The 115,432-nt window shown below is 36.6% G+C and overlaps 1 protein-coding gene across 1 annotated transcript; it reads right to left on the reverse strand.

Moving 5' to 3' along the window:
• Positions 1 to 22,217: 22,217 nt before the first annotated feature.
• Positions 22,218 to 98,896, reverse strand: LOC121739769. The gene is made up of 4 exons (XM_042132324.1): positions 98,705 to 98,896; positions 31,664 to 31,706; positions 25,546 to 27,163; positions 22,218 to 23,155 (listed from the first exon to the last, which is right to left on the reverse strand). The coding sequence occupies exons 3-4, from the start codon at positions 27,078 to 27,080 to the stop codon at positions 22,327 to 22,329; spliced, it is 2,364 nt and encodes a 787-aa protein (XP_041988258.1). The 5' UTR covers positions 27,081 to 27,163; positions 31,664 to 31,706; positions 98,705 to 98,896; the 3' UTR covers positions 22,218 to 22,326.
• Positions 98,897 to 115,432: the final 16,536 nt, after the last annotated feature.

The following is a 115,432-nucleotide window of genomic DNA, read 5'->3' on the forward strand; positions in this document are numbered from 1 at the left end:
CTTGTAAGGTTTATGAAAAACAGGCCTTTTATTAATAAAATATTATCATGACTATATTCATTCCCAAACGTGCATACTTTATAGATTGAATCTGTTTATTACTGTATATAACTGTTTTAGTTTATTACTGTATATGTTTCACTTAAAACCAGCTGAGTTCGAAAGTGTTCCGAGAAATTAATTCATATTTTCAATCCAAGTACTAATATTACATTTTTAATAAAATGCTTGTTTTTTCACAGCATGTGATTTAAAGTTGACTACGATATTATATTTTAAATAAAAGTATTTTTTTATTGAGTGTTATTTTTTTAGCACTGTGTGCACTTAATTAAAGTGCTGACTGCTGTGTGGTTTTAAATATTTCTTTCGCGACTACGGCAAAGTAAAGGGTAATTAACTTTGGCAATTTTTAGAAATTTGTGTATTTTATTTTCTCATTGCAACGTTCGAGTTAATTTTATACTAAATCCAAACTTATATTGTGTCAAAATAGACGGTGCTGGATAGACTTATTAAAAACCTTGGTGCTTAGATTAGGTTATAGTTGGTTAAGTTACAGTTTTTATTAAAACACTTTTACTCATAAGCGTAGGTAAGTACAATGGATGCTTGTATGAGAAATATCAGTAGACCATTGATAACTTTATAGGCTCTACAAACCGATAGATATTTTGACCAATCATAGACAGCCTACTTACCAAATTAAGACGTCGCATCCTAAGCGACGCAATAAACATTTGTCACTTACTATCAGGTGATTCGGCGTCCCTCATAAACGGAGATGCGTATCGGAGCGCGGGCAAATTGTGGCAGATAAAAAAGGTCGGCCATTTTGGGCGGCTGTCAGAGTAGGGTCTAAACGGTATCGAAGCCCCGATAGTTCTCAAACGTTGTCAGTTGCGAGAAAAAACAAAAACCTTGTTTTGACAGCTCCGCTCAATGCACCGGAAATACTTCAATGGTTATTGGAAGTTCTCTGTTTTTGTTTTCTATGCTAATATAAATGGACATAAAATAAAGGAGCGGTTTTCGTTGACTATAAATGTAGACTATGTAGAGGACAAAAACTGATCTTTACAAAGGGAAAATAAATGGTATCCGTACACGTAACAGCAGGCAATATCTAATTAATTCATCAAGCCCCATACGGTCATCGGTGACGGAGACACAATAGAAATTCTATTGTGTCTCGTTTTTCCACGATCGACGTTTTAATACATTTGACATAAAGAGAGAATATACACTTGTATCTCTCAGTATCTCTGTCTGTCTGCCTGCACTTACCACTTGACTTTATAGAAAACGACATAAAAATTTAAAAAAGGTAAAGGTGTTTATCATTTTTTCAATAGTCTTATTCCCATAGAATGTGCGGTTCCCAAGAGATAATCTAATTTTAAACGAAGTTACAGACAATATTCAGTATTCGATAAACAATTCAGAAAAGATAACCAATATATTTGTACAATACAAGTACTTATATTGATTTACAAAACATAAGTTTGAATTTAGTATCGACAGCTGAGCTCGAAATTCAGTTTGTGTCGCCACCGGGCTGGAACTTCAAAACTATCAGACTGTTACAACATATTTTATGTAAATCTTATGGTCTAATTTATAACAGATTTGATAAACTATTTTCTCACTGAGAAACGTGTACGGTATACACAATAGAGTTATAAAACTTGATGTTTATCCCGCAAAAACTGTCGTTTTAAAGCAACAAAAACATACGTGGAAATCGAGGTATCTCAGTACCAATTTATATCCGAATCGTTCATGTGTGAGAAGGTTATTAGTCACACTCATTTTAATTATGTAGTGCGCAAGGGGAATGAAACGAACATTTCATTTTGCTATAACAAAAAAGCCTGATATATGACGTCTTATCATCTACTCGTTGTGTGTCTTCGTTTAAAAGAAACAATACAATTACAGCCTGCGTTCCATAGGCAATTTTTTTCAGGAATACAAAGTTAACTTTAAATCTTACCTTTTGCGATAATCAGTAGTGATTGATCATGATAAACTGGCGGAAACTGACCCTTACAGGACACTCAAAGTGGTAACACAAGAAACTCCGAAGAGGAATGACGTAAATTAATTCTGTTGCTAAATTTGGCGGAAAATCTTCGCAAAAATGAAAGGATGGATCCCGACAGTGTCAAATGTCTTCACTTAAATTTCGTCCATCAAAGCTCTTAAGAAAAATGGAGTTGGATGTAGGGAGGGAGTGTTGGGCTTGTCAATGTGATTTCATTAGCGGAGTGACCCACGGGAATAATACACCTTGCTTTTTAGAGTTTAAGTTAATTCGGTTACTTTTGACATATTTTTGCTAGAACAAAATGGTTAGTCTTTTTTTAATGAAATAAGGGGGCAAACGAGCAATCGGGTCACCTGATAGAAAGCAACTTCCGTCGCCCATGGACACTCGCAGCATCAGAAGAGCTGCAAGTGCGTTGCCGGCCTTTTAGGAGGGAATACTAGGATAATAAGGGAAGGTAGGGAATGGAAAAGGTTAGGGGATTGGGCCTCCGGTGAACTCACTCACTCGGCGAAACACAGCGCAAGCGCTGTTTCACGCCGGTTTTCTGTGAGCCCGTGGTATTTCTCCGGTCAAGCCGGCCCCTTCGTGCCAAAGCATGGCTCTTCCACGTCATAGTCTGGGTGCTGACTGACGTGAACTTGAAATAAATTATCTACTACATATTATATTCTTTGTAAATTAACTATTACCGTAGTATCGACGTTCTACGGCTTTTTTCCCTAAATAGTATTTATTTATTTAGCAATAAAAATATGAATAAATAGTTAAATAATCGTTTTTATATAAAATCAGAATAAAGGATAATCTTGAGATCTAAGCCTTTCAGAGTGGTGCTTGTCCTTTATATTATTTATGCGATTCAAAAAGCTTTTCAATTCCTCTTAAAATGGTTCATTTATTTCGCCTTTGACGGCGTATGGATGAAAGCGGGCGAGTCTCCTCATCAGATTAATTTGTTCGCTGCGGAGTCGGAGGCGAGAATTGAGAGCGATTCCGATGTTTTTTCTAAGAACGAGATCGCCTTTTAGTTGAATTGTAAATAAATCGCTTCTAATTGATGCCCCTTTTTGCGTAAATAGTAATTAAAGTGGGCAATCTAATTTGAGGAAATATCGAAAAGGAAAATTTGCAGGAGTAATGAATTCACGATGATTAATCAACTTATATTATACTCAAACTGTAACTTTAAGTAAGGAAAATATTACAGTAAGTATGTCTTTTTTTCTTTCTCAGTTTAGTGTTCAAAGTATCTCTAAAGATACTTTAAATCCCAGGAAAGGACTGTTGTCCTTTTATAAAGATATTTTGCTGTACTCATTACAATCTAGTAAGCTGTATTAGTTTAGATTTTCTATCTACTCCAAATTTTGTACACCATCTACACCTTTTCTTAGCCACTACGTGGTTCGTAGCACGTCTATGCGGTTCGTAGCATGTCTACGTGGTTCGTAGCACGTCTATGCGGTTCGTAGCACGTCTACGTGGTTCGTAGCACGTCTGTGCGGTTCGTAGCACGTCTACGTGGTTCGTAGTACGTCTATGCGGTTCGTAGCACGTCTACGTGGTTCGTAGCACGTCTACGCGGTTCGTAGCACCTCTATGCGGTTCGTAGAGGCTCTACGCATTCCCATCACGCACGGGGCAGTCAAACAACAAACGAAATCTCCGGCACGCACCACGAAAAAACTTATTATATAATACTTTATATACTTTTGAACCTTATTGCGATGACGATAAGGTTGAAAGTATTTTATTTATATTTCGACCTTTCAATATAAATTATTATTGATTAATGTGCTAGCCATATTATGGTATAAAATAATGATTTTATCAAAAACAATAGAGATGAAAGCTTTACTATGCTATTTTATTTCATTAAATGTTACCGATATGTTACCGAAATATATATATAAAGTTACTTTTAAATCGCAAAAAAATTCAAGCTTGCTTCATCTCGCATAATTTGAGACTCCCACTGTCACAGTGGTAAATAAAAGTAAATAATTGTTTCCGATTTATAAAATTACTAGCGAACCGCCCCGGCGTCGCACGGGTATTAAATATATTGCCACTGAAAAATGATTACAATCGATAGCCTATGATCCTTCACGTGGTCTACTCGTATCTGTGCCAAATAACATAAAAATTGCTCCAGTAGTTCATGAGATAAGCCCTTTCAAATAATTTCTCCCGTTTTTTCCACATTCTCCTATTAGTCTTAGCGTGATAAAATATAGCCTATAGCCTTTCTCAATAAATGGGATATCTAACACTGAAATAATTTTTCAAATCGGACCAGTAGTTCCTGAGATTAGCGCGTTCAAGTTAGCTCTTTCAAATAATTTTCCCCGTTTTTCCACATTTTCCTCTATTTCTTCGCTCCTATTAGTCTTAGCGTGATAAAATATAGCCTATAGCCTTCCTCGATAAATGGGCTATCTAATACTGTAAGAATCATCAAAATCCATTGCGTAGTTTTAAAGATTAAAGGGAACAAAGGGACATGAGGGGAAAAAAGCGACTTTGTTTTATAATATGTACATAAATAGATCATAAAATACAATTCTGAATAAATAATATCATCTTGTATAATAAGTATGCATGTTTCTTAAGTTGAGTTAACATTGTTGAAGTAATCTTTGATCGCACCTTACTTGTATCAGAAACAAATTATACAAAGTAACGGCCATTAAGTAGTATAATGAATGCTTCAATTTCCCCGAGCCCTAGGGCTGCGCCAGACGGGTTCGACGCCGACATCGACTTTCAAATTTACAACCAAAATAAAAGTATCGTATAGGATGCGTTCACACTGGGCGACTGCAGACTCATCGAGAATAGAGAGATTTATTTATTATACTTAAGTTCAAGTTACATATACCATATACATTATCTTTAAGACTATATATTAAAACTAAGTAATAATTAAATGGCTTTGAGTACTGCCGTAATATAACTGATTTAATAAGCGAATATTCTTGAAACACTTCATGTTATTTTGTTTTAAGTTATTTAATGTCACGATATATTCATAAATGATATTTAGTTCGAATGAACTTTATTCGAACAAAATATCGTGAAAAAGAACGCTATTTGCATTATTCAATAAAGCAATAGCGTTCTTTTTCACGAATTTATTTCTAATACTAAATCTTAATACTCTGATTATGATTCTGATTCAGACACCGATTCTCACAACTAACATCCAAAACCCAGCACCAAAAACGTTTGCATATCGCAATATTGTCGGTGTAATATAGGCTCGGACTAAGCCGGAGAATGGAGCCGTCAATTCGGTACTCGTTGCCACTATATTGCACCGTGCGTTCGTGCCCTTACAGGCCGAATAAAAGCGTTTTTATTGTGAGCACAACTCTCTGTCGCTTGTAATTGCGACCTCTGCCGTCTGTGGGCTTGCACACTGAAGTACGACGTCGCAGCGTTTTTAACTTAAGTAATGCTTTTGGTACCTTTTTTTTAACGGGCTTTGGCCCACCACACATTTCCACATACATATCCTATGTCGCCAGGATCAGCCACTATTGGTTTTCGTGGTAGGATATAACCATATGATTGTATTTGGATACAGCGGTATCCAACCACGAAAACCTTCTGATATGATCTCATCAAAGGGGTTTCGTGGTTGGATACGAGCATGGGCGTACCGAGGGGGGGGGGGAAGGCAGGGGGGGCGGCCGCCCCCCCCCCTGGATCATGTTGACGTCCCTATTAAGTATATTATCTAGTACTTTTATCTATAAAAATTAAAAATTTGAAAACGAATCCTTGCCGTTTCTTTGCAAAACAATATTTTTACAACTAAAAATTATTAATTTTTTTATTCTTCATAAACACCTAGCTTATAAAAAATCTGATTTGCCCCCCCCCCTGGCCCAGAACCTGGGTACGCTCATGGATACGAGGGACATGCTAAAGCAGTCTTGGGACCCGCAATGAAATAAATCAGATCAATCAAGTCAAAGAGACAGCACAAACTTGCAATGACCGAAAGTCAAAGAACTTAAGGGGAAGTAACAAAAGAATAACGAAGCTTTTCGTACTTACTGTTGCGATAGAGCGATGGTGGGATAGTTTAGACATTTGAAAAAAAGGTTTTGATAAAATAACACCACGCGTTTAAATTGGGTTAAAAAATCTACTTGAGAGACATAGACAGTAGTCCCTTTTATTTTACAAAACCTCTTTTATTTTAATGAAGCAACAACCAAAGCTACAATTTAATACACATATTATAATATACCTCCAAGTATGCTACTACACATATATTTCTTTTTATGCCTTTCATTTTGCGAGTTTCTTACGCCGGTTCTTCTCGCCGGGTTAGTTCCCGAACCGAGTGGTAGGTACCAGTAGAAACGACGTTCTGAAAATATTTGATTCAAATTTATTCAGAAATAAAACAATTTTCACTATTATTATTCTGAAGCCTCAGTGTACAAACCTCTAATGCCTATAGCCGTCAGTTGCGACCGTTTATACAAACTGTAGTGATGAATGTTTCTATGTAATATTGTTACATGCATTGAAATATAGAGAAAGATTTGTCCTTGTTTGCAAGAGTTATTTATTAACTGATCCATTTATGATATTAAGTTTAAACTTAATAGTTTTAGTTCCTTATCACGATAGTAATAAATCATAGTCCATTAATTATGCATCTAATTCAAATTCAATTCAATTCACATATTTTAAATTTTCATCCATAGTGTCAGTTTCAACAATGGGTCCTTAATCTAGTGTTAGTAAAATATGAAATAAATTGGATTAACATTATTAATTAATTTATAATAGCTCCCACACCGGTTTCGGTGACGGTGGCCGGTTTCATTGAAACCAGGCCAGCTACGCAGGAGTAATTTTATAGTGCCCAAGTGTGTGCGCAGTACACAAGACTTTACTCTCATAGTCTCATAGGGCGGAAGATTGACTCGACCGGCGAGAGATCAGGCGCAGGATCGACTTTTTACATGCCCATCCGACGCATGGATCATCTTACTTGTCAGACAATCGGGTGATCAGCCTGTATTGTCATAACCAAACTTGGAAATAACATGTTTCCAACACGGGAATCGAACCCACGACCTCCGAGTCAAGAGCCGCGCTCTATATTACTAGACCACGGAGGCGTTGACGGTATGTGACGAGTGGTAATTATTTTATTAAAATAGATATGGGATCCGAGCATCGGAGCATGGAGCTGCACCCAATGCTTCAACAACAAACAAATTCAGGAGTCTGTTTGGACTTGATTTAATGAATCTACATCATTTAGTATAGTAGGTACAAAACATTGTTTTTGAATGACTATTAGAATATCTATTCTAAATAAAATATTGACAACTAGATGATGCCCGCAACTCCGTTGCGCCAACACTCGTTTATCGCGCGGGAACCGTACATTTTTTCGGATTAAAAAGTATTCTATGCCCTTTCCCGGGACTCAAAGTATCTCCAAGCCAAATTTCAACAAAATCGGTTCAGTTGTTTGGGCCTGAAGAGGTAACAGACAGACAGACACACTTTCGCATTTATAATATAAGTATGGATTCATAAATTTCTAGAACTGTCACTCAATATTCTAATTGATTTTATAATCTACTGACTAACACAAGTCTCTGCTTAATATAGAGATTTATTGATATATTTTATTAATTCAACATATAACTTATTATGCTTATTTTGTGTCACCTATAAAACAAAGAATGGAAACCAATTTTTCGTCTTTCCTCAGATATTTGGATCACGCGAGCTTATAGTGAGCATCGAATAAAATGTGATGTCAAAATGTATCGAATATGGGTTTATACTTTGACCCCGATACTGCTGCACCGCTATCCAATATAATATTGATCCATAGTCAAAATAATATGTTTGAAACTGTAAATATAGACTATAATATTTAGGTTCAAACACAATTTCTACATAAAACTGAATATAAATATTTCATACACCAGAACGAACTTTTACACGTGGGAGAGCCATGCTTCGGCACGAATGGGCCGGCTGTGTTTCGCCGAGTGAGTGAGTTTACCGGAGGCCCAATCCCCTACCCTACTCAAGGGAATATAAGTGAAGGGAATAGGGGAAGGTAGGGAAGGCCCTACCCTCCCCTATTCCCTTCACTTCCCTTCACTTCCCTACCCTTCCCTATTATTCTATTCCCTCTTAAAAGGCCGGCAACGCACCTGCAGCTCTTCTGATGCTGCGAGTGTCCATGGGCGACGGAAGTTGCTTTCCATCAGGTGACCCGTTTGCTCCTTTGCCCCCTTATTTCATTAAAAAAAAGAACTAAGACGATTTTCTTATTTCTTGTAAACATTATTACTTCGACTCTGACATGGACGAAACATTATTACTTTGTTTTGTTACACTCTATATAATCTGCTAAATAACTGCATCAGGTTCATTTTCAATCTTCGTAAGTTTGATCATGTCTCTCAATACCGATCTAAGTTGCAATGGCTGCCAATTCGTCAACGTCGTTCACTGCGTGCACTGTGTATGCTGTACTCTCTCCTTTACTCTCCCAGTGCTCCTCTATATTAATTATCTTCCCACCTTGAATTTTTCAGTAATACCCACAGTCAGGAACTTCGATCATCCAAAAACTTGCGACTACATTGTCCCTCTCATAATTCCAGTATTGTCCACTCCTCCTTCCATGTACAGTCCATACTCCTTTGGAACGCCCTTCCCCAAGAAATCAGGATGTCCCCTAACAAAAATATTTTTAAACGCAGAGTTCGTCAATTATATTTAAATCAGTTGAATAATAATTAGTAATTAGATTAAGGTTCCACTGGAATTCATATTTGACAAATATATTATTATATTACATATTTTCATTTAGTAATTCAATTCCTTATTCTATGTAGGTATATCTTATTTATATAGTTTAATTATGTATAACTTATGTATGGTATTATAATAAGCTTATAGAATGTATTAGTATGTATAATAGGTAATTACGGTTTATGTAGGTCTATTATGATAAAATATGTATAAAATAATTATATAACTTTTTATTTAATGTCTAAACCAATTTAGTCTTAGAATGCGCCTATTCTACACTTTCATCATCACCCTAAGGTTGGCTGGTAGAGAATGCCACACGGCATTAAGCCCGCCTATGTAAATATTTGCATAAAGTGTTTTAAATAAATAAAAAAAATAATCCGGCAAAACAATATTTGCCGGTTCAGCTAGGAAAGCCTGTAGTAAACATGATCAACTACCGTTCGTTCTATTTCCGAGAATCAGTAAATTAATAACCACTTTCTAACACGAATAATTTGTTTGATCTTATTTTCTCCGTGATTACTTTTCCTAATATGGCGGATGTGATTTCATTCCGACAGAAGACCGTAGAACGAATTTTCACAAATTTTACTTATGTAATAAAATAAATTGACGCTCTTACTAATAAACATACAAAAAGGGAATATTTACTCCTATCTACTATCAAAAACAATAATAGTTAATGGAATCAGGCGTTACTTTGCGGAAATCCATAGTTTAAATTTAGTTTGTTATTATTTTAAGCAATATTCCGCGAAAACAACTTCCACCTTTAAGTAAATGAGTGAGTGTACGCATAGGCATGCGTACAGCACCTCCCTCCTCCCACACTGCCTATGCGTACACTCGAATGCAAGAACCTGCAAACACCACCACCACACAAGCAATAATGTTGGCAAATCCGTGCAAGGCCCCTCACCACCATGCAGGTTGAAAACCTCGACGCGCGTTTCGCCCCAACACCGGAGCATCCTCAGGATGTGGACTCTACGAACAACGTCCGTTAAACAATAATTATAATGCCTAAATAATGCACACATTATCGAAACTTTACAGTCGTATCAGTGTGCGTTTTCAAGTTTGTCGTTCAAAAATAAAAGCTACCTACTTACATTGTAAGAAATCTTTCACAAAACATTATATAACGTAACGTTCACAAACGGTTCCTAAAGTTGTCCTAAGCTAGCATAATATTTTCTGTGACATAGTAAGTTTGAATCGTAAAAAACTATTGTCGGATTTGCCTGCTCGAGCCCGGGCATAAAATGAGATCCTTATTCAGTCCTTTAGGGCATAATTTCCAAAAATCCTCGGCGTACGTGTCTCATAAGCAATATCTTTAGTCAATTTTGTCGTCCCGTCGTCGTGACGCCGTCGTCCCGTCGTATAAAACGTTATACCGCGTCCAATCTTCTCTCTTTATCTTTAAAAGGTTTCGGTTAGATATTGTAAGGAAGGTTTTTAGCTCGTTTTACTTGATATTTGACTCAACCTTATTATAGCTGTTGACTCAACCTTATTTGGAGTTGTAACTTGTAATTAATTCAGTACTACTGGTTGCTGGTGGAAATTAATGTTCCTCTATATTTTGAGTTTACATAAATAATATTGAAACAAAAACAGAACTATTTGTTTCTTTTTAAAGTATTCCTATAAAATTCATTCTGCGATATAAAATGCAACTTTATACCCTTTAACAATATACTTACATGTTTTTATTTAATTTTTATTATCGTTTTTTTGCAAAGTCGAGCTTCGTTTTACGTTTTGGTGTGGTTTACATTTTGAAGTAAACTGTAAAAGACACGTGGAACATGTTAAATGCCGCTCATTATTTCGTCTCCTGCCCCCGAGGGACAAAAGTCGAAACTTAAACAGAACCACAATTACGACGATCGCAACCGTAAAATTGACGGGGCAAAGCGACCTTTGAGCGAAGCGTTTGACTTGACGGGACCGATGAAGGATGCATTGTGTGTTTGATTTGGTCCCTCTGTGAGAGCGGTGCTCTGTGCCCGAAATCCTCTGTGTGTTAGCTGCTCTATATGTGCTCTGCGTGTACTTTATCTGTGCGATTTTCAGTATCATGTTTTTTCACGTTGATAAAATATACTGTTTATTCTAATGGATCTTGAACAACGATGCTAAAAAGAGAAACAAAAATGTATCTAATGACTATTTTTAAATTATATTGAAATCTAGATCTATACTTACTATTGGAAGTTTTAAAGTTTACGCAAGATCCTTTTCATTAAAATATATTTTTCATCAAAATCATGATCAAGTTAATTTAATGTACTTAGAAGCTATTTTCAATGATCAACCTACTCGTTGAGCCCACGCACGTGTTGAGATTCAAATAATTAATACTACAAGTTGCAATGGTCCATCTGACTAAACAATATTAAGAGTACTTAAATCTATGTAGCACAATGTTCTCTCACTATATCAATAAAATAATAATAATTCAATATACTGAATGACAGAATTCTACAAAGAACGATGAGGCCGCTTTAACATGTATGTGTGTGTCATGCTACGCTATTTACTTACACACAGCCAAACACTTAACTAACTTATTTATTAAGTAAAAAATAATTGATTTAGTTTTAGCTTAATAAATAATAATGTGAGCATGGTGTGTATAAAAGAAACATGTACTTACGTCACTTGCAAACTATTTTGTCTTCACACGGGTATACACACACATTAAGCTTCCTCTTGGACCTTCAACTGGAAACTGCATTGCAATAGTAATTTAGTAGTTAAAACTATCTTTGAAACTATTAAATTGACAGACAGAGAGGACTTTGTATCTACATAGTATCTATCCTACTAATATTACAAAGGCGAAAGTTTGTTTGGATGTATAGATGTATGGATGTGTGGATGTGTGGATGTATGGATGTTTGTTACTCTTTCACGCAAAAACTACTGAACGGATTTTAATGAAACTTTACAATAATATAGCTTATACATCAGAATAACACATAGGCTACAATTTTAACCGACTTTCAAAATGGGGGAGGTGTTATGTTCGTTTTCTTATATTTAACGATTACTCCGCCGTTTGTGAACCGATTTTCAAAATTTTTCTTTTGGTATATTCATATATCATCCCAATTTGGTATTATATTCACAAAAGTAGTGATCTGATGAAGGATCCATAAGTAATTGTTCGGAAGGTGCTGAGAGAACTCCTGATTCTTTATAGATACAAGTTTGGGAGTTTCGGCGTTGTTTTAAGAACAGAAAGCATATGCTACTATGCAAATTACATTCATCATCATCATCATCATCACTACCATATTATACCATTTCATAGTCTTTTAGATCGAGACTCGAGTTTGTCAAGCGATAATAAAAAAAATCTATACCTACCTAATATTATAAACCTGAAGAGTATGTTTGCTTGAACGCGTCAATCTCAGGAACTACAGGTCCGATTTAAAAACTTATCTCAGTGTTAGATAGATCATTTATCGAGTAAGACTACAGGCTATATTATATTATCACGCTAAGACTAATACGACCGAAGAAACTCAGGAAAATGTGGGAAAAACGGGGGAAATATTTTAATGGGAAAATGTACCGTTTCTGTAGAATTCCTAATTTACGCGGGCGAAGCCGCGCGGGATCTACACCACCAATATGGTAAAAGCTATAACAACGTATTAATATTTTTGAAGAAAGCCAAGCTTTAACTACAAAATATAAAAATAATTATACATTAAACCTGCTCATTGCTCAATCTTTTCTCCTTGTCTATCAAAAGACGTAAGATGAGGAAAAAATATTATTTAAGCTATCCCGGGCGTAAATATTTTGACTATTAAGGCGGCGTACACAGTATAATCACTCAACATAAATCAGGGCACGTATTTTAAATCCGGTATTGTGAAACAGATTATGGAGTGTGATGAATAAAGTGCATACAAACGAGGTGAGGCGACGCCGCGTGCCCCCGCTAGTTAGTGTAAACTGTGTTGCCAAAAATATGGGTTGTACGTACATACGTACTATTAGAGAAGTTGATTCCTATGCAAATCGGGGACCTAAGTAGTTTGGATGCGTTACGTCAAACCCAGCTGACAGATCACAATTAACATTGAATTGACATATTCGACCAAATAACGTTGGTCTGTCAATTGCATAGGAATCAACTTCCTCGATGGTACATAATATTTGCCAAACACCGTTACCATTTCGCATACGTCTAGACCAGACTTTCCCAAAGTGGGTGATGACGGCATCTTGTGGGCGCTGAAGGTCAAAAGGGGGGCGGTATGGGACCCAGAAAAATATGGGGGCGTTGTGTAGAGACTTGGGGGTGATTTAGTTCATCTGAATGCATTTCAAATTGAGACAATGGGGGCGCTAAGACATATTTTTTTCTCAAATAAGTTTGGGAAGCCCTGGTCTAGACGAATTATTATAATTGCATAAGTTGATAAAAAATTCTATGCAATAGCTTTACCGCGGCAGTCCCTGAGTGCCACACATATTTTTTTATTTGTATTATGTAAGGAGACCGAAACAAGACTATATGGGTCAATTCAGACCGCAATGCGAAAGGCGAGGCGCGGCGCGGCGTAAATTTCTTGGATTTGACAGATATCAATTGCGTGAGACATCTCGCGAATCTGTCAAATTCATAATATAGAAATTCATCTACGCGTCGCGTTGCAGTCTGAATCAACTCTAAGGGTCAATTCAGACCGCAACGCGACTTGTAAATGTATTTCTAAATTTGTATGGATTTGACAGATTTGCAAGACGTCTCACGCAATTGACAACATTTCAAAATTTTAACATGGCTTTGTTATTCTTTTATATGAAAGTAGACTTAAAATAAGGCGACACGTGTTTCTTGTGTTTCTAAAGAGACGTAAGCGCCAAGTGACGTCATACTTACGTCTGAACGGTTAATTCCATTACACTTTGCAAAAGAAAAAATATGTCAATGTAAGTTTGTTACGTTTATTAGGACGTCTGTCAATGTCATCGTCAACCTGGAGGATAGGTAACCAATGAGGTAACGTTATTTTTTAGAAATGTCATTGTTGACAGGTGGTTGACAGTGACGGTTTTTTTATGCTTCATGTTGTCTTTTTAAAACTATTTTACACCAGGCAAATAAAACGTATGATATATGCCGTGAGTATAGTAATATGACGTCAAGCGTATTTTTCAATTTTTCTTTATTTTCTCAGTAAATAGGCAATATAAAAAAAATTTTTTTTTTTGATATCAGGAGAAGAAACTAAAGAAACGGTATTTTTTATTTTAAGGCTTAAAAATTTTGAAATGATGTCAATTGAAATCTGTCAATTCAGTACAAATTTAGAAATGTATCTACGCGTCGTGTTGCGGTCTGAATTGACAATAATAGGTACTTTTCCATAAAAGGTTTCTAGCCCGAAGTGCGAGTACCACTATCGTATGCTGTGGGTATTTTTTGTAAGCGAGTGTATGTAAACGATCCGTCTGGCTCAGTGCGAGCTGCGCTCACAGATAAATTGAAAAATCCACTCTCGACCAATCCGCGCCCATTTGGGGTCAATTTTTGTATGGAATAGTTTGTTGTGTATATTTACATTCAATTACAGAAGGCTCAGTTTAGGGTTGTTATCATTTCGCAAATGTTTGCTCGACCCGAAAGTGTTCATTCGAAGACTGATCAATTTGTGTTTGCAGCGAAATGTCTTTTTAGCCATTTTCTTTACTTATTGGTAAAAAATATCTATCGGTCGCCACAGTTTCGGATTTTTGAAAAGTAGTTGTAGACTAAAATTAAGGCGCATACAAAAATGTTTCATCATTGCTTCATCGCGTCCATGTAATGTTTGCAGCGTCTTCTCTTATTTTTTTTTGTAGCGGGCTGTCTCGCGGGCGTTGAGCGCGGCGACTGAATCAAGAAATTCCGTAACGAAAAAAACTAACACCTCCCACCTCCCTTCCTTCAAAAAAACGCAAATTTTCTAATGTTGCGAGAGTCCATGGGCGACGTTACTTGCTTTCTATCAGGTGACCTGTTAGCTCGATTGCCACCTAATCTTATAAAAAAGTTCTCCAAATGAAGGGTACGGTTATAGTCCCCATGTAATAGTCTCGTCCTAACTCGCGCCGGGTGCTCTTCATTCCGTGCATCAATTTTTCGGCCCGAATTCGCGCCGTGAATACCTTTTTAATTTTTGTTGGATTTATTTTAACTAGATTAAAGAAATACACACTACCGAACATTGAATTCAATGCTTTATTGCATAATATTATTGTTTGCGTTTTTCTGTGAGTGAATATTGGATTTCGATTGGGGAGACATGTAACGGATATAATATTTTAGCCACATTTGGAGACCTATAATCGGCTTATATGTTCAAGTATTTCCAATACAATAAATATTTATTTAATACCATAACCAGTAGCTGCATAAAAGCCTATGACTATTTTTGTTTATGAAGAAAAATTGAATAATTCTTGAAAATAATTCCTAAAATCTTCATATGAATGTAATAGCATTTCTGCTTCAAACAGGTATCTAATCTTAATCTTGGAACTTAAGAGCTTTACTACTAGCGCCAACTATCCTGATCTTCGGCAATCCAATCCCAATCTTTAAATCGTCGGCCCAACAGCTGTAAGGGTCAATTTAGACCGCAACTCGACGCGTATCTATATTCTAAATTTGTATTGAATTGACAGACTTCAAAATGAATCAACCCGTCGCGTTGCAGTACTAGGCTATGTTTGTCTATTTGTAACAATGGCTTGTACATTGGACATTAAGGTAACATAAATAAACGCGACCTTATTTTTCTTTAAATACAAAATATTTTTATGAAATAAGGGGGCAAACGAGCAAATGGGTGGAATTTCCTGATGGAAAGCAACTACCGTCGCCCATGGACACTCGCAACATCAGAAGAGCTGCAGGTGCCAGCCTTTTAAGAGGGAATACGATAATATTTTATATCCAAGCATCTGTTTAACTGTGTAAAGACGTACGGCGGTGTTTTCACAAGTTCTAAGCTCAAACGAGCTATAAATTTAATTTAAATGTAATATGTCCCGGGGAAGTGAATTGTGTGAGTCTGGAGACTGAACTTATGTCCAATGTCTAAATTTAGACGTTTGCTCTGTGATATATTAAACTTCACAATTACTAAGTCTCGTTAGGATTACTTAACGAGTACTTAGACCAGCTAAGATTAAACTGGGACAAATTGGAAAACCTTTCTTATTTGAATAAGATTGTAAGTAAAACAACATAGTAACAACATTGGATGTCTGGAAGAAACCGCTTAAAGCAGTAAGACCGCCTTTTTGCACAATTTTCTATCTTTAATACTTTTTTGGTTTGGTTGGTGACATAAACAAAAGAAATAACAACTTCTTTTGTTTATGTCTCTTTTATGTGTTTTTATGTCTTTTACTAGATGTTCCGCGCGGCTTCGCCCGTGTAAATTAGGAATTTTACGGAAACCGTACATTTTCCCATAAAAATAGCTTATGTAACTACTCTCTTCACGTGGTCTACTCTATATCTGTGCCAAATATTGCCAAAAAAATTCCTCCAGTAGTTCATGAGATAAACCCTTTCTAATATTTCCCCCGTTTTCCCCACATTTTCCAGAGTTTCTTTGGTCGTATTAGTCTTAGCGTGAATTATCACGCTAAGATAGAGATATAGCCTTACTCGATAAATAAGTTATCTAACACTGAAATAAGTTTTTAAATCGGACCTGTAGTTCCTGAGGTTAGCGCGTTCAAGCAAACATACTCTTCAGGTTTATAATATTAAGTATAGATTTTTTTAAATTATCGCTTGACAAAGGGCCATAATAGGCTCATAATCCACGACGCATAGTGTAATATGGTAGTGATGATGATGATGATGAATGCAATTTGCATAGTAGCATAATATGCTTTCCGTTCTTAAAACAACTCTGAAACTCCCAAACTTGTATCTATAAAGAATCAGGAGTTCTCTCAGCACCTTCCGAACCACGGTATACCATGTATACCTCGGTGCAAAATCTTACTTGTTGGTAGCATAATATGCTTAGAATACTTCTCACGAAACCGAAGTCACCACACGTTTCCCTATTTTTGAGGAGTTCCCTCGATTACTTATGGATCCTTCATCAGATCACCACTTTTGTGAATATAATACTAAATTGGCATGATACCCTATATACCAAAAGAAAAATTTTGAAAATTGGTTAACAAACGGTGGAGTAATCGTTGAACTTAAAAAAACGAACATAATACCTCCCCCATTTTGAAAGTCGGTTAAAATTGTAGCCTATGTGTTATTCTGATGTATAAACTATATTATTGTAAAGTTTCATTAAAATCCGTTCAGAAGTTTTTGCGTAGTTCACACAAGTATCATAATACTTATTGAGGAAATCAAAAGATGTGAATATATTGAGTCTGGTTCGATTTTTACTGCAATATAGAAGCTCCATTGACTTTCTACCTATTTTGTATTCCACTAAAGCAGGTAACTGGAGCTGACCATAAAGTATTTATGTTCTTTGTGAGACGCTGAGAGCTTCAACTTTTATACGCCATGTTTAAAATAAATCTCTATTCGCCAACCTTGCAGCGATTTTATTCAAAGAATTGCAAGTATTTTGTAGTTGCTTAGAAAACTTTAGCGATATTTTAAAAAGAATTTGCGGTTGAGCTTTATCATAGGAAATTCCGGGAGACGATAAAATAAAATTTAGTGACTTGTTAGACCGCAGTATGTGTACATGGTAATCACATACTTACCTGATTTTAACATAATTATAGTTTTATGTTATGGCGTCTACTCAAATTAATACAGTTACTAAAAGCGAAACGATCGAACCCTATCCGGTATACTACGGTATAGTCTCTTGACTTTAATGTCTGAAAAACATTGCCAAAATAGATAAGAACAATATTTTTACTAAAATTATACTTTACTTGTAAATTAAAAAATCTTACACGTTTGGGTTGATTCAGACCACAACGCGACGCGAAGATGTATTTCTAAATTAGTATGGATTTGAGAGATTCGTAGATGCATTTCTAAATTAGTATTAGTGTCGACACACTCGCCTCGTCCCATATTCAGAGCACCTCGAGCTGTGCGGGCGCAGCCGCAAACCAAGCAGAGAACCTCAAGCGGCGCAAATATGAGAACCTCAGCGGAGATCTTATATTTGAACCGTTTGGGGTGGAAACTCTAGGCGCATGGGGTCCGGGGGCACATAAGCTTTTTAGAGGAATATCTAAGAAGCTTGTTGAAGCCACCCGAGACCCCAGAGCTGGGAGCTACCTGGCACAGCGGATAGCAATTGCCATCCAACGTGGCAATGCTGTCAGCTTGCTGGGCACTCTGCCAGATGGGGACGACTTGGGCAAGTTTTTCTTTTTATAGTTTTATATTTAAAGTTTCTATATATAATATATCTGTATATTTTAGATAGTATTATAGTATGGATTTGACAGATTTCAATTGCGTCAGAGGTCTTGCGAATCTGTCAAATCCATACAAATTTAGAAATGCATCTACGCGTCGCGTTGCGGTCTGAATTAACCCTTATAAGTACGTAACTTTCAAAATTAAAACAGGTAACCCAATTTCTTGCATCCATAATCCATAATATCCATACTAATATTATAAATGCGAAAGTGTGTATGTTTGTCTGTCCGGCTGTCTATTTACTTCTCATGCCCAAACCGCTGAACCGATTTAGCTGAAAGTTTTGTATAGAGATAATTTGAGTCTCAAGACAGGACATACTATACTTTTTATTCCGGAAAAATGTACGGTTCCCGCGCGATAAACGAATTTTGACGCACCGGAGTTGCAGGCGTCATTTAGTAGTAAATAAAGTTCCGTTTTGAATGTCTCATTAAAGAATGTATCACCGTCATGTTGCAAACGCAAACTACCTACTGCACAAACTGTCCTAGCTATAAGCCCTACATAAGTACAGCGGGCGACTCAATCCCTGTCCCCAATCCGCGCACAATACAGCGACTACTCAACAATAAGAACTGGAGCGGCGAGTGATCCTCGAACTTTTACATTTGTCAGGTGTTTCCAGTTTGTAATCGTCAGTTTTGCTATCGTATGTCCTACCGATATTCTTTGAATAAAAACTCTTTTACAAACTTAGGGTTTGTTCATATTGGGACAAAACCATAAAGTTAATATACCTAGCGGAATAGAGAAACAAAGGCCTGAGCAAGAGAGATGTCACTATCAGTAACACTGCGTGGTAAAAAGAGACGGGTGATACATGACAGCAGCACTTTTTTTGACGTCCAGTCGGCACTGCACAGCACGGCTCATAGAAATCATGTTCAATCATGCTTGTGTAAGTGTAATACGTACAAATATTTTTACACACAGATGAAACCAATTTCGGTTACGTTTGACAGCTCGAGATTGTTGCTCTATTCCGCTAGGTATATTAACTTTATGGACAAAACACGACTTTAAGACACAACAGTAGTAAATTAAAATGTTATAGTGAGACGACGCTTGACATTTCAATTTTGTTTCGTTATTATTTTTTCATATTTATATGGACTAACAGAGTTTTAAATTCAATACGATCTGTAGGCAGGTTTCGGCTTTGACGTCTATTTTAATATAACGTGCACCTATCAGACACAACACCACTGCTAATAAACAAGGACAACCCTTTGGTAAATCCCATTGAGTTCGAGAGAGAAGATTGAACTGTATTGGAAAGCGCAACCAAAATCATCAGAAGACAGTACAATAGAAGCAGTAGGAGTAGTATAACGTAAGTAGTAGCAACACAGAAATAGAGCAGAAGATAATGATGATCAGAAAATTTTATTAAAAGTCCCAGCTTCTCTAATTTTACGGTCCCATTTCTTGAGGACTTCTAACGAAACTGTATCGTCGCGAACTTGGCTTAATTAGTACGTCTACTTTGATCACGTTAGTTACTTCACAAATCAAAGGAACCGCCATCTTATATTTTTCTTTACCTGAACATATGTATAGCTATAACTGATGTCACAAACACAAGTAATCAATGTAATCATTGAAGAAGCTACAAAAGCGGAACGATCAGAACCCTATCCGGTATACTACGGTATAGTCTCTTGACTTTAATGTCTGAAAAACATTGCCAAAATAGATAAGAACAATATTTTTACTAAAATTATACTTTACTTGTAAATTAAAAAATCTTACACATAAGGGTTGATTCAGACCGCAACGCGACGCGAAGATGCATTTCTAAATTAGTATGGATTTGAGAGATTCGTAGATGCATTTCTAAATTAGTATGGATTTGACAGATTCGCAAGACGTCTCACGCAATTGAAATCTTTCACATCCATACAAATTTATGCCGCGCCTTCTGAATCAACCCTAAAAATGCATTGTATGTCACCGTCACGTTGCTATTGCGACCCGGTTCAATTTACAGCAACGAGACGAGTGGCTGCATTTCTAAATTTGTATGGATTTGATAGATTTGCAAGACGTGTCACGCAATAATTGAAATCTGTCAATTCAGTACAAATTTAGAAATGCATCATTCTATGCATTCATCGTAAGGTGCATTCAAAACACCTTACGATGCAGCGCGGCACTTCATGGAGTGTTAGTGTCCAATCTCCTAAGTAGAAAAAGTAAGATCGCCATTTACAAGTCTGTAATAAGGCCAATACTTAGACCTGGACGCTCACACTCGATGAAGAGAATAAATTACTGGTAGCTGAAAGAAAAATCCTCCGCAAGATCTTGGGCCCGGTGAAGACAGGAGACGGAGGAACTAGAATCCGAACCAACGCCGAAGTTGAAGACCTCATGGCTGAGCCCAATATTATTGGCGTAACAAAAGCCCAGCGACTCCGATGGCTCGGTCATGTTGCAAGAATGGGGGAGGATCGTGCCACTAAAATGGCGTTTCTTGGGCGTCCGACCGGACGACGACCTGTCGGCCGTCCACGGTACCGGTGGCTAGATGTCGTGGAGTCGGACCTGCGCGATCTTCAAGTCACAGAGTGGCAAGAAACTGCGCAAGACCGCGACAAGTGGCGCAAACTCGTGTCGGAGGCCAAGATCCACTTTGGGTCGCTGAGCCATCGTAGTAAGTAAGTAAGTATCATTCTATGCGTCGCGTTGCGGTCTGAATTAACCCTACGTTTTATTTTGCGACTGGATAATGGTTGCTTCATCGAGAATCACTTATTTTGTCGCAATGTAAACTAAATAACCTTTTTTAAATATATTATCTTTTTCATATACACGTTCAATATTTTCATAGTAACGAAATATCTTTTTTTCTATCATTACATAAAAAGACAACAAAATACTCAAAAAAGCATTTAATGTCCTATGTATATTAAGGTAATATAAAATGCATTCAAATGGACAAATGCGATGCAGGAGCAAAGCTTGAAAAAGCGAGGCAGTCGGCGATCCGTCACCTGCCCGGGATCAATACGCAGGTATTTATACTCACGTCCACTCCGACTCCTCAGCGATCGCCGGCCATATTTCACCCCTGAGAGGCTATTAACTAACAAACTAATTGAATCCGCAGTCGCCTTCGCTCTCATAAATAAATACGTCCCCGGAATGACGTTTAATTTAATACTCGCGAATTCGAAAGAAAAATTACTCGCGCAAGTATTTCCATTAATTTAAAGTTGAACCCGACTCGATCGTATTAAGGATCCGGCGACATTAAAACTCGCTTAGACACAATCGCGACCGAGAATAACAAGTTTGTTTCGTTTAAATAAAAACGTGGAGTGGGAGATCGTTACTGCCGATAACTTGCTTCGCCTCCTCGCCTCTCGCTCCTCGGTGTTGTCCCTCGCCGGGCCGCGCCGGGCCGCTCGCCGGGCCCCGGTCCGCAGGGACGGAGCGGGACCTCTGTCACAGTAATTGGGCCCTAAATCTGCAGTGTCTCGTTAAGTTCGGCCTCGATTTTTTAGTTCAATAGTGTTTTATGTACGAAGGAATTAAGATTTATTCTTTCATTAATCTAAAATGCAAACGTTCTCAACTCGCCCCGGTGAAATACTAGCGTATCGGAATTCGCTCCCCCTTTTGTACGATTTGCATGGACTGTTTATACTCGAATGTGTCCTGAGGCGAATTTCTGCGAGAAAACTCGTGTTCATCAAAAGTTTTCCCGACGTTTCGTTCCTTTCAAGAATATTACAAACATATTCGGAGACTCGAGTGTACGTTTTCATGAAACGTACAAAGAATTTAAGTACGTTGTTAGCATATTTTTTTACTCGGATAGATTTTTATATAATATTTTACTGGAGATCTTTTGTATAATTTAAAACGAACTTAAGACTTAAAAATTTATTTCGTCTTCAAAAGAATTACATGAACGTATCACTTCACTTATCAACAATTCGATTGCTCATTTACACTAGGACAGTTACAAATATTTACACGAACATCAGTTTCGGTAGAGCAGCGAGGTGAGCCAGTCGGGGCGCGGCTGCTGCGACTTGAACTCCGGGGGGCTGAGCGCCAGCGGCGTGGCGGCGTCCGCGAGCGCCCCCGACGACGTCTCCGTCACCGCCACCGACGGCTTGCCCTTGAAGATCGACCGCAGCTCCTCGCTCTCGACCGCCCGCGTCCGCTGCAGCGTCTCCCGCGTCTCCTTCATCCTCGACAGCTGCTCCCGCAGGCAGCGGTATTCCTCCAGGAACTTCTCGAGCTGCGAGGCGCGGAAGTCGTAGTCCTCGAAGGGCTGGCCCGTTCGGGAGTAGTCCCGCAGGCCGGACAGGTCGAGCAGTGGCGTGGCGGACGGAACCGGGTCCCGTGACGGTGACGCCGGCAGGCTTGGGTTGGGCCGCCAGCGCGCGCCGCCCGCGGCCAGGTCGAGGAAGCTGCTGGATCGGCGGCCGGCGGGCGGGCGGCGCTCGTCGGGGCCGCCGAGGAAGGCGGTGGAGCCTCCGCCGGAGCTGTTCCGGCGGCTGTCAAGCAGCGGGCTGCGGCTGTCGCCGTCCCGCCGGCGCGGGATCGTGTAGAAGGTGTAGGGGTCGTGCTTGACCTCAGCGCGGAAGTGGGCGTTGCCGAGTGAGCTCATCTCGATGAGGTCGGGGTAGTTCTTCTCGCTGTCGCTGCCGGAGAGGTCGTTGTCGAGGCGGTCGCGGGCACGGGGACGGGGGTAGGGGCGGGCGTTGTTATTGTACCGGTTGGTCTCGGCCAGCACCTCCACGGGCCCGCCTCCACCGCTCAGCCGCCCCGCCGACTTCGAGTACTGGATCGACTCCTCGCCTCTGCGGAAAAATTAAATTCGTTTGTAAAATAACAACGAGGTTGGCCCCGCTCTGCGTCACGTGTAAACTTTTCCGCCGCGGAAGACAATAACTTTTTACATATTTTTGGACTTAATGGACGCTTAGCATGACATAAACGCCATTCACGTCATATTATTTATGGCTCAATCAGATTAAATAAATAATTAAGTTAGGCGGGTCATGAGCCACTGAAACTTCTGTATATCCGTACTTATAAAACTTACAGAAAACTAAATTTAATTTCAATAATTTTTTTTTGATTCGATGTTATTAACTTGACTAAAACGCATGATGATAGATTATAGACACTCTTAAAACGAAATACTTATATTATAGGAGGCAAATCAAAACAATCGCAACTAGAAGGGTTACGCATTGAAACGGGGCCAGCGATGGGCAAGGCTAATTTTATCATATCCGCATCCTTACGCCGCGTTTTTAGGGCGGGCGGGCGCAGGGCGGAGGACATATCGTGGTGAATGTAATGTATAATGGTGCGCTCATTAACCCCGTTTTAATATATTCTAATCGTGTTAAATAAACACTAAAGTTACGTTTGTATCAATATGCTACTGTCATTTTATAGTTGAATTATAAAAAGTATTTTTAATATTAACGACATAAACAGTCGGAAGGAAATAACTAAAAACATATAGTCCGAGTTCCCTAGAACAATTTTTTTTATTACTATAAAGCTATTTTTTGTGAGTAGCTTCATTTTAATGATTACTGAACCCTAAAATGGACCCCTAACAAGCAGATTTTTTGTATATTGATGGGTTAATAATTATATAATTTAAGAGTAACATTGTCCTACAAATAAAACAGTCCATATTTTAGGACTATCAATTCAAAGTATGAAATCCTTTCTATCTCTGTTAGCTACCACTGTATATAAATAAAAATGTTGTTCGTCTTACAAAAATGAAGCTACTCACAAAAAATTACTTTAATATTAATTTAAAAAAATCTAGGGCTCCCGTACTATAAATGTAATTCGGTGTTAACGCTATTAGTAAATAACGTTAACACCGAATCACATTTATTGTCTTACGACAGATAAGCAACAGGCGATTAAAAACAGATATTAAAGAATATTCTCTGCAATACTGCTGGAAAACGCTTAGTATCATCATCAGTCTGCAAATTTTTTGTAAAGGATTTTTTGACAGATAGCAGATAACAATATCAACAAAATATTAGATATACAAGGGTACCAAACGTGTCTTGCTTTCGTGTCACAAGATATGAAATACCGATGCACTTATTGGTTATAACACCTACTAAAATAAAAATTGTTCTATTTCTGAATAAATTTTAAATGCATATTTCCAGAAAGTCTACATGGTGCCTACCACCTGTTTATATACCATACTGTATCGCTTATATAAGTTATGTACGTTATTAGTACACACTTGGTGGTTGGTATATTTTTTTTTATTTGACTTAAGCTCAAACTCAAACTTTTTTTATTCAAAATAACATTTTTACAATAAATGGTTTCTGAACGTCGTTACTTCTGGTGCATACCACCGGTTCGGGAACTAACCCGGCGAGAAGAACCGGCGTAAGAAACTCGCACGGGGCCAGTCACTTACAATAATCTGTGATAACTGATAACAGTAAAATAATAATTTATTCAATCAAACATTTCATTATTTTTACGTTTCATTTAGTTTCGCATTTTATTTCATTATATTATGTTTTTAAGTCAAAGCAATTTACAATAGTACACGTAACTAAAGTACATAATGCTGTGTTTTAGCTTCTATTTCAGTACACAAAAGTGAAAAGTAAAATAGTTGGTTTTTATCCTAAAAATGTTTCCTACTATTGCAGCCTATTTCAAATGTTTTGTTTTACTTTTCTAGTATAGAATGCAACTGAGGCCACGAAAGATTTATAGTTTTTCTGTATTGTATTTCAGTTTTAGGATTTATTTTTATATTACTGTTACATGTATTTTTTTCAATTACATCCGAAACCTAAAATATCCACACAACACGAAATCGTGCATGTTTTATGTACGTTTGAAGTATCTTAATAAATTAAATATTCAGAGGTCACAACCTCAAATTGACAAAGTATTTTTAGCTCACGTTTTTGTTACGAACACTCTTTTTAAGGTAAAAATACCATCCATCCACGTGTAATATTACGATAATATTTTAATCAGCATATTAATTTACACCTAATATAATGCGGTATAATTACACCCGCCGTAATACGTGATCGCGTAATTGCCAATGAACAATCAATTGAACATTTAATATTAGGCGGCCGTAATTATACGACGAACTATAATGAAACTATATTCTATTTTGAGTTCATTTTTTGCTAACTATTATATGTAATAATGCAATAATTACCTCATACTGTACTCGCTGAGCCGCGGTATGTGCAGATCCTGTACAGTGTCGCTGGCTCGGCCGATAACCTCTCGAGTTTCGAGATCTTTCCTCCGCCATCTCGGCTCCACCGGCGGCGAGAGCGACTCCTTCCGTTCCCGCACCTCTTCTCTTCCTAAATGCTCGAAGTCATCCTCTGGATCGTGCGAAGGAACATTTCTATAGTCGCCTCGTTTCCGAGTCGCGTCCGTGATCGCGGGCAGCACCCGAGCGACGTCCGCGTTATTTTTTAAATTGGCTTCTATTTTCTCGTAGCTGTTATCGGTGTGGTTGGACGTGACCATCTGCTCGTTCCACCTATCTAGCTGCCTCTTCTTCCTAGTTTCGTACGCAAAAAGTCCTATTAAACACGAACTTAACACTACGACTGCCGATACGGCCATCCCCGCCATCAGGGCTTTCCCCCCGAACCCCCGCCCCTGGGCCTTCTTTTCGATAACTAAACTTAAAACTACCTCCGCCTTCCCGGCTCTGTTCTCTGCGGCACACGTGTACGACCCCGAGTCCTGGACGTCCGCTGATTTTATGGTCAGGTTGCTCGTGTGACCCTCGCTGCGGAGGAGAAACGCTCGCCCCGGATTTATTGAATTTAAGCCTGACGTGTTGGATAGCAGTCTGCCGGCTCGCACCCATCGCACTCGCGGCGCGGGGACTCCTTGCACTCTACACACCAAGGTCACCGCCTCCCCCTCCGTACCGTAGATTTTCTCCGTGGTGCCCACGATTTCGGGCAGACACGCAAAATCTTCTAGATCCAGGCGATCCCACGACTGCAACACCAGGCGCGGGGGCTGCGCGCAGTCGGGGACGACGGTGGCGGGAACGTTCTTCCGAATCATCCAGTCCCTCATTGGTCGGAGGGCGCACGTGCAGTCCCAGGGGTTGTTGGCCAGCTCGAGGCCCTTCAGCGACCGGAGGGGAGCCAGCACTGACACGTGGAGGACCTGCAGCTTATTCTTGCTCAGCTCCAGGTACTCCAGGGATCCTTCCAGACCGAAAAATCCCCTCGGCTCTATCTCCGATATCTTGCAGGAGCTAAGCGTGAGACGGACGAGGTGGGGAAGCGTCGCGAATGTGTCGTCCTTTATTTTCGCAATAGGATTACTGCTCAGACGGAGTTCGCGCAGCTCGGGGATGGACTCAAAGGCCTGCGACGGGATGTAGTCCAGCCGGTTCCTCGACAGGTCCAGCTCGACGAGATTCACTAGAGCTCGGAACGCGTACTGCTTGATCGTCCGCAGGCTACACGCGGGGACGTAGAGGCGCTGGAGGTTGAGCAGGCCGGCCGAGGCGAAAGCATCGTCCTTGAGGGAGCCCAGCCTGTTCTCGGTGAGGTCGAGCAGCTGCGTGGTGGGGTCGAGGCGCGGGGGCACCGCCGTGAGGCCGGCGCGCGCGCACAGAGCCGACTCCTTCCCGCTGCGCCACTTGCACTCGCAGTGGCGCGGGCACTCGGCGGAGACGGCCGCCGCCAGCGCCAGCGCCAGCCACACCCACATACCCCGCGCCGGCTCAGCCCGCGCCGCGTGCGCCCGCGCCGCCGCCGCCCGCGCCGCTCCTCATCCCCTACGCTGCCACCAGCCTGCCGACAAAATATATCGCTTTATTGATGCATTACTCAGAATAAGAAGTATGTTATGGTGTTATAATTACATGATGATACTGATGTTTTAACTCACTCGCCCTAGAAAAGCTACGCCACATATTGTGTAATATTATAGAGGTCTTTAAGTATTAAGTTAAGACTAAGCGGTCATTGATTAAGAAGTTCTTAAGTACGCCGTCGCTCCAATTGTGTATCACGTGGCGTGGTGCCAAGATTTCCGTTCTTAGGGTATAATGCATGCTCCATGAAAGTTGATAGTTATTTTTGCTTATACATGCAAATATAATATAATGTAAAAGTGTTTTTATCTTTCTGATAAATCGATGAACCGATTTTCATAAAGTTTGGCGCCTATTTAAATTGTGGCATCAATATACTTTGAGTCATGAGAAATAATTTTTTAATGATTCTCATCCCGAAAATATGTATAGATGGTATAGTTGCGGCCAATAACTAGGTATCTAAATAAATGACGTGGTAATGTGTTCTAAACACGGGCGATTGGAATAGTGAGAGTCAACCCGTGTTGCCACTAAGCCGCGATAATGAGGGACCTGATTGTCTACGGGTACTTCTGCCAATTAAATAAGATTTGATCATTATCGTTAATTGAATTTGTCGTTAACACGTTAACATTCTTACGAACTTTCAGGAACGTGAACTATATTTCCTTACTAATAATGCAAATGCGAAAGTGTGTCTGTCTGTCTGTATATTACCTCTTCAGGCCCAAACCATTGGACCAATTTTGATAATAATATTTGGTATAGATATACTTTGAGTCCTACGAAAGGACATAGGATACTTATTACCCCGGAAAAATGTACGGTTCCCACGCGATAAATAATTTTGGCGCAACGGAGTTGCGGGCGTCATCTATCTTTATTATTATAAAGTGATAATAGCACAATAAACAGTTAACATCTAAGATACACGAGTAGGCTACGGGCGGGATTTATTATAATAATTATATTATTATACCTACCGTACTTGCTATAGCAATTTATACGTAGGAGAGCCATGCTTCGGCACGAATGGGCCGGCTCGACCGGATAAATACCACGTTCTCACAGAAAACCGGCGTGAAACAGCGCTTGCGCTGTGTTTCGTCGAGTGAGTGAGTTTACCGGAGGCCCAATCCCCTACCCTATTCCCTTTCCTACCCTCCCCTATTCCCTTCCCTTCCCTACCCTCCCCTATTACCCTATTCCCTCTTAAAAGGCCGGCAACGCACATGCAGCTCTTCTGATGCTGCGAGTGTCCATGGGCGACGGAAGTTGCTTTCCATCAGGTGACCCGTTTGCTCGTTTGCCCCCTTATTTCATTAAAAAAAAAAAGCAATAAAGGTTTATAAACTATGTCATTCCAAATGAGTAAACACCCTTAAGATATTTATTTGACATTTTTTTAGTAATACAATGACGCTTTTCCATTTCGTTGTATACAAAACTCCATATTTTGCTTTATGTCGTGAACTTTGCTGCAACCCGGTTTGACATTTGTGCCACGCATTTCAACCTTTACGACTTACGCTTCTGTGGCTCTCTAAACTTATAGCCCAAGAGCCAGCGACAGCCAGACTTTCACCATTTTTTAAAGCTGCTATATTACCTGTTTGTTATATTGTATATAAGAACGACCAGCAACTTATTGTGCACACAATACATAGAGAATACAAACAATTTAAACAAGATTTTACATAGGTGTCACAATGGCGGCCTTATTACTAGGTAACAATCTCTTCCAGGCAACCAACTATGGCGTTTCGGTCGTAGTTACTTAAGAAGTTTCAGTCCTAAAGATCTAGTTGACCTTCGATAAAGAATTAAGCTCAATCGTAATTGTTTATCTTATTTTTTTGAGTAATTCGGTAGTAATCTCGTCTTCCCCTGCCGGACATTTTTGACAGTTGCTTTCCACCACCAGACACCCTTAAACTTCCTCAAAGTAATAGACTAAGGGTCACCAATTAGTTTCGCTCGGGGTCCATTTTGAGAGATCAAAGGTAATTACAAAGGTATTTATTTACATATTATTAATTAGAAGTGCCAAATTTTGTAGCTAAGTATCTCTCTGCAAGCTATTGATATTAAATCCCTAAAAAAATAAAAATAAAATAGAGATGTTCAGCAGTAAGACGAGACCGAAATTTATTTTTAACGAAGTTCATCTTCGAAAATGCTTGGTCCGCACACAATGGATTCACGGTCCGGATGCGGACCGCGGTCCGCCATTTGGTGACCCCTGTATTAGACTTTCAGTTGGTATCCCGAAGAAAATAAAACAAACAATTGATATTTACACTTTATCGAAAATTAGGTAGACCTTCAGAACTGGATACTGCGATCGAAACTACAGTTGCTGGTCGGTCTTATCTCTATGAGTAAACTTTAAACTTTAAAATGACGAAAGTCCCAGTGTCGCTGGCTCTTGTGCTATAACATAAATGTCAAAAACGCAACTCCATGTTTGAGCGAAGTAGGCCACGGAGTTGAATAACTATTTTATTAAACCGCAAAGTAACCTTCGGCTGAGCCTAATAGAGCCGTCGAGATTAGCTCCGGCCCTGAATATCAATGTACAACAAACAAATCGATACCGTACAGATTAATAATATTCAGGTTTACATTTTAGTGCGAGGGCAGGGTTTTTTTAAAGATTATTTATGTTTTCAGAAGCTACTATTTTTTGTGAGGTTATTTTTCTTATCTACAACGATTTGGCCACTATGTACTAATATGACTACTATAACACGACCTCTGTGGCTCAGTTGGCGGGCTGTTGGTAGCTGAAACCGGGGGTCGCGGGTTCGAATCCCGCCGACGGAACAAAAAGTTTTTCTAAGTTCCTGGGTCCTGGATGAGTATTAAATATGACGTGTATCATATAATAAAAATCTTAAATGTATGTATAGTATAAAAATATTAAATATATTTCCGTTCTCTGGTACCCGTAACACAAGTCCTTCAGGTACTTACCACGGGGCCAGACGGACGTGGTGTGAAGCGTCTATAGATATTATTAAGTATAGATATTATTATTATCTATTCTGTGCCACTATACAGTTCACTGTATGGTGGCCAAATCGTTGTACTTACGATTTTCGATTCCTAAACTGCCAAATGAACAAATAATAATAATAATAATATCTATGGACGCTTCACACCACGTCTAAAAGCACTTGTGTTACAGGTACCAGACAACGGAAATATATTTAAGTAATACTTTTATACTATACTACTTATATATTATATTAAATATACTTAATATATACTTATATATTATATTTAAGATTTTTATTATATTATCATACACATATTTAATACACATCCAGACCCGGGAACATTGAAAACTTTTTGTTCCGTCGGCGAGATTCGAACCCGCGACCCCCGGCTTGAGCTACCAACGCGCTCACCACTGAGCCACAGAGGTCGTCGAAATAAATAAACATTTTCGGAAATCTAAGACACCTTTCCTATTAAAATTGCCACATAGATTAAGAGGCTCTTAAACCATGCTGTCCTTGGTTCCCTTACCCCTATGAATACAGTTTTACTATAAAGATTTCAACAGAAAATCATTTATCAACCGAAAGAAAAACCTCATAAAAAAAACATGCGCAATGCGCATTTATATTAAAATGATCAAGATTAAGCCGACAAAGATGTTTTATTCAGAGGTCGTTTAAATATGAATGTTTCGATTGACATATTAATAAATCCGTGGGTTAACCCTGCGATGCCTGCGGCAGGTGAGCCCCAGATGTCAGCGGCCCGGGTTAACTCTGAATTTAAATAATCAAATGTTATTCGAAGTCGAAAAGGTTTGTTTCAATAATTAAAATTGTACGATTTAATTTACGCTATTATTTTTTACTACTGTTTTAATTAATATTAATTGGACATAAGGAAAACGTACCTACAATTATAACAGGTAAGTTACTCGTTATTATAAAAAAATGTACTCCTGAAATTCTATACTTCTGAACAGTTCCTCGATTCTGCTAATTTCATTTGGTACGGGCCTCCGGTAAACTCACTCACTCGGCGAAACACAGCGCAAGCGCTGTTTCACGCTGACTTTCTGTGAGAACGTGGTATTTCCCCGGTCGAGCTGGCCCATTCGTACCGACGCATGGCTCTTGGACGTATAAAATGTACGGTTGCCGCACAATAAACGAATTTTGGTGCATCGGAGTTGCGGGCGTCATGTTGTTTTTACTAAATGGTACATTTCTGTTGAGTTAGTATGTTAATATTGAAGTATATTTTGTAGTATTGTGCTCATTTTTAGAATCAATAAAGATGTTCGACAGGCGTGGACCGCTGGCGTAGGAGAGTAAGTAATATCTCTTTTCAACGTTCGGCGTATGCCTACTGCTGTTACGTTTGAGGAAATGTAAAAAAAAATAAAGGTTAAACTCCGGGAATGTAGTACACACTAGTTACAATTATTTTTTAAGGATTAGATTCTTACCTCAAAGTTTTACATTTGATGTTCTCCATGGTGGTGTTGATATCTGTAAATAAATGAAATATCTTTTAATAATATGTGAATGCTATTTTAAACTTAAACTTAGAAACGCAGAAGCGATTCCAGCAAGGTCAATCATATTTAGATAAAATTTTAGCCACAAAGATGAGCGTGATCGTTTTGATAAATTTTCTGAAATCTGAGAAGTCTTTATTTGTATCGTGTTATCAACTAGACTTCACTAGAGACCTTGAAATCTAATTGACTCCTCAAAAGATTAGACAGAACTAAGTTCTGCTTCAAACTTGTCACATTCGCACATTAAGAACATTCACCGAAATGAACTAATTTCATTTTATTTCCCGGCACTTCTCTCGTTTTGTTTTATTCTCAGCATTTACATGATTTATTAGCACGAGGATCGGATTTTTATGTTAATTCGCAGTCGACACAAATAATGAAAACGTTTTCAAATAATAATTTATCTTGAAATGTTAATATTTTGCGTTTAGCTCCGTTTTCTCGACATTGTTCTCAAATTAACGATCTTGACATAAAAAATGTTTATTCTTTACCCGTGTAATTTAAATAATACCGTACTTCACCATTATCTACGTTACTTAACTTGACAATAATATTATGTACGTACTTTTGTAACTTTTTGCAATTTTTAAGAGTAATTTTGAGGTAATTTGACATTGTATGTATGGTAGCTCTTGTTATGTTTATAATAAGAATTGTTATGTAAAAATTAAAGCTATACGTAGAGGTGATAATAAACTTTAAAAGTTAGCAATACACCAATACACCGCGCCGTGGGGTTTAATTATAAGGGAACGTAAAAAGTGTCGATTGCAACTTTAATTAAAGAAAATTAAAAATATGTTTTCCCTTATTTTAGTGTACCTAGTGGGTTTATATTTCAATTAATTTAATTAGGGATACTTGACTCATATAGACACTTTTCTTTTTTAGTACTAGCTGTCAACTCTACAAAAATTTATACACCTGAGAATAATCTACACTCTACAGGGCGGGTGTAATAAAATAAGATTATTATATTTTAGGATATGTACTGTGTACTGTGTCTAGCTATACAGGGTGTAACAAAACTAAGTGATGATACTTCTGGGTTTGTATGTGTTACACACTGTAAACTTCACTGTGAAAGTAGAAAGAGTTTTTATTTATTTGTCGGCTTCACTGCCGCAGAATAAAATGAGCTCTGAAATTCAATTTCCTTATAAACCTAATGACCTAATCCACACAAGATTGTAATAAAAGTTTCAAAGTACAATTCCTTTTAACAAAATTTCAAGGAGAAAACTTCTAACTCGATACAAATAAGCCCTGCGGCGTGAGTATCCTGTGAAGTTTATATTGAGTTCACATCTCCTTTAAATATGATACGCAATTGGAGACACAATATTATTATGTAAGATGGCTGGTGGGGAAGACGTACATCCCGCTTAGGGTCAATTCAGACCGCAACGCGACGCGTAGATGCATTTCTAAATTTATATGGATTTGACAGATTCGCAAGACGTCTCACGCAATTTAAATCTGTCAAATCCATACCAGTTTATGCCGCGCCGCGCCTCGCCTCGCCTCTTCTAAATTTGTACTGAATTGACGGATTGGATGGATGAAAATTAGAAATCTACGCGTATTGTTATGGTCTTAATCAACCATTAGGCTGGATCTATAATATTATGCGCCCGTGAAAATGCGCGTTTACTCTGCAGGAGCAAACGTGTGAACCCACGACCAAGGGAAACAGGCATTGGTTTTATAAGGTAAGGCTACAGATAAGATCATCCTTCAGGTGCAGTCGGGTAAAAAAATAAAATAATCATGATTATCATGTCAGTGAACGCGAAGTTAATGTGTGGCGGCAGTGGCGTGCGAGCCAAGTCCGGCCGCACGCCATCGCGTGTCGCCCTATGGCCAGGGAAACCCTACGCCCTGCAGAGCACGATTTATTGCATTTTAAATATAACCGCTTCCAGGAATTACAGTTTATGGTCAAACATAGTACATGACATGAAATTTGGAAATTAAATTGTAAATAGATTGTGTTGTTTGATAGTATGTTATAATTTTTAGATTTCCCTCAACTCAGTCGTGTGAAAACCGTAAATGTAATAGGTCTACCAGAATCTGATGGCAAATTTTGATGGCAGATTTTCAAAACAATATCCTTGATCATTGGATAAATTTTTATATTTGCATGTTTCACACACAGAATAAGCCGCTTTAAGGAAAAAAAGGATCAAAATGTTTTATTCCAATTACCCCGGTATTGCTAAAGTCAATTTATTTTCTCACTTTTTCTAGTAGACCTATACTATTATTATATGTATATAGAGAAGTTTATTCCTAGGCAGTCATGGAGGACCTACGTAGTTTGGTCGTGTTACGTCAAAGCTCAAACCCCACCGACAGATCACAACAATTCTAGGTAATTGACATGATCCGTCTGACAAAAATGTACTATTATTATCACCTCCCGGACCATTATTAACATGCTAAATTTTATCAAAATAGTTTCGACGGCTTAAGCGTGAAGAGGACAAAAAGACAATCAGATAAACAGACATACAGGGAGATAGAGAATGTTATACGCAAGACGTGATAATAGAAACTTTCCATGTTCCGCTATGACTTTTAAATTATTTTGATGGATCAAGTCTCAAAAGTATAATTTAAAAAGAGAAGTAGTTAATACTATAGTTTGTGCGTTTTATGATGATTTGCGTGACACATTATAATTGACAATAGTAGGGAAGTTACCTAACAAAAATTAATCGATAGTTTAAAAATATCGAATGACTTCGTAAAGGAATTGCAATCGAAATTATCGATTTCGTACTGACATTTCAGTGGTGCCGGCGATTTAAGATGGCCGCCCTTTTTTATCGATTTGATTTCGATTCAACAGAGTCAATCTCTATTGACATAAGTTCCGTTTTATGCGTCTGATATTTTTCAAATGTTTTCGTAACAATAATTTTTCACAGTTAATGTTTATAATTTTATATTAATAAGTTAGCATTTAGCAACTTTTCGTTTTTATTCATTAACAATTATAGGAAACATTTGTTTTTGTAGATGCAATATAATTTATTACATTTTGTTTTTTTTTGTTTTCTTGTAAAAAAAACCCGTAGCAAGGAATATGAAAACTGTCACCCATATCATCTTAAAACGCACAAACTATACTGTGTGAAATATTAATGGTTGTTTTCCCGCAGTAAAATGAATAATCAAGTAGTATATAGTACAATAGATTTGTGAAGTTTATTTATTCAAATCATAAATTAAATTCAGCCGGGCTTTAGGATCGGCTGTGGCTCCTAAAGTTGCCATAGTACGTCATACAAAATATCGTTTTATTTTCAAATATTAACTTGCATGATTCGATACTAGTACTATAGGTTAATCGTTCTGCTGCGGGAAAACAAACACTAAAATGTCGCGTTGTATATCTGTATATCGTAGAAAACATGTAAAAGTTGTATTTGTTAACTAGAATCGTGTGAATGGTTGTCCGTTACAAAAAGTTGTTCTGTGAGTGGCGGCCAGTAAAAGCGTATACACAATAAGTTTACTGTTCGATAGTTCATGCCATCAGAACGGCATTGATACTGGGGTATAAATCAATGGGGTGTGCCATTTCAAAACGTCCTTTTAATCAAATCAGTTAACCAAAAATGATTTGGCTAATTTAATACTTTTTTATCCATAACTAGAGATCGCCCAATGGTCGAAATTCGACCATACATTCAACAACATTAGGACTACTACCTTTATTTTGTGAAAAAATATTGACTTTAACATAATATATTTTTTTCAATTCTTGTCTCTGGGACTCAGCTGATCTCAGACTGGCCGTCTAAGCATTGTCTAATATAATCTAAAATTCAATAAAAAAAAACTATAATCCATTTTCAATTTGTCAACTTGTTGTCAACAGACTTCAACCATAAAATATAAAAGAGTATAGTCCTTTAAGCCACTCTGACATTGGCAACTCACCGAGGCGGCCATTTTTAAAAGAAGAAGAAGAAGAATTCGTATGTATACGCTTGTCACTTAAAAATCTGTCATCTTTCCTAGTGTGTGTGTTGTAGTGTATGTAACGTTTTATTTGTTAAAAAAATGTATAATAAAAGCATAATTTTAAAATATTATTGGCTCGATGCACTCCTTCACCATATAAACTATAACTGTGCGAAATTTCATGCACCTACGTTTCCCCATTTTTCGTAAAAAGGATTACAAAGTTTCTCTGTCACGTATTAATATATAGATATGAAAATGCGGATGTGTGTGTCTGATAATCTCTTCAAGATAGAATCACTGAACCGATTTTGATGAAAGATGTAGAGGTACTTTGAGTCTAGACTCAAAATAGAAAAAGGACATAAGATTTATCTATGTTCGGCAAAATTTAACGGGTACCCGCTTTAAAGCAGTTGCTCTACTAGAAAGCTACGTACACACAAATAACATATTCTAGACACAAGAACGTTAAAATTTTGTTGCATCGGTCATCTACGAACTTTAACAAAATTGTCAGCATTTAAAATACTCTCATTATTTTATGAATTTATCACAAAAATACTCACTATAAATAAACAAAGTAAGTACCAAAAAATCGTTTAGTGGATTTATGAAACACAAATTTGGAACAGGATAGTTAGTGTTGCCGCAGTAAGGGGCATTATTCAAACTAGCCGGGGAAGGTAATATACAAAACAGTTGATCCCCTTTTGTTCCGGACAGTGTGGGATTTGTCCGTGTTCGCGAGTTATAAACGTTGTAAGGGTATGTGCATGGAATGTCGCAGCGACTTTTAACGTACTACATAGAATTTTATTTTGTCTGTATTGTTTTCAAATTTTGCGGACAAGACATAGAGCTGGATCACGTAGGGCCGCGGAAACCGTACCACCTAATTTCAGCATTTTTTATAAGTCATTAAAAACTAAATTTTAACGCTGATTATGCCAGTGCGTTACTACAACGAGGCTCGTATATTCCACTCAATGTAAGTGCATCAAATCTTTAACTAAATAGCGAATCATAAAATTATGAAAGCATAACTACACTATGCAAATGCCTTTTGTCTAGAATTTTAAAAGGAATAATATTATTCTAAGTTATTTGCTATGTAAATCTTTTTTATGCTATTAAGCTTTAAAACTAAAACTTCGACAATTAAAGTGAGATAATCATGTTATAATTTATTAGTTAAAAATAATAATAGCTCCCACACCGGTTTCGGTGACGGTGGCCGGTTTCATTGAAACCAGGCCAGCTACGCAGGAGTAATTTTATAGTGCCCAAGTATGTGCGCTGTACACAAGAGCACTCTCTATTCCTTTACTCTCATAACCCAGTGGGACGGACGACCGACACGACTAGCGAGAGATCAGGCGCAGGACAGACTTTTTACATGCCCATCCGACGCATGGATCATCTTACTTGTCAGACAATCAGGTGATCAGCCTGCATTGTCCTAACCAAACTTGGAAATAACATGTTTCCAACGCGGGAATCGAACCCACGACCTCCGAGTCAAGAGCCGCGCTCTATACCACTAGACCACGGAGGCGTCAAAATAATATATCTTAAAGCCACGTTTTCACTCGGGAACATGTCGCGGAGGCAAGTCGTCCGACATTCACCTAGTTTGTCCCTGCAACTTTGTCCCTCGACGTATAACTTGTTCACACTAGTCAGTAGTGAACAGTATGTCGCACGGCGATAAGTCCAAGTAAATGTCGCTGTGACGTCGGACAACATGACGTGGGACACGTACATTTCGTGTCGCGTGACAAGGTCGCAAGACAAATGTCCTCTAGTGAAAACGTGGACTTTTTTCATACTGTCGCGGCGACATTTCGGAAACACAACCTGAACCTTAAGCCTTTAGTAATTGAAGACAGCGTCTTACGTCGGCGTTTATTGTCTTGTCACAGGTCACACCCTCTTTGTCTCATGATCCATGATAATATACGGACATATTATGTCATAATGTGGGCGGGAAAATGGATTACAATAATTGATGTTAGACAACTGTGTTACGTTACATACGGTACGTTACGCATGATGTGACGGTCGGCTTTGTTCGCACACTTAAATTCTACAAGAACATTGTTTTCAATAACAGCTTGCCTTGCAGAATTATAACATAAGTACCCGTGTATGCTCAAGTAAGAAACTTTATTAACTTAAAATATACATTCAGACAAGATTAAATTCGATTAGTAGTAAAAACTAATATTATACAGTTTATAAACACAAAATATAATAATAAACTGTTATTATTATATTTTGTGCATACAACATATACAATACAATACAATACAATACAACAAATAAATATTCGCGTTTCTTTGTTGTACTGTGTTGTTGTGTGTTTGGTCATATACTTAACACTCCTTGGTTAGGTATAAGAACAACCACAGAAAGTAATAATAATTCTAAGATCATTTTTCATCTACATAAAAAAAATTGTTTCATATAAAATAATAATCAGAATATGTATTTTAAAACAGAAGCTTTATTCAACATACAATTACAGATATTTCGGCCAATTTAAATAAATTAATTAGTTGGTGAATGTCACGCGAGTTTTAACGTGGTATTAAATATTTTAATTAAACTAAGACCCAATTTCACCAACCTCTGTTTGTTAAATCCTAACAAGGCATTACCAGACGGACCTTGGGAAATTAAACAGACTGTTAAAATACTTATGTCCCACAGTCAAAATTTAACAGCGGATTAGTAAATGCAACGTTAAGTGAACAACATTCAATTCGTTCGTTCTTGTTATAAGGCGACGAAATTGCAATGTACAAGTTTAATACGACATGTTGGCTGCAATGTGTCATTTTCACCTTATTCGTATAATACGTCATCTGGTAGATAATGCGACCAAATTAAAATATCACTGATCGCATACATTTGTTACACTACAATAGTTCTTTTTAATTCACCAGGTTAATAATTATAATCTGTCAAAGCTGAAAACATGAATCATGATACAAACTTTTATTTACTTATTTCGGCTTGGTAATTTTGATACAAGTCAGTGTATTTGCAATGTCAAGGAAAATCCGAGGGCTGAATTTTTGACAAAATGAAAATAAATAATTATGCATAACATGAAAAATAATAAATAATATGTAAGGATGTGGCGAAACATGGCGGCAACACTCAAAAGTCAAAACAGATTCTTTTATTGATATTGGGTATTGTCTTTAAAAAGTTGTTGTTTTGACTATTATAATGGCCTGTTATATATTTAACGGACCACCCCAGCAGGAATTAAAATTTAACACCGTGTTAGGTGATTTGACATGACATTAGCGTATGGTGGAACGCTCGATAGCTCTAACAGGCCGTTAACTGATTTAACAAGCCGTTATTTATTTAACATTGCTTGATGAAACTGGGTCTAAGTGTTATCGCTTCCAAATGACTGTTATCATGTGTGGCAGACGTATAACAGGTATCATAAGCATTATTGGATATTGTTATAAGTATTTATACTGGTAAATAAATTGGTTTTGAACCCACTTATTTAGTTAAATTATAATATTATATTACTAGATTGCTTTACCGTGGGAGAGCCATGCTTCGGCACGAATGGGCCGGATTGACCGGAGAAATACCACGGGCTCACAGAAAACCGGCGTGAAACAGCGCTTTTTTTTATGAAATAAGGGGGCAAACGAGCAAACGGGTCACCTGATGGAAAGCAACTTCCGTCGCCCATGGACACTCGCAGCATCAGAAGAGCTGCAGGTGCGTTGCCGGCCTTTTAAGAGGGAATAGGGTAATAGGGGAGGGTAGGGATGGGAAGGGAAGGGAATAGGGGAGGGGATTGGGCCTCCGGTAAACTCACTCACTCGGCGAAACACAGCGCAAGCGCTGTTTCACGCCGGTTTTCTGTGAGAACGTGGTATTTCTCCGGTCGAGCCGGCCCATTCATGCCGAAGCATGGCTCTCCCACGTATAAAATGCTTGCGCTGTGTTTCGCCGATTCAGTGAGTTTACCGGAGGCCCAATCCCCTACCCTCCCCTATTTCCTTCCCTACCCTCCCCTATTCCCTTCCCTACTCATCCCTACCCTCACCTATTACCCTATTCCCTCTTAAAGGGCCGGCAACGCACCAGTAGCTCTTCTGATGCTGCGAGTGTCCATGGGCGACGGAAGTTGCTTTCCATCAGGTGACCCGTTTGCTCGTTTGCCCCCTTATTTCATAAAAAAAAAACACCGTTACTTCATGTTAGTTCATTAATGTGCTTTTAAGGCAAAAGCATCTTAGCGCATATTCTTATTTTAAAACGAATTCCATAAGGAAGCAGAAAATATTGCATTGTTAAGTTAATAGTAGTAGTTTACGATTTCATTTTGCAAAATTTTCTTCTTTTAAATTAAGCAATTAAATAATTATACACTTTCCTTGCACTTATTCCACTTTATTTTAAGATATTTATTACAAAATTGTTAAATACACGACCGGTTTCGAAAAAATCATCATCAGGTGTACTGCAGGTAATTTTTAAAAATTATCTTAAAATAAAGTGAAATAAGTGCAAGGAAAGTGTATAATTATTTAATTGAAGATGAATTTCCACCAAGAAGTGACAGTACATTCAATATCATATTTAAATTAAGCGTTATATCAATAAGTCGGGACTCGGGACATAATATGAATTTGTTTAAGTAAACAAAATAACTAATCAACAAAATTTAAAAAAATTGAGTCGGAAACCAACGTCTATATTTTGAAAGAAAATCCGTTTTCCTGTTATCCTTATATTAAAATGTATACCGATTGTTACTTCTCGTTATCTTTAAAAGCTCAGGAATTCGCGCGTAAATAAAAATACGTCAGGAATAAATCAGTTTTATGTATACAGAGGCAATTATGTAAATAGGCGCCCCCGAGCGCGGCCCGGCCATAACGTGTCACTCCTGAACTTAGGTTCGTGTTGCTTTAATATGAGGATAGATCTAGTACTTAGGATAATACTAAACTAGAGCCCCTAGCTAAAAATGCATTCGCTAAATTATAAAAAAAATAAAATTGTTTTATTTCTGAATAGATTTGAATCAAATACTTTCAGAACGTCGATACTACTGGTGCCTAAGGGCCAGGACACATAAACACGATACGACATCGTGTCGTACCACGATGCGGCGTCGTTTCACGATGAGATGTCACGTCGTGGGAATCTACGACGAGCATCGTAAAAAAACTACGTTGCGACATCATAACGTGCCACGATACACGGCACGACGCCATTGATACAATGCAGGGTGAATTGTCGCAGTTAATTTCGATAAATGGACCGCACTAGACGCGTCCTCCTGCTGTTGTTAAGAAAATTGATAAAGAAAAGACAGAAACTCAGAAGATACTAGATCCACCCATTTCTTTTAGATATGAATAACGGGAGCCACTTCATAAGAAGCCTTAAACATAGATCACAATCATGACTTTCTATAACGCGACGTCGTGCCGTGTATCGTGGCACTTTACGATGTCGCGACGTAGTTTTTTACGATGCTCACCGTAGATTCCCTCGACGCGACGTCACATCGTGAAACGACGCCGCATCGTAGTACGATAACCTTAATACTGGTTCGGCAACTAACTAAGGGTAAATTCAGACCGCGACGCGACGTGTAGACTCATTTCGAAAGTATGGATTTGACAGATTCGCAAGACGTCTCACGCAATTGATGTATGTTAAATCCATCCAAGTTGCGGTCTGAATTGACCCTAAGTGACATCGCGCTTGCGATGCTTTATAACAAACTATTTTATTTTATTTATTTATTCACCAAAATATAGGTAAAGCATGTACAATTATTATAAAAACTTAACCTTAACAGCATTTAAAACCAATGAGGTTTGCCGTTTGTGCAATGCTGAAAGTGAAATCTCCATATACATTTTTGACATCTACGCTGTCGATATCGGCGAATTAGTTTTGACTTACTACTTTCATAGAATTCAGAGCTCAATTCATTATCTACAGTTTTCTATAGAAGAGGAAGTAATTTATGATTTAAGTAATATCCATAAAGTTAATATACCTAGCGGAATAGAGCAACAATCTCGAGCTGTCAAACGAAACCGAAATTGGTTTCATCTGTGTGTAAAAATATGTGTACGTAAAGACTTACACAAGCATAATTGAACATGATTTCTATGAGATTAAATTGTGAACGTGCAGCACGTGCCGACTGGACGTCAAAAAAGAGTGCTGCTGTCTTGTATCACACGTCTCTTTTTACCACGCAGTGTTACTGATAGTAACATCTCTCTTGCTCAGGCCTTTGTTTCTCTATTCCGCTAGGTATATTAACTTTATGGTAATATCTCTCTCTAGCCCACGGTGAAACTGTATGCCTGCTTCTAATGTTTCGTTTTAGTAGCATGTAGCTGTCCATACTGAGCTTTGCTTCCATAAAGTAAAACTTGAAAACGGAGTATTATATCAATAGTTTTCCGAATAAATTAGTTTATGTAACAAAATACAATAATGACGTTGTGTAGGACTATAGTAAAAATATCCATATCAACACACGCAGATCAGGTACAGAACTAAATCAGAATAACAGAGTCGCGGTCACTATAGAGTCAGCTAGTCGGCCAAATGTGACAGTCGCTAATGACACCACGCGGTGACGAGGGTGCGACCTATTTGTACACCCCTCCCCTCCCCGCCCCGTCAACCCCCACCGCGATAATCCCCGCTCAACCCCTACTTTTAACGTATGTTAGTTGACCTACAATCTTTAATTTGGAGATACCACGATAGGTTGTGTACCTATCGTGATACCTATTTAGATTTCAGCTGATGATTGTAGTTCAGTAGTTGAGGTGTGATGCTGAAGGTGAGGGTCCCGGGTTTGACGCCTTCATAGATAATATTATCCATACTTCTGTACTCTAATATAATATTATATATTATATTATAAATGCGAAAGTGTGTCTGTCTGTCTGTCTGTCTGTCTGTTACCTCTTCACGCTCAAACCGCTGAACCGATTTTGCTGAAATTTGGTATGGAGATACTTTGAGTCCCGAGAAAGGACATAGGATAGTTTTTATCCCGGGAAAATGTATGGTTCCCGCGCGATAAACGAATTTTGGCGCAACGGAGTTGCGGGCGTCATCTAGTAATATTATAAATACGAAATTGTGTCAGTCTGTCTGCCTGTCTGTTTGTTACCTCTTCTCGTCCAAACCGCTGAACCGATTCTACTGAAATTTGATACTTTAAGTGCCGGGAAAGGACAAAGGATACTTTTTGTCTCGGAGAGTGTACGGTTCCCGAGCGATTAATAAGTTGCAGGCATCATAAATATATGCTATCATATACCTTATACTACACCGTACGACATAATATTGCAATGTGCTTCCAGCCATTTCCCGGGAAACGTAATTTGTCGTAATATCCCTGAGTGAGTTCGATGGAAAATGCTACGTTCGGAGGTAGATTTGAGCGCTGATCGAATCCGCCGAGCTGAAATTTTAATAACTTAAAAAGTCACATGTCGATCTTACGCTGAATATTAAATGCGCCATGCTTTAGCGCGAACAGCCCGGCTAGACTGGAGCCACGGTCTAACAGAAAACCGGCGTAAAAGTAATTGAGACTTGGCGAGTGAGTGACATAACTGGTAAGTGGTAAGGACCATAAGCGCGACTTGCAACACTAGATAATAGTTACAAGTGTCAAGTGCTGTAATTTTTTATAAGGGTATGCAATTGTTCAAGGTCAGGAAATCCGTCTGCCCGAAAAAAAAATAGAGTTCTGTCTTTATATTACAAGGTTCAAACACTTACGGATTTTGTCGCGAAGCACTTTTATTAATCCCGACGTTTCAGCTACGTTACAGCGTTTCGTTCGTATCCGTAAGTATAAACCTAAGAAATCAGTAGGGTTCTGTCATACCAAAAGTGACTCTGGTTTTTATGCGCATGTAGTAAGACAGTAGACACACACATAGAAAACGCGCGCAACATAATAAGGCGTAGTTTAGTTACATCTAGAGTTTAGGAGTTAGGTAGCACATGTCTATCAAATAGTCAATTAAACTCATTAGTTTCGGAAAATTTCGGAACACGAGAGTTGGTTCAGTTTGATTTTAATTGTTTTAACACTGAGAAACTTACTTGGAAATAGACTTACGAAGAATAATAAGATTAAATAGTAAACAATACCTCCACTATAAGAGCAAATGTGTGTATGTCTGTATTTCTGTTGCCTTTCACGCTTAAACCGCTAGACTGATTATGGTATGATAAGGTATGGAGATGATTTGAGTCCCGGGAAAGGACATAGTATACTTGCCGGGAAAATGTATTGTCTTTCGCGGTACCATGTTGCGGGTACTAAATAATACTAGTAGGCTAGTACTAAATAAAACATCTCATGCAATTTTTACGCGCTTGGGCTGTATATACGTAACGGAATCTTTGAGCACGATTTTTAGGTATATCCAGTAGTCTAATTAATTCTAAACTTCCCATACGTATTATGCCAATGACAATGCAATAAATTGCAATATCTTTAAACGAGCAATTCTTGTATATATATATATTGGAATCTCGGAATCGGCTCCAACGATTTTCATGAAATTTTGTATATAGGGGGTTTCGGGGGCGATAAATCGATCTAGCTAGAAATCATTTTCAGAGAATGTCATTTTCATCGAATACCGAGCAAAGCTCGGTCGAATAGCTAGTGTTCCTAATAACAACAATTTATTTTTATTAAAAAAACGTTGAATACTATTTAAAATACAATCCTTGTTAACCGCAAAACGATTCTCGTAATAACATTGAAAATTCAACGTCTCATCTCATCTAGTATGAAAGATTCAAGATAAGACTATATTACATAAATATGTTAATATATTGGCTTTATGGCTTCTACTGACTTAAACGATATACAATATACATAAAAAATAAGATAAAATCTTGTAATAAAATATTATATAAGGAGGAATATTTTGCATATTTCAATTGAAGTAAAGTTTGAATATGAAGTGAAACATTCGTGAACTATTTCGACACTGTTGGATCCGTTCACTATTAGATTTAATTCCTGTCTCCTACTGAGTGAACTAGAAATGAACAAACTAAAAACATTCCTTCGGGTTTGTCTTCTTTCTTTGTGTAATTTGAGGTCTATACGGACTACCAACGTCGCGACCGACGAACGATGTGCCAAAATTCGTTCATCGCGCGGTAACCGTACATTTTTCCGGGATCAAGTTCAGAGGTTTGGGTATGAAGAAGCAAAAGACAGACAGACACACTTTCGCAATTACAATATTACTATGGATGGATGGGGAACTCTTATCTAGATTACCTTATTAACATAAAGTGAAAAAATATATTATATTCACTCAGACGAATAATATAATATTTAGTGAACCGTTTCATATTGCCTTTATTTCTTGATCATAATACTTTATATAAGATCTCTATTTTCTCGACAAATCTTATACAAGCGCTGAGCCGTTTTGAAATACTTCTCCTAGGAAACTTGACTGAAAGTTTATTTTAGTTAGGTATCTTTCTCGTCTGCCCTAACTAGGTGCTCCAAGGCAGTTATAAAAGTAGCATAGTAAAGTAATACGTCACATAAAACTAACAAGTTTTTTTTATGAAAAAAGGGGGCAAACGAGCAAACGGGTCACCTGATGGCAAGCAACTACCGTCGCCCATGGACACTCGCAACATCAGAAGACCTGCAGGTGCGTTCCCGGCCTTTTAAGAGGGAATGTACTCTCTTCTTGAAGTGTTTGCAGGTCGTATAGGTCCGGAAAAACTGCTGGTGACAGTTCGTTCCAGACTTTTACAGTGCGTGGCAGAAAGTTACGCGAGAAAAGCACGGTGGAAGACTGCCACTCATCAAGGTGATGAGGATGGTATATTTTTCGCGTGGGACGATGGCGAAAAGTTGCAGGTGGTATGATTCCCAACAATTCCTCAGAGCACTCCCCGTGATACAACCGATAGAGGATGCAGAGTGAAGCTACATCTTTTTTTTATGTAATGAGGGGGCAAACGAGCATACGAGACACCTGATGGAAAGCAACTTCCGTCGCCCATGGACATTTGCAAAATCTTGCAAAAGAGCTGCAGGTGCGTTGCCGGCCTTTTAAGAGGGAATAGGGAAGGGTAAGGAAGGGAATAGAGAAGGGTAGGGAAGGGAATAGGGTAGGGGATTGGGCCTCCGATAAACTCACTCACTCGGCGAAACACAGAGCAAGCGCTGTTTCACGCCGGTTTTCTGTGAGCGCGTGGTATTTCTAAGGTCGAGCCGGCCCATTCGTGCTGAAGCATGGCTCTACCACGTTATCTCTTCGTAATCCCCTCAACATTAGTGTCATTTTTACGTTTACCGCATTATTTTTTATCTCGTGTAAGCAAAAACATTGTACTTTGAATATAATACTAGGTATAAGTACTCGTCTGACCCTTAAGGGATTTACCCGTACGATCAGGACAAAACCGTGCTGCCTGAATTATTCATGAATCATGAGTATACTAAAATCACTTGCTATATTGTACCGGGGATATACTAGCGGTAAATTAAAGTCAAACTTCTTGTAACCTGTAGACTATACAGTATACCGTCCATCCTTCGTCTGTCCTTTTATATCTTGACCGAAATTTAAAACAAAATTATTCTCTAACGAACTTGGATACACGCGAAAAATGTGGAAAAAAATAATCACACTGTTTAAAAATTTTAAATGTGATATTTCTAAATGAATTGAGTTTCAAAGGAATCTATGCTATTTCTATTCATTATAGAGAGAGAGAGCAAAAAGTAGTTCCTTTGTTGGGTACTCTACTTTTAATAAGTAAACAAAAATGAATATTAAATATTATTCATAAAGTGTATTTCCTTATGTACGAGGGAAGTTTTAATGAAATTCTTCGCGTTCCACTCATTCGACTACACGTTAATTTATTCGCTTCACTATTTCTCTACAAACAGAAAATTAATTATCTTCTCTATTTTTAGCCGTATAGAAATCGGTCTCAATGGAAGTTTTTCTAATCAGCGAAACACGCGAGGGAAAGACAAAATAAATCTACATAATATACAAAGGAATTTAATAATAGTATAACGATGTTTTGAGCAATCGTGGAGTATTATGATGAAGTTTCGAGCAAAGTGATAGGGCCGCGCCACACCGGAATGGCAGCGGCGCGGCGAGCACTTTCAGTGTCATATGATTTTAAACTTTATCTTCATTATTGTAATACATAGTATCGCTTGAGAAATCGCGGCCGCCGGCGGCTGCCAGCGGCCACGCGCGGCCACAGGCGGCCGTAGACTTCTCAAGCAATACTATATACCTATTATTACAATAATGAAGATAAAGTTTGAAATCATATGACACTGAAAGTGCTCGCCGCGCCGCTGCCATTCCGGTTTGGCGCGGCCCATATTGGGATCTAAAAAGCTCTCATTCTACTATTTGAGATCGAACCTAAACTAACAACCCAGCGGCAATCAAAGATATGCCATCTAGTCCAGACACCACCTTAGGTTATAAGTTATAACATAAAAACTTGTACATAAAAGTTGTGCATACAACAAAATACAATGTGGATCGTAAAAAGACAATCCTTTTAAATAAAATACATCAGGAAAATAAAATGATACTCGGCCGGGGTTAAGATTCAATAGCGGGGAGATATTTCATTCTCCAACGAGAAAAAATATTGAAAACATCAGAATTCGCCGCACGTCGGCGCCGTGCTTCGTGTGCCGATGTTAAACAAAGAACAAATCAAATTTTAAAAGAATATTCCTATTTTGAATACAATAAATCAATGTTTAGTATCAGAGACTACACTTAAGCGGGGCTCCTAGACCTAGAATAATATTGAGCAATATTTTACTGAACAATTTATTTCACAATAACATTGAAAGGCGTTTAATATTAACCCTAGACGGTCAATAAAATTGTACAATAAAATTGATTGTCTAGGCCCTAGGGGCCCGCAAGATAGAGACTGTGGTTTTGTAGTATGTAATGTGTCCCTATAAATATGGTTATCTAATTTATAAAATTCTCGTGTCACAGTTTTCGTTGCCATACTCCTCCGAAACGGCTTGACCGATTCTCATGAAATTTTGTGAGCATATTGAGTAGGTCTGAGAATCGGCCAACATCTATTTTTCATACCAAAAATTATTTATATGGCAAAACAACATTTGCCGGGACAGCTAGTATAATATATATTTTAAACTACGCAACGGATTTTCATGCGGTTTTTTAATATATATTATAGAGTGATTCAAGAGGAAGATTTATATATTATGCATAACATATAATATGACAATACTTGTAAAATAAACTAAACTGCAAAATCTTGTAAAATATCGTCTTTCGTAATAACAGGTATTTCACGGTGTTATATCACGTATACCACCACGTATAATACGTGGTAATAACACGGGGGTAACGGGGCAAATCCTGGTTCCCCCGAGAGAACCCTCGGGGCCACGGGCTTGGTTCCCGTGATGAATTGAGTCGCCATAATATATGGAGTAATCTTTCACACTTTTGGCAAGCTAGATGTTCACCGTGCCTTTACACACAAAAACACCCGGAAAAATAATGAAAACGGAACATCTAAAGGTTTATTCACGTTATAGTGTCACGAGGGTCCGCATTTTAAATGAGCCATTTAAATTTGGAGCGAGCACGTGTAAGAGTCAACTAACCTAAGGCTGGAATGTGAACTGACCCTAAATCAAATACAATGGTAAAACTATGGCTAAAATCTACACATAGTGAGCCCAACTGCTCAGGCCAGCTGTTCACACAACACAGGCGCTAAACTATTCGCACTTCAGTGGTTTTAGTAATTGATTAGTAAATTCCAGACACATTGTGTACTCAATAGAATATTCTGTGGATAATAATATAATCGCGTGGTTCACTGAACTTGGCTCTTGACATGGAGGTTGTGAATTTGTCGAGTTCAAAATCGGTCCAGCCGTTTCAGGGGAGTTTGGCAAGAAACACCGCTACAAAAAAATTTTATGTTTGCAGATCTTATGAATAGAGAATTTTATATAGTTATAAAACTATATATATATAGCTACGAGAAGAATTTAGGTAGTAAATCATCGTAAACCACAATTTGATATCCCTCTATTCAGAAACATTCAATGTTACGGAACGAAACCGATTTCAAATTCACATTAAAAACAAATCATGTAAGAATACTATGGTGCACGTCCCTGCAACATGTGGTTGTAAAAATTGGAATACAGAATATACGAGTTACGGCGAGTGGACTAAACGAAATTAATTTAAATTTTAATAATGTACATCGCCGAGACACGTTCCAAATGTCGTGTGTTTGTTAACAAAAAGTTTATGTTCGGTGTAAACTGTTTATTGAATTTTTTGTAAAGTTGCTGGGGACATGTTATGATGTTACATTTAAAAACTGTGTACGTCAAATTGGAGTCGAATGTAACGTGAAGTAACTTTTGCATATTCCAAATGATGTAATAGAAATAAACTTATTGTTACACTGTGTATTACAAAATCGGCTATATTCCCATGGGCGTACCGAGGGGGGGCAGGGGGGGAGGGAAGTATGAATAGTCAGTGCTTAAGATGCGACCCAGTCTCAAGACCCGGTTCGGCTCTGTGATTGGTCCAAATTTTGACAGCCAACCAATCACAGAGCCTGAACCGTGTCTTGAGACCGAGATGCATCTTGAGTACTGACTATTTATACCGGCCGACGAGTATAGTGTCGACAGATTTCGAATGTGTACTTATTATCCGAACAAAATTAGATGTAGTCTTTCACGCAACCAATTCGCCGCGCCAGTATCCTAGTACTAATCGTTAAATCTTTACATCTAACGAGTAAAGGAAATAGTTGACCACGATTAGATACCGCGTGTTCTAGACTATTCTGGACCATTCTAGAACGTTCGGTGGCAACTGAAGCCGCAAATTACTGCTCATTAAGGTGTTTCAGTGGCTACTCGTTACCGCTGTAACGAGCGAACTTTTAGAGGTATATAGCGTCGTCAATTCAGTTTTCATTGTTTTCTTTTTTCTAACATAACTAGATGTCCCGCGCGGCTTCGCCCGCGTAAATTAGGAATTTACGGAAACCGTACATTTTCCCATAAAAATAGCTCTTATGTCCCTACTCCCTTCACTTGGTTTTCTCTATATCTGTGCCAAATATTGCCATAAAAATTGCTCCAGTAGTTCGTAATTTCTAATATTTCCCCCGTTTTTCCCACATTTTCCTGAGTTTCTTCGGTCGTTTTAGTCTTAGCGTGATAATATAATATAGTCTATACTCTATAGTCTTACTCGATAAATTAGCACTGAAATAAGTTTTTAAATCGGACCAGTAGTTCCTGAGATTAGCGCGTTCAAGCAAACATACTCTTCAGGTTTATAATATTAAGTACCAATAACAGGGTCATAACCATGGGACGATGGACCCATGGTATAATATGGTAGTGATGATGATGATGATGATGATGAATGTAATTTGCATAGTAGCATATGCTTTCTGTTCTTAAAACAACGCCGAAACTCCCAAACTTGTATCTATAAAGAATCAGGAGTTCTCTTAGCACCTTCCGAACAACGGTATACCTCGGTGCATCCTTAATCAGAGCACCACTTTTGTGAATATAATACCAAATTGGGATGATACCCTATATACCAAAAGAAAAATTTTGAAAATCGGTTATCAAACGGCGGAGTAATCGTTGAACATAAGAAAACGAACATAACACCTCCCCCATTTTGAAAGTCGGTTAAAATTGTAGCCTATGTGTTATTCTGATGTATAAGCTATATTATTGTAAAGTTTTATTAAAATCCGTTCAGTAGTTTTTGCGTGAAAGAGTAACAAACATCCATACATCCACACATCCATACATCCAAACAAACTTTCACCTTTATAATATTAGTAGGATATTTTATGGTAGTTTCTCACAAATATGTCTTTAGCAGGTTAAAATAAGTAAAATTTAAATGACTCTCATTAGTGTATTAATATTAGTAGTACCTGGATGACCGAGCTTTGCTCGGTATAGCAAACACTCATTGACTTCGTGTTACTTAATAACGCCATCTGCTGGTCGTTAAAACAATTAGTTGCTCACAAAATAGTATTATTATTCGCCAATAGATGTCAGGAAGAGTCATATTTTTCAGTTTATCGATTATCGATAAAACACGAATAAAAATACATTTTTTGAAAATGATTCCTAGCTAGATCGATTTATCGCCCCCGAAACCCCCTATATACTAAATTTCATGAAAATCGTTGGAGCCGATTCCGAGATTCCAATTATCTATCTATACTTATAAAATTACATGTCCTGACTGACTGACTGACTGATTCATCATCGCTGAGCAAAAACTGTAAAAGTTACAGCCACGAAATTTGTTGAGTAGGGTTGTTTTATTAAGTAGACACCCACTAAGGAAAGAATTTTGAAAATTTTACCCCGAAGGGGGTGAAATAAGGGTTGAAAGTTTTAATGAAAGTCCGTCATTTCTTGAGTTAGAAACATTTTTGGGTTACTGATTAAAAATGAATGGATAGGTATTTAAGCGTTTTTGGAAATTCTACCCCCAAGGGGGTGAAATTGGGGTTGAAAGTTTGAATGAAACTCAAGAAATAACGGATTATTTCTTGAGTTAGAAACATGAAATTTTATGATTGGGTTACTGATTAAAAATAATTGTATACGTGTTTAAGCGTTTCTGAAAATTATACCCCCAAGGGGGTGAAATAGGGGTTGAAAGTTTAAATGAAAGTCCGTCATTTCTTAAGTTAGAAACATGAAAATTTATTTTTGGACTGCTGATTAAAAATGAATGGATAGGTATTTAAGCGTTTTTAGAAAGTCTACCCCCTAGGGGATGAAATTGGAGTTGAAAGTTTGAATGAAAGTCCGTCATTTCTTGAGTTAGAAACATGAAACTTTATTTTTGTGCTACTGACTAAAAATGAATGGATACGTATTTAAGTGTTTCTGGTAATTCTACCCCCAAGGGGGTGAAATTGGGGTAGTAAGTTTCAATGAAAGTCCGTCATGTCTTGAGTTACAAACATGAAAGTTTATTGACGTTTGCGTTTGATGTTTGCTTAAATAGGGTCCATTTTTACCCTTTGTATAAGGAACCACAAAAAGAAAAAGGAGAAAACTATCCATCTTTGTTATTATACTATGTTAACGCGGATGAAGTCGCGGGCAAAGTCGCGGGCAACAGCTAGATATATATATATATATATACAAGGTGTAACAAAAATAAGTGATAATACTTTAGGGTGTGTATGTGTTCCTTATAGAGAGTTCACTGTGAAAGTAGCAGCGCTGAAAGACCAATTTTTTTTTTTCACTTTTGTATGAGAAAACTCGTGACGTTCGGGCGCTTGCCCATATAAAAGTGAAAAAATTTTTTGGTCTTTTAGCTCTGCTACTTTCACAGTGAACTCTCTAGAAGGAACACATACACACCCTAAAGTATTATCACTTGTTTTTGTTACACTCTGTATATATATATATATATATATATACAAGAATTGCTCGTTTAAAGATATAAGATATCTAGGTATATTCTAGGAAGCGACTGGTCTCCACGACACAGGGAATTCTAGTGTGGAGATCAGTGATTGTATAAGAATATCCTGTAAAATTTTAGGTGAAAATAATGATTTGTTTATTATTTAGAGTCTCTCCGATCCATTCCTATGCATTTAGATCTTTATGTAATTACCATATAATTTATTAATGGTGTGAATTTTTAAGCAAAAAAAAAATAGAAGGTATCGTATTTTGGATTACAACAGAATCCTACTGAAATCGCCTCGGTGCATCGATCTCGTCGGCCGGTATTTTCCGTAAAAACGTAGCGTTGTGTCCCAGTTCCTTTTGTCGCTGCTCGGTGGCGTACTTACGTGTAATGCGCGTTTTGTTCCGTGCCCATTGTCGATGCTGATGTATGTCAAATGTCCACAGCTGTCTACAGCACTTTTAGTATTAACGTTGCGCTTTTTTTTTTTTTTTTTACTTCCAAAAAGGAGGAGGTTATACGTTCGGCTGTATGTATCTTTCTTTTTTTTTGTATGGTCAACGATAACTCAGCCGTTTGTGATCCGATTTTCAAAATTGTTTTTGTTTTGTATAGGGTTTAACTCGAATTTGTTACCATGTTCACAAAAGTGGTGATCTGATGATGGGATCCTGTAGGAATCGAGGGGACTCCTTGAAATTAGTATGGAAACATATAGTGATTTCAATTTTTTCTGAAGTATTCCAAGTAAATGCTACCAAAAAGTAAGATTTCGTACCAGATTATACCCTGGATCCGAAGGTACCCAACAGAACTTTTGAATCCTTATAGATACAGGTTCGGAGATTTCGGCGTTGTTTAAACAACTGAAAGCATAAGCCAACACATCAATTTATTTGATCATCATCATCAAAATCATAATTATGCCATGGGTCATCACATTATGACCCAATTATTGATGCTTTTCGTGATATTTTGCATCGAAGCAGATGTTTTTGATGATTATTTCGCTGTTTGTGGACCGATTTTCAAAATTCTTATGTTGTTGTGTAGGGTATAATCTTGATTTTGTATAATAATTACGAAAGTGGTAAGCTGATGATGGGATCTATGAGCAATCGAGGGAAATCCTTGAAATTTATCAAAAGACTCATAGTAGTTAAAAGGTTGTTTCTAGTAACTTAAACATATGTTACGAATAAGAGAAAGTTGATACGAAGGTGTCTCTTGGTCCAAAGGTACTGAACAGAACTCCTGAACCTTTAAAGATAAAAGTTTTTAAATTGCAGCATCGCTTAGATAACTGCAAGCATTTACCACAATTTCGCTTACAGTAACATAATGTGAATAGTTAACATTCGTAGTGGTTATATACGCATAAAGCCTTATCTTATAGATAACAAAAAAAGAGTGAAATTATTATTTTTAACAAAAAATTAAAACCGACTTCCAAGGTAAAAACAATAATAATATGAACTAAAAAGTATTAAATAACTATTACTCTATAATAGTGCCTTTTTCAGAATTCGTCTAAATCTCAACTATTTCTGTACATACTACAGTCTTCATTACTTTGAAGTCGGTACCAGTCCTAAAAGCTTCAGATATTCTGACATTGACTGAACTCACGATAAAATTAGCTGGTACCGACTTCAAATAATGAAGACTGTAGTATGTACAGAAATAGTTGATATTTAGACGAATTCTGAAAAAGGCACTATTATAGAGTAAGAGTTATTTAATACTTTTTAGTTCATATTATTATTGTTTTTACCTTGGAAGTCGGTTTTAATTTTTTGTTAAAAATAATAATAATGGCGCGAAAACGTGTTTTAGCGTTGATTTGACACCGTCTAGCGCTTCGGTTAATTTCCTGTGTCGGCGACAGACAGACATGTGTAGTAAACTTCATTACAGCGGCTACATCCCGCCGACGAACCAGCTTCGTATACAGAGGATAGAGGTATGATTGTCATAAAAAGGTGATGACGGACTTGCGTCATGCTACGCGTAGCAGCACACTGCACATAGCACTATGAACTTATTATGAGATTTTAGCGCCAAAATTAAAATAACGATGAACTTAAAGTTCAGCTGAATAATAATCTACTTTATAAAATCAAAATAGAAACGTAAATGTGAGAGGTAAAAATGAAGTAAAGAATAAGTAATAACTAATAAGAGATTATTTTTTTTACGAAACGGCAACGGGGGCAAACGAGGAAACCGAGGTCACCTGATGGAAAGCAACTTCCGTCACCCATGGACACTCGCAGCATCAGAAGAGCTGCAGGTGCGTTGCCGGCCTTTTAAGAGGGAATAGGGTAATAGGGCAGGGTAGGGAAGTGAAAAGGGTAGGGGATTGGGCCTCCGGTAAACTCACTCACTCGGCGAAACACAGCACAAGCGCTGTTTCACGCCGGTTTTCTGTGAGCCCTTGGTATTTCCCCGATCGAGCCGGCCCATTCGTAACGAAGCATGGCTCTGCCACGTCAAAAAGAATACAAACAATGTCATGATACTTTAATTAAGTATTGACAACTATGTTATAATATGTAGGTGTTTGTAGCAAACTATGTACGGTAGATTTCTTTATTCCTTCGTAACTTATATTTTTTCTTTAATATCGTAAGTGGGAACATTTTAGGCATCAAAATTAGCCCAAAACAATAAGTCTAGATACAGACTTTACTTAGTTTCCATTTTAAGCCCTGCGGGCTGCCTTGTGGCGTCAAGCCACAAGGTCCACAGACTCCATTCAGACTTTTCTAATTGTCGTCATTAGACATATTCAGTACAAGACCTAGCCTAAATAAAAGAAGAAAGAAAGATAGGTTACCTGTTTTTAACCTATAGTCTACCAGTCACTTTTCGAAATTGATTTGCTGTTAGATTATAAGACCTTATATCCATAATCTATAGGTTAAAAAAATATCCCAAAATAGCCGCTATGAATACCCAAAATTCTTTATTTATTTATTTTTATGTCATGTCTATTGCATTCATGACAGAACAATGTTAGTTTATTATTCGGAGACGCGTGCCCACGATAGATAAAATCCAGCTTAAAACTCTCCACACGCCCGAATACATTTCACCGATTCCGAACTCGTATTAAAGTGAAATCTTTTAAGGTATCTAATGCAACGTGGAAATAATATATTGGACTCAAACTGAACACGTGAGTAAATAACTAACATTTCATAATATAAGAGCAATAACTCACTTTTCCCCTTTTAATTTGAACATACTCGTACATAAAGTTCACTTTTTTTTATTCAAATCATTTTCCTGGTCCTTGACAAGCCACGATTTATGCAAAATAAGATAATTTCAAATTGTTAGTTACCTACTTCACTCATGTCTTGATACCTCGATCGTGGGAATCGCAGACACAATAGATTTTCGATTGTTATGCGACAGCCGGGTGCCGCTTGGGGATTGATGGGTTTGGGAAATTGTGTTTTGCCGTCGAATAAGTATTTGATAACCTCGACCCAGTTTGGAGGAAAAATAACAAGACATGTAGACCGCTTGACGTGGTGGCCCAAGAGCCAGCAACAGCGCCGTTTCATCATTTTATAAAAGCTGAAAGTTGCCTGTTTATGACACCTATGGCACTAATGTACGATGGCAGTTACTTAAGGAGTATTCCAGTTCTAAAGGCCTACCCAAACCTAAGTAAGTTCAATCTTCTTATCTTAGTTTCTTCGGAAAAACTCGTCTTCCACTGCCAGATACTTTAGACACTTGCTTCCCACCTACCTCTATAGAGGTCATATACAGGCAAACTTTCAGCTTTTATAAAATAACGCAAGTCTTGCTGACGCTGGATCTTATTCTATGGAGAGAGGGTAATTTCATACCGTGAACTGTTTGTGAATTATAAATAATATGGAAAAAGAACGTGACTATATACATCATAATATAGAATTATGTAAACATAATATTTACGTGGAAAATTATGTTACTCAATTCATCAAACGCAAATTGACGTAAATATTTTTTGCGTTTATCTGAAAATTTTGCGGGCATCTTTATTCTTTGTCATAGATATTTTGTCCTATTTATAGCCTATACTGGCTATGTTTTACACGAGATCAAGCAGAGTAAACAAAAAATAAATATGTAGATTTAAAAAAAGTGTTAAAAATTATACACCAAATTAATTTAACTGAAATGAACTTGACTACAAAGGCTAATGAGTAGTCACATTATACACGTGTTCGTAAACACAGCGTAGTTTGTCGTATGTATTAACAGAGCTCTATCTTTTCTTTTTGTCTGAGAGAACACGCTCGTTAAGAAGAGTTTCTTTATATCCGAACACTTCGCTGTTTGACGTCATATTTTCGTGACAGCCAGAGTTATCCGGCTGATGTATGAGCTCGGCGCACTGCAGACGCTAAAGGATGCCCCTTCCCATCTTAGCTGCACCAAGATTTTAATGAAAAAGGTCGCACCCGGAAAACCTTTTTACTCGAAGTAATATTAATACCGGTTTTATACACCATTTTAAAATGTTAAAAAAATCTTTTGTAGCCACACAATCTATTGAATATCGAAACAACGTCGCGTTGATTAAAATGTTCGATCAGTTTGTAACGGGTGAATTAATGGAAAATATTTGCCGGATTTGAAAAAGTAGAAATGGAAAACATGAGTCGAACTTAATTAAGGTTTGAAATATGTTTGGCACTAAAAGCCTTAAACGATGTTTTGCGAATGTTAAACTTAAATTTTTACTCTAGTTATGGTTACATCCCACATTGTTTTAACCAGAGCTAAAGTTATTAATTATAATAACTTTAGCTCAGGTGATATGTAATTAATTATAAATAGTTATCTGTGCAAGATATGCTTGTCCTTGTCTGGTACATTACAAAAGTTGTAAGACAGACAAAAACAGCGAGTCTCGAATAGAACGCCGCATAAGATGGTAAATTAATAAACATTATTAAGAGGATTGACGCGATATAATTCGTAAGCAAACACAGTATATCTTCTAAAGGTTCAACCCGACTTTAGCATTTTTTCATCAAAATAGCGAACGCAGCATTCAATTTTTGCGGAAATGAAGTTACAAATAAAAGGTTTTTCCCGGGAAATGATTGACAACAAGTTTGCGGAAAGCAATCTTGGCGGATAAGCTGGTCGTTTATTTATTTATAATTTAATTTCCCGCCTTCTCTCATTTACATCTGGGACGAATTGAGGACATTGTTGAATTTTTTTACACGTTTCGTTATTAATTTATTTTAAAAGGTTTGAAATTAAAATACTTATCCTAATCTTAATCTCCTAATAATTACTTATCTCGCAATTTTTTTTGGAAAACTGTATTGTATCCATTAAAGTTAACCTTCATAAAAAATAAAATCTTTATGGGTTTTTAAAAAGTTGAAAGTACCTATTAAATATAGCATTAACTAAGTGACAACATACACGAAGGAACAATACCTTCAATATACCTCTAAAAACTTCTAAAAATGCCCACAACTTGGACAAAAACAAGTCGTATAGTGTCCCATTCGGTCCCAAAAAGTGTACACGGTGTGTAAAATATAGCCGAGCGCCTTATCGTCCGTCCTACCAATTTCAGCCGGACAGGAAAACTATACAGGACAACGAACAGGACAAAATGCAGGACAACAGCACGGACATTTGTCATGTCGGACTATTTTATTTATGTCGCATACGTTTACTACGTTCAGACGAATCCAATAAAAGACGATTGTGTTTCTGTCATAAAATACACGAAATAAATTTAGATTGTAGTGTAATACACGAAATAAAATGTGGTTTGTAGTGTGTAGGTTGCAGATGTTTGTGATAAACTCACCCAACTGTATAATATCTTTATAATCACGTATCTAGGCCATTTAGCCGCAACTTTTTCGTTTTCGCTTCGTTAAAGAATCGCCGATCAAAATGTATGGAATTGACATAAGACGAGTCGAACGTCAACGTCATATTAACGAACGCTTATGTCAATTTCATACATTTTCATCGGCGATTCTATAACGAAGCGAAAACGAAAAGATTTTGGCTCACCCCCCTGTTCAAACTCGCTACGAAGGAGATTGAACGATTTGGACCAATTTTGATGGAACCGACCCAAATTATGGTATTTTACAATTCAAATAGACAACACGTCTACAGAGTGTAACAAAACAAAGTTATAATACTTTAAGGTGTGTTTTCGACTCTTGTTATACATAATATAATTGCCATCCATCTAACGTGATATCGGTAACAAATAATTTATTCATAAATTCAATGAATATATGCGATACCTGACGTCGGCAGGCAGCAGTCGGCTAGGAGGGGAGGCAATGAATTAAATTATCTGGCAATATCACGACACTCCCCAGACGGTTCGCCTCGCAGACATGCACAAGGGCAGCTATACTCAACCTGCGGCCCGCTGGGACTTTTGAAATTCACACCCATCGGCAAAATAGTGCAAAGTCGTCTTGAAAAACGTATTTTTTTTTCACTTTTAGCCTAATTTTGAAAAATGATTTTATTACCTTAAAAATTTTGGTTGCGGCCCGCGACACCAAGATCAAAACGTGTTTGTAGCCCGTATAAAAAAGGTTGAGTACCACTAGGGTATATAACAGCAATATTTCTGAGAGCATTTCTAGATGTTGTTTCATAGAACTTGAAGACCTTCAGAACAATTCTTTGTGGGTTGTTGTTGTCTAAGTTTTAGTTCCGTACGTTTCTGGATAATCTCTCGTTTTTAATGTCTTCAATTCGTTACTAACGCCATTGCCATACTTGAAAGACTGCTAAGCTTACGTAGAGACTATTTTTATAGCTGAATACTGTTGGTGTAATTTTTAGTTACAACTCCAATCCAAAATCCAAGTATCACAGGATCCTTGTTGATAGGTACATAATTAATAAATCATATAGAAACTGTGAATTTTCATTGAAAAAATAGCCTGTAATCCCTATTTCCTGTTTTTACCCTATATTTGAACCAAACTTCATCAGAATCATTTATTAGGAAATTTGGATTCATTTATCTTAATATATAAAACTCAAAGGTGACTGACTGACATGGTGATCTATCAACGCACAGCCCAAACCACTGGACGGATCGGGCTGAAATTTGGCATGCAGGTAGCAGTCATGACGTAGACGTCCGGTAATAAAGGATTTTGATCAATTCTACCCCCAAGGGCTTAAAATAGGGGATGAAAGTTTGTGTATAATAATACTTCTTAACGCAAGCGAAGCCGCCGGCAGAAGCTCGTTATAATATATAACATGTTTTATTATTGAATCAAAACCTTGCAATAATTCTATCGAACTAAGTCAAAGAGAATGAAATTAAGTCGGCCTCAATTGAACCTGGATCTGGTTTATCCTGCCTCCCAGGCCGAGCTCGTCATACATAAACATGGGCCTTATACAAATACATCCGGCCCCCGTAATTTGTGCTAAATATTAATAGACAAACATACAGGATAACGTCGGATCATATTACTATTCCCTCAGGTAAGTAATATAGTAGGTGATAACATTGTTACAGAGTCCTCATTGGTAGTTGAAAATAGCTCTCGATAGTTCAATTAACATTAAAATCATGTCATAATACGTTTTAAAGAATAGTTATGTAAAATCAATCAATCATTTATATATAATTATTTTTTTAATCTCTTTTTATTAAGGGATTTTAGCACACATAGTGGCTATGTCAATCCCATCTTGTTTATAAATCAACTTAACACTAACTTCTTATAATAAAGGTGTACAATAATTTTGCATAATCGGAATCCAGTTCAGCCATTATAACATTGCCCATATTCATTAGAGGTACTTTAATTAAGTTAAATAACTCATTTCTTCTATATTATAAAGCCTTTTATTGTCAGTCTGGGTTAACGTTATCCCTGGATTAAATTTTTTGTTACTTTTCCCATTTTTTGTACTTATGCGAGAAGAGGCATGACATTTTTACAGAGATTTGATACTAATTCGGTGTTTAAAATATTAAGGTCTCAAGCTGTAATATTCTTAAGCTATAAAAGAGATAAAAATATAATATATTTGTATCTATATTTAGATCAACGATTAGGCCAAACTATACATTTGACTGCGTCCATCACAATAGTACTTCAAGTACATTATAAAGTGAAAGTTATTAAAAGCACTAAGTACAGTACCTCGTTAGTGGAGAAGTAATAAAAGATGTTGAACTGGCATTGTGCCGGACGGCCAGTGAGTACGGGACAACTTATAAAACGGCACTTAGAAACTTGGTACAATGATATAAGACACATACGACTCCTTTAGTAAAATGTTTAATTTAGAAACATTTCCACAGAAATGCTGTACTTTTTTGCGATAAGCAATGCCTTTTTAATCCATACTAATAATATAAATTCGAAAATGTATCTGTCTGTCAGTATTCAGTAACCTCTTCAAGCTTAAATCACTGGACTAAATTATACGAGATTTGGTATGGACATACTTTGAGTTCCGAAAAAAGGAACATGGGATTGTTTAACGTTTATCCCGGAAAAATGTACGGTCCCCAAGCAATAAGCGAATTCTGTCGCAGCGGAATTGTGGGTTTCACCTAGAAATATTATAATTTTTCCGGAAAAATAAAGATTTTCGTGCCACTAGCGAAAATTTACACTACGAATTTACAGGCAATATCTAGTAGGCTACTGTAATCTGTATTAACTATATTCCAGAACTTTATACGGTACACCTCTGCTCTATCATAATAAAGGCCGAAATCCATTGGATAATAATTTCGTACAAATATAAAGCAGACCATACAGACGTAAGCCTCCTCTTACTGCAACAAAATATTTAGTACTTTTCAAATCTCCTTTTGTTCAAGACACGTGCAACTTCTGCATATTCTAATACTTAAAAAATACGCTATTAGTTATTAACATGTTCCCATCAAAAATTAATCATACAAGGGACTTAACCCATCAAATATGGACCCTTATGTCTTAAGGGAGGCCGAAAAAGTCGTCCCAAAGTGTCCCCGGATGGGCCCAGTTAATGTCCAGGGCCCGGTTTATGGGAGCCGGGTAACCAAATGTAAGTTTATGCGGCGATTGATGGGACGTGACATTGGAACACTGATGTCTGTATAGCTTTATTCGCTGGATATAGTAACGGATGAAAATATCAAATACTAGAGAACTACCGTATAAACTCCGTTGCACCAAAATTCGTTTAACGCGAGGGAATCGTACATTTTTCCGGGATAGTATCCTGTGTGCTTTCCTGGGACTCAAAGTATCTCGTTACCAGGAATTTTCCCATAAAAAGTTTAAAAAAGTTACTCTTTCAGCGCTGCTACTTTCACAGTGAACTCATAACAGAGGACTCATACACACTCTAAATTATTATTTTTGTTACACATTAGTTTTGTTACACATTGTATATATTTACAGTATGTCAAGAAAGAGTAGACGCAGTACAAAATTTCCTAAACGTAATCACGCTCAAAATGTGGTTTTTTCTCTTTGTATTTCCACAGATAACGTTTATACACTTTAAATATTATCACCTTGCACATTTTTATCTCGATTTAATAAGGTTTTCATATTTTTATGTGATTACAAAATTGTGTTCAGCGCACAGACATAGATCAAGATAGATACCGCATGTCGCTCTATTTGTATGAAAACGAGCGTGCCACTTTTTTACAGCTACTGTGACGTATCGATGATAAGAAAAGTGCCCATTATCTAGGCCAACGTTTCTATTTGAATTTCTACAGCTCAATACGGCACTTTTAGACATTTAGGCATTTTTAAAATTCCGATTGACGTCCGATTCCGATAGCAGACTAAAGAACAGACTTTCGAAAGACGAGCATTGCTCGTCGTTTGGGATCGCGATATGGCACGCGAGGTACATACACATGCGGTATCTATCATGATCTATGTCTGTGGTTCAGCGTCTACTCTTTTTTGACAAGTATTAATTCTGGATTAAGCCAGTAATAACTAATACCTCACTAAAACGTTCCAGCCTCACGGGGATCCGTGTCGCAAGGCTCTCGCCAATATCGTGTAATAAGCCGTAACGGTGATGTAATTTTCATCACCTCGAGCGCTCATAACCGAAATTAGTGCGGCTGTGGACACAACGACCGGATTTACGATTATGGCGGCTACGTGCCCCGCCACTACCGAATATCGAGCTAAATACCTCATCGGATAGAGCCGACATCTTGTGAAATGCTTTTTAAATGAGCTTATAGCTTTAAGAGAAGAGTCTGTAAAATTACTTGATAGGGTCGGATCATATTGCAACATGACAATACGTTTTTAAATGAGTCATTCGAAATTAGAATAGACAAGCCAAAGTTTGTAATTTTAATGTTTATCTGCGTGTATAAATTATAAGTACCTGGATGAACGAGCTTTGCTCGTTATAGCAAACACTCATTGACTTCGTGTTACTTAATAACGCTATCTGCTGGTCGAATAATTAGTTGCTAACAAAATAGTATTATTATTTGCCAATAGATGTCAGGAAGAGTCATATTTTTCAGTTAATCGATTATCAATAAAACACGAATAAAAAGACATTTTCTGAAAATGATTTCTAGCTAGATCGATTTATCGCCCCCGAAACCCCCTATATACTAAATTTCATGAAAATCGTTGGAGCCGATTTCGAGATTTCAATTATATATATAAATAAAATTCAGCTTTGAATCGCTCATTAGCGTAACCACCAATCGTCGCATTGCATCGCCCCGTCACTTTACAATGTGAATCGGTTTTACCAATATGGCACTAAAAAGCAATACCGAATTCCAGCGTAAACGTCAAACGAAGTTGCCCAAGTTTTAAACTGTAAAACGGCGTTTAAACTGCGTTTAATGTGCCCTCACAAACACGAGTTGCCAAGTGGAAAAAACTCGGAAGATTGTCTTGATGTATGATCAAAGTTGAGGTTTTTTGGGATAATTCAAGTGATTTATAATTTGATTCATCGTTGTGATGGTGAAACTTATGCGAACTTGGCCAAATTATTTCAAAAGATTTTATTTCGTAGAAGCCACGTTTCTTTCTTCTAAACTAACATGTTTCTTTCATGTAGACTACGTAGGAAGGAATTTTCGTGAACACACTTTTCACCTCAACAAAACAACCATGTTTAAACTTTCGCACCGGTTATCACTTAAACCTGCAGTAAGTGGGTCGTCAGCGGCCAAATCCACTTAGCCCAGTATCAGCTTTCGCTAGCCAGCTCACCGCTCACTTATTCACAGACCCCCTGGGCATCCTTATTTCACGGCAGTGGGATTCCGAAACATCGGTAAACCTGAATAGCTTACCTATTCAGTTTTACCGATTATATATTCTCTAATATATAAAATTCTCGTGTCACAATATTAGATAGCGTACTCCTCCGAAACGGATTTACTGATTTTAACCAAATTTTATATGCATATTCAGTGGGTCTGAGAGTCGGCTACTGGGTACTTTTTATATTGATAAGTGCATTCGTTGAATAAATAATAGTAAATTATTACAACTCGAGACTGACGGCGACCATTGCTTGTGCGACGGGATAGCGATGGACGTTGCCATGGTGACGTCATACTTATTTAGTCACTTCAATAAAATAATACCGGCGAAATATTTTATATGGCAAAGAAACGTTTGCTAGTAGCTAGTATTTATATAATATAATAAAGCTGAAGAGTCACGAACTACAGGAGTGATATTTATATGTAGTTTGGCACAGATCTAAATTATTAAAGTTTATTGTTATACTATATTGTATAGTATAACAATAAAAGAAACCTGTATCATGGATAGGATATGGGCTACTTTTTTACGGAAAATATATACGGTCTAGTGTAATAAATAAATTTTAACGTTGAGGTCTGCAGGTACGAATACAAATATCTTTATTTCAGACTACTATGGTCCATTGGTTAGTATTACAAACTTAAAAAATTAGGGTTACTTAAATATCAAACATAACTTAAATTAAATATAAAATACTAGATCAAAATCATGCACCCAATTTGAACTAAGAGCGGATGTAGCCTGGAGAGTCCTCGAATTAGTTCCTCAATAGTCAATGCGGATCACATGCCACAATCGCAAAAGATATATTTTATGCAGCGTAACTAACTACTCAAGGTATGCTGTCTTTGTCTTTCATATTTTTATGACTTTTCTTAATATATCGCAGACAAGCAGACCTTAAAATATAGTTATATATAGTATAATATAAAAATATTAACGCATGAGCTTTAGACTAAAAAGAATACCACGTCCTTAAAGTCAGCTTTAAAGAAAATAAGCTCCGGTTTAAATTAATTTAATTTAATATAATTAATTTATTTAATATAATTAATTTAATATTATAATTAAAATAAGCTTTACAAAGCAAATACTTTTCTAAGGCTGAACCTTAGAAAAGTATTTGCTTTGTAAAATAATTCCGCAATACCTATATCAACGCTCCTGATTGTAAATTGAAAAATACACTCGTGAAATCATTGTCGCTTCGTGCTAAACCGGAGAACAGCTCGGAATTCAAATGAGCACTAAACTACATAAAATACTTTTCCCGCCCCCAGGTAATCCCGTGCTAACGAACCTTTTTCCAGAAACACGCATCCGCTATGCATTTTACCTATTGGCATTTGGGCTGTTACCAATAGATATTTCTCATGTTTATGGCTAAATGAGAATTAAAAAATTATGTATCTCTCAGGGTGCGATGATTCATCTAATGATATCAGTGTACGAATATTAACGAAAAACGAGGCTCATTATAAAATTTAATATTATAACTTCGTATAATAATGTAACCCGCAAAAATTTTGTTGGCATCAATACCCTTCAAATCACCTTATTTATAGAAACATTGCAAAATTTAAAATGTTTCGAATTATTATTTATCAAAGTTACAAAGCTGTAGAACCTTTAATCCGTTCTACTGTAGAATCGTATTTTTGCTAATATTAGTATAAGTAGGACCCGTCGATATTATGTAAATGTTTGTTTAAAGTTTTATGAGCAGCCTCCTGGCTTAGATCATAGTTTCGTTCTAGTTCAGGCAAGTAACGTTATTGTTTTCCCCGTAACGGAACAATATTGGTAATTGGGCGGTCTGATCGGGGAACAAGAACTTCCATTAACTAGATTTCAATTTAATTACGTAAATTGGCCCGGCATCGGCGGAATGATTACAGTGGCTAAAGTTTTGACGGTAAAATATTGCCTTGAACTAGCTTAGCGTGCCTTTTTATGGCTCGCTGGGTCATTTTTAAACTTCCCACCCTGGCACGTTTTAAGCAGACGGACAGACAGGTATGAGAAAATTAGCAACAACTTTGGTCTTTAACGTTTTTGTAAAATAATAAAAATTAAACAGATATGGCTAAAAAAGGATTACCGAATGGTTAGAATTTTGAAAAAATGGTTTGAAGAAACCAATATTATGGCGGGTAACGCACCGGTTGGATTTTGTTGAGTTTTTGAATTTAAGCTATTAATGACTCTTTCTAAACATTGGTTAAAAAACTGACTATAATTAACTCCAGGTTACCCTATATCTTTTAGCTAACCCGACTGGACTATGATTATTTGACGATTGCGTGTATTTTAAGAATTATAATAAAGTCATCCCACAAAATACAATTCTTGGTTTACTATAGTAACAAAACAGTAATTCTAGACTATGAAAGCCATTCTAATCAGCATACCTAAAGCCTGAGTACCAGGGCTTGCAGATTGCACTGTCATTTTAATGCTAATGGCAGCTTTAAAACCGAATCTGCTCTCGTAGCCAAAACTATTAGGTTTAAGCCGCTATTGTACTTAAGTTTCATATGAATCTAAAAACTGGTTGCGTTGGTTGTTTCAATGATTATTGTGTACGTTTATTTACTTTATGGTAGAATAATAATATGGTAAATTTTATAATCAAAATTTGAAGTAGAAATTAGAATAGACATGATGAAAAGTAACTGGTTACAAAGTTACTTGTAAAATATACTACAATTATATCTACTATCCAATGATTAAAAGTAGCATATGTTCTTTTTTGTGGTAAACTCTATGTCCTGTTAAGTAGTCTATGTTCACGACAAATTTTACCAAAATCTACCAAAAAGGGTACAGCTTCGGAGCCTATAAAATTTTAGATAACAGAGTAACTTTTGTTGTATAATGAATAGTATAAATTATATTTATAATAAATAAGTACAAATATAAAATGTGCAAGTGTGGATATTGTATGTGCCCTACATATTATTATGTTCCTAACAAGCTAACAAGCTCACTAGTTTCCGTAGTGCAGTGACCGAACTTAGGTATATAGCAACGTTAGTTAACTCTTTATATTTATAAAGTGTTAGCTATTATTAAGTATTTGTTACGTATATTTATACGTAACAAATACTTCGTAGGTAGTTAACAGATGCGGAAGTATTCAGTTAGTTATCACAAAATATATTAGGTTCGTTATTGTAATTACTTGCCTCTTTGCTCTGCAGTAAACACTATAAAAAACCATAATAATACTCTTTTTGGCATTGTTTTATAATGGCCTTAATTGTAGACATTCTAAAAAGGTAATTTTTGTCCTTTAGGCTTAATTTAATATATGTATATGCGTCTGCCCCACCGGCCACCGCAAGATCACATGTATTTAACGACAGATTAAACTGGTGTACTCAGGGAATCGAGACAGTAGCGGTCATTGACTCCCTGTCAAAAAACTTGTCATCAATCACAATGAAGTGTCAGATGTTCCTAGTCTAAGGCATAAAGTTAATATACGTAGCGGAATAGAGCAACAATCTCGAGCTGTCAAACGAAACCGAAATTGGTTTCATATGTGTGTAAAAATATGTGTACGTATACACTTACACAAGCACGATTGAACATTATTTCTATGAGATTAAATTGTCAACGTGCGGCACGTGCCAACTGGACGTCAAAAAAAGAGTGCTGCTGTCATGTATCACACGTCTCTTTTTCCCACGCAGTGTTACTGATAGTGACATCTCTCTTGCTCAGGCCTTTGTTTCTCTATTCCGCTAGGTATATTAACTTTATGGTCTAAGGGCGATATCGTATTTTGCATACTCGATGTGAACTGAATATGAAGCATAGCACTTGGAACTCATAATAAGTTGGAGATTATCATTCTAATAGTTACCAAGAGGTTTTTTGATGAATCTGTAATAATCTGTGTTTTGTATAAGAGGTAAATTTCATTCTTAAATATTCTAAAAACAGCAACTTTTTCATTTAGCGCCTAGACTAAAAGGTCAATGACAATACCCCCTCGTTTCGCCGTATCATAATACAACTTAAAACAATGAAACTATCTTAATATAAGGTAAACAATAACAATGAAATCATAAAGTGGTGCTGAAGTTGTCGCGGTGTGGGCGCGGAGTAATGCACCACAAACTTTAATTAGTAATTTCAGTCTGAAAATATATTATGAAATAAAGTGATCAACTATGATTATGTAAACATTTACTTAAGTAGTCATATAAACAATTGTATATTATATAACTACATGACGCCCGCAACAAAGTTGCGCCAAAATTCGTTTATTGCGAGGAAACCGTACATTTTTACGGTATAAAAAATATCCTATGTCGATTCCCGGTACTAAAATTAAATCCTTATTCAGCAAAATCAGTTCAGCGGTTTGAGCGTGAAGAGATAGCAGACAGACAGACAGACAGTTTAAATCCCCTCCTAAACGTACTTAGAAGTGGCTCCCTTTTCTCTTAACACTCGTTTTGTCGATTTGAATAAAATTTTAACGTTGTTAGTGGCGGCCGAAAAGGAAGATCTTCCGACCGAGCGAGATAGCATGCTCGGTCAGGCCGAAGCCCACGTGATTACAATTCAGCTGTCGTATATAATATACCGACGCGCTCAGAAAACTTCGATAGCGCGATGCAGGAATGTTAGGCGAATTGTGGGTACCGCCACATCACTCCCCCCCGAAGACCTGTGGTATTCTTCGATGCGCTTGTGTTGTCAGGTGTGGGCCGAAGCTACGCGTGCAATGACCAGGAGAGGGACCCCGTGCTCTGCTTGCTGACCGGTCGTTGTAGCCTATGGCTGCCCCGTTCAAGCCAGACGCGGGTTCGACCGGCGCGGACCTCCAACGCGGCTTATGGTCGAGGCGACCCGGTTATGCTTGATGTCTGCTGACATGGTGCGGAGGGGCGGGGAGTGTTGACGATGATTGATGTCCAGAAGGATGTATGTTCTTGTCGGTGGTCACCAATTTAACGTTGTTAGTGGCGGCCGAAAAGGAAGATCTTCCGACCGAGCGAGATAGCATGCTCGGTCAGGCCGAAGCCCACGTGATTACAATTCAGCTGTCGTATATATACCGACGCGCTCAGAAAACTTCGATAGCGCGATGCAGGAATGTTAGGCGAATTGTGAGTACCGCCACAAAATATTTTACTTAATTTATTTTCTATTGAATTAATCTCTGCGAATTTTGTCATCAAACATTCTATAACTGGCTTTTATTTATTTTTACAATAATTTCCTAGAAATAAACAGTACTCGTACCTACTCACATACGGTTTTGCGCGACAGTTTTATGATAGCGGAGTAAAACTATCGAGCAAAACCGTATGTGAGTATTTAGTAATCTGCCCTCTGCATTACAGATTAAATTTATATTATCTGGTGGTGTTAGCGATCAAGTCATGTTAGCAATCTGTGTTGGGCTTGACATAACCCGACCAAATTACGTGGCTGTGTTATCAATTTACCTAATGGTGCAACAACATTTATAGCAATATTAATTTTCTTTAAAAATTATAGACATTTTATAAAAATGCGAATGCGAAGGTAAGGATTGTTGTTCACCACTTTGTTTGCTTTGACGAGCAAAATTGAAAACGTTATGATTTCAATAAACAAGATAATATTATCTTTTTTGATTCATTTCGTTGTTGAATTGAGCGACATTTTCATAATGAGGTTGATGAGTATTGACTTATTCGCTTAAACACAGAAACACATGTAAATGAGTGTTGAATCGGGGCGCCGTGATTGAGTTATCCTTGTTTTTCGCGCCTCGCAGGACACTTAGTCAAATTGCATTCGATAATTTCAACGGTGAAATTAATTATCTTTATTGACAAAACGAAATTCTAAGTGAGATGACGTTATGGCGCTTGCGACTCATTATGTCGAATCCTATACATTTTTATAATTATCTTCACTGTCAAAATTAGCGAATAAAGTTGCAATAAATTTATTTATTATTGTCTTTTAATTGTATTATTCTTGTGGTGTAATGGTCAAAAAAGGGGAATAAACGTTTATTTATTTTTATTTATTCAATAAATGCCTGGGTTACACATCGCGAGCTGACATGCGAGATCCCCCACCACAGATACTACAACTCGATTAGGTGATGTCACTGGGGCATTACCTATCTACTGCGATGGGACGTCAGTAGCTTATAATATGGTGTGACCCAGGGAGGCGAGTCGAGCTGCTCTCGTGCGAGTATACTGTATACAGGCACAGTAACTGCCTACTGTCACTTCAGCTGCTCGTACTGTGTAACCTATCCTTTAGATTCGACGTAGTAGTCGAGCCAGACTACATTTGTCAAAAATTTTATGCGTATCATGCATATTTTAATAGCATTGGCAATCATTGAAGCGAGGCCAGAAAAGCAGGACTGTAGCTAGAGCCAAACAGGTAAGGCAGCATAAAGCATTGTTTACAGATAGGGTGGAAGTAAAAAAATTATCATAATTGATCTGCTCTCGGAGCACGGGCTCCTTTTTTTATGAAATAAGGGGGCAAACGAGCAAACGGGTCACCTGATGCAACTTCCGTCGCCCATGGACACTCGCAGCATCAGAAGAGCTGCATGTGCGTCACCTAAATCAATCACCATATTATATTATACAAATTTTTGCTTGCTATAATTTTTTTATCGCAAACTGTGAACAAACGATTTAATAATAAAAAACATATCTTCGTTTTTGGTATTTTTAAGGTAGGGCATTGTGTTTTTTAAGATAGGGCATTGCCCCACAATGCCCTTCTCTGGCTACGGCCGCGCAGAAAAGTTATGTTACTTATTTTCGTAAAGATAGAACGAGACGATAATATACTGTGAACGATACGACATTTTCTCCATCATAACGACACGATTACGATACAATTAGGTACATATATTATTAAATTAGCGTTCACATTTGCGAATTAATAACTTTAACGATGCAATTGTATAATGAGTAATTATAATTTATTTTGTAATTAATTTACGAAATGATTAATTGTATTCCAAACATTGGCTGTATTGTGAAGGGGGTAAAAACGGGACCCTATTATTATGACAATATTTATTTATACGACAATATTTATAAGAAATGAATATGCATCAGAGGAAGACTTCATAAAGGAATTAAATGAAATCTTAATAACTATTACTAACTGGCTCAAATCGCTAAATCAAAAAGTCAACCTCTCAAAAACCAATGTTATGCAATTTAAAAGTTACCATAGTAAATCTTCCACTTCCACACAGAATAAAATATCAGTTGGTAAAGGTTATAAGATTAAGGAAAAAAAATCTATGACAGGTTAACAAAAGTGTGAATGTCTTTTTATAGGTTGTCTATGATTTTTCTTGATAAGCTATTCATACGTAGTGGTTATATACTCTTTGAGCTATTGTCTATGTCTCGAAAGTTCAGGCACTGTTATTATATTTGGTGGTTTTATGCGAGTGCACATTTTAATAACAATGCCACGTTCTAAATATATTATTTTGTATCATTGTTTTACGTTCATCAAAGCCTAAATTAGTTCAGCTAAAAAGTAACACGACATTCATTGACTGTTAGACGGTACGAAGTTCGCCGGGTCAGCTAGTTGCAACATAATTTTACAAATAAAACTACATATTATGTCATTTGGTCGAGTTATCTCAATACGATGTTAGTCGTGATCTGTCGGCTGTACTGTGTGTCTTTGATTTAACGCTACCAAATTACGTGGTCGAGAATCTGCCTATGAATTAACTTCTCAGATAGTACAATAACCTTCTCTTAGCTACTTACTCGACAATGAAAAAACCTTTAGGCGGCTGCAAAAATATTCGTCGAGCCAATCCTTTTTGTCCCCGACCCAAACATGACTGGGTAGTATATTATGAATTCACATTTTATTTAAATTTTATTCAAATTACTTAAGTTCATAATTTATTAGAGGGTGCATTAAGTGAGCAAATAGCGCCGAAACAACGTCTCGTCGCCACAAATACATAATTATATAAAAGTAGATGCTGAATGGTATAAGTTTCTAAGGTTTTTTGAAAAGAGTGTTTCTCTATTGTCTTCGACACCGTTTTTCTTTAGTTTATTTTTTTTAAATAAAATAATTTTAAAAATTTTACGTAGGAAAATTAAGAGCGCTAATTAATAGATAAACTTCACACAAAAACTTTACAGAGAGGCCTTTGCACTGGTCTCTGGAGACCTGATAATATTGATAGGAGTGCAAAAAATATGTAAAATAAATAAAATTAAATTAAGAAATTTAAAAAAAACCCCGCCAAACAACTTTAAAAAGTAATGAAATAATATATTTTACTGACTTTAAGTTAAAATAATTCCTAAGTGTAAAGTGATATTTTAGTCCATAATTGTTGTCACGGTGTGTCGGGGGACCGCCAACAGTGTATTTTGCATTTTGTATCGCCATGTCACTGATTGTCTCGATACTATAATGTTTTGTGAAATCAAACATCTACATTAGCGGTCCCCCGACACACCTTGACAACAATTATGGACTAAAACATCACTTTACACTTAGGAATTATTTAAACTTAAAGTCAGTAAAATATATTATTTCATTACTTTTTAAAGTTGTTTGGTGGGGTTTTTTTTTAAATTTCTTAATTTAATTTTATTTCATGCTTTTTAAACTTGTGTTGTGTGCAAAATAATTCCTATCAACAGGATCATGAATACCATCTAGGAATGTCCTTTTGGATGAGGCCATCACGCGTCAATATGAGTCCAAACATGAAACCTTCAATTTGGGTTCATATGGAGCTCGGCTCCTATAGAACCCAGGTGATGCTGCAGCAGCAGCATGCAAAAATTTATTGATTATCTACGTCTTACTAGCTGTCGCAATTAAAATGAGCCCAAACACGAAACCATTGCTCTAAGTTGGTGAGGAGTTGGGTATCCTATTGATTACCAGGTGATGCTGCAGCACCAGGTCAACTTTCCATTAATGTGTAAATATTCATAAATGTCACGAACTAGAATGCAATAAAGCCCAGCAAACGACTGCAAGTTGCTAATCGGCCCTTCACGAACCAGATGAACCGCGATTTTTCAGCACGGAGCAGGCTGATGTTGATGAACTGTAGCTAAGAACACTCTCAATTAAGTCAGCTTTCAAACAAAAAAAAAAATAGATCAAAATCGATCCACCCGTTTGGATGATACGATGCCACAGACAGACAGACAGACAGACCGACAAACAGACACGTCAAACTTATAACACCCCTCTTTTTTGTCGGGGGTTAAAAAGAGACTCGTATACTAGGTATACGTTACTGGTTCAGCTAGGGAGTAGTCACACAAGTTTTGTGAATTTCGTCTTGGTTAAGACATGAAATATTTTTATTAAACTTTTTTTAATATTCCGCCGCTTATGTAGGTACTATCAGACAAGTTGCTTTCTAGGCAGATGGCGGACCTAAGTTTTGGTCGCGTTAAGTCAAACCCATCCGACCGATCACAGCTAACATTGAATTGACATAAGCCGACCACATGACGTAGGTCCATCAACTGCCTAGGAATCAATTTCCTCGATGGTACATGTTTATTATACAGGTTGTAACCATTTTTTTTACACTTTTGTACGGCAAGCGCCCCAGCGTCATGAGTTTGAGGATACAAAAGTGAAAACAAAATTTGGTCTTTCAGAGCTGCTATTTTCACAGTGAACTCTCTACAAGGAACACGTACACACCCTAAAGTATTATCACTTAGTTTTGTTACACCCTGTATATCTGTTTCATACACAGGATTTTCATACAATAGTTTGATTGTGCGTGTGTGCGGGCCGTTACTGATGTATGCTCCTAATAGCTCAACTTCGGGAATAATTCAATAAGTGTCTCCGCGTCGGCCATTCCGTCCCACTGTTGGGATAACTTTACTAATCCCGTGCGGAGTTTTGTCCTATCCGCTAGATTTATCCACATCGACAGATTTAACTGCGAGTCTAAACTCCGCTTTTGTAACTAAATTCTGCACTCTAAGGTTCTGTTCACATTACGACGTGACGAGGCGATGGAATGCAATATTTAAATGAGCCATTCTTTGGAACTGGCCAGATACAGCCATACAGATAGTGTGATATAATACCAAAAAGGCTCTGCTTTTTAAAATGCCAAGTCGTAATATACCACGGCGAATTAAACGATCCGGCTGCATAAACGTACTTGAAATTCAATCAAAACTGGTTATGCGGTTTGAACATAAACATTTTACAAACAAGCAGCCGATATATTACACATTTTGCTCTTATAACATTCATAAGAAAGTTTATAAATAATAGTATACCAAGCTAACATAGCTTTGGAGCTTGGGTCACGAAGTTGTAAAGTATGTGAATCAATGCCGCCATGTTAAATTAATTATGTACTATTCCATTGTGGCGTGGTAAAAACACAGAATTAATGATTGTCATCATTGTATTGAGTTGGTAATGTGAAATTATTTATGATTGTGGCACAATTTAAACGATGACCGTAGTGCGTATCAAGGTTTAAATAAAATATAAACTCTGTTGCGGCAAAACTCGTTTATCGCGCGGGAACCGTACATCTTTCCGGGATAAAACTATCCTACGTCCTTTCCCGGGACTCAAAGTATCTCCATGCCAAATTTCAGCAAAATCGGTTCAGCGGTTTGAGCGTGAAGAGGTAACAGACAGACAGACACACTTTCACATTTATAATATTAGTATGGATATGTATGTCTGATAAAACGTGCGTTGGTAGTGCAGTACATCTACAGATGTGACTAGCGATGCAATCGTGGTACGCTATAAGTAATATTGCAAATAGTCACCATGTGCTAAGGCCCTAAAGTAATCTGATCTCACGCGGCACCACGTGTGTGCGTGCGTCTAATCTGGCTATTTAAAGATGGTCTGTTAAATAAATTATTAGATGACCATGGTAAACTTCGTATCACTTCTCTCCTAAGTCCGAATATAAATCTTTCACCAACGAATATTTCAAGACTAAAATTAGCCTGTTCTACCTTTCTCGAGTTTTTTTTTTTTTTTATGAAATAAGGGGGCAAACGAGCAAACGGGTCACCTGATGGAAAGCAACTTCCGTCGCCCATGGACACTCGCAGCATCAGCTGTAGGTGCGTTGCCGGCCTTTTAAGAAGGAATAGGGTAATAGGGGAGGTTAGGGAAGGGAAGGGAAGGGAATAGGGGAGGGTAAGGAAGGGAATAGGGTAGGGGATTGGGCCTCCGGTAAACTCACTCACTCGGCGAAACACAGCGCAAGCGCTGTTTCACGCCGGTTTTCTGTGAGAACGTGCTATTTCTCCGGTCGAGCCGGCCCATTCGTGCCGCATGCTTCGGCACGAATGGGCCGGCTCTCCCACGTACTTATAAGTTTTAGCGAGACTAACAAAATTCAATATTCATTTTTATTTATAAATAGATATATAATAGTATAGTATAAAGACGATGATAGTGATGACCGTGCTAACTGCTAACGCTATTACAGGCGTGCCAGTTACTGTGAGCTCGTTACCGCCTAACAGGATTACTCATCATCGTACACTGACCGCCCACACACGGACAGACAGACGCATAAACAATATATACTATACTGCACTCGGTGAAACATGGTGGTAGCGGCCATTGACTCCCTGTCAAAAACTTGTCATTTTCTATACAAAGCCGCGATTGACAACATCTGACACTTTATTGTCAATCGCGGTTTATAAGGGAAATGACAATTTTTGACAGGAAGTCACCGGCTTCCGCCATGTTTTGCCGAGTACAGTATAAAATAAAATAAATAAACAGAAATTGTTTTATTTCTGAATAAATTTAAAGCAAATATCTTCAGAATGTTGAACTACATGTTGCCTACCACCGGTTCGGGAACTAACCCGGCGAGAAGAACCGGCGTAAGAAACTCGCACGGTACCCAAATTAAAGGGTAAAAACGGGACCCTATTACTGAGATTTCAATATCCGTCCGTCCGTCTGTTTGTCTCCAGGCTGTATCTCAAGAACCGCTATAGCTAGACTTCTGAAATTTTCACAGATTCTGTATATCTGTTGCCGCTATAGCAACAAATACTAAAAACAAAATAAAATAAATATTTAAGGGGGGCTCCCATACAACAAACGTGATTTTTTTGCCTTTTTTGCTCGATATCAATAATGACAATAGGTAGGCACTTGATATTTGCACAAAAGCCTTAATTATGTGTCTACTTCAATAATTAATAATAATATACAAAAAAATACATTAAGGGGGGCTCCAAAAAACACCATTTTTGGTCTACTTTGGTATACTTATAACGGTACGGAACCCTTCGTGAGCGAGTCTAACTCGCACTTGGCCGATTTTTCATCGAACTTGGTTACTAGTTCGATGCGAGACATGCGAGTTTCTTAAGCCGGTTCTTCCCTTCCCGAACCGGTGGTAGGCATCATGTAGACTAGGGGTCACCAATTAGTTTCGCTCGGGGTCCGTTTTAAGACATGAGATGACCTTCGCGGTCCATACATTTAATATAAAAAAAAAATTAAACAAAGGTACGAAGGTACCTACGAAAATTACAAAGGTATTTTTAGATATCAATGAGAAAAGTAACCATTTTTTGAGTTAATTACCACTCTGAAGTTTGGAGTGAAATATTGGTATAAGCTATAGATATTGACATTAAATCCTGGAGATGTTGAAGTCCTAAGATGAACGAAGATCATCTTCGAACATGCTTGGTCCGCACACAATAGGTCGGATGCGGACCGCGTTCCGCCATTTGGTGACCCCTGACGTAGACGTTCTAAAAAATTTAGAAATAAATATTTTGATTTTGATTGATGCCAATTCACGTGCCATACCTATGTCACCCAAATACTCACTATTGATAAAAACAATAGCACGATGGATAGCCATGACCTAGGCAATATTTTGTTTTAGTCTATTTAACCACATTTTCAATATACATATTAAGAGACAAAGAGAAAGTTTCGTAAAGCTTATAATTGTTTCAATCCATACTAATATTACAAATGCAAAAGTGTGTCTGTCTGTCCGTCTGTTACCTATTCACGCCCAAACCGCTGAACGCATTTTACTGAAAGGCATGGAGATACTTTGAGTCCTGGTAAAGGACTCAGACATAGGTTCCCGCGCGATAAAAGAAATTTGGCGCAAAGAAGTTGCGGGCTGGTACACTGGTTACTGGTAAAGTTCGAACAAAATATGTAGAACGATAGTAAGAACTGTATTTGCATTCCATCCACTGGTATGGTGGTATGGTACTTCATGGTACTTCACGGTAAAACGAAAGTAGCTCTTACGTAACGTGGTTTTACCGTACACGTATTTACATAAACTGTGGTTATCGTGTAAGTAATAACATTTCATCCACCAACTTTATATTACTTTCGTTCGCAAGAAAAAGTTATGGATAAATTGCCATTTGCCAGTAAAAAGATTATTATTTTCTACAACATGTGATCGTTACTACGTTGCGACAAAATTATTGAGCAGAACCATATTTTTAGGACAAACAATATCCTATGTCCTTTCCCGGGATTCAAGTATATATACGTAAAAAGCCTAGGGAGGATTTGAGATTTTAAGTAGAGTCTTTTTATAGGCGGCAGCATTCCACTATTATTGTACGCGATTTAGAATCACCATACACGGCTATTACTTTTTTAATGGGCCAAAACACAAGTATCAAGATGTCTTCCGGCCGCGTCATCTGGCAACACAGGAACGCCAGGGATGCAACAACTATTCTTCTAAAAACGTAAATTTTTATTTATCTTATATTTTACATCTAACTTCTAATACAGTCCACAAGTTTTAAGTGATTAACACAAACAAATCATGTGTCGTTCGATTCGTTTTCTTCGTCTTGGGACAAGTCATAATTTACGATATCTTACGATCTTTCCCTTCTCATTGATGATTTCCATGCATTTGTTATTTTGGAATTCGATATTACGTCCTCTCTTCTTTCTTTTTAACTCATTGGCGTATAAAGTCTTACAAAAGCTGTTTTAGGAATGAATAAAGGACTAAGAACATTTACCGTGGAACATAAAAGTCCAACGGCAAGAGTAAATAAAAGCGGACATGTTCCGAGCAGGCCAATGTCCATTCTGAGGTATTTTTCCTGGAGTTTTCATGAAAATAGTCTTTACCCAGACGATATAAGGCTCTAGTAAGAGGTAAAATGAGACTGAATGGTCTATTCGACGCTAAACTCAAAAGATTCACAGTTACAGATATTTTCAAACTCGGCTACAAGTTTTATCAATTTTCTTATTCGGATATTTTCAGTTGTCGTCATTTTCAATGTCGTTTTATTCCCTTTTATTTTATTCGTCCTGTTGTATGTATGTTATAAAGAGAAAAGTTTATTTGGCATAATATAAAATTACTGGACTAATTTTTATGAAATTTGGCACAGACATAAAAAGGCCACGGTAATGCGGACATAATATATACTTAATGCTTGGCATAATATACTTAATGCTTGGCATAATATACTTAATGCTTGGCATAATATACTTAATGCTTGGCATAATATACTTAATGCTTGGCATAATATACTTAATGCTTGGCATAATATACTTAACGCTTGAGAAAATTTTGTTGTTTAGAAAGTAATGTGTGTGTAAGAAAAAGTAGTAAAACACATAATTATTGGCACTTTAAGAGTTCGTAATATAGTAAATCAAGTTATTGGCATTCCTAGTATTTTCAATAAAAAACGAATATGCCAATAATAGTATGATTGTGAAGAACTAGCCCATAGTTTACCCTGTTTTTGTTTTATTCATTAAGATTATTTAAAAAATTGGAACTGATTGCGTTACCTGTAATAGACTTCACATATTTTATATCCATACTAATATTATAAACGCGAAAGTGTTTTAGTCTGTCTGTCCTCTTTACGCCCAAACCGCTGAACCGATTTTAGTGTGGAAATGCTTTGAGTCCTGGGAATCTAGTTTTACATAAGTTCAGTTATTCATAGGATAACACTTATAATTTTCACTTCATAATAATATAATACCTGCATTAAATTAGTAGGTAGTTATAGCTGTTACAGCCGTATTCTCACAACATAAACGGAATTCTCAACAGGTGAACCTGTGGCAGCTATTATCTCAACTTCGCTGTCGGCCTTATCTCTGGGTAGACAATATCCGTATTACACAAATGGACTTTATTTTGTATAATATTGTGTGGAGATTTTCAACGGAAACTTTTATATGCACGTCGAGGGTTTTAAGTCAAGGAACATAAAGCAATCGATTTGCAATACGGGTTTTTGGTGAGACAATGGTTTTATCTCTCATTGCCTGTTCTTTTGAAGCTTTGTCACATAAATAATTAATTTCATAATTTTGTTGTGTTGTTGTGTAAACTAAATAATAGAAAACAAATTTCGGATGGCATGGATTCGCAGCACAATTGTTCCACGTTGCCTATAATCCCCACAAATTAATTATCTCTGTCAACCAGCTTATGAGATCCCTGATACATACAACAGTATAACACAAAAACGCGGCAGCAAAACTGATTTATCTTCAAACCAAAAGCCATGTTTCAACTGTGTGTTAAGGATAAATATAAAATATTTGCCTCCCTCGGTGGAGTGCAGCTGGTATATTAAGCGGCTCTCTTTACCCCCACATTACACATTTACTCTGCGCAAATTCCATTTCGGAATCTTTTCCGAAACTATTTTCAACGACCTATTACGATCTGAAAAACGGGAGTTCGCTACAGTTGTGTAAGGCCTGTTACACGTTACGATAAATCTATACAGTTTGGACACTGTTGAATCAATATTTCTACTGTGATTAAACTTCGCTAAGCAAAGTCTTAGTGCCCTGTAAACGATCTTTGTTTGCCAAATTTGTTTGATGAAATTCACGTTTTCATTGTAGATTGTTTGACAAACTATTCAAACAAAGCTTTGCAAACAAAGATACACTATCAAATTGTTTGAAAAACACGTAAAATTTGACAAACAATTTGATCGTTTACTAGCCCCCGGTTTCTGAAAGGCCTGTCAAATCACTGATCAACTAACACTTCTGTTAATTTAGCATGGATGTCAAATCAGTTTGAGTTTCTGATACATTGATCAGCCAAAAATTGAGTAATCTATGATCATTTTTTAATTTGACTAGCGATTTATTTGTTTTTGTTCATTGCTTTACTATTAACTATCAAAAATACAAATTAAATGTCAAAAGAAGGAATTGCAGACTGTCATTGCTTTCAAAAATGTTCTGGGAATTTCAAATCTGGTACTTTTTTAAACATTGATCAGACGAAAATTAACTAATCTGTGATCATTTTGATTTGACATGCGATTTGTTTATTTTCGTTCATTTGTCAGAATTCCGAATTTCAATTTTTCAGACGATATCGAATCCTAAATTCTTCTTCATTATAGAAATGAAATTGATTATAATATACATTTTTTGCAAATAAAACGAGTATTGCAAATTATAAAACAGTTTATTTGCATAATCGACGTATTTCTTACGAATTTTTATAAAAACTTCATAATAAATGTGTTTACGAACCTTATAGTAACGTAGGTAAGAGTAAATGTAGATTCACATAAAAAATCAATTGAATTCATAAGTTAATTCACCCACAATTACCGATTAGTTGACACAGCTTTTGACAAACCTTTAATCTATGATCACGGCTTGACAAGCGTTTCGGAAACCCAAAATGGCGGTTGACATATCATTCTCGATTCAAATTGAACATCTACCGTCAACTGACGCGCTGATCAAATTAAACTAACTAACCGTGCTTCTAGCAACCCAATTGTTACTTGACAAGAGATTTAACAGGCGATTAGTTAATGTTAGTGTTGATCTGCCTTTCAGAAACCGGGTACTAAGTCTTTCGGACTTTGTTTTTTTAGCGAATGCAAAAAAAGCACCAAACCTCCGCTGCATACCCGAGGTTTTTAACGGTTTATAAAAAAATGAGCTGTTTATATCCCTCAGTAATAAAAATATATTTGCCTGTAGCAGAGACCAGGTATATTTATTCCTCTATGCCTATAGCAAATAACTGCGAGTAAAAGCGTGGTGGCCACCATTGGAAGATCTGCCGATCGAGCGAGGTGTAATGCTCGATGCCAAAAAACACGTGATACATTTCAGCTGCCGTTTATGCCGACACACTTAGAAATCTTCGATACGCGATGCAGAACTGAAGCACTATTATATGTAACAATGTTTGTATTTATCAGTTCACAATAAACGAAACGAGGCAATGCATAGAAGCAATACAAAATCAAAATGGCAAATAAATGCTGCCTGAAAATTTATTATGGATCTAGCCCTTAGCCACTTACATTAAGTTTTAGAAGGCGGTTATCAAAATACTTAGCGTTTTGAGTGAAATTACTCGGCGTTTTAATTATTTACGATTTCGCTCACAGAACCGTGTTTGCTGGGCCGAGAACATTATAATAATGAAGCCACTGAGGTACAGTCGCGAGAAGCCCGTGTTGCCACGTTTCGACCTTAATGCCTCAGGAGTAGCATTCAAAAGGATGTTTCATCAGGTGTGCGTTCGTACATTTGGGACAAATTTGCTCCTAATTGCACAGACGAGAACAATAAATTTACTCAAAATTAACGAACTTTGAAAATCCGTTTGTTGATTATTATTTAAGAATTTTACTGTAACAAGTTAATCTGTGTAGTTGTATGTTACATACTTGTTAAACATCGAACATAGTACTGTTTATGTGCAATGAAATGGAATGTTCCAATAAGTTGAAATTAAATTACGCTGAAATATATGAAATTGTACATAATGTAGAAATAGGTATAATGCAATGCGAAATATTGAAAACAGTGGGACGATATAAATAAGATTTAGCACGGGCATAGAAAATAAAATAAAATAAATATCATGGCAAATGATAAAGCATATTGGTTATCACAATATTATATTCGTAGTGTTTAAACCCATCAAAAAATCTATTGTGTCTGCGATTCCCACGATCGAGGTAATATTTAAAGTTCCGGTAAATATTATACAGTATCTGGGGGCATAGTAACCCCTGCTAAGTCGAGCAAATGTAATCTTATAAGTGTAATGCGCGACATAAAACTAACAGGATTAAGTCAAATCTTCGAATCGTACGGCCTACTTGACTAATTGCTTCTAAAGTATTTATTACACATTGACGTCTCTATCTAAAGATACTCTATCGCACTTTATAAAAAATAATGTTGGAACTTCCCCTAGAGTCGTCGTAGACGTTGACGAACGGCATGTAGAGATATCGCGTAAAAAAACTGGTATAAATATATTCAATACAGTAGGAAACTTCAATATGACTCGAGGAATTGTGTTCATCACACCTTGTCGCAAGGTGTTACTGCATTTAATAATGATACCAATAATAACACACAATGCTAACATGCATGTTTGTTTGCAAGAGCGGCGCTACGCAGCGAGATACAATTCCAAAAGCTGACTCTTACTATGAAATGTAGGTGTCATTTTTAATCCATTATCTGCGACCAGTAGCCCTAGAACGGCCACCAGTAGAATTGCGAAAGTATGGACAAACTGTGGAGATAAACTTAAGGTAGCGTTCCGATCTTTTTTCGTTCCCAAAAATTCAATTAAAATGCCACTTTATGACAGACTATAGTCCTAAAAATTCAAATAATATTCTACTCTATAACATATACTATAGTCTGTCATAAAGTGGCATTTTAATTGATTTTTTTTCGATCGCGATTGGCCGCGGTGAAGATCGGAACGGCACCTTTAGTTTATGTCCACAGTTTGTCTATACTTTCGCATTTCTACTGGTGGCCTTGCTAGGGCTACTGGTGGCCTTAATAAAGAATCTTCATCTTATCATATGTGCATCACTACGACACGTTTCGTATAATTTTCATAATATTATGAACTTCTAATAAAGTAAAGTGGCTGGTACAAAATTCTTTAGCAACGTTTGAGATATTCAGCGACAAGAAAACTCGCACCAAAAATAATTACGTTACGAGACGTCCGAATCTGGTACGTCGTTGCTCGTTATGAATACATTTAAGTTGCTCGTCAGGCCTCCGTTATTAACATTCAGTTAAAATTTAATTTTGTTCTGCTGCCGTTTTCGTTATTTATGAAAGGTTAAGGGAATTATCCCCCCTTTTTCACTTTATCGAAGACTTTAATAAGGAAATAAAGAGCGGAGTAGAGGTTGTAATCTCAATTTTTAATCGAATAAAGTTTCCAGATTATACCTTCTCCCGGTTAGGTTCGTGGTGTTCGAAGACTCCAGAGCCTGAAGCCAAGACCTTTTTTTTATCGCTTCTTTAGAGAATCGCCGATCAAAATGTATGGAATTGACATTATACGAATCGATTGTCTAACTGCATAATAACGAACACTTATGTTAATTTCATCCATTTTGATCGGTGATTCTATAAAGAAGCGATAAAGAAAAGATCTTGGCTGAAGGGCAAGGTTTATGGCGTATATCTTTTATATTACAATTTTAAGGACCCTCACTATGCACGACGCACGTGGTATTTGAAGAAACCAAAAATTACATTGCCTCTAACTGGGTCAATTCCGACATGCATCTCACGGCAAATGCAGCTCATGGCAGCTACGCGCCGCGCTACCGCACAATTCATAAACGCAGTAAGTACCACTTACTGCGTTTATGGTTGTTTTAGATATTCGAGATGCTGACGTTAAGCTCTATAATAATCAAAAACCAATTTTTTCCTATCGTTATTACAAAAGCCAAACCATATTAACATAAATGCAGTAAAGAGCAGATTTAAGATTTATGTACTTAGTATAACCGCAGTAAGAGTACTCAAAAACGTAATTTTACGTGAAAACCCATGCTTACTGAATAAGCAACATAACAAATATGCAGTATGTGCCAATTACGTCATTCTTGTTATATTTCTAAAATTATTAATTTAGTCTTGCACATAGTATACATGCAGTAAGGTCTCTATGGTAAAATCAAAAAAATGTTTCCATGGTAAAATCAGATGACTAGTACTTAACATTAATGCAGTACTTTACAATTATACTTCATACATATTAAGGTTCACCGAAGTGTTGTTTTAACTGCAACATGTTACAAACGCACTAAATGACAATAACGGCATTTATAGTGTGTGTGCGCATTGGTTTACCTTAAATACGTTTATTATTTTAATGACGTGAACTCAAAAATAACGGACTTAAGTCTATCTTAAATCTAATCTATTTAAGTTTTACTATTTTGAATACAGGTCTTTACACTCTAGTTGCTGTAAAAATATAATAAAGAGCATTTACAAAAGTAAGTTATCAATGTGAGATCAATAAATCAAATACCGTACTAATACCTAAATATTATGTAGTTAAAAAAATTAAATTTTCAAAAAGTGCTTACAATATTTTTTTAAACATTGAAAATAAATACTTATTATAGTCTGTAAATATTTATTTAAAATGTAAATGAATTCCGACCCAACGTGGCCGTCTGTCTGTCTCCAGGCTGTATCTCAAGAATTGCTATAGCTAGACTTCTGAAATTTTTACAGATTGTGTATATATTATTCTGTTGCCACTATAACAACAAAATATACCGCAAACAAATTAAAATTTATATCTAAGGGGGGCTCCTTCGCTCTATATCAAAAGTGGCAAAAGGTAGAGACTTGATTTTTTTATACATTATTTTGTTATATGTGTACTTTAATATTTAATAATAATATTAAAATAAAATAAAAATATAAGGGGGGCCCCATACAAAAAAAAAACAAATTTTTTAGCCTATTTCCACTCTGTATCGGTACGGAACCCTTCGTGCGCGAGTCCGGCTCGCACGTGGCCGACTTTTTTTTATATTTGCATGTTTCACACACAGAATCAGCCGTTATAAGGAAAAAAAATGATAAAAATGTTTAATACAACTACCCCGGTATTGCTAGAGACAATTTATTTTCTTACTTTTTGCCATCAGATCCTGGTAGACCTAAAAATGCTTTTCATTATATTTTTACAGCCACTAGAGTGCAAAGACATGTGTTAAAAATAGTAAGACTTAAATAGATTAGATTTAAAATAGGAAGTCCGTTATTTTTTTAAATAGTAGTAGTAGCTAAAGCTGTGATTATTTCAGAAAAACTGTTAGGAAATTAAGATGCTCAAAGTACAATAATAAATTAGGTATAACATCTAGAGAAGAGAGATTGTTTTGTTTTTACGTATTTGACTTTCAATGTCTTAACAATTGATTGAGTCTGTGATTTCTTAAATTAAGAAATTCCAGTAATTATTTGTTTTCCTTGTGTCCTTTAAATTGTTTGTACTCATTTCTCATTTGGTAAAGTATTTAACGTAAAAGCGGTATTGACATAAACGCAGTATAATTGTAATATTACTGTGCAGTAAATAGTATTGAAGAGTTATTTCAGTTCATGTTCCTACTCATAAATGCAGTAACCTGTTAAAATACGGCGTATATATTATGGTGTAAAATTTTTATTACATTGAATCATCTTATATATATGCCGTAAGTACAGGAAACTACACATAAATGCAGTAAGAAACACTCTTACTGCATTTATGAGTAGTTGAGTACCGAGTGAAAACTAAGCGAAGCCATAACTGAAACGTTTTTTTTTTATATTTTTCACACAAAACATTAAACAAAAAGCAGAAAACTAATACCCACTTCATCTTCTAAATTCGCTCTTTGAACCCATATATATATTTTTACTAATGGTTATGTAACAAAGTACAGGCAACCAAAAATAAAATTTCAACTTTGACCGCGTTTTTCTCGAAACCTTTGACATGTTCTTTACTGCGTATACAAATTGCGCGGCAGCGCAGTTTGAATTGACCCTTAAAATATAATAACAGGTTGAAAAATTATTATTGTTCAATAGTATAATCTTTCAAGACGCGCGTGAAAATTTTCTAAACGCAATCACGCTTAAAAGGTGTTTTTTTTTTCTTTGTAATTTCACAGAGAACGTTTATTAAATTTTGAATATTACCTTGCACATTTTTATCTCGAATTAATAAAGTTCTCATTAGGTTCTCATATTTTTTGTTTCATTTAAAACATTTCGCGCGCGTCTTCACTTTCTTGACAGACCATATAATAACATTATTATTATCACAGTATAACAGTATGACATTGCTATACTGTGTTATTACTATGGTATTTAGGTATGTTCTATTTTTTGCGACTCACGCACACCCTAAATTATTACTACTATTTTTTGTTACACCAGCTTGTATACAGCAGGCAGAAACAACTATAAGGACTGTAGAGTGTATACACTTATACAGTTATACAAATTATTCACCGCGTGGATCTATTTACTAGTAAACTTCCCCCATCAGAATCATTTGTTTTAAACTCTTACTTCAACACGGAACAATTTAAATATTAACTCCAGAGTGGTTAGCTGATCCGCATTCTTTCGCTTATCTCGCGAAATTGTTGTGCTATAAATAACTGGAACAAAACAACAAGAAAGAGTCAAAGTGGGGGTTGGAACTTCAAAATATAAGAGCCATTTTGAACTTTATACTGCAGAAATAGGAGCGAAGCTTCCACCGGAAGCACAACCTGAGAAGTTCTCGTAAATCAGACTCGACCTTTGCTTGCGTGTTCCTTAAATCGTGAGCTTATTTTAAAATCCCTTTTGCTTTTCAATATACACTTGACTTGTTTTGTTATTCAAGGCCTTCGCTTGTGACTCCGTTGTTGTCATTGGGTAGGTAAAATAATTTTGGTCAGGCGATCCGTTTGCTTGTTTACCCTCTATTTTTTTTTAAATTGTCATGATTCGTCGTAACATTTTTATGTTACGACGAGTTTAAAAAAGCAAGATAGACTGAAAATAAATGACACACGAGATTTGCAATTAGGCCCTTAGAAGTATCTATATAATATAATTATTAATACGCGAGCGAAAAACTTTGGATACCTTTAGACGAAAAGTGCGGAAACGTAAGTGAATGAAATTTTGCACAATTATAGTTTATATGGTGAAGATATGCATCGAGCTAATATTGTTTTGAAATTATGCTTTTATCATACATTTTTTTTTAACAAAAAAACATTACACACACTACAACACACAAACACATTAATTTATAACACGACTTACATACCACAGGTGTAAAAAATATTCTGATACTCAAACTGAATGTAATTAAATAAAGATATACATAATTACCAACCAACCAATATCTGGTAATAGTGGTTTAACAGTAATAAACTGAACCACACTCTATAACCGTCAAGTAAACCGAAGCCTCCAGCGTTTACAGTATAACTATCTTGTAGTAACTGGTTAACTTTCAATTTTCCCCGTCGACGAATTTCCCAAGAAAGCTTGAGGAAAGCGGAGACGAAATTGGTCAGTAATGATATTCCTAGCGGAAAATCGTGACTTAAAAGTAGATGGAAATATTTAAACCTTAGCAGTAAATGCTGTTATTTAGACGAGATTTAAAAATAGAGTGGCCACGCATTACTTAAAGAAATGCAAACAAAAATACAAAAATAAACTGTTTCTCTATAATTTGTACTTCTCGTACAAATTATAGAGAAACAGTTTTTTTTGGAACCAATATAAAAGCTGGAAAAAGTGTAGAATATTTAAAATATTATTATCTAGCCTTCTTATTTGAGAAAAACGTCCACATTATAGAATATACAAACATAACAAAGTTTGATAATTGTTATCTGTCAAAGTGCAGCTTTTTTAACTTTCCAGACAAGGACAAAACATTGCATACCTTAAACATTTATATACACATAGTTAAGTTGATCCTTTTATTAGTAACGGGTAGTAACTTTTATCCGCTGTATCAGTTAACACAGTTAACATACTTTACTCTCAACCCCTGATGGCTTTGCCCGCAATACGTTGTCGTTTTCATTACAAAAACAGCGGCTATTGTGAAAGCTACGTCAATATATTATAAAATACGTTTGTATTGCGTACGTTTGTTATAGGAAGACACTTAAAAAAATAAATGTTTATTTCTAGGCGAAAATCCGGCTGTTCACAAATTCATTTGGTGCACAGGTACTACATTTTGGCGCCTCAGAAATGGTCAAAATTTCAGGGGTCAGTGATTCCCAAATCAATTTCCAACCAGAAAGTTAAGTGGCATTCCTTTACTCGAGGTATCTGCTAACATACTCAATGATTATAAAGAAAGTTAACGTTGAGTAAAAGGTTACAAGTTACGTTATGTCAAACTTATTTAAAATTACGTTTGACAAAATATAACAACTTTTTGTGCACTAATACAATGAACGAAAGAGATAACATTATAGACCATTACCTTTAACAGGCTTCGTTTAACTTGGCACTTAAGAGGAGTCCAGTGTCCACACCGCCCTTTTTTCCATACAAACGTTGTCCCCTGTTTCCTCCCTGGATAATGCTAGTAGAGTTATAATTTTTTTCCTGAATATCTACGGCCACTAATACAATGTCCCTATGTTTTCTTTTTTTTCATAATTTAATTATTAAATAAGATATGAACGTTCAAAAACCCAAAAAAATGGCCAGATTTTCCGCTGTGTTCAAACATCTAGAAAAAAGATTTGGCTAGATTATATAAAAAAACATAGGAACACAGCTCAAGCCTTTCTTTAATCTTTAATGAAAAAAGTATTTAAATCGGTTAAGTTTTGGAGAAGGAATCAGGGGACAACGAATCGTTGATTTTCTGCAGTTGTCTCTATCGCGTTCTGCGATATAAGCTTGAGGTAAGGAAGACAAACTATAGATATTACACGAACTTTTTTTTCATTTCTCCAGCCCCTGAAGTATGCTCTTAAACTAAATGACATAATTTTCTTAAAAAATAATAGCTTTGAAAATAATAATATGGGCAAAACCTAAATCAAATCTCTCGCAAAATAATGGAATATTTTTCTTCGTCGTGGCGTCCTGAAAAATAAGATGTTTTTGGCTAAAATATATTTTATTTTAAGAGGGAAAACTTGTTCAACAAGAGTAATTCAGTTTCAACAGAAGCGAGTCCATTCCGAATTCCTTTTCATTTGATCTTTTTCATTTGTCCCTTAAGTGACAGCTGAACCGCCGCCCGTCTCTGACTTTAATTAACTCACATTAAAAAGTAACACGTTCTTAACTTTAATAATGATGGAGACTGATGTGTATTCCTCCATGATGGCCAATATAATCAATTACGAACGAGTAGAGAGGCATATTCGTCTATGATTGCCCAGGATCATCGGCGATTGAAATCATGATGGTGGCAATCATGGCAATCAACGTGTAGCCATTAGACTAGTGTTATTCTTATGAAAATAAAGTGATGTGTTTGATTTGATGTCACCCATTACTGACATTATTAAAAGGCTTTATTCATAAAGTATATCACACATAATTGGAGAGGGGGTCGATGAAGTGTGACATGTTGTAACAAGGAGGCGGGAGCGGGGAGGGGGTCCTAAGTTTTGTGACATCACATTTTAAATGTCCCAAAGAATAAATAATTGTGGCAACACTTTTCTGTTAATTTATTCGATTTCTTGATATTATACAGGGTGTAACAAACATAAGTGATAATACTTTAGGGTGTGTACGTGTTCCTTGTAGAGACTTCACTGTGAAAGTAGCAGCGCTGAAAGACCGATTTTTTTTTTCACTTTTGTATGGGGAAACTCGTGACACTCGGGCCATACAAAAGTGAAAAAAAAAATTTCGTCTTTCAGCGCTGCTACTTTCACAGTGAACTCTCTACAAGGAACACGTATATACCCTAAAGTATTATCACTTATTTTTGTTACACACTGTATAACAATAAAAAATGCAATAACAAAACTACGACTTACGATATAAGCTGAATGCTATCAGACAACTAATCACTATAAAACGCGGTGTAATCGCAGGTAAAAGCGCACTATATTATCTGAAATTCCACCAGTTCATATTGCAGCCTTCCGCCATTTTGCGATGACGTAATCGAAGCCGAGGCCGGCAGCTAGTTAATATTTTTTTAATGAAAAAATCTATTCTTTGTTCGTATTATTTATTTTACAGAACTTAATTAAAATAACGAGTGACTGCGGGTACTAGCGAGTAGCGACTGTAATACAAAATAATGACCTACTTTGAGCTCCTTTATGTCAGGGTTCATTTATTATTTGTCATCATCAGCTGAGCGGGGTAACTCTTTCCTCTCCTGTATACTTCATCTTGTATTTATAATAACGATGGACAAATTCGTGCAAGAAATTTTGTATCAAGGGGGCGACTAACCCTAAAGTGTCAATTTTATAATTCATTTTTATACTTGAAAATAAGGCCTGAATTGTTTAATTTTCTAAAATTAGATACTACATTATATTTCTGAGATTTCGATCTAAGTAAAAATACGATATCTTAAAATTTTCTCGATAGAAAAAAATCACAAAGATGCATCTAATCTTCACGAATTTTTCATTTATTGCCATAACCGTGCATTGAACTAAGTTTTATACATTGTATAAAATTCTATCATTGAGAGATCGACCTAGCGGATTTTAATCAAAAATGTTGTATATTTATCGAGTTATTGAGAAAAAAATAGTTTGGCGATGAATCCGCGTTGTTGTTTTTCACCTGGCATATGAAAGACGGGCGTGAGTGTGAAGAGAGAAGGACTATGTTTGATTTTTGGGGTTAGTCGCCCTCTTAAGCAAAAAGGTTCGACAATGTGCCTAACGTTGGGAACGAAATTATTATTTTTTTCTGCAATGGATACGCTCTACAATTTTATGCCCTTACACTGGAAAAATGGTATAGGTTACTCCAAAACAAAATGAATTTATAAGGGAAATAGATAGTTTGGATGAGACTCAAATGAATTTTCTAGAAAGCTAATATATGAAACCACCAAATAACTTTGGTCTTTGGCAAATAAAAGTTTATTCTAGTAATTTGCAATCGAAATGTATTATGTTTCGCAAGACTTTTTTTTTTTAGGTATTTTCAAGTTTCTCTTAGGTAACGAAAATATCTCTCTTCTCTTGTCTTAGTCTCGAAAATATATTATTTCCAAAATTAGCAGCGCTGTATCGTAACCAGAACAAATTAAAAGGCCCTTCCATTTTATGTTCATAATCAATCAACTCAAATTAAACCGAGTATATTAGCCCTCGAGTACCCACCAATTTATACCAGGAAGTACCATTTATTCTGTCAGTAAAGTCCAAATAGCGAATCGAGGCACAGAATTTTACGTTTTTTTTTTTATATTTTATTAAAAACATTGTTTGATTATAGTAAAACTTTTTTTTATGAAATAAGGGGGCAAACGAGCAAACGGGTCACCTGATGGAAAGCAAGTTCCGTCGCCCATGGACACTCGCAGCATCAGAAGAACTGCAGATGCGTTACCGTCCTATTAAGAGGAAATAGGGTAATAGGGAAGGGTAGGGAAGGGAAGGGATAGGGTAGGGGATTGGGCCTCCGGTAAACTCACTCACTCGGCGAAACACAGCGCAAGCGCTGTTTCACGCCGGTTTTCTGTGAGAACGTGGTGTTTCTCCGGTCGAGCCGGCCCATTCGTGCCGAAGCATGGCTCTCCCACGTATATACATAATAAGATACTGTATATTTAATAAACAGACTTGGCGCCCGCAGTATTGGATACTTGAAATTACAAATACTCATTTAAAAAAAAGTGTGGCACTCGGGGACTGCCGCGGTGAAGCTATTGCATAGCATTTATGTACTTATGCAATTATAATTCACATAGTCGCACGTGTGAGATATAAACCGTTTTTGAATATATTTATGAATATAAATGGCTATTATTTCAATAATAGTCTTAAAAGAAATAATTATTTATGGTAACAATGGTCCTTATTTAATAAATTAATGATATTTGGACGACAAAATATATAATATTATAACATTTTATCTTTAAACAGACAATATTAATTAAGGGTTCCGGTTATGATACCTTTGTTACAAAAAGTAAATGATTTAATTAAAATCTAATAATTGAATCTGTCTGCCTACGCTGTGCTGAGCCGGTCGGAGTGGGGTGTGTTAGGTTTTTGCGTTACGGAATTTCTAGATTCGGTCGCCGCGCTGAAAGCCTGCGATAAAAGCTTATGCTTAAAAATATAATAATGTTCAGTTTTATATATTTAAAAAAAAAAGCATAAAAATACATGCAGCTGAACACAATATGACCTCTTCTTTAAATGTTGGTTATAAATACACTACTTCATTCGTTGCAATGTGTTTAGTAATGTATATTTCACGTTTTATAATACCTCGATCGTGGGAATCGCAGACACAATAGATTCTCAATTGTTATGCGACAGCCGGGTGCCGCTTGGGGATTGATGGGTTAATATTCATACATACTAATAATATAAATTCGATTAATGTAAAACATTACACCTAAATTTCTGAATCGATTTTGATTAACTTTGCTATGTTGATACTTTCAGTCACGGGAAAGGACATAGGAACTGTCCTAGATAATGATAGAAACTGTTTTATCCCGGAAAAAAATTATGGTTTGTGCACGATAAATGAATTTTGGCGCAACGGATATAATAATATATTTAGAAAAAACGACATACAAAAACCTAAATTCCCTGTAGATTGACAGGATCACATTATAATGTGACCAAGGCTGCCTTTATAAAGTGACATAAGTTTTTAGTGTTTTGTGTGTTTTGAGCACTGGGCCGAGGCAGGCGAGCGCGTAATAGGGTTATGAATGTGGATGAAGCGATGTATGTCAGGATCACACTTGGAGCCTCCGTGGATGGATATTATGTATGTATGTCGTCCCTGTATGAGAAAAATTACACAATGTTCAGTGTTGATTGTTCATCGCCCGTCAACTATAGTATCTAATGAAGTCAAATTTTCGTCACTTTTAAGTGGTAGGGTCATGGCAAGCGAGCTAACTCATTCGTGCGGCAGCACAGCTTTAACTCATCCAAAAAAGACGGAAAAACACATAATATATCATCATCCCGCGTGTGCCGTGCATTAATTACAACGAACGCGTTGAAAGCGTCGAGACTTAAATTATAATTATTTACTAATGGAAGTCGGTCCTGAGCTCTGACCTACAAAAAGGTGCAAAAACGGGATTATGAATATTTACATAATGCTAATCAAAGTGTATTATGACTCAGACTGTACAGGGGGTAGCAAAACAAACTGATGATACTTTTGACCGTGCATGTGTCTCCTTTGCATGGTTCCCTCCCCCCTTGCCCCCTTATTTCATAAAAAAAAACTCTTTCAGCGCTTTCTTTCACTTTCACAGTGAACTCTATACAGTGGACTCATACACACTCTAAGGTACAAGTATTATCACTTACTTTTGTTACACCCTGTATATACGATCTTATAACGTGAGGAAGAATAATTGTATCGTTAGCTCTATATAAGAGCTAACTTAATATCACAAGGATATAAGTGGTCATAAAAACACAATTTCTCTTATTACTTTAGATCTGTTTCTCAAGACAGGAGCCACTTAATGTCGTTTAATATCTTTCTTTGTAGCAAAACAGTTCCTGAGCAATATATTAGCTTCCTACATGTGGCCCGCAACTTCGATCGTGCAGAATTTTTGCGTAACAAAAACTATCCAATGTTTTTTTCCGCAGACTCAAAATTTACGGTTACGAGGTAAGGGAAGAGAAGAAGAGATAGAGAGTATTTTTGAGTACTGCGTACATGCCATAAAGTTACCATATACCTAGCGGAATAAAGCAACAATCTCGAGCTGTCAAACGAAACCTAAATTGGCTTACATCTGTGTGTAAAAATATGTGTACGTATACACACAAGCATGATTGAACATGAATTCTATAAGATTAAATGGTCAACGTGCCGATAAGTGCCGATCGGAGATCAAAAAAAGAGTTCTGCTGTCATGTATCACACGTCTCTTTTTAGCACGCAGTGTTACTGATAGTGACATCTCGCTTGCTCAGACCTTTGTTTCTCTATTCCGCTAAGTATATTAACTTTATGGTACATACTCGGGCACCATACCTCCTACGTAGCTCTGGTGTCATTGAAAACGATTAGGCAGTTTTTATTACGCACAGTTCAACGTGGCAAAAACAATAATCAAATTGACGAAGACGTGCACAGAATTTCATATAAATGTTAACATCCATATACTAATATTATAAATACGAAAGTGTGTATAGTAATAATATCTATGGACGCTTCACACCACGTCAGTCAGGCCCCGTACTAAGTACATGAAGCACTTGTGTGACAGATACCAGACTACGGAAATATATTTAATAATTTTATTATATCATACACATATTTAATACACATCCATACCCGGGATCATTGAAAATTTTTTGTTCCGTTGGCGGGATTCGAACCCGTGACCTCCGGCTTGAACTTGATATGGAAAACGAATTCGGAAATCGAATACGTGTGTATACTGTATGCGGCCTGCCTGACTTGCAAGTCAACTCGTCTTGGTGGCCGGGGGGCTTGAGCTGCTACACACTCAACCAATTGAGCCACAGAGGTCGTCATCAGAGAGTCGTCACTCGTCAGAGGTGTATGTATGTCTGTCTGTCTGGACACAGTATACTTTTGAGCCCGGAAAAATGTCCGGTATTTTCGCTATACACAAATTTTGGCGAACCAGAGTTGCGGGCGTCATCTAGTATTTTTATATCATAAGGCCTCGCCGCCGTTTGGACGTAATGAATAATGATGTTGTTAAAACATGGAGTATTTACGTAGCTCACCTGCAACTGGTTAACATATGAGGGCCATCGTGTCGTGTGTGAGTTTTGATACAGTGTCACATTTTATGAAGGGGCGTTTAATATTCCGCTCGTAATTTGAAAGTGTCTAGTGATTTAGAGCAATCCAATTGTATACTTTTGAGCTATTAAATAACTGTTTATTTTAAGCTGAGTTTTAAGAATTACTAGAGACTATTTGTAATAACTCAAAAATATTCTGATGTGTGTATAATTATAATAATTAGCACAACTCAAATGTTTTGTCCTAAAAATTGTAAACAATACCCAATTTTAATGTCGTTGGCGGTCAACCATTATTATTATTGGCACCTTCTATGTTTTATTATGATTTTCACTAATGTGAACTTTTAGTGTAAGTGCTCACATACGGTTTTGCTCGATCGAGCAATCACGTAGAGTTAAAACCACGCCTCGGGCTTTCGTCCACACATTCAGTATTGCTCGATGGTTTTACTCCAGTTCGAAGGAAATTAGCTACGACTAATAAAAACAAATTAAGAATAACTGTGTCAAAAATTTGTCAAGCCGGCTCGATTCGAGCCTTCAAATCGAGCTGTGAGTTTTGCGGTCCACATGGTTTTTGCTCGAGTAAAACTATCGAGCAAAACCGTATGTGAGTACTTAGCATTATTAAAGTGGTATTTTTTTATTAGGTTCAGAAAACAAAATATAATTTACAATACCTTCAGATAGGTTATGAAATGTGCAATACCAGAGAATTTATGTCTCTAGGTAGTGAACACTGAACACAACGTGCACATAACAAAAAAAGTTGTGTTACATAACTACTAAGTATTAAAAAGATACATAATTATAATATCGATGCAGTTAAAAAATAAACAGTAAACCCCATAATCGAGGATTAAAAATTCAGAGGATTAAAATAAAAAAGTATTTAAAAATAATTGGATGTTTCACCTTATAACGATTGGAAACACCCTACCTTATGTTTCCGTATTTTGAAATCGGCGAAACTAATTTAGACAAAGTTCAGGAGCTGTTAGGGGAGGCAGGTGAGCGAAATCAAATTTAGCCACTTACGTCAGGCCGTATAAATAGGACTCCGGGGACCGCCAGGACCCGGCTAAGTGCAGTTTTGAGGTAAACTTTTAAAATAGCCGCTTTACAACTTTATACGTAATGACTCTTATTATTATTTTCACTTCACTTTTTTCAAGAAATATGAGTGGCTTTCAAAATTTTGTACACTGTGTATAAGTGTTGCAGAAAATTGATGAGTAGGTAAGTAGAATTCCAAACCTACAGGTCTGTCACAAGACTGGACATAATAGGCTCAACTCTCAAGTAAACGTTCTATAAGTACTATGTTTAGCATGATTCAGAAAGATAAAATTTGGCTTTCCTTGCCTCAATTTGTAGACTAATTTTAGGGTTTTTTACTATGTAATATATAATATTTTAAATACGAACACGAACACATAATATGAAGATTCGTGGTTACATTTAAGCCAACATTATAATAATGTTTGGTTAATACAATAATGTATCAACATAATTACTTCATACAAACAAAACTGTGACACAATAACCACTCTTTAATCTGATACGAGAGTGCAAAATACTTACAAAGTTTTCCTTACAGTAGTGATTGTAGTTTGAAAGTTGCAGCTACAAACTGGAGTTGTACAAACAGACCAACAGACCGTGTTCAGCTGTAAATAGTTTACTGGACTTTGCACGCATGTAAATACTTTCACGCTAAAAAGGATGCTTTTGTAAAGGATTGAAATTGTCGATTGTAGAGAACTAAGTATTCAGGGTAATGAGACATTTGATGGTTTTGACGGAAAAGTTACAAGATTTAATTATAAGCTATTATTATAGAGGTCTAGTGGTATAGCGCGGCTCTTGAGGTCGTGGGTTCGATTCCCGCGTTAGAAACATGTTATTTCCAAGTTTGGTTAGGACAATGCAGGCTGATCACCTGATTTTCTGACAAGTAAGATGATCCATGCGTTGGATGGGCATGTAAAAAGTCGGTCCTGCGCCTGAGATGTCGCCGCTCGTGTCGGTCTTCCGTCCCACTGGGTTATGAGAGTAAAGGAATAGAAAGTGCTCCTGTGTACTGCGCACACACTTGGCGAAGCCTGGCTTCAGTGAAACCGTCCACCGTCACCGAAACCGGTGTGGGAGTTATTATTATAGGAATTGACATGGGTCGCTAAGTGACATGGCACTTGCGATGTATTGTATTCGTAAGAGAGTTACCAAATATCAAATTACATATATCAAATATGTAATTTGATATTTGGTAATTTTGTCACTTACTTCGCTATCGACGTTATCGAATACAATTTGACGATCTCTGTGGCTCAGTTGGTGGGTTATTGGTAGTTCAAGCCGGGGGACGCGGGTTCGAATCCCGCCGACGGAACAAAAAGTTTTAAAATTTCCTGGGTCATGGATGTGTAATGTGTATTAAATATGTGTATCATATAATAAAAATCTTAAATATATACGTATAGTATAAAAGTATTACTTATATTTTCGTTGTCTGGTATCCGTAACACAAGTCCTTCAGGTACTTACGACGGGGCCAGACTGACGTGGTGTGAAGCGTCCATAGATATTATTATATGATTTGACTAAAGTACCGTGATTACGGATACGGATATTAGGGTCAGTCACACCAAAATGAGTTGACTTGCAAGTCGCAACGTGAAAATAAGGCAGACCGCATACACACGTTTTCCGTATACGATTTCCGAATTCGTTTTCCATATTCGGAAATCCAAATCATAGAATCAGTAGAAAATACATTAACTAACGCAAATGTTCGCTTTTACCGAACGGGACGAATTCTGCAGGTACGCTTTGTAGTCTCACGGAATTCCAAATCGAAATTAAACATTAGGAAATCGAATATAATATACGTGGGAGAGCCATGCTTCGGCACGAATGGGCCGGCTCGACCGGATAAATACCACGTTCTCACAGAAAACCGGCGTGAAACAGCGCTTGCGCTGTGTTTCGCCGAGTGAGTGAGTTTACCGGAGACCCAATCCCCTACCCTATTCCCTTTCCTACCCTCCCCTATTCCCTTCCCTTCCCTACCATCCCCTATTACCCTATCCCTCTTAAAAGGCCGGCAACGCACATGCAGCTCTTCTGATGCTGCGAGAGTCCATGGGCGACGGAAGTTGCTTTCCATCAGGTGACCCGTTTGCTTGTTTGCCCCCTTATTTCATAAAAAAAAAAAAGAATACTGAAAACGTAGCCAGCCTAAATACTAACGATGTCAAGCGGCTACATTTTAGTACCGCTTTATGTGCATTGTCGCTTTGCGTTTTCGTTTCAGTATGGGCTGACCCTTAGGTTAAGGCTCGCTAATATATAGCCTTAAATAGATAGTGGATATAATTTATTTCTCTCGTTCTTCGTAATACTTTTAACAAAGGACAGTAACCTTCTGGTGCTAGTAGATAGTAACCATGTGATTAGTTAATGGAATCAGGCGTTACTTTGCGGAAATCCATAGTTTAAATTTAGTTTGTTATTATTTTTAGCAATTAGTTATTAGTTTTCGCGGAATATTGCTAAAAATAATAACAAACTAAATTTAAACGATGTGATTTTTAATGAAGATGACCGTGACCGCTCTTTGTTTGATAGGTCCCTGATAGGTCCCTGATAGGTCTCTAGTAATATGCGTAAAGGACGGAAAAGCAACAGTGAGTGCCTATAATATGCTAAGGGCATAATATTTTAATATATTCTGAACTTTAGGTACCTACCCCATCTTGCTCAACCTGCTATATGTTTTAGTAGCTGTTACTTAGCACGTTTATTAGTAAATTTTTACAGACAAGAGGACATAATATTATCAATTTTAGTCGACGCAGCTTAAAAACCATAAACATGTATATTTAACAACGTGTAGGCTGTAGAATTTGGCACATCACTTTCTTACTAAGTTATTGAAAAAACAATAAACTACAGCATACATTACTTTTACAATTATTGCAAACTTTCAAATTAAATGATGAGGTTTTTCTTTCTTAAAAAATCATATTACTTACTGACAGTATCGAATTACTGGTAAATAGCATTTAATCCCTACAATTTGTTTATGTTTGTTTCTTTTTTTGTTTAAAGTTTCTTCACGCTTAATAAAAATTAACTGTTCCTTTATAATCACTTAATCCCAAAAGTGTGTATAAGTTAAAACTGAAACTGTGATCATCGCGGGCGAGTCGCTTCAAACTTTTTAATTCTAATTAAAACTCTCACCTCTGTCGGCGCGAATTCAAAAAATCCGGAAATCATTTCCGAGCGCAGTCGGTTAAACTCACAACACCCACCACTCGACACAAAAAGTTGAAAAATTTAATTGTACGACGAAAACTTGGCACCGGCTCGTCGGATTAATTAGTAGCGGTGACGAACGCGGCTTTCCCCGCCCCGGCCGACGTCGAGTCGCCGCGCCGCCCTACAGTGACTGACGGCCCGCCCGCCCAGCGCCGCGACCGCGCCCGAGCGCTCCCGAGCGCTCCCGAGCGTGCCCGAGCGCACCCGAATACTCCCGAGCCCTCTCGATGAAGTGGTAAGTTTTTACGAGCGCACTACTTGTATACTATCGTAGCGAGATATCAAATATTCACGTTCCCGCAACTAGATAAGATAAGAACGGATATCGAGCTAATAAAAAGGAACTCCGTCGGAGCGACTCGCAAAAAACCTTAAACCTTTTCCCAATATTTAGTAAAACTTCAGATTTTGTTAAAGCCGGCAGTATTTTCACAAATGAGGGTCGAACTCTATTTCCGAGTCGACGAAGCCTCGGATCGGTTTTTGTGAATGTTCCCAAGATAAGGGCTGTTTTGAGTTATTTTTTTAGGTTGCCGCAACTTTAAATAAGATTCTGCATAGATTTTACTCCCTGAGTTTTAGTAGCATATTGAGGGAGACAATATTTGGTGAATATTTAAAACACGTTTTTTTTTATAATTGCATTCTTATTACCTGGCGTACTAAATATGAATTGCGATTTATTTCTCAAATCCACTCTATTCCTATTTACATTTACCTAGACACTATAATAATAATTATTCTGCCTTCAGTTAGCAGCCTCTTGATTCTGAGTGACGCTGTTGCAATATTAATTATATCGCCAACAGCAGCTATCAAACGTGCTCAAGCAAAAGGACGTAAGCGCGATATACACGGATGCAGCACACAGAGCTGCTTTAGGGTTGATTCAGACCGCAACGCGACGTGTAGATGCATTTCTAAATTTGTATGGATTTGACAGATTCGCAAGACGTCTGACGCAATTCAAATCTGTCAAATCCATACAAATTTAGAAATGCATCTACGCGTTGCAGTCTGAATCAATCCTTATACTTTATAAAATTATATTATAATATAAGAGAAAATTTCATCATAGTAAAAATTGGTGTAAATTGGTTGATTGGCTTTTATAGGCTTTCTGTGATATTTCTATCGTTTTTTCATGTAACTAATATTAACAGCATATTTTACAGGCTAGGGTTTTTCTCTTAACCCTTAGCTGGTTTCGCTAAAAAAGGCAACGTAACTGGTATCGGGGGTAAAAAGTGACCCCACCGCAATGAAACATAAAAAAAATATCAGAACAACTTTTTCCCAAATTATTTAGTTAAATATATTAAAATACATCTTATAACCAAAATAAATTTTAGTTTTGAAGGCCAATAACATTAATGAATTACATTTTTTACCATATATAAAAAAAAGGTCCAAGATTTCGGTCCTATTTAGACGACTGCTACTTTAGGAGTCCTTTATTATATTAAAACATAAACATATCTTTTATTTTTTTTTCTTATCTAGTTTTCTTATATAAGTAAATAATAAAAGACAAAAACTTCTTTTGATTTCAACTGAAAATAAAAAAATGACAGAGCAAAACCGGAAACCAAAAACTGCTCATAATTTTTACTATCTATATGTGATTTTGGCTAAATTTTCTTTACGTATAAAATAGTAAGCATTTACTATCTTTGCTACACCTTACTTGCTGCAAGAATTGTAAGAGTCCGACTCTATACCTAAGATAATTTCTCTATAACAACTGACTGCCCTTCTCTCCTTACGATCTTAAACTGTTTGACTTCGCATACTGTTATCATAGTCTTCTGGGTGATTTCTGAATCAGATGTGGAGTACTTATCTTCTTCTCTTTCATATTCTTGTTTAAAATTCTTATTATTTGAAAAATAATTAAAAACCATAACAAGGTACCGTTGTAGAAATACATACACTTCTGGTATCGGAGGTAATTTTTGACCCCAGCAGTGTATGTACCTCCACTTCTAGCAACAGTAGAGCGACGTACTTCCGTCACGCGCCGTACCCGTAAACGTACCCGTAACGAGTTCACACAGAAGCATAAGAGCGTACATGCTTAAATAGTAAAGATATCGTAAAAAATTCGAACGCCTGGGGTAATTTTTGACCCCCGATACCAGTTAAGGGTTAAAAAGTTAGTCAGTTAAAGTGGTTCAAAACTGATTTTAATCAGCCCTTGCCACTATACAATAAAATTTCAAATCTTAAAATAACTTTACGATCAAAATATATTTCTTAACCAAAATGGCGCCCGCTATTCCGTTGCGCCAAAATTAGTTTACCGCGTGGGAAACGTACAGTTTTCCGGGATAACAAGTATCCTATATCCTTTCCCGGGACTCAAAGTGCCTTCATACTAAATTTCACGAAAATCGGTTCAGCGGTTTGGGCGAGAAGAGGTAACAGGCACACAAACAATAAAGCAATAAAATGATAATACATAGGTATAATGTAAAGCAAAAAATGTTAGTAAATAAAGCCAAAAAAATTAATACAAAAATCTTAATTTAAGAAATTTAAAAAACCCCTGCCAAAAAACTTTAAAAAGTAATGAAATAATATTTACTGCCTTTAAGTTCAAATAATTCCTAACTTGTGTAAAGTAATATTTTAGTCCATAATTGTTGTCACGGTGTGTCGAGGGACCGCCAAGTAAACTACAACCTACAACCGCCAAGTCGCTGATTATCTCCATTCGGTTCGCTGTGAACTGATCCTTAAACTATAATGTTATGTGAAATTTCAAATCAAACATCTACATTAGCGGTCCCCCGACACACCTTGACAACAATTATAGACTAAAATATTACTTTACACAAGTTAGGAATTATTTGAACTTAAAGGCAGTAAATATTATTTCATTACTTTTTAAAGTTTTTTGTCGGGGATTTTTAAATTTCTTAATTTAATTTTATTTCTTAAACTTGTGTTGGTTATAGTGCAGAATAATTCCTATCAACAGAATCATATTCTCATGATTACCATCTATCAATGTCCTTTTCGATGAGGCCGTTAATATGAGCCCAAACATGAAACCTCCTCTTTGAGTTCATACGAAGCTCGGTTCCTATAGAATCCAGGTGATGCTGCAGCAGCAGCATGTAAATATTTACTGTCTATCTACTTCTTACTGGTTGTCACAATTAAAATGAGCCCAAACACGAAACCTCTGCTCTATGTTGGCGAGGAGTTGGATATTCTATTGATTACCAAGTGATGCTGCAGCACCAGGTCAACTTTCCATTAATATGTGCATACGTATATTGTATATTCACAAACTAGAATGAAATATAAAACCCATCAAACGAATACAAAGTTGATAACGGCCTTTCATGAACCAGATAAACCCTGATTGTCCAGCACTGAGCAGGCTGATGATGATAAATTATAGCTAAAAACACTGTCGATCATGTCAGCTTTCAAACAAAAAAAACTAGATCAAAATCGGTCCATCCGTTTGGATGCTACGATGCCACGGACAGATACACACACAGACAAACAGACAGACAGACACGTCAAACTTATAAATACGTAAAAAATGCAAATGTAAAACATGCGATTGATTGTCCCTTGCTCATTGAAGGGGGAACTAGTGATCCCATAATATAAGGGGCCAAAAAAAACATACAGACAAACAGACACACTTTCACTTACAATATTAAGTATGGATAGACGCAATTTTTTTTTAATTCAATCGACGATACTGACTGCAATATCATTAGTATACTTTATAATTAAACTCCTGCAAGTTGTATACATGTAGTAGATGCGTCAGCTTCGGCCCGGGGGTCTGGCCCCGTGAATGGCCACACGTAACAGCGTGTCTCTGCTACTGATATGTTACGGCATATCCGTATTGCTTTACTATTATGCCTGTATTGATTTTAATGTCATTTGTGCTATGATTTAGTTTTGAACTATCCAAAGACGCATTGATTTGATACTTCGAATTTTTTTTAATAATAAGACTGTATTTGTAAGACGTAATATTGAAACTATTGAGTACAATTATTAAAGAACTATTGTAAAATTATTTACCATCTTTTTGCTTTAAACCAAGTACAATTTAAGTTACTTTAGCTACAATTGTAATACTAGCAGTGTGATGTAGTGGGCAATAAAATCTGAGTTCATACTGCATTCGAATACAGCGACTTTAAGTAACGGCTACAGCGTAGCACTTCGTAGCTAAGTAGCACTTCGTAGCTCCGTAGCACTTCGTAGCTCCGTAGCTCTGTAGTACTTCGTAGCTCCGTAGCTCTGTAGCACTTCGTAGCTCCGTAGCACTTTGTAGCTCCGTAGCACTTCGTAGCTCCGTAGCACTTCGTAGCTCCGTAGCACTTCGTAGCTCCGTAGCACTTCGTAGCTCCGTAGCACTTCGTAGCACTATAGTATTCCGTGGCACCGTAGCATTGTGTAGCTCCATAGCACTCCGTAGCGCCGCAACATTCCGAAGCAAATTTTAGCATTTCGTAGCGCCACGCCGTACGTAGTTTTATAGCATTTCATAGCACCGTAGCACCACCGTAGTATTTCGTATCATTCCGTAGCACATTTTAGCAATATAGTAGTACCGTACAATTTTGTAACACTTTGTATTTTTGTAGCATGTTGTAGCTTCGTGGCATTTCCTCGCACTTCGTAGCGCAGCAGCAGTTTGTAATTGAGTAGTTCGTAGCACTTACACATAGACTAGCAAATAGCATTATTAGCAACATCATAGCTTGCTCTAGCTTTACTAAGTAAGTACTAGTGCAGCGCAGTATTATGTAGCTGTGTAGAATCTCCCATCACTAAAATATCCCCGAACCCACTACATACATTCTTATCCAACTTGGTACAGATAACAGAATAAACAAAAGGAACATAGGAAATAATATAATTTTATAAAGTAGACTACTGCGTTAAAAGTAACACATGTTACTTTTATTCGTATTTAAGTCGGTCAAAGCCAAAAATATTTTTATTAATATTTATTTAATTGTTTGTGTTTTTAAATAATGCATATAATATGCGTGTAAAGATTTACATCAAAATACTAGATCACATTAAACTCCAGTCAAAAAACAGTTTATTAGAGAACTAAAAAATACTAGTAAATAAATACTAATAAAAAAAATACTAATAAATATATCTTATTACGATGTTAAGGAATTCTTCAACAGTTCACATTAAATTATTTTATTTTATGATAATAGTTTTAAATTAATTGACATTCTCTACTTTATTTAATTTCTTGACATACTTAAATATAATTTCTCATTATTTACATGGCATGTTTAATTATCATTATTATTAATGACTTATGTATTAAAATTGATTTGAATATTGTTAGCGTAAAATATATTTTGTATGATTATAATTAAAATATATATTTGCATGCTATTTTATCACTGATCTCCATTATACAAGTACGCTGGATCTATGATACCCACTTTTTGTTTGTGCCATTTGAAGCGGAATCAGCGCCCCCATTATTAGGACCGAGAACTAAATTAGACGTAACCATTGGCTTAATCGTTCGAATTGTTTTCGTGTTTTTAAAGTTTTTTAAAAGGTTTTACGCGATTAAGTAATATATAAATAAGTGGTGGTAGTTCATAGTTAAACTATGAAAGGGTGTATGTTATGTAAAACACGGTACAAAAAGGGATGTGGGGTTTCATTTCACAAGTAAGTGATTTTAACAGCTCATTTCTACGATATTTAACTTTTATTGATAATATAGGCACTTAAAAATGTGGCACTAATCTTATTATACCGTATTCACCACATATTTACCTTTGTTTTACCGATTTTTGATAAACAATAAAATTCAATAGTGCTGGAGTTTTCTGTCGATAAAACTTATCGATATCCACGGACGTAAAAAAAAAGTTGTACATCACTAGTATTAGTTCCAAATACTCCCACTACTGCTATCAGCGCCAATATGGCAACGTGACGGCGACTTTCAAACGTCATTTTTACGTCAAATTTAGTTCCTATCCCTAATAATGGGGGAGCTGATTCCGCTTCAAATAGGCACATAAAATAGCTGTCATTTCAAAGGGTGTCATCAGTCCAGCGTACTTGTATAATGGAGGTCAGTGTATTTTATACTTAGCTAAAAGTGTTCGTTCCTAAGAAAATGATCATTACCACCTGTATTCACCACTTTTATAGCAAATAAACTAATTGAATTGAATTTATTCGTATTTGTAAAATGCAGAATGCTGAAGCCAAAATGGAGAGTGATAATACACGCGAGATTGACTTGTTTACTTCGAACGAGAGCGATTTATACCTTGTTTTTATAAAAGAATATATACCTTGTTGAATAAAACCTTATTTTTATCAAACCACAAAAATGAAAAGTTTTCAACACTTTTTATAGTCTATTCAAAGTTAAAAATGTCAATGGAGAATGGAATCAATGACCTAAGTCTCTTGATTCAGTTAACTCTTGATGCTTTACTGAAACTTCATACCTGCTGTTAAGTTTGTTTAATAACAATAAAGTAGTAATGCCTCTTTAGTCTTGAATGACATGAAATAGGCCGGTTATACCGTTTTTAGGGTTCAGTACCCAAAGGGTAAAACGCGACCCTATTACTTAGACTTCGATGTCTGTCCGTCTGTCCGTCTGTCCGTCTGTATGTCTCCAGGCTGTAACTCAAGAGTCAAGAACCGCTACAGCTAGTTTTTATCTTTGTGTGAAAGTATTATATTATTATTTTTTTTTAATGAAATAAGGGGGCAAACGAGCAAACGGGTCACCTGATGGAAAGCAACTTCCGTCGCCCATGGACACTCGCAGCATCAGAATCGCTAAATAGAGTGACGTCACATGGAGTTCACATTGTATTAGTATGGATAAATTTTTTTATGAAATAAGGGGGCAAACGACAAACGGGTCACCTGATACGAGTAGAAAGCAACTTCCGTCGCTCATGGACAATCGCAGCATCAAAAGAGCTGCAGGTGCGTTGCCGGCCTTTTAAGAGGTAATAGGATAGTAGGGGAGGGTAGGGATGGGAAGGGAAGGGAATAGGGGAGGGTAAGGAAGGGAATAGGGTAGGGGATTGGGCCTCCGGTAAACTCACTCACTCGGCGAAACACAGCGCAAGCGCTGTTTCACGCCGGTTTTCTGTGAGAACGTGGTATTTCTCCGGTCGAGCCGGCCCATTCGTGCCGAAGTATTATTAGTAGTTTAAAATTTTACTTAGCGTATATTTAGTAGTCACCCTTACAAAAACGTAAAATTTACTACGCGATTAAGTAAAAAAGCTGACGAGAAAAAGTTTTTATGCTCATCATCGGTCATAAAATTTTATGCCCGTAGGCTACTAGTTAAAATGTCGGCGTAATTATCATGAGGCATAAAATGTTCTTCCCTAATTGGGCTATATATACATAACTCTTTTATTTGATATTTTGGAGTTTTGGCCCGTAAACGTGTGACGTGTCGACATTTCAACTCGAGCCTGCAAACACTGTGGTCTTTTTAACGAAATAATTATTTTTTGTAATGAAATGCAAGTGTTTTACGCAATTATTTGGACATTACGCGGCAACGATGCGACGGCCATTTGCTAGGTATGGAGATAATTTGAGTCCTGTAGCCCTAGCACGGCCACCAGTAGAAATGCGAAAGTATGCACAAACTGTGGAGATAAAGTTAAGGTAGCGTTCCGATCTTTTTTCGTTCCCAAAAAATTAATTAAAATGCCACTTTATGACAGACTATAGTCCTAAAAATTCAAATAATATCCAACTCTATGACATATATTACAGTCTGTCATAAAGTGGCATTTCAATTGATTTTTGCGATTGGCCGCGGTAAAGATCGGAACGGCACCTTTAGTTTATGTCCACAGTTTGTGGACATAAACTAAAGGTGCCGTTCCGATCGCACTTAGGATACTTTTTTTATCGGAAAAATGTACTGTTCCCGTGCGATAAATGAGTTTGGCGCATCGGAGTTGCAGGCGTCATCTAGTCTTGTATTAAAACTACAACCGTTCAATACATTTTGTACACTTCGAGTCTACATCATACACGTGCCGTGGCCACTAGCCAGCGACGATTATAAAATACATTAACATAATAATATAATAACAATGTAGATGATCATAATTATTATGTTGATGATGATCCCTTTGAGTGTTGTAATGGCGGTCATGTTTTTGACTGTTCCATTTATCCTAAGGCGGAATTTAACGAGCTCAGGAGTATCATTAAAATTCAATACACAGAGCGGATATTGAAAGCCTCACAAAGGACCCTATGTCTACAGGAGTCTACAGGAGTATGGGACCATAAGCTTTAATTGTGTTTGTGGACCCTAATCCATCAGATGATGTCTTTGACGTGACAGCCCAACTTTACGATGCCTGCCGATATTTGATATATTTTTAACCGACTTCCAAAAACGAGTAGGTTCTGTATGTATTTTTTTTTATTTTCTATTAAAACGCTCGAAGTTATTTTGATTTAGTAATATATGGATGGTATTTTTTTTGTTTATTTTAATAAATCTAGTTAAAGTAGTTTTTTAGATACAATTAAAAATATAAAAGTATTATATTTTAATCTCAGAAGAAGTCAGAAAGAGAGTCGCCAGTCTGTAGTTCAACCTATTGGGTTACGAAAGAAACAGAAAAGTGTAATGCGTACACACTTGAACAATAAGATCTCACTCCTGCGTAGCTGGCCTGATTTCAATGAAACCGGCCACCGTCACCGAAACCGGTTTAGGAGGAATTTAATACATTTTGCAAAAAAATCTTAAATTGAAAGATACCTAATAAATTCTAAAATGTGTTATGTAAGCCACGATATTATAGGCCTTCAGTAAGTACAAGCTCATAGTTAGGTATTAGGTGAAACAATAGAAGTAGTAACAGTAAAGCAGTATGTAAAACATAACCTCGCCGCGATTAATAAACGATACCCCGCGGCTAAGGCGAAACTTGATCGTGTTACATACTTTGTGAGGGAACGCACCATATCACTGTATAGCTAGCTTGTCCCGCGACTTTGGCGGTATTTAATATAATATTCTGCCATGCAGCTTTGATTCCCTAATTTCCCACGCGTTAACGTTAATACGCCATATACATACGTTACTAAAATACGTTCTATTCATTATAACGGCATTTCAATGATTATCTTGAATATATTATAGCAGTACTTTTTAAAACTTTATACGGGCCTTATTATACTAGTCACGCGCATCGATGCGCGCAGAAAACTGACCAACTCCAATTATAAGGCCCTTTATAAAATTATACGGGCCTTATAATTATCGACACTGGAAAGGAAAAGTCGCTGAAGCGCCATTTTGGTCATATAGAGTTATACATATATTTGGAATCAACAGATTTTTCTGCGTCGAATGATCGGGGTTTCAAAACAATCAAAGTAATTTTGTGGTCGGTTAGCAAAATGAAAATTGGCATTATTTTATAAATCTTTTCACTGAACGACGCTTAAAACTTTTCCATTACTTATTTGGAGCATGACTAACACTTAAGCGATTATTCCACTAGCTCGTATTGTTTACTATTACGCATCAGCAATTTTTGCTTTCTCTCAAAAGTTACGCTATGGCGGTTAAGCAAAAAGGTCCTCTGGTTATTTCAATAAAGATATTGTTAAGTCAAAAATGTCTACTGATAAGAGGAAAATGCTGCTTTTTAATCATTTTTACCTGAAAGAACTTGCTCCAGTAAGTTACACTTGTAATAGACTATCCCGGCGACAATGACGCCGGGTCATATTGACCCGAGCCATGTTTAATTGGATATATTTTGCTTTGTGCCAATCGAATGTTTTCAATCTTCGTATAGCTGGAGATACAACCCCCTTCCATCCGCCTAGCTCTTACGGCTAGAGTCATACCTCGTGTGCAGCAAAATACTTGCGCGTCAAGTTAAAACGGGTCATTATGACCCGGCGTCATCGGCGGTGTAGTATTTTCGTGACTCACTTTTATTAGTATTAAAATAATGTTTTGCCTAATTTTTTAAGTTTAAAAGGAGAATGTCATTGACCAATAGCCCAGAAAGGATTTAAGATTTGTTACAAGAGTTAGACTTTGAAGAAGACGAGTCTCAGGCTGCTTTGGGCATTGAACTTGTGGACCACGTATCTAGGTAAAAGTGAAAAAATTCCTGGAACTTACAAAATATAGTTAAGTCTGTTTATCTAAAAAAAAAAAACTTCACACATGACCAGCATGTCCAATTTTTATGGGCATGATTACATATTGTGATATCTTTAGTAGTTCTATAATTTTGAATGAGGAAGTAGAAGACTAATTTCTTTTTATTTTCATGTTAGTAAGTTATATCAACCTCTCTTTAAATTCACCAGTAAATTTTTTCCTTCATAGGTAAGAAAATTTTGCGAAAATATAAAATTAACGTACACGTTAAGTTTTCATGGTTGATTTTGCGTCTGCCGTGAAGAAAGCCAAGAAACAAAAATATTTATTATGTAACACAGGGTTTTTTTTATTTTATGCATAATTAAAGTCTCCTTTTTAAATAAATTATAAACATAATTGTGGTAGTTAACTTAGTTTCATTAAAAATGTATCTACAAAGTTCGGGTCAAAATGACCAGACGTCATAGTCCATGTAATTTTTTCACGTCATTGACGCCGGGCTACAAGGAGTAATTATAAATCCGCTATAAGGTCATACACCAGTAATAATAATGTATAGAATGAAATGCACTTAGTACCATTTTACCTTGTTACTTGAACTTATAGTGGTGTATAAGTCATCTTAATAATATGTGCCAATTATTAGTGAATTAGTTCTAAACAGTGGGTTTTTTCCCAGAGTAAGTGTACTAATTGGTATTATTGTGGGCACTCGAAAGCTGTTATAGACTTAATTTCTATATAAAGGTTTCTTGAAAACTATAAGTGGCCAAAGTATTCTTCGTAAAGTCCATCTAAGCTTTTAAAAAAATTATCGCACCTTCACGACCATTTTAAATGCTGTTAGGACTACTATTATTTTTAAACACAACTAAATGGGCGAACAAAAATTGAGATGTAAAACACAATATTATACTTCACCGGAAATAATTACGCGTTTGCCGTTCAAACATGTATGCACGTATAATATGACGTGCGAAATACTTTTTATTTATTTAATATTATAAAACCAACAGCTTAGTATTTTACTTAAATTGCTAAAGAATACAAAAAACAAAAAGCCAATGACAGGTTTTCACTAATAGCATTAAGGAAGTGACTAACAAGCAAACGTATTTTTTTTAACACTTACAAACAAAAATCAGTGTAATTTAAAACTTAAATAACGATATAAACCAAATTTTTCGAGGAAGTTAAGGTTAAATTACAAAGAGCGTGATGCTTATGAAAATATAAGATTTACAAATCCTAAGTCAAGGTTGAGTTTATCTCTCGCATTCTTGGTCCGCAATGTATGAGGATCAAAAGAGATTTTTTTACAAATATTGTTAAACTTACTAATTTGTTAATACATTTTATAAATGTGTCTGTCTGTCTGTTACCTCTTCACGCTTAAACCGCTGAACCGATTTTGCTAAAATTTGGCATGGAGATACCTTGAGTCCCAGAAAAGAACATAGTATAGTTTTTATCCTGGAAAAATGTACGGTTCCGGCACGATAAATAAATTTTGGCGCAATGGAGTTGCGGGCGTCCTCTAGTTTAAACTCTATACAAATAACATAAAAAAATAGAGGAAACCTTTGTATTTTTGTGTCCTTATTTTTGTAACGAATAAACTCTTCCAATGATAACAAAGACTAACCATAGGTAAAATTATAAACTTGTTTAACAAAGTAAAGCTAAGTCAAACAAACAAAAATAATGAAAGTTTAAGATTTATTTAATAATTATGCAGTTAACTTTCACTCAAAAATTTCTTTGACTATAATTTTTCTTTGACTAAAAAAGTATAATATGACTTAATAAATTATATAAAGTATAACTACGTGTTTTTAGGGTTCCGTACCCAAAGGGTAAAAACGGGACCCTATTACTAAGACTTCAATGTCTGTCCGTCTGTCCGTCTGTATTCAGGTTGTAAATCAAGAAAGGTAATAGCTAGAGAGTTGAGATTTTCACAGATTATGTATTTCTGTTGCCGCTATAACAACAAATAAGTACTAAAAACAAAATAAATTTAATATTTAAGAGGGGCTCCCATACAAGAAACGTGATTTTTCAAACTTTCTTGCTCGGTATCAATGATGACAACAGGTAAGCAGTTAAAATTTTTACAAAAGCCTTAATTATATGTGTACTTTAATAGTTTATAATAATATTTAAATAAAATAAAAATTTAAGGGGGGCTCCCATACAAAAAAAACATAATTTTTGGCCTATTTTTGGCTCTATAACGGTACGGAACCCTTCGTGCGCGAGTCCGACTCGCACTTGGCCGATAATTTTTTACTTTTTGAGAATATAGCTACCAAATGATAGAGTCATGTACCAAAAGAAAATACGATCTTGGAGATAACAGAGAAGGAATCAAGTACTTCTTCTAAACCATCTTCACCTGCAAGGATAAGTAAATGTCTACCTGCCTATGAAGAGTCAATTGATGAGATTTGTGGTAATGCTGAAATATTGTCACCGGAAACATCTGTTAATAAATCATCTACCCCTTCAAAACCATCGTCACCTAAGCATATTACGAAAAGCACTGTTTACGAATCTGTTGACGTTTAATATACATATACCTATATTATACGTCAAAAATTTTATTTATTTTCAGGTCGCTAAGAAAAGAAACAGTCATTTAATTGAATTGCTTGTACTTAAGTATTCGATTACTACATTTTAAAATATCTTAAAACACTTTGGCTAATTTAACCAGGTTTGGTTCATTTTGGACGTTAAGAACCACCAGTTAGTTTAAGTACCAGCTGATAAGAGACAGTAATGGATGGTAAGCAAAAATCACTGTTAAGAAATATATGAAGTGATAGTAGTTCAGCAAAAATGAAATTTTCTTTTTTGGAGGTTAGCGACTTTTTCAGGCTCTAAATTTTTAAAGTTAGTACTGATATTCGCTGAAGCGCCACTTATCTTCCAAACTAATGCGATATTAGATTGGGTATTAGCTTCAAAAAATGAACACAAAATCATCCATCCAATAGGTTTTGGAATTTCCAAAATCGGTCAATAGATTGTAAAGATATGATTTTTTTTCCAAAAATTAAAACTTTAAAACGCTCTCTCCTAAAGTTGCCTATATGGAGGTTAGCGACTTTTCCTTTCCAGTGTCGTTAACTCGTTATAATCGTCACGCATGTCGCTACAAACTGACCAACTCCATCCTTTGCTCAGTGATAAACAAACAAACAATGATAAGTGATAATCAGTATCGTATTTCTGAGAAGATTTCCTTTATCCCTATACAGGGCACGTAGTATGGGTACACTCCCTAATATGTATCACATACTAAGTATGTAATATGTAGTACCGAAAACTTGCGCATTGTTAAAGTTCGCTTTGTGCCGTTGGGAGCAAAAGGGGTACATTTTTAACTTCCCTTCCTTAATTATTGCCTCGTCATACCGTGAATATGGAAAATTTAGTTCGATAAACTTTAAGATTTTAAATGGATATATTAAAATGTATACATTATCTTTACTTATAAAGACAGCACGGTAAATAACCATACAAAATCTTCCGATCCTTGTCCACACTGGAAAAGTCACACAGTAGACAAACACACTGCATCTTGAATAGGCATGATGACTATTTTTTTTTCTTATCGGTAATTGAAAGACATTTAAAAAAATAGAAACATCGTTGAAATAATGACTCTGATAGCTTAAAAATTCACCAAGATATGACAATACAAATATCTCATAAAAAAGACCTGCTCGAAACGCTCCATACAAAGTGCTACGAAAGTATGACGTCAGTCTTTCGTAGTTTGTACGCATCGGAAGACAACTTTGTTCGACAGGTATATTGAATATTGCGTTTATGAAAGTGGTTTCATAACATAAGTTGCTTTTAATTGCATAAGTTATCGAATAGTATACAAATATTAAGAAATTTAATTGAAAAAAATTCGACTTGAATATCCAACTTTGAAGGCACATAACAAAAAAAAATACAAATGCTATCAAGCTGAAATTTTGGAAACACTTATTTTTTACCGTGATTTCTTTATTTTATTAACAAAATTCGCTAATGTTTGACCTTGTCATCATCCCTATTATGCGTATCTAAAAGTGTTTAAAAGCATACACAGAGTACAGACAAACAATGTGTCTCTTAAGTTTAATTTAATATAAAGAGTTTTATATTAAATTAAACTTAAGAGACACATTATATAGAAAATACATTGTGCAATAATTGTTAAATCTCTCTGAGTTTTAAAATCAAAGTGGTCAGTTACGAGTAGGTACGAGAATACAATAAAATGTCAACATCAGATATTTTAAACGCGCCCGAGGATACCACGGATTACAAAACTAGGTCCAACAGACTACAGTTTACGAAGACTTTTTTCCTGGTTTTCCTGGAAAATTGGTCATTCATCTCGAACAATGAATTCTTCATTGTATTGAAACAATAGGACGAAGTTCATAACTATTTCTTTTTAAACATTCATTTCAGTAGCGGGGACAAGTCGCTAAAAAATGTTAAACTACTCTAGTAATCGTATATTTTGTTTTTATATAATTGCTTATTATGATATTTATATAATGCAGTATCATAGAAGTTGATTTATAGACGACCAAAATATACGCTGGTCCACCCTATGGTGGACCGGCGTATATTTTGGTCGCGTTTTGTCAAACCCAGCCTACAGAATATGACGACTTACCTTACAGCCGCGTTCTCACTAGGGGATATTTGTCTCGCGACCTAGTCGCGCGACACAAAATGTACGTGTCCCGCGACATGTCGACCGTCGTTGCATCGACATACTGTTCACCCCGGACTAGTGTGAACAAGTCATATGTCGAGGGCCAAAGTTGCAGGGACAAACTACGTAAATGTCGGACGACTTGTCTCCGCGACATGTCCCCTAGTGAAAACGCGGCTTAAGTTGATAAAATTCAACCAAATGACGTAGATCCATCAAAAGCAACTACAAATATTTTGCGTCTCATCTACCGCTTACATAAAGACGTTTAGGCAAAAGTGATTGTCGTACTCAAAGTAAAAAATTCATCAAAATATTAAGGCCCGATTCGACCAAACTTGAAGTTACACGAGTATAACTATCATGAGAATAATTTTACTATGATTTTACTCCTTTAATTTACTCTAGGGTATTATCGTTTGCATTTTACCAAGTTACTCAAAGAGTATGAAATAAAATGTCAATTATAGTTCACAATGACACCGACCGTGACAGTTGAACCCTGTTGTGCAACTATTCTCAGTTTAATATTTACTCCACCAAAATAGCCCATGTAAATATTTACTCCCGTGTAATTACCTCATTCTTGGATTAGAAGTTGGAAAAACGCAAAACCAGCTTACTCTTAGATTAGGAGACAGTTATACTCGAGTAAAATTTTACTCCAGTTTGGTCGAATCCGCCCTTAGTAAGAGAACATATTAGTTAGGTGCAACTTTTAACGCAAGCTTAAAAAAGGAAGAGATTTTTTACTCCAATTTGACAACTGTTTTCTGCTTAAATGTGTAGGTACATACCTTCAAAAGACTGTATATTCCAAAATAGTTGATTTTACCACACATTATATTGAAGATAAGTATGCCTAAAATATCCGTTATAAATTTCCCTATATTTATTATTTTATAAGGTCGGATAATTATTTGTAACATTAATAAACGATTTCCGTGACGGGAACTGATAATTTGTGGGTGTTTCCCCAGAACAGCTTACAGCTATTTCGTGGTAAATCGTATCGGGTTTTCTTGGAATGAATATGCAGGAGGGTAGAGTCCGCGATTACCATATTCGTAAGTCGCCGTAAACTAGAAACAACTATTTTGTCGAATAGCGTACATAGCTCTGTAGCTCAGTGGCTAATAAGTGCGTCGTGGAATCGAATCCCGCCAAGAAGCATACATTTTGGCGTGTACTTTTTTGAGATGGACAAAAAAACTCGCATCAGGATTCAGGACACATGACCTGATAGAATATTCGTAAAACGGAGAACGGTATTCGTAGGAACGTAACAATATAGTTAAATAGGCATGTACAGTGTACTTAATGCCTATAAAATATTATGTGCATGATCTGAGTGTGAGATTATTATTAATGACGTGATTAGGCAGTGTCTTTACGTTAGCTCATAATGCGCCAATCAAAGTTACGAACGCGTAGAGGGCGCATAAATATTCGTCTAACGTCTTTGATTGCCCGTTATCAACGACTGTTATTGTGCAACGGGTAACAAGCCGTATGCATAACAGTCGTTGATTGTTATGCATACGGCTTAACAGCTGTTGTTGTTTTATTATAGCTATCCATCGTTGCTCAACGTGAAGAGGGGCCTTTACAACGACAAAAAGTAACTAATAGCGTGGAATCCATCGAACAACTGAAGAAAGTGTCGTTAACATAATTGCTTATCTATAGTGTAACGACACAACTTCCTAACTGTTACTACGTGATTAGTTCATGTAGTGGCAGT

The sequence above is a fragment of the Aricia agestis genome, chromosome 2, assembly GCF_905147365.1.
Source record: "Aricia agestis chromosome 2, ilAriAges1.1, whole genome shotgun sequence".
Taxonomy (NCBI): Eukaryota; Metazoa; Arthropoda; class Insecta; order Lepidoptera; family Lycaenidae; genus Aricia; species Aricia agestis.

Coding starts and splice junctions, on each gene's coding strand:
- LOC121739769 (XM_042132324.1), bottom strand. CDS start 27,080: ATGTGGGTGTGGCTGGCGCTGGCGCTGGCGGCGGCCGTCTCCGCCGAG. Junction 23,156..25,545: donor CTCAGCGAGTACAGTATGAG/GTAATTATTGCA, acceptor ATTTTTCCGCAG/AGGCGAGGAGTCGATCCAGT.